The sequence below is a fragment of the Melanotaenia boesemani genome, chromosome 9 (genome assembly GCF_017639745.1).
Source record: "Melanotaenia boesemani isolate fMelBoe1 chromosome 9, fMelBoe1.pri, whole genome shotgun sequence".
Lineage (NCBI taxonomy): Eukaryota > Metazoa > Chordata > Actinopteri > Atheriniformes > Melanotaeniidae > Melanotaenia > Melanotaenia boesemani.
Genome location: NC_055690.1, coordinates 36,747,040 through 36,864,415, shown reverse-complemented (window position 1 = coordinate 36,864,415; position 117,376 = coordinate 36,747,040). Strand labels below are relative to the sequence as shown.

Genomic DNA, 117,376 nt, shown 5'->3' with positions numbered 1-117,376 from the left:
CAGCACGGCTTAGTCTTGTCCTAGATCAGTGCATCGTTTTGGTGTAAAATGACATATTTCTTGTGGGCCCGTGTGTTGTCTCTAGCTGGTGTTTGGCCCGCAGCATCAGCTACATCCCTTTTAACAACTATCTAGATGAGTTCTCCCTCTTTGGGAACAGGAGGAGAACTACTCTCCGCCTCTGGGACTCCTTAAAGAATGGACCTCTTGTTGGACTGGGACTCCGCCAGTTGGGGGAAAAGGCTTGCTGCTCTGCAGGTGACCAGTCACCCCATTTCCCTGCAGGAACTTTCCCCACTCCTCTTTCATGCCAGCCATGGACAGGTGAACGACCTCTGTGCTCAACCTGTGGATGACGTGACTGGCAGCCTGCCTCCCTGCTGGTGCACTGACAATGAACTTCCCGCTGCAGGGATGATGGTCTCCCACCACACGTCTCATTTCCATTCTCATTTCTCTCATGTCCTCAGTGAGCTTTTCCACAACTTTGTACAATCGTAAAAAGCCCACCATTGCTGTTGCACCACCCCCTGCTGGAGGCTGGTGGAATGGAGGGATTACACAATTTAGTTTGAGTGTCTCTCTGGTTGTCTCACAAAGGCCTGCAATTACCAGGGCTTACAAATCACTAGCAACCAGTTGATGACATTTGGCTCCCAGGACTTGGTCAAACCCTGCAAGAAGTCTTCTAAATCTTTCCTCTTTCTGAGCTACATTCCCAAAGCCTTGAAAGCATCTTGAACCAGCTTGCTTGATCTCTGCTGCATTGACTTCCAAATGCTCACCTGGTTTGCTCCAAAACAGTCCAGAAAATGTTGCTGTCCAAATGTTTCCTGTAATTTCTCCTTTATGGCATCAGTCTGTCTGGACAGCTGCTGGTGGACCATCCCACAGGAGAAAAGCAGCTTTTGTCAGTTGTCTGGGAAAAATCCTTGCCAGCTCATGTTCATAGTCACTTCTGGTGCTCCCAGCCAGTGTCCTCACAGCTACTTCATACTGTCCATCTAGATGAGATACGAGGAAGACTCCCGCAAGCTGCTGGCGTCTCCAACTCATGCTAAATGAACACTGTAAAAAGTTAAACTACGCAGGAGCTGCCACCAATGTGACCGAGGGGTTTTGTTTATGTGCCTATACTGATATGATATATAAAATAATGACACAAAGGGTACTGCTGAACTGGCATGACACGTTGCCTTTATTTTTCTTTCCGGCATTGTCAAAGCCGAACCAACAACCACCAGACTTCCGTTCTTATTTGTCAAAATAAAACACCACCACAGAACACAACATTAAATTCTTTACATAAGCATAAGCTGCCACATTTTAAGTACACAGAATTAACTAATTTGCAAAAAAGCATATTAAAATGGAATTTCCACAAAGAATAAAGTAAAATAGTTTACTGATACTGCTAGGAGTGCACACCAACGCACTTAAAAATTATTTTGGAAAATATATATGATAAACAGCCTAAGCCCACACATGACAATTAAATTAACTCAAAGTTAACAGAACCACAAATCCTTAAACACTACAAATAGACATAATGATAAATACAAACAGAGATCTGTGTTTGCAAACAAACCCATACCTATACTCTCTCTGGGAGCATCTCATCACCCTGCTGACAAACCCTGCCACACAGCAGGTTCAACAGTGCACGTTTTACACCCGAGTGGGGAAAAACAGCTTGAGTCAAGAACCGAAAGCAACCGTTCAGCTCTCAAGTCAATATGTTTCATGACTGAGATGTGAGCGGTGCTATGTGAAAATGACAGGACTAACATCTCAAACAGGAAAACAAATACACCCCTCTAAAAGAATTATGTCATACAGAATAAAATAACAAAATAAATTCAACTCCTGTTTTGTTTACTACACACACGTGCATGGTGGAGGCTGCACGGGTCGCTGAAGGGCAGGTGGATGTCTCAGCCGGGGAACGCTGCTGTACTCTCCAGAGAAAGTCTGCAACATAGTTCTGTCCTGTGCAGTCCTGCATACCATGCTAACTGAGGCTTCTGGTGAGGAGGATGTCCAGAGAACCGAGCCCAGCTCAGCCTCCACTGGGGCTCTACGGAGGAGACAGGAGCCGACCTGCCTTTTCTAACAAGAAGTCTAGACCTTAACGTTGTACAACTACTGTATTTAATCAGGCCAACGTTTCCCATGCTGTGCACTAAAACGTGCAGTTCTTTACTAGACAGGTGGAAATGCTAGAAGCTGCAGTTTTCTCTTCTGGAGGCTGTAAAAAGTGGCTTCATATAACAGAACCTTGACCACAACAATCCTAAGCTAATGCAGGTAAACACACACGTATAGCAGTTTGAAAAGGTTTTATTCACAGTTTTAAGGTTTAATTGATCTCTTAGCATGTTTATATTTTCAAGTGCGCAATATAAAGAATTGTGACTTTCAGTTACCAGGTATGGACTGTTATCCTAATTAAAAACTAATAAAACGTTAATCATGGGCATATATATATATATATATATATATATATATATATGCTCTGCCGGAGTCGGATCAACAACAGCGAGGCTATTAACAGCCTCCGTGATCCTCTTGTAGTGTTTTCTTCCTTAGACTCCGGTTTTTAGGCTGCCAAAAAACACCTCTTTATTCTTTTCCACCTCACAAGTGAGGCTTTCCATCTCCACCTTTGAAAAGTTTGTTTTGGCAGAACGTCTTCATGGTTTGACCTCACTGGACGTGGCTTCTAAGCCAGGAATAATTGAGGGTGTAACATGTAAATGATGATGGATTTATCAAGGCCCCATCATTCCTACGCCGGCTGATAAATGAAGGCGACTGCACCTGCAGCTTCTCTTCTTTCACCTCCGCTTGCCATTTCAGAGCAGTGCTGCACTGATGTTACTGACAAGCGTTACTAAAAATTTATCGTTGTACAGTCCTCTTCATCTTACTGTTCACATTCATCATCAAACCAAGACGACAGCACACATGACAAGTTAGGGACACATTTCAGTTCATTAAATAATGAAATCTGTCATGTTGTTCATCTGGGGTTTGATTTTACTTCATTTTAAGACCTGGTAGTAAATCCCAATGTGTCCTGAGAGATAAAACCTAAATTCTAATGCAGTACATGCACACGACTGTAACTCTCAGCTTTGATTACGATCCTAAAAGTGATGATATTACATCTGGATTATCCAGCTCCATAACCAGCTTCTGCCTTCATAGTTCTTCTTCTTCTTTGGTCCGACAGCTCCACCAGCAGGATAATACTGAGAATAGCACTGAAATTATTTGGATTATCAACCAAATGAACAAACTGACCTGTTCATTTGAGAAGTTTACCATGTAAACGCAACCTCAGCATTAAACATTCAGACTTCAGAGTACAACAGTAAATAAACTCAATTACTTTCCATGGCTGCAAATTTTAGTATTAAATATGACATGTCAAACAATAAGTGTATAAATCACACATCAACTTCCAGCAGATGATACATGATTACCTTGCAAAGCATCATCCCGACAGTAGATACAAAACAATCATAAAAACATCAGGCACTGATGGTTAATGACATTACAATCACATACAATGGTTCACAAAGATACAATAACCACTAAATCAATCTGCTTGTGATGGAAAGTCGTTTATAAATCAAACAAATTTCACAAAAGTAATTATCTTAGATTTCAAAACATAACATATTGTACATCCTCCATATATTATTTGGTGCAAAAGAAAAATTCTCATGTAACAAAGACGTGAAAAAAAAAAAAAAAATCTGTATATGAACAAAATGTCAAGTACAAAGTGCAAAATAACCCAAAATGAGGTGGTTAAAAACAAAAAGTTCTGTGTTGAAGAAAGAACACGGATGTGGAGACGACCAATACCAGGAGGCCGTTTCAGAAAACCCAGGGAATGGATCACCCTGGCTGAACCGCATTTGGTTTCACAAAAAGTTGCCATGGAAATCCATCCTGTGCAGCTGACCTGGCTGACAGGTTTAGTTAATCCCGGAGTTGTCTGAGGTCTGACTGTTGGTGGTTTCACAGACCCATTATAAGGGTTTTTAAACCTGTGGCCCCCAGACTGTGAAACACTGCCTTAGATTCTAACCAAACTTTTTAAAAGCAGCTAAATATAGGGTTGCTTTTAATTAGATAAGGGCTTGGTCTTTTTGTTTTATGCTATATTTTGTTTGCGTTTTTTCTTTGCTCTTAATTTTGACAACTGTAAAGGACTTTGTGGCTTTTAACCTCTGAAAAGTGCTGCATACATAAACTTTACTTAAGTTATATAAACCCAGCTAATTGTGACGCCCCGAAACAACAACTAATTCAGCATCCATTTTGCATCCTGTCTCTTCTCAGTTTTCTCTCTGGACAGTAAAAGTCAGACTTCATTGTGATTTCGTACTCCATCCATTTCTCTTTTTCTAATTCTCTCTTCCTCTGATAATGTCTGCTTGTGTTTATTTGCTGAATCAGCCACCATCCAAAACAGCCAGCGTGTTGATACCCAGTTGCTGGCGTGTGCCGTGAAGCTAAATGCTGCTGTAAAGTTATACAGCTTCCCGTAAAAGAAAAACAAAAATTTGTCAAGTACAGTTTCTTAGCCTTGGGATGGTGCTGGGCAACGGTGATCACAAGAATATAATATTATTTTATATTTATTAATAATTGTTAGAGTGGCAACACAATGAGTCAGAAACACGTATTGTTAATGTCATTGTGCTACACAGTGCTACTTTAAAGTGATTTGTTGAGTCACAGTGAGAGCTAATGTAGTTAAAAGTTAGAGACAGCTAAAGGCCAAAACTGGGTCTGTGTGGACCGCTGCCTTCGAAATTAACCGCGGCTGTTGTAGGCCATTGTGGTTTGGCTCACAGCGGGCGCGGCGCATGTCAGAAGCATCTCCATACATACGCGTTGAGTTCAGATAAGGCCGGACTGGAAAAAGACATGAAAACGGGTTGGGGCTGAAAGAGGTGAGAAGAATACTCTAGGGGGGAAAATTGGGGCATGCACCCCAGAAGAAAATTTAGGACATTTTATATTTAAAAGCATCAATCTGGTGCACTTTGAAAAGAAAAAAAAAAAGAGCTACAGGCCAGTACGAATGTATAATGAAGTTTCTAACACATCTGGCAGATGAAATGACAGCTCTTGTTCTTTTTGTGACTTTCTAATTTCAGCCAAGATCAGTTCCAGCTGCACTAAATACCTGCATCCAGTTGTTTGACCACCACAGCATCTTCCTCTATTAGCACACTCATTCTGGAAACACAACGTAATATTTGTTTTAACTTATAACAGTGGTTGTTCACACATAGTTCAGACATTATGTTTTACGGATACCTGTTGACTTGAAAAAGCTGATTTTAAAAAACACATGTAAAAAAGGAGTGTTTCACAAGTTCACAAGAGTAAACCTACCCTAACCCAGAGTAACCTACACTAACCCAGAGTAACCTACACTAACCTAAAGAGTAAACCTACCCTAACCCAGAGAGTAAACCTATCCTAACCCAGATAGTAAACCTACCCTAACCCAGAGTAACCTACACTAACCCAGAGTAACCTACACTAACCCAAAGAGTAAACCTACACTAACCCAAAGAGTAAACCTATCCTAACCCAGAGAGTAAACCTACCCTAACCCAGATAGTAAACCTACCCTAACCCAGAGAGTAAACCTATCCTAACCCAGAGTAACCTACACTAACCCAGAGTAACCTACACTAACCCAAAGAGTAAACCTACAGTACCCTAACCCAGAGTAACCTACACTAACCCAGAGTAACCTACACTAACCCAAAGAGTAAACCTACCCTAACCCAGAGAGTAAACCTATCCTAACCCAGATAGTAAACCTACCCTAACCCAGAGTAACCTACACTAACCCAAAGAGTAAACCTACCCTAACCCAGAGTAACCTACACTAGCCCAGAGTAACCTACACTAACCCAAAGAGTAAACCTACCCTAACCCAGAGAGTAAACCTATCCTAACCCAGATAGTATACCTACACTAACCCAGAGAGTAAACCTACCCTAACCCAGATAGTAAACCTATCCTAACCCAGACAGTAAACCTGCCCTAACCCAGAGTAACCTACACTAACCCAGAGTAACCTACACTAACCCAGAGAGTAAACCTACCCTAACCCAAAGTAACCTTCACTAACCCGGACAGTAAACCTACCCTAACCCAGACAGTAAACCTATCCTAACCCAGAGAGTAAACCTACCCTAATCTAGAGAGTAAACCTATCCTAACCCAGAGTAACCTACACTAACCCAGAGAGTAAACCTACCCTAACCCAAAGTAACCTACACTAACCCGGACAGTAAACCTACCCTAACCCAGACAGTAAACCTATCCTAACCCAGAGAGTAAACCTACCCTAATCTAGAGAGTAAACCTATCCTAACCCAGAGTAACCTACACTAACCCAGAGAGTAAACCTACCCTAACCCAAAGTAACCTACACTAACCCGGACAGTAAACCTACCCTAACCCAGACAGTAAACCTATCCTAACCCAGACAGTAAACCTACCCTAATCCAGTTTATCCTGTAAATGGAGAATCACAAGATTTTATATGACACCACAGATCCTTTTTACAAGGACAACAGCAGGGAGAAGGTTTGGACCAAGATATCAACAGATGTGGGAGTGGATGGTGAGTTTCACGTACGTATTACCATATTAATACGTTCTTTTTAATGCATACTACCAATTCAGTTAGGTTCAAGGACTTTTATGAAAAGAAAGTCTGCATCCCAGCACAGCCATCTAAAGTAAATCATCTAATCATCAATGTTCTTATATTTACAACAGCAACAAGGACAGGCACCAAACTACTGGCATTAACATAGTCTGCTGACACACGAGGTCAGTACACAACACTAAGCCACAATTAAAGCAATATATGCTTCATAATTTTACTAAATCACATGCAAGTGACAGGAATTAAGTATCAAGGGTTAAGAGGTACAAAATAAACAGATAAGGTTATATTTACTTTCTTACACTGACATTAGAAAAAATGGCAGTAGTCAGTGGTGTAACAGTTACACAGGTTTTAACTCCCCAGATTCCTTCTCTTCTCTTCTTGACCCTCATATTACTTTATGTTTGTGCAAAGTTTTGCATTAATCTCTGTCTCAACGTAAAGCTAGCAGCACTTGCAGCATTATCAGTGCAGTATCCTCAGTTTACTTTCCAGCTGTAGACATTCCTGTAAGATTTGTGTCTGGTCCATGGAACTGTGAAGGCCGCACTCTTCAATGGTGGCGTGAACACTGCTCCAGGCCAGAGAGCGTTGCTAAGGCAACGGACAGGGAGCAGAGGCCCTTATCTCCACAGATAACACCTGCTGGAAACCCCCGATTTCTGCTCTCAGTGAGTGAAGGAGGGAGAGAAGTTTTATTAAAGTTTGAATCCATGACTGTTATGGCACACATGATGTGAGATGATGTTTTTAATCAAAAAACTGAGTTTATGGACTGCCTGATCAATACTCAGTTATGATTTTCTATATGTTATGTATTACCTATTCACATTTCATATATTCCTGTTTGCTTGCTTATTTACATTATTATCCTTAGATTTAGTGATGTTCATTAGGTTTTGGTTTTGATTAATAAGAGCTAAAACTTAGTTGTTATTATTTTGTAGTGTACAGAGAGTGCATTCACAAATAAGGTACAAATAAGAAACAGAGTTTTTTACACTACTGAAGAAGTGAAGAGAGGCCCAGAAGGTCTGGGAGACTAAGAAGGGAGTAACCTGTTATCTGCTCGCTCCGAAGCAGAGCGGAATTTCCCAGCAAACTCAGAAGATATTAACAAGCAGCCTTTGTGTAGAAACTGTAAGGATAGATAGATAACGGGGCAGGGGAAAGTGTCTTCTTTCCTTCAGCCCTGATGCAACCCAGAAGGAGGGACCAACTTGTAGGATGCTCACGTATGCTTTTCTGCTGATGGAAAAATACTAAGAGGGTTGGTTCTAAGTTGTTTTCTGTTGATGGAAAAATACTAAGTGGGTTGGTTCTGAGTTGTTTTCTGTTGATGGAAAAATACTAAGAGGGTTGGTTCTAAGTTGTTTTCTGTTGATGGAAAAATACTAAGTGGGTTGGTTCTGAGTTGTTTTCTGTTGATGGAAAAATACTGAGTGGGTTGGTTTTGGGTGTTTTTCTGTTAGTGGGAAGGTACCAGATGGGATGGTTTTTAAGTTATGTATATATACTGGTGATTTTGTGAAAAGACAGATTGTCCGGAGATTTTGAGGAGCTGCGGCGGAGGACCTGCAGAGATTTTTGGACCTTCATCCCTTCACTGGGATAGATTTTTCCCCTTCTTACCAAGGGAGATTGAATCATTATTAGAGAAGATGTAGACCGCGAAAGCGGAATCACCCATTGAGGGAAACTTTTACTTTATACTTATTTCTTATATTCTGCTTTTCAACCCTCACTGAAAGGGAAGCCCGAAAAGGGAATTTTATTATTTTTTCTTTCTTTCTTTTTATTTTATTCTTTCTGTATTTTACCAATAAAAGAAAACTTGAATAAAAGGGTTATAGTTAACTTCGGTTAACTTCCCAACCAAACTTATTTCTCTTATATTTGTCCACATCCACTGAGGAGAGGAGAGGACAACACAACGAGCAGGTAAGCCCCAGATTCCCCAATACCCGAAGAGACATAAGAATTCGCTAGATTATTATTTCGATACCAAGTAGTTATCCTGTTAGGACGATAGTACGGTAGCTTCATACTCCTAGACCCAAAGGTTGGCTTATCTACCAGAATAACTCCTCAGGTCTATCTCCGCATGAGCGGACGATAATAATCAGGAATTCTAAAGGGGTAAAATTGCTTATTCTCGCGCCACAAGAATCGAGGTGGAAAGGTTCGCCCATCACTTCGCGACTGGAGTCTCACCGGTCGTTAAAGATCCAAGAGAGGAAACAACAGGACGTGAGCCTGAAAGGTCGGTCAAAGAACTGACAATAGGGTAAATATTCGTCACCGGTTTCAACATGGCACCCCAGATGGGACCTAACTGAAAAATAAGTCATAAAGGAAGAGTGACGCAGATTAGGTTTCCAAAAGAGTACCAACTAATACACAAAAGTACTTTTATACGGGTTATTTCCGGAGCGGTCTGATCAGCCCACGAGAAACAGGTACCGTGAAAAGTAAGTGTATTAAAACTATGGCAAGCCGTGCATGGGAATCTGATTGGGACACCGTTCCTCCTTCACGGAGGACGAGGATAGTGATGAAACAGCCCCTCCATGGGAGAGATTAGGCATCGCCTATGAGACTTTCTCGAGCGAATGTGTGTAACCGAACGCCGGGTAAAGCGCGCAGAGTGCTCCGGACCGGTTCACCTTTTGCTGGGAAGTCTTGAGGATCTCAGAGCCCCCATTTCGGGAACAGTCATTGTCAATTCCTGTAACACAAGTTTAAATCATAGAGCAGGCACAGCAGCAGCCCTGCTTAGAAGGTTCCCCAGAGAAGTGTGAAATCACAGACAAAGGTATTAGGCACAGCTCCCCCTACCAAGAAATACAGTCCACTATGTGCCCCTACATTCATTAGGGGAATTTAGAGGAATAGCAATGCCCGCATGGGAACCCCCGGATGACCGGGAAAGTGAGGAACGATATTTAAGAGAAGCCTACCGGGTCGTAGTGGCCGTGGTAAACCCAACCGCCCCACTCCTGTTCCCTTTACTGGGAGCAGGAGGGTGAAGGATGAATGAAGAACTGAGCCTCCGGATCCTCATGGAGGTGATGGAAGGGAGAAGAGGGTATATAATAACTAATTCAGATCAGCAGTTTCAGCGACTCCAGACCCTATTCCTGCTGCTAAGCAGGGAATTGGGAGTGAGAAAAACCCCTAGACCACCTCCAAAAAAAAAAAAAAAAAAACCCCGATCACCCGGGGAGAAACAGGTTATACCCGGATCTTCCACAGGAAGAGAGAGGGAATCCCACACAGGGGCTAGAACACCCGGGGAGTAGCCTAAACCCCCCGGATTTTCCTCCTCCACCTGATTTTCCACCTCCACCACCAGAGTTATTTCCCTTACCGGGAGTCCCACAACCCGAACCCCCAGTCATCCCCCAGCCCTTCCGAGCTATCAATAATGATGTGCCGGAAGGAGCAGGAGGAGGGGGGCTCAGGGAACCGGGAGCAGTAACTGTAGCAGTAGCCCCCATCGATGGGGAAGGTATCGCAGCCCACCGGCTCCTCCTATTCAGGAGCGAGACGGAGCCATGGGATGATGAGCCAAAAGGATGGGCTGAGGTGAGAAGGAACCTCAGAAACTTCAAGCCCCGAGAGGGGAATATATATTGATGATGTATACTTCTCTCATGGTAATGAGGAAGAACACCTGGACACGCTCGAAAGAGTGCTGGGAAAGCTGAAAAATGCTGGGTTTAAAATAGGTTTAAAGAAGTGTGAAATAGCAACCAGCTCCTGCACCTACTTGGGATTTTCATTTACCAAGCAAGGTAGAGGGGTCTTGGACCAAACCCTGGAGGGAATAGGTACCCCGAAAACAGTCAAAGAACTGGAGGGGATTCTAGGGAAAATAGAGTACATATCTCGTCACCTACCAGGGTATTTCCAATATAGTGGACCCCTTCATGAGATGAAAAGGGGATTTAGGAAAAGAGAAAAGAATGGAAAAATCACAACCCATGGGGAATTAACCCAAGAGGAAAAGCTCCTCTTTGGACAAATGATGGAGTGGGTTAAAGGTGCCCGAGTGATTCTAACTAACAGAGACCCTAATAAAGGGATTGAAGTAGCCACCTACGTGGGAGAACTAGGAGGGACAGTCCAAGCCTTCAATGAAGGAAACAGAGCCCCCTTCTATAGCAAAAACTATAGCTTCTCACAAACTGAGAGGAAATATCCGGATACAGAAAAGCTTGTTGTTCAAAAGGTATCCGGAAATTAGAAACCTGGCTCAAGGAAAACCAGTATTGGTAAAAACAGAAAATCTCCTCTTGAAGGAAGCAGAAAAAAAAAAATGGTTGAAGGAAGCAGAGCACTTGGTAGCAGATGGGGAAAATGGCAAATGATGCTAGAAGACCCGGACTTTTCATTCAGGGGAGAAAGACCTCTCAGGAGGAAAGAAAAAAAAAAAAAAAACAACAGAACCAGAACTGCAGTGTACGTATTACACTGACAGATCCAAAAGACACAATGAGTACGAGCCAAATGGGCCGTAGTAGCTCAGCCTAGCCTAGAAGTGTTTCCCCTCAGGACGTTCACGGGCAACACTATCAGTACAGCAATGGCTAGATTTTTCTCTAGCAGAATAACAGGAAAATCAATCAGGATGGACAATGGCACACATTTAAAAAAAAAAAAAAAAAAAAGGACTGGGATGGCCCGATCGGACTAATAAAACTAAACCGCTATTTATCGATGCCGTACATAAAGACTACAAAGTGTAAAGACGTCCTCTCTGTCACCACAGGGCTAAAACCATTTAAACCGGGAGACAAGGTTTGGTTGAAAAGAGGCCCAAAGAACAGAGGAGGATACGTCAAAACTAACCTACAAGGCATGTGCGTCGTCGAAGCGGTAAAAGGGAACTTAGTCCGACTAAAGAACGGGATAATAGCTCACCCATATCAGATCCACCATGCCACGGCTCAGGGAACGTAAAAGCAACCCCGTTAAGTCTGACGACAGCCAAGCAAGTAAAACCCGAGGTCGGCTCACAACCGAGGAGGGTTGGGTCCCTGGTCGGCTCACAACCGACAGCGGCCCTGCTAAAAGTAAGCTAGCTCGAGGTCAGCTATGTCTCTCGGGTGGGGATAGGGACACCTGCCTGAGGGGTCTCGTATCCCGGATGGGATACCCAGGGATTCCTGGAGTGGGAGGCCTATATCCCAGGGCATTGTGCACTTTGTGATACCAAGGTGTTCTCTAAGCGCTGGGAAAGCCTTAGGAAGTATCGACCCCCAGGGTTAAGTTCTAATTCACCCCCTCAAAAGGGAGAGCAGAAGAGACAGGTGTAGACGATGGTTGAGGACGGGAATAATCCTCGTACTGGCCATCACAATAGCAGCATACACCACTGTGGTGCTGAATAGCAGCATACTTATTCTCGAATATGAGAAGCAGGTCACAGTAAACGAAGGTCACCCCATGTACTGGGAGTTCACAGAGTTAGAGATCCCAAGGACAGACGGCCTGAGCAATAGCTCTGGTATTAACAGAACCATCTGGGCAAACTGGTTTGACCTTGTCATGCCGGAAATTAGGTGTAAGAATAGCACAGAAATTAACTGTGTTAACACAGATGACTGGCAGCTTAAACCTGAATCCAGTGCATCCTGGACTTGGGAGCAGTTGATGGTACACATCTCCCCTCTCAAGGGACCAGGGGGAAACACCACAACCCCCCCCTGAATGGGACGGTGGTGAAAGCTGTAGACACTGTTCCAGATCAACCCTTCAGGGTAAAAGCCATAATACAGCTGATTAATGAGACGCAGGAAACCATAACCTGTCAAACCATGACAGGAAGATATCACCATAAGAGCCCCTTCTGGGGAGCGTTTGGTCTGGGATATTTCCTTATTTTTTTTTTTTTTTAACCTGTCTTGTCCAGCATCGTTGCAAACAGAATGATTGTCTGGCTGCTGTCTGGTGCTGGGCAATTTTACTCTATCAAGCAGGGATTTATACTACATGTATAAAGTCCCTCTTGATGACATGAAAAACTTTATTAAATCAGACTCTTAATGCTGGACTCGACCGGAGGGGACAGAGAGAGAGAGAGAGAAAAGAAAGTAGAGAGAAGAGGGAGGGGAGAGAGAGGGACAGAAAGGGTGTGGGGAGTGCGGGTGGGGACTTGAAACATCATACAGAAGACCATGTAATCCATACTACTTACAACATATATAAATATATGTTGGGAGAATACAGAACCCAGACCAAACCCAGTAAAGTTCAGCCCTCTCATTCAGTCTAGTTTGCTAGTGTGTCAAGGAGCAGGTGGGGAAAATACCTTCTAGCTTGTTCGGTAAACTGCATTTCCCCATGTAAACAAAGCTGAAAAACAGAGCTGATATTAAAACACACAGGGTGTGTCCCAGTCCGCGCACTTCTATACTTCCAACACTACATTTAAGTGTTTAGTGCGCTGACACAGAAACCTCAGTAAAAACACTGAAAGTACCCGGATGCTGCCCTAAACTCGGCCAAAAATCTAGTGCGAAACGATGGACACTACCCGCACTAAACCGACGCCATCTTGCTGACGTAGCGGAAGGGGAGGGACTTTCAACCAGTTTTTCAAAGCTGGCAGCCACCGACTCAGCGGTACCGATGCAGGCGGAGGCTGTTTTCTACTGTTGTAAGTATGAAGTTATTTGATCATAATTCTAATATAAACTGCAGCATGCTTCTTATCTCTTCTATCCCTGATGACAGTTATGGATCTGATCATTTGTTGGAGGCTGCAGTAGAGTTAGCAACGTAAATGTTAGCAGTTTTATAGCCGATTTTGTGGATGTAGATGGGCTATAAGTGTTAAAAATGATTAATGCTATAGGTTCCGTATGTTTATTCATGATTGTTGGACCTCCAGATTAAGCACTGCGGGGTCTCTGGCGTAAACGAAATGGTCCTTGATCTGAAAACTGATGAGGAAACACCGCTGGTTAGAGAACCGGCCCGTTTCCATGGTAACGCTGACTAAGCCGTAGCTGGTTGTACATCATTTTAAATAAGAGTCTGCAAAGTACCCATAAAGTACATAATAATGTTTGTTTTTATATAACCTGCCATTGTGTGTTCACCGTAGGTCACTGTGGCATCGAACCACCGAGCCAGCAGTGGCACTGAGGCATTTACCACCTGCGGACTAGGACGCTGCTGTGGAGGCGAGGAGGCAGCAAGAGAGAAATGTTTTAATAAAAAGTTTAAATAAAATGTTTTCTGCATCCCTGTTTTAGCGTCTTCATGACTGCATTTCATATTTTAAATGATGATTTCTAGTAGAATCGTTTCCTGTTGCAGACGTGAACGTATCAGTGGAAACACCAATAAAACACATGTATTATGTAACATACTTTAATTCAGTTAAGATATCTTATTTAAAAGCTGTTTTATTAGTGTTTTAAATTGTACTTTATACTAACAGGTATGGGGGAGACATGCAAAGACACATGAACGTGTGCTGATGGTTTCTATTGTTATCTACTGAGATAGATTAATACAGTGGAGGCCACGGTTCTTTGTTTCACTAATGAGGCCTTTTAAAACGCATTTAATTGCATTAAAGTATGATGACATGCAAACACGTATGTTAACGTGATTTTGGAAGAACTTGGACGGATTGTCCTAAAAAAAAAAAGTACATTAACGGAGCGGCGCTGCTATTAGGCAGCATGTAGGAGGATCATATACCTTAAAATAAATAAGCATACGTTCTAATTCATGTTCAGCTCGAGGAGGATCCTGCGCTGGACATGACAAAGTTTACAGGTGGGGTTAAATAAGGAGTAAACAAAGTAAAATCATGAGTTGGAAATTCATTCTGTAAATTAAGAATCACCGTCAAGAGCTGGTACATCATTACCGGTAAGTTCAGAACGTTAGAGCTCAGTTTGGATCAGCACCACACACTACCTACACACTACCTACACACTACCTACACACTACCTACACACTACCTACACACTACCTTCCAGTGCACTCGTGTAAGTGCGCGGTTTGAGACACAGATTGAATAGCTGATAAAAGATGTTTTTGTGAAATTGATATTAATACTAACTGCATTTGATCCCTTTCTTCTCAAGTATCAATAATAGATGACCATCTATAAACTCTGAGATATCATAAATCAATCAATCAATCAATCAAAACTTTATTTATAAAGCGCCTTTCGTACACGATTGTGGCTCAAAGCGCCTTACATTTAAAAACATTCCCGTCCAATCACCCTCACCCCCCACCCCCCATACACGCACACACACTCCTTCAAATTCAAAGTACATGATGCCAGGTGCAGATGGACAAATGAGGAAACCTCATCAGTAGGGGATCCATCTGCACCAAGGGTGGGACAGTATTCTGCCAAGTTTCTGCAGCTGCAGGGACACAGGAGCACGGCGGCCCGGGGAGACCTGGCTGAGACACCAGCCCCCACCGCCAAGACGTACGTCCCACCGCATCGATCAGCCACAGCCGGACACCACCCCCAGTACAGACGGACCCCCGTAGAGGAAACACTGGAAGGATCCAGAAACAATAAAAGGCAGTAAAAGAGCATTCAGTGTATAAAACGTCAGAAGTAATAAAACCAAATATTACGAAACTAATTAAGACTTAAATAACTGAATATCAACTAAAAGCTAAGCTGAATAGATGGGTCTTCAACCGAGTCTTAAAAACATGAATGTTCTCTGCAACCCTGAGGTCCTCCGGCAGACTGTTCCACAGGTGAGGGCCGCGCCACTGGAACGACGCCTCCCCGTGGGTGTGTGTCCTGACCCTAGGAATGACTAAAAGTCTACTGCCGGAGGACCGCAGGGATCGCGAGGGTTCATAGGGTAAAAGCAGATCTGAGAGATAAGAAGGTCCAAGACCATTAAGACATTTAAAAACTAATAAAATGACCTTAAAATCGATCCTGAAGCACACAGGGAGCCAATGCAGTGATCGTAAAATGGGTGTAATATGGGCCCGCCTTCTGGTCTTTGTCAGGACACGTGCTGCTGAATTCTGAAGAAGTTGTAAACCTGAGATGGTTTTTTGGGGAAGACCAGAAAGCAGGGCATTACAATAGTCAATACGACTTGTGATAAAAGCATGCATAAGCGTCTCTGTGTTGGCCCGGGAGAGAATTGGGCGCACTCTGGCAATGTTTTTTAAATGATAAAAACCTATTTTGGTAATATTCTTAATATGGGGAATAAAAGTCAGCTCAGAGTCAAAAATCACGCCCAAGTTTTTTACTTGTGAAGATGGATTAAAAGACAATGATTGTAGTTTAGGTAAAAGTTTCTCTCTCTGGGCCTCAGGACCGATGACTAAAAACTCAGTTTTGGCCTGGTTAAGCTGGAGAAAGTTTTCTGCCATCCAGGATTTGATGTCCAAAATACAGTTAAAAAGAGCATCCATGGACTTCCGCTTCCGGCCGAATGGAGTGAGCAGCACCTGAAGCCAGCTCCTTTAAACCACGATTCAAAATAGCCCTGGGACACATAAACAACAACATATATATATAAAAAACAGCACTCCGCTATAAAAATCCTGTGAGACATCGCGTTGGGCTATGAAGAGCAGTCGAAAATATACGCAGAAAACTTTACAGGCGACACCACCCTCAACAAGTGCAGAAGAAAAGTTAGCAATGGCAGAGGAGGATTTGCCTATCTCTGTGAAGACTCTCCGGAGCGAGCTACGAGTTTATCGTGAAGGTATGATGAACGAGATAAAGACACATATAGAGAACATGCATCAGGAAATACGGAAAGATATATCCTCACTCCGAGAAGAAGCCAAAGCAGACATTAAGACGCTTCGTGATGAACTTTCACAGAAAATAGAAGCACTACACAAGACACACACTGAAACAGCAGACACACAGAAAGAAATGGAAAAATCACTCTGCGACGCGTCAGACAGGATAACTGCTATAGAGACAGCACACGAGGCTCTAAAGAAAGAACATAACAAACTACAGGAGAAGTGCATGGATCTTGAAAATAGAAGCCGCAGGCAAAACCTACGTGTGGTGGGAATCAGTGAGGACACGGAGTCAGGGAACCCGAGCCGCTTTGTGGCGGAGTTTTTCACAGAAGTGCTCGGAGAAACACACTTTGAATCGCCCATCATTATAGACCGGGCCCACAGGACCCTCGCACCGAAGCCTCGGGATGGAGAGCGCCCCAGAGCCATCATTGTCCGCCTTCACTACTACTCCGATAGAGAGAAGATCCTCCAGCTATCTAGAGCTAAAGGCCGCCTGCTCTACAAGGGGTCCCCTGTACACATCTTTCCAGACATGAGTCCGGAGGTCGGCAAACTACGCGCGTCCTTCAACCCGGTAAAAGTGAAACTGCGCAACGCTGGAATCCCTTACAGCCTGTACTACCCGGCGAAGCTGATGATCACGGTGAATGGCACCAAACACTCATTTACAGACCCGCAGGAGGCAGAAAAATTCATCATGACCCAGGCCTAGACTGGCTCTGAAAGGAAGACTGGATGAGCGAATAGCCTCAGAGAATAATAAGAATATTATGGACAAAGTTATCAGCTGCACGCCTCTGACTCAATGAAGGTAACATTTAATATGCCAAAGGGCAATTAGAATTGTTTTGTTTTCTCTCCAGCCTCCTCCTCTTTTTGTTTAACTTAATTGATATATCCTATCATTTATTATTTATTTATATATTTTGGAAAATATTATGAGAGGAGGTAAGGAGCTGAATTTTATTTATAATTTTTGTTCCTCAATTAACAGAAGGGTCAGCTGATCTTTTGTGTGTCCCAGGTACAAATAATTAAAAATGTATGGAGCTTAGTGGTAAGTCAGATGTCCGTATACCTTCTAATGTCAAGGTTGGACAAAGGTCTCTTTAAAGACTACTTTTCTTTTTGCTCTCATACTTATATTTTGGTTTTGGGGAAGGTTAAGGGGGGGTTCAAGTTTAGCCTGCAGAAGGCAAAACTATGTTCTATTTGTTTCTATTTTGTACTTAGAAGGATGCCACATAAGAAGCCCAAAACAGTGATTAATGAACAAGCAACAGTTGGTCATGTTAAAAGATAGTACTCTTTCAGCTACAATAATGCCACAGAATCTGGTCAAATTTGTATCATGGAACTGCAAAGGCGGCAGAGGTGGGCGGCTGCTGTGGCAGGTAGGTGACGCTGGTGGCAGGTAAGTGACGCTAATGCTGTAGGTGACGTAGTTCCGGGGGAGACGGCAGATTCAAACTAGGCGCCCAAACATTTCTACTTTCATTCGATTGTATTTTGTGCCAACTTAATCAAAATATTATTTAAAGTAGGACTATAGTGTCTTTAAAAGGTACACTCTGGAGCACAGCGGGGAGGATTTGGCCAGCCTGACAGATTTTATAGATCGTTGTTACGACAGAATCGTCATGGGGAAACCAAACAACACGTCAACCCCCTCCACCGCATCTAAGTCCAAGAGACAGCGAAATGAGGATTCACCTGGAGCTATTTCACCACCGGGGAACGACTCAACAGATGTTCTGATCTCCATAGATAAGAAACTCAGTAGTTTTGATGCGCGTTTGAGTCTGGTAGAAATTCTCCACAAGGAGTTCCAGGCGCTACGTGAATCATTAGAATTCAGCCAGAAGCAGGTGGAAAGTCTGGCTGCAGAAAATGCCGGTCTCAGAGAGACGGTAAAATCCCTCACCGAGGGCTTGACCCGTCTCTCAGATGAAAATAAGAAGATTAAGTAAACGGTGATCGATCTGCAGGCGCGGAGCATGAGAGAGAACCTGGTATTTGCAGGGATTCCAGAGCAGACGGAGGAGGACCCCGAGACCACGGTGAAAAACTTCATCAAAACCCACCTGAAGCTCCCAGAGGAAACGGTGAAAAACATCTCCTTTCACAGAGTCCATCGGCTCGGCGGGAGGAAACCCGGGTCCAGCAGACCAAGACCCATAGTAGCGAAGTTCGTCAGCTTCAAACAGAAGGAGCAGGTGAAGAACCAGGGCCGCGAACTGAAGGGGACCAACTTCGGAGTAAACGACCAATATCCGAGAGAGATTCTGGACCGACGGAGAGTCCTGTTTCCCATCAGGAGGAAAAAGATCGCCGATGGCGCTCGCGCTGTCATCGCGGTGGATAAACTGTTTATTAATGGACAACTGTACCGCGACCCGGACATCACTCCGTGGCTCTTCTGATCCCAGGTGCTGTAAGTCAATCTCTCCAAATGATCACTCTTAACTCGCCATTATAGATCACTGACAGTAGAACACACTGCTCGTCTCACCACAGCCTCTACACCTAGATCGATGTATTTTTTTCTGTTTTGTTTTTATATTTCACACAAATACTTTTCTCACTTTTCACTATCTTTCACGCTTTCACTGTTAATTGTAATCCAGCTCGTAATATCAGCAGCGCACGCGGCCGGTCGAAAAACCGTCAGGACGCACAGCCGCACCATACATGATAAATATAAACACTCGCGTTTTATGTATGAGAGAACACGCATTAAGGTACATATACGGACATTTAACATACGGACAAACGCGCGCAATCAGGCTGCATGCAAACACGCGCGAACACGCAAGAGGGGCGCACAAAGACACACGCGTCAGTAACACGCATGAAGCATTAAACCGTTCACAATAACCATGTTAAAAATCGTCTGTTGGAATGTACATGGAGCCGGTTCCAGGGAGAAGAGGTTGAAGATCTTTAATAAATTACAGGAGCTGCAGGCTGACATTGTCTTACTACAAGAGACTCATCTAACAAACTCAACCATAGATCTTCTTAAAACAGCTCAGTTTCCTCATGTTTACTCAGCCTGTTATAATTCTAGGCAAAGAGGAGTAGCTACTCTTATTAATAAGAGACTAAATTTTAACATAGATAGCACAGTAGTGGATCCGGAAGGCAGATTTCTGATAACTTTATTATCTATTTGTAATATCAAACTATGTATTACCAATGTGTACGGCCCCAATGCAGATGATCCCTCCTTTTTCCACTCCCTGTTTGCTACACTCCAGAATTATTCAGATAACAGAATAGTGCTAGCTGGTGATTTTAATGTAGTCTTGACTGAACAAGATCGCTGCAGCACATCAGGTAGTCATCGAGTCTGGCAGTCGTCAGAAACTATCAAACAGTACATGAAGGATTTTGGTCTTTGCGATGCTTGGCGCTCTCACCATCCTAAACTAAGAGAATACACCTTCTTCTCTTCAGTTCACCACTCCTTCTCTAGAATAGATTATATTTTAAATAGTAATTCACTAATGGGCGACATTTCAGAGACTCAGATACATCCAATCAGCATCAGCGATCACGCACCAGTTTCATTCAGTCTGAGAATCAAAAATAATAAACCGATTGGTAAAAGCTGGAGATTTAACACCTCTTTATTGAAAGATCCTGAGTTTATTGATTATTTTAAAAAAGAATGGTCAATTTATATAGAAAAAAATGACATGCCTGAAACTTCAGCGTGTCTCCTTTGGGAAGCAGGAAAAGCAGTAATGCGAGGGAAAATAATTTCCTTCTCCTCACATAAGAAGAAGAAGGAAACAGCAAGAGTTTTAGAATTAGAACTCAGGATTAAATCATTGGAGGAGGCTTACCGCATTTCCCCCGAAGAGCACACAATGAATAATATAAGGAAAACTAAATTGCAGCTTAAAGAAATTATAGATAAAAAAACACAGTTTTTAGTGCAAAGACTTCGCTTGGAGAACTTTGAACATAGTAACAAATCTGGAAAGTTTTTAGCAAATCAACTAAAAACAAACAAGGAGAAAACAACAATCTCCTCTGTTAAAGATCAAGACGGAAACATCAGCCATGACCCAGACAAGATAAATGACACGTTTAGAAGCTTCTATAAAACATTATATGAATCACAGATTAATCCAACAGATGAACATATTGAACAATTTTTAAACAACATTAATCTACCAAAACTAAAAAATGAAAATAAAATAAATTTAGATGCACCTATTACTGTAGATGAACTCCACGAAGCTCTCCAACATATGCCCAACAATAAAGCCCCGGGTCCAGATGGTTACTCAGCAGAATTTTACAAGGAATTCTGGACAACGCTAGCTCCTACATTTTATAATATGTTGTTAGAAATACAGGAAAAACAAAAAATACCGCAAAATATGAACTTAGCTAATATAACACTATTGCTAAAACCAGGCAAAGACCCCACACTTCCATCCAGTTACCGTCCCATATCTTTAATAAATGTAGACCTGAAAATAATTAGTAAAGCTCTTGCCAGAAGGATAGAAAAAATAACCCCTCTTATAATACATCCGGACCAGACAGGTTTTATAAAAGGTCGACATTCATCTACTAACACGCGTAGACTAATTAACCTCATAGATTACTCTACTTTACATAATCTAGAATCCACAATCATTTCTCTAGATGCAGAAAAAGCCTTCGACAGGGTAAACTGGAAGTTTCTATTTGCAACACTAGACAAATTTGGGTTTGGACCTGCTTTCATAGAGTGGATTAAAATATTATATAATAACCCAAATGCATGTGTGAAAACCAACGATCAAACTTCTCCAAGCTTCCGCTTACAGAGAGGCACCAGACAGGGCTGTCCACTCTCCCCCTCACTTTTTGCCATTTTCATAGAGCCGTTAGCAGCTGCTATTAGACAAAATACAGAAATTAAAGGAATCCAGGGCAAAAATATAGAACATAAAATAAGTCTTTATGCAGATGATGTATTACTCTTCCTTCAGAACTCACAAACATCACTCTCTCAGACAATCACAGTTATTAATAAGTTCTCATCAATATCTGATTATTCTATTAACTGGTCTAAGACTACAGCCATGTCCATCAACTGTGACCTACAAAACATCCCTAATATCAAAATACAGACAGGAAACATTAGATATTTAGGTATAAATATTTCCCCCAGATTATCAGATTTAACAAAATTAAACTATGTTCAGCTACTAAAAACAATAGAAGATGATCTCTTACGGTGGAGGCGCTTACCCATCTCACTAATGGGGAGAGTTGCCACCATTAAGATGATGATCCTACCTAAAGTTAATTATTTATTTTCAATGATACCCACTAAACCCTCCACCAGTTGGTTTAAATCTCTGGACTCTTTCATATCCAAGTTTCTTTGGAAAAACAAGCCGTCACGTATCAGTCTTAAAACCTTACAGCAGACTAAAGATAGAGGAGGACTGGATCTACCAAACTTTAATCACTACTTTATAGCTAACAGGCTGCAGTACATCTCAAAGTGGCTCAAACCCAGTTATCTGGATGAGCCGTGGCTAGATGGGGAGCAGGCTTTGTGTGAGGACTTAGTCATCTCTGACCTGCCGTTCATCAGCTCAACCATTAAACCATATAAGTGCTTTAAAAGCCTTAACATCCGTTTTTCCTTAATGGCTTGGTGGGAATTCTGTAAGATAACCAGATCTTCCCTCTTTCCATGTAGACTTACACCCATCTGGAACAACCCTGACATCCTGCAGAACAAAAAGATGATAAACTTCACTCAATGGAAGACTAAAGGAATACAACAGTTAGGACAGATAATAGAAAATGGAAACTTTGTATCTTTCAACACAATTGTCTCACAGTATGGAATCAACAGCAATAAATTCTTAGAGTACCACCAACTAAAATCAATTATATGTAAGAAGTATACCCCTGTACAGTTAGACTCGCAGCTTCCTGTCAGAATAGCAGAATTCCTGAATCATAATACTCCAAAATTATTATCAAAAATATATAGATTACTTGCAAAGCTAGAAGACAGGATATCTCTCCCAACTTCAAAATGGGAAGATGATTTATCCAATAACTTTGATCAGAAAAGATGGTCACAAATATGTTTAAACACGTTTAAAATGACTCAGAATTCAAATATACAACTAATACAATTCAAAATTCTCCATAGAACTCATTATACAGGACACAGGATGTTCAGGATGGGCCTTTCACCATCAGATATCTGCCCACACTGCTCTGAGAACACCTCTGATAGCTACATCCATGCGCTGTGGTCCTGCACACCTGTCCAAAGGTTCTGGATTAAGGTGTGTGAAGATCTCTCAAAATGGTTTAAAACTAGTTTTCCTGCAAACCCCACACTTTGCCTACTGGGCGACCTGGGTGACACTAACATAGGAATACACTCCATAAACTTGGTCCTCGCAGTCTTATGCATCGCAAAGAAAACTATTCTTGTGAACTGGAAAGATAAGAATAATTTGTCTATCCAGCAGTTTAGAAATCTCCTGTTAGATCACATCAGCATTGAGACAATGTCTGCCTCCTCCAGGAACCAGTCAGATGACTTTCATTCCCTCTGGTCCCCTGTGACTGGCTACATCACTTAATGTAGGTGGAGGATTGCGGCTTCGCTGGGATGGGGGCGGATGTGGGTGGGGGTCCCTGGTGGCTTCAGGTCTCCGGTTGTCTCCTGGGTGGGGATCTAGGCTGCTCCGCTGCTGGGTCGGCTGGGGGTTCCGGTCTGGGCGGGCGGCATTGGGTGGGCCCCGGGGTGGGGCTGCCTCGTGGCGGTGGGGGGTGGCTGCCGGGGTGCCTGGGTCGGTGTCCGTCGGCCCCTGGCCGGGTGGCCGGTCGGGCCCGGGGTGGGCCGGGTGGGGGCCCCGGGCTCTGGGGCGTCGGGTCTCCCCCCGCTCCTGGGGGTGGGGGGTCTGCCGCTGCTGGGGGGGGCTGGGCCCGTCCGGATGTGCCGTGCCGGGGGTTGGTCCGTGCCCTGGTGCTTGGTCGCAGCCCCGGAACCTGGGTGGGGGTGTGTGTGTGTGTGTGTGTCTGTGGGTATGCTGGTGTGTGGGTGGGTGTAGAGGGACGTGTGTGCTGTATGTGTGTGTGGGTGTGTATGAAGTTCTGGGTGTGTGCGTGTATGTGTGTGTGTGAGTAGTGTGCGGGTGTGTGTGTGGAGGTCTATGTGGGATGTGGGTGTGTGTGAAGGTATGTATATATGAGTGTGTGCACGTGGAGGTCGAGGTGTGTGTGGAGGAGTGAAGGAGTGGGTGGAGGCGTGAGTATGTATGGAGGTGCTTGTGTGTATATGCAGGTATGTATGTGAGTGTGTGTGTAGTGGTGTATGTGTATGGAGGGGTATGAGAGTGTGTGTGTATGTGGGCACTGGTGTGTGTGTTTATAGGTATGTGCGTGACGTGTATGTGTGGAGGTATGTGCACGTATTGAGGTGTTGGTATATAGAGGTGTGTGAGAGTGTGTGTGAGTGGCTGGGGGGAAAAAAAAAAAAAAAAAAAAAAAAAGGAGTGTGTGCGTTTGCAGGGGGTTAGGACGTGTCCTCTGGGGGGCGCCCTGGCTGGGTGTTGGGGGCGGGGGCCTGGGGTTCCCTTCCTTCGCCTCGCCCCCCTCCCACTCAGAAAGAGGAAAGTGGCCCCTTGGGCTGGGGGCTGGCCCCTGGGGGGGTTCGTGGCGTGCCTGGGTTGGGGTGCCTGCTCTGGGCCTGTGACGCCCTTCGGGGCCGGCGGGGGACGGGGGCGCCCTAAGCCACTGGCGGGTCGTCTTCCAGGGGGGAGGCTTACCCCCCTCTGGACCTACATCTCCTGACCCCTCCCCTCCCCACTCTTCACTACATACACAGGTAGGGCCGTGGGGGGTGTGCTTGTTGCGCTGGGCGGGGCAGGGGGGTCATCATAGTGGCCCCGTTGCTTCGCCGAGCGGCAGCATGCCTCCCAGCTTTTAATTCCACTTAGTCACTGAGCACAAATAACATTTGCAACATACAAACACGTTTTGGGGGGTGGAACATGCGAGGTCAGGTGGGTGGGACTGCTCAGGTGGCCCCACCCCCTCCTCAATGCAGTTACTGCCCCCCAATTTTAACCCTCTTTTTTTAATTGCAAACAGCACATAATATATTCCCTCACTAGTGGGGGAGGGAGGGGGGATGGGGTCTTCAAGCGCCCCTGTCTCCATGGATGGCCCGGGGGCGGGGCGGGCCGGGTGGCCTGTCGCGTTGGCCCGGGGCGTGGGCGGGCTGCCCCGGGGGGTTTGGCTGCTGGCCCTGGGGGGAAGGTGCTGTTTTGGGGGTGGGGAGTGGGGGACTGGGGCGGGGTGGGGGGGGGTGGGGGCCTGGCTCGTGTCTCCTCGCCTCCTGGCTGGGGCTGTCCCCCCGCGGCGTGGGGTGGCGGGAGGATGGTGGTGGGGGGATGGTGTTTGTGTGTGTGTGTATGTGGGGGGGGGGGGTGTGTGTGTGGGGGGATGGGTGGTGGCGGGATGGTGTGTGTGTGTGGGAGGGTGGGGTGTGTGGAGGTGGATGTGTGGTGTGTGGGAGGGGGGGGGGGTGGGGGTGTGGGAGGATGAATGGTGGAGGGATGGTGTATGTGGGGGAGGATGGGGTATGTGTGGGAGAATGTATGGTGCAGGGATGGGGAGTGTGTGGGAGGATGGATGGTGGAAGAATGGTGTGTGTGCAGGAGGATGGATGGTGTATGGGAGGGAGGATGGTGTGTGTGTGGGGGAGTGGTGTATGTTTGGGAGAGTGGGTGATGGAGGGGTGGTGTGTGTGTGTGTGGGAGGATGGGGTACGTGAAGGTGGATGTTTGGTGTAGGAGAGGGAGGACGTTGTATGTGTAGGAGAATGATGTATGTGTGGGAGGATGGGTAGTGGAAGGATGGTGTGTGTGTGTGGGAGGTGTGAAGGTGGAGGATGGTGTATGTGTGGGAGGATGAGTGGTGGAGGGATGATGTGTGTGTGGGAGGATGGGGTAGGTGTGGGAGAGTGTATGGTGGAAGGATGGTGAGTGTGTGGGAGGATGGATGGTGGAAGGATGGTGTGTGTGTGGAAGGATGGATGGTGGAAGGATGGTGTGTGTGTGTGGGAGGACAGAGTATGTGAGGGTTGGATGGTGTATGTGTGGGAGGATGAATGGAGGAGTGGAAGGAGAGTGTGTGTGTTTGTGTGTGTTGGTCTGGGGGGGGGGGGCAGGACTGGTTCTCGGGGTGTGCGGCTGGGCACTGGGGTGTGGGGCTGGCCTCTGGCGGTGGCCGTCTGGGCGGGCCGGGTCCCCCCGGGTGGCGTGCTGGCCCTTGGCCTGTGGGGGTGGGGGGTGTCCCTGCGCTCCTGGGCCCGGGCCCTCTGCCCCGTCTGTCCCGGGCGGCCGGTGCCCGGGGGGGTCGGGGACTGCTGGCCTCGGCCTGCCGGGGCCGGTGCCCTGTGTCCGCGGGGCGGCTCCTGCTGGGGTCTCCTGCTGCTGCCTTCCTGGGCAGGCGAGTGGTCGTCTCTGTGGACCGGTCGGGATCTGTAGCCTACGGGGGGGCTGGTGGCCTGGGTCTCGGGACCGCTGGCCTGACTCTGGCCTCTGTTCAAGTGAGGTGGCATCTGCATGATCACTCTGCATGGTCACTCCTTCCTGAACGTCTCCACACAGTCTTTGAGTCGCCGTGTGGCCGAGTTCTCCAGCACATCCACACAGGTTTCTCTGCGCGTGTTCTTGAATACAGCAGTTTCACTTATATCTATTATCATATTTTTTTTCTTTTTTTTTTATTACTTCTGTTCTTATTATTATTATTATTACTCTTACTCTTATTATTATTACTACTACTATTATTATTATTACTATTATTGTGATTATTATTATTGTTACTATTATCAACTAGTTGTGTAATGACCTACTGGCCAGGATGATCTTAGCTATATATGTTGTAAGTAGTATGGATTACATGGTTTTCTGTATAATGTTTTAAGTCCCCACCCGCACTCCCCACACCCTTTCTGTCCCTCTCTCTCCCCTCCCTCTTCTCTCTACTTTCTTTTCTATCTCTCTCTCTCTCTGTCCCCTCCGGTCGAGTCCAGCATTAAGAGTCTGATTTAATAAAGTTTTTCATGTCATCAAGAGGGACTTTATACATGTAGTATAAATCCCTGCTTGATAGAGTAAAATTGCCCAGCACCAGACAGCAGCCAGACAATCATTCTGTTTGCAACGATGCTGGACAAGACAGGTTAAAAAAAAAAAAAAAAAAAGGAACTGCAAAGGCCTGAATGGGACAGTGAAGCGGGGTAATACTTTAGCTCATCTGAAAAAACTGGGAATGGAGATTGGTTTTTTACAGGAAACTCACCTGAGAAACCGAGATCATAACAAACTACTTACTAGATGGATAGGACAAGTATTCCACTCGAGTTTCAGTGGGAAGAGCAGGGGAGCAGCTATATTAATAAGTAAAGAAATACCATTTATTGCCTCAAAAACAATACCAGACCCCCAAGGGAGGTATATAATCGTAACTGGCAAATTATATGATAATTTAATTACACTCGTGAACATCTATGCTCCTAATGTTGATGATGAACAGTTCATTTTATCGGTACTATCAAAATTACCAAATATGGACTCTCATCAGTTAATAATCGCAGGGGATTTCAACCTAGTGCTGAATGCAAACCTGGATAGATCATCACATAGACAGGCCACACTATCTAAGTCTGCAAAAGTCATTCAAAACTTTATGGAAACTTATAAAATAATAGATCCGTGGAGGACTCTTAATCCTAATAGACGCGAATACTCTTATTATTCCCCAGTGCATCAGACATATAGCAGGATAGATTTCTTCTTGATAGATAACAAGTTTCTTTCATTAATAACACACTGCAAGTATGAAACAATAATGTTGTCAGATCACGGCCCAGTCACTTTACATTTAGCCTTTGGATACAAGCATACATCCAAGAGATGGAGTTTTGATAATGGCTTACTATCAAATAAGGAGGGGAGAGAAGAAATTAAAAACCAAATATTGCTTTATTTGACGTTCAACGATACCTCAGATATTGCTAAGGCTACTCTGTGGGAGGCAATGAAAGCATACCTTAGAGGGCAGATCATTTCATGGAAGAGTTTGATAAATAAGCGACAAAGAGAGAAGGAAAACCAAATAATGGAGGAATTGGCAGAACTAGATAAACAACACTCAACCAACCCATCAACAACCTTACATAATAAGAAATTGTCCCTGCAGACAGAACTTGGCTTTATCTATACTTCCAGAACTGTCAAACTTTTAACCAAAGCAAAACATAAACATTATGAGCAGGGAGAAAAACCAGGTAAAGTATTAGCACAACAGATAAAAGAACAAGCCGCTTCACGGTTGATCACAGAAATATGTACTAATACAGGTCAAACTACTAGAGATCTTAAAGAAATAAACGATACTTTCAAAAGTTTTTATACAAAGTTATACACCTCAGAATCTAGAGAAAATCCCACACTCCTAGACACATTTTTTGACAAACTGGATATCCCACTAATCAGACCAGAAGACAAAGAACACTTAGAAGAACCCATAACAAAGGAAGAAATAGACCAAGCCATAAACCAAATGCAAAACTCGAAGGCCCCTGGTCCAGATGGCTATACAACAGAGTTTTACAAAGCTTTCAAAACCCAAATCTCACCTTTACTATTAGAAGTATTTAATGAAGCATTAATCAAAGGATCCCTACCTCCAACATTCTATCGAGCAAATATATGTGTAATTCATAAGAAGGACAAGGATCCCCTAGACCCGGGTTCATATAGACCAGTAAGCCTACTAAATGTGGATAATAAAATATTTGCGAAAGTGTTAGCAACACGTTTGGAAACAGTTCTACCAACAATTATTTCTCAAGACCAAACTGGATTCATAAAAGGTCGACAACTGTTCTTCAATATTAGAAGATTATTAAATATCATTCATACAAAAAGCAATGAGAACTTACACTCCGAAATCCTTCTCTCGTTGGACGCAGAAAAAGCCTTTGACAGGGTCGAATGGGATTACCTTTTCCTGACCCTGTCAAAGTTTGGATTTGGCCCTAGAATTATAGATATGGTCAAGATTTTATACGCTCATCCCCAAGCCTCTGTACAAACAAACAATGTACATTCTAGTTACTTCCCTCTCAGCCGCTCTACCAGACAGGGATGCCCCCTTTCACCACTATTGTTTGCGCTAGCCATCGAACCCCTTGCTATCCGGTTACGTTCATTAAAGGAGTATGCCGGAATTACAAGAGGAAAAACTGAACACAAAGTATCTTTATATGCGGACGATCTTTTACTTTATATAATGAAACCCTTGGAATCAATCCCAGCTATAATGACAACACTAAATGAATTTGGAATAATATCAGGCTACAAACTGAATTTATCAAAGAGTTTGTTATTTCCAATAAATTCCAAAGCTCAAGAAAATATAAATACTTTCAACGTCTTCCCATTCACAATTACCACCAAATTTAAATATCTCGGAATACATATTACACAAGAATACAGTGGCCTACTGAAACAAAATTTTTTACAACAGTATGACCTAACGGAAAATAACATGGACAAGTGGAATAACCTTCCAATTTCATTGGCAGGACAAGTAAACATTGTTAGAATGAATATACTGCCCAAATTTCTATTTCTATTTCAGTGCATTCCTATTTTGATAAACAACACATTTTTTACTAAGCTGGATTCCTTAATATCTAACTTTATATGGAATAAAAAGACTCCAAGAATAAAAAAGTATTTCTTGCAAAGACCAAAATATCAGGGAGGCATGGGGTTACCTTGTTTTCGACGTTACTACTGGTCCTGCAATATCCGGTCTTTGTCATTCTGGTTGTCACCTCGGGGGGCTGACTGGGTTAGGATGGAGAGTGATAGTAATACATTTCCTTCACTAGAAGCTTTGATTTACTTAACTCTCCCCGAGCATAAGTTGAAGCTTAAAAATCCAGTAGTCTCCCACTCAGTTAAAATATGGTCTCAGATAAGAAAACATTATGGATGGAAGAATGCCTCTGTGCAAATCCCATTGATAAATAACTATACATTTACCCCATCATTCTCAGACAAGTCACTTCACCAGTGGACTCTTAAAGGAATACATTCTATAAAAGACCTATTTATTGATAATCTATTCCCCACATTTCAGCAATTGCAGGAAAAGTTTCACATAGAAAACAGAGATTTTTTCAAATATTTGCAGATCAGAAGCTTTGTGAAAAGCATGTTTCCTTCCTTTCCCAGTCAGCCCCCGGACTCTATGATGGACACAGTGCTCTTGTCTGATCCCCTTAAAAAAGGTGCAATAACCAAGATTCATAACATGTTGTCGGAGTTGGACTGCACTACCACATTAGACCATCTAAAGAGAGCCTGGCAGGAAGACCTGAGGGTGAACATCACGGAAAATCAATGGACAAAGGCTCAAGAATGTGTTCACTCCTCATCTGTGTGTGTCAGGCATGGACTTTTGCAATTTAAAATATTACACAGATTACATTTATCAAAACTGAAACTGTCAAAGATGTTCTCTTCTGTAGATCCGTCCTGTGACAGATGTAAACAGGGACCGGCTTCACTTGCACATATGTTCTGGAACTGCCCTCACATAATAACATATTGGGACAGGGTATTCATAACCAAAATTTTGAAAAAAACACTAAAACCAGACCCTATACTGGCGCTGTTCGGAGTGAATCCGGTCACTGTGGAGCTCTCAAATAACCAAAAAAACATGACACGCTTTGTATTGTTACTGGCACGCAGGTTAATTTTACTGAACTGGAAGAGCACGGTGGCCCCTTCCCTCTCGGTTCTAATGAAGGAAGTAATGAAACACTTACAATTGGAGATAATTAAATTCTTACTGAGAGGGAAATTAGATACATTTGACTTAACGTGGCAACCTTTTATAAACCATTTCAATGCTACAAATGGGTGATTGTCCAACTCTGAAAGGGCATTACATGCATGGCATCCTCTGTTCAATGTTTTTGGTTCAGGTTTTCTTTTTTTTTTTTTTTTTTTTTTTTTCCTTGCGTATGTTTTGACTTATTTGATTTAGTCTCTGCTCTCTACCAAATGAGAGTATAATAATTTCTCACTATACAAAGGAATACCATTTTGTCTCTGTATTCATAAAAACTTCAATAAAGAGAGTACAAAAAAAAAAAAAAAAAAAAAAAAGAGCATCCATTGGCCTTGAGTCATCAGGAGACACGGAGATGTACAGCTGGGTGTCATCAGCATAGCTATGAAAGTTGACCCCATGTCTCCTGATGACCCCGCCAAGAGGGAGCATGTACAGATTAAAAAGCACTGGGCCCAAAACCGAACCCTGTGGCACACCACATGTGATCTCCCGGACCCTAGAGGAGTAGGTGTCCATGCTTACCATAAATGTCCTGTCTGTGAGGTATGAGGTGAACCACTTGTGAACTGTACCAGAGAGGCCGAGCTGCTTTAAACCAGATAAAAGAATAGTATGGTCAACGGTGTCAAAAGCAGCACTTAGATCCAGGAGAACCAACACTGTTGTCTTCTCTAAGTCATAATTTAATCTAAGATCATTTAAAATCTTAGAAAGGGCCGTCTCAGTGCTGTGGTTCACCCTAAACCCAGACTGAAATTTCTCAAGGACATTCTGTGTGTTTAAAAAATCAGCGAGCTGAATACAAACTAGTTTCTCTAAAATTTTACTTAAAAATGGTAAGTTGGACACCGGTCTAAAGTTATTAAGGTCATTAAAATCCAAACCGCCCTTCTTCAGCAGGGGCCTCACCACAGCTCCTTTAAAGGCAGCAGGGAAGACCCCCGTCTGAAGAGAGCAGTTCATAATGTTTAAAAGCTCGTCTCTAAAAGATGCATAAAATGACTTAAAAAACGAAGTTGGGATTGGGTCCAAAAGACATGTGGTAGGCCTCACTGAGGAGAAAACCTTATCAAGTGTCACAGCGTTAACCAGGGCAAAACTGTCCAGTGTTTCCTCCGGTAAAGGCAGACACTCAGATGTATTTAAAATAATGTTATTTTGAAAGGATAAAATATCACGTCTTATAGTGTCTACCTTACCCACGAAGTGGTCTGCAAACTCCTCGCATAGAGCATGTGTTGGGTTAAAATTCGATATAATGGAATCTGAATTTAAGATGTTATCTATTGTTGAAAAGAGGATTTTGGGGTTGTTTTTATGGTTACTGATTATTTATAAACGTACCCTGCTGCAGGAAAAACTAAAAACGCTTCGCAAAGCTTCAATTCTGATCTCATAGATTTATTCTTTTTTGCATGTCTTGGTAACATGGTATTTTTTTCCACAGATATTTCAGGACTAGAGCTTCTTATCCGTGTTGAGTGGTTATGTGGATCAGTAAGTCCCTGTTGTGACAGAAACGTTTCCCACATGTTTCACAAAGGTATGGCCTCTCACCTGTGTGGGTTCTCATGTGAGCAGTCAAACTACCATTTTGAGTGAAACGTTTCCCGCACGTTTTGCAAGAATACGGCCTCTCACCAGTGTGGGTCGATATGTGACGCAGCAAATCGCCATTATTACTGAAACGTTTTCCACATGTTTCACAGGGATATGGCCTCTCGCCTGTGTGGGTTCTCATGTGGATCAGTAATTTTTCATTCACTCTGAAAGCTTTCCCACAGGTTTTACAGAAGTACGGCCTCTCACCTGTGTGCGTGTTTATGTGATTATACAAAGCAGAGGAGCTGGAAAATCTTTTCCCACATGTTTTGCAAGAATATGGCTTTTCACCTGTGTGGACTCTATAATGTGCCTTTAGTTTAGACTTAGACTTATAAACTTTCCACAAAAGCCACACTTGAGAGACTTTTCACTCGTATCAGTAATGCATCGACTCTCTGACATGGGGGAAATGTCTGCACCACTACTGGGACTTCTGCTGTGTTCTTCCTGGTCTTGACACTCAGGTTCACTGTGGTCACTTCCTTCATATGTCACCACAACAATATTGTATTCCTGCTTCAGTACAGGCTGATGAAGATCATGACTAATGCAGGAATCATCCTGTTCTTCTTTAATGCATGGAGGCTGTGGTTTCTTCTGGTCCAAACCGTGGTTCTTTTCCTTTTTACAGAGATGATGGTCTGAAAGAACCTCCTCCTTTTTGCAGACATACTGCTTTGGGAGATCTGGAAAGACAAAAAAAAAAACATTACATGAAGAAAAATATTATTTCTGTAATATTAGAAAACACATCCTACTAAATATAATCTACAGATATGCAAATACGTGCATGATGAAAAAGAAAGTGAATTTCTCTGTGTACTTTTGCCCAAGATGATATTTTGTGATGAAATCGTGATCTTGTATTTAAACATGGGACTTACAAAAAATAAACAAATAAAATGTACTGCCTCTAGCACTACATGACAGCACCTGGGTCCAACTGGACTCAGACCAGTCGGATATTTATTTATGACGTCCCATCTTGTTTAAATCCTTGCTTGTGTTCTTCCTCTCAGATGTAAGTTGCTTTGGATAAAAGCGTCTGCTAAATGACTGTAGTAGTACTGTCTACTTTAAAGAAGTTAAAACAATGAATATTTGGTTCTGGGGTTAATCCACCTTTTAGTTGGGTTAAGCCAGTGGTTCTCAAACTTCTTCTACAGTGCCCCCCCTATGGAGGAATAAACATTCCTAGCACAGAAATGATGTCATAAGAAACACGTTTACTGTTAATCCTAGAGCAAGATATCTGCCCTTTCATCCCAGTTACCTGTTTCTCCACATTTCTTATCTTTCTTTTTTCCCTGTGATCGGTTCAGTAAATCCTGATCTCTGTGCTTTTTTGGCAGTTGGGAAAAATGAATTGGTGGCATTACTGCCACCAAGTGGTCCGGAGTGTGGACCAGAATGTTTCCAAGAGCCCAAGTTGTCAAAACATTAGTTTATCTGCTACATTTTCCCAATCCCATGTGCCCATCCCATCGACCAGTAAATCAAGAGCTCAGCTCCTTCTTCACCACAACAGACCAACGCAGAGTCCGCCACAGTGTTCCACCTGTCAATCTCCCATTCCATCCTTCCTCACTCGTGAACAAGACCCCCAGAAACTTCTCTACTTGGGGCAGGACCTCATTCCTGACCCGGAGATGACACTCCACCCTTTTTCCGGCTGAGGACCATGGTCTCGGATTTTGAGGTATTGATTCTCATCCCAACCGCTTCACACTAGACTGCGAATCGCCGAGTGGAGATCACAGCCTGATAAAGTCAACAGAACCACATCATCTGCAAACAGTAGAGACCCAATCCTGAGGCAAACACACTGGATCCCCTCACCACCTTGGCCATGTCTCGGTAAGCTAATTGGCTAGTTAGCTGCTAACACTGATGTCTACAATGAGCTAGGGTACAGGCTTATTAGATAGCACGTAACACTTAGAGAAAACACTTCAAGCTGGAAACTACTTTTGGTTATATAAGAGCAGCTGAATACCGGTGCGTTAACATACAATTTACATATGATCCAATTAGTTGACTAATCACCAAAATATTCAGTGACTACTCGGTTATCAAAATAATCGGTTGTGGCAGCCCTAGTTAAAAATTGACCCCTCTTCACCCGAGTTTCTGAGACATGCTGCTGCAAGTCCAATGATGTGACTACAAAGTCGATCATCAAACTGCGGTCTAGAGTGTCCTGGTGCCAAGTGCACACGTGGACATCTTAAGCCTGAACAAGGTGTTCGTTATGGACAATCCATGACGAGCACAGACGTCCAGAAAGGAAAGGCCACTTGGATTCAGATCAGGGGGGCCGTTCCTCTCAATCACATCCCTCCAGGTCTCACTGTCATATCCAGGTGGGCACTGAAGTCCCCCAGCAGAACGAGGAGTCCTCGGAAGGCGTGCTCTCCAACACTTGGTCCAAGGGCATGTATATTTTGTGGGACTAAAGTTTTGTACTTGGAAAATTTGAGGAATTCTTCCATATTAGTATATTTAATTTGTACTTGTTACACTTTAAAATGCTGGAGTTACTAAACTTATGTTCCTATCCATTTAATGTGTGAGTTTCCATGTTACCAGGCTGAAACTTTTCACACCCTTTGTCTGCGTGAGTTGTACATTGCAGCAAAACATGGCTGTTACTGAAACCTTTCCCACGCTTCACAAATATATGGTTTCACTCCTCCGAGTATAATTCAGCAATTATTTTCCTACAAGCTTTTCAAGCAAATGGCCTCTCACCTGTGTGAGCTCTCATGTGGACTGACTGTTTCATCTGTGTGGACTCTAATGTGACTTCAGTTTAGAATTTGACTTATAACCATTTTTTTTCCACAGGTCAGATTATCAGACTTTTTACCTGTGTCAGAATAACACACGGAGGAGGCATCTGCTTCGTTACTGTGAATTCTGTCCGATTCCTCCAGGTCTTGGCTCTCAGGTTCTGGTTCGCTGTGATCACTGTTCTCATGTGTTACCATGATGATGTTGAACTCCTGCTTCAGTACATGTGGCTCTAGGTCCTGACTGATGCATAGATCCTCCAGTTCTTCTTTAATATGTGGCTTCGATTCTGTTTGGTCCCGACTGGAATTCCTCTCCTGCTGATCCGAGAAAATTTCCTTGGTGTAAACATGTTGCTGAGGAAGGTCTGGGGAGATAAACAAGAAGACACAAGAGTACAGTTTGTATTATAAGGTTCAGGAGAAAAAGGTTACTGATGCATAGAGGAAGGTGCAATCTGAATATAAGACAGAAGAAAATCTAAAAGTAGAGGACTTGTTATGGATGAAGTGTTAATACAGTTTTTCTTCAGAGCAAGTTCCAGATGAGACACTTTTGCCTTCATTTTGTTCTTGTCGTGGAAATAATTCACAAAGATTCTAGCTGAGAAGGATCCACTCATAAGTTTGAAACCTGCTTCCATAAAATGGAAGTTGTCTTTGCACAGTCATCTGTAAACATGCTGAGCTTCTTACCATACAAACTGTTTTGGACGTAAACATCTTAACTGATACTGTTATGAATAAAATTTCCATCACGCTCTTCTGCCTCAAGGCTCCATTTCTTATCTCAAACTCCTGACCTGGATGGAGTTAATCTGGTTAAACAGACCTGGCATTTCTACTTCAGACATAATGATGACATCAGACTGGTTGTTTAATACGGTGTTTCTCAAATCTAGCCCGACTGATTTATCGGCTGGCTGATTAAAGGCTGGCGTTAGAAGGACAGAGTTTAACATCTGTGGACTCTGACCGCTGCTGGTTTAACGTATGTGGACTCTGACCGCTGCTGGTTTAACGTCTGTGGACTCTGACCGCTGCTGGTTTAACGTCTGTGGACTCTGACCGCTGCTGGTTTAACATCTGTGGACTCTGACCGCTGCTGGTTTAACGGTTGTGGACTCTGACCGCTGCTGGTTTAACGTCTGTGGACTCTGACCGCTGCTGGTTTAACGTTTGTGGACTCTGACCGCTGCTGGTTTAACGTTTGTGGACCCTGACCGCTGCTGGTTTAACGTATGTGGACTCTGACCGCTGCTGGTTTAACGTATGTGGACTCTGACCGCTGCTGGTTTAACGTTTGTGGACCCTGACCGCTGCTGGTTTAACGGTTGTGGACTCTGACCGCTACTGGTTTAACGTATGTGGACCCTGACCGCTGCTGGTTTAACGGTTGTGGACTCTGACCGCTGCTGGTTTAACATTTGTGGACTCTGACCGCTGCTGGTTTAACGTTTGTGGATCCTGACCGCTGCTGGTTTAACGTATGTGGACTCTGACCGCTGCTGGTTTAACGGTTGTGGACTCTGACCGCTGCTGGTTTAACGTTTGTGGACTCTGACCGCTGCTGGTTTAACGTATGTGGATCCTGACCGCTGCTGGTTTAACGTCTGTGGACTCTGACCGCTGCCGGTTTAACGTCTGTGGATCCTGACCGCTGCTGGTTTAACATCTGTGGACTCTGACCGCTGCTGGTTTAACGTTTGTGGACTCTGACCGCTGCTGGTTTAACGGTTGTGGACTCTGACCGCTGCCGGTTTAACGTATGTGGATCCTGACCTCTGCTGGTTTAACGTTTGTGGACTCTGACCGCTGCTGGTTTAACGTTTGTGGACTCTGACCGCTGCTGGTTTAACGTCTGTGGACTCTGACCGCTGCCGGTTTAACGTCTGTGGATCCTGACCCCTGCTGGCTTAACATCTGTGGACGCTGACCGCTGCTGGTTTAACGTGTGTGGACTCTGACCGCTGCTGGTTTAACGTTTGTGGACTCTGACCGCTGCTGGTTTAACGTCTGTGGACTCTGACCGCTGCCGGTTTAACGTCTGTGGATCCTGACCGCTGCTGGTTTAACATCTGTGGACTCTGACCGCTGCTGGTTTAACGTATGTGGACTCTGACCGCTGCTGGTTTAACGGTTGTGGACTCTGACCGCTGCTGATTTAACGTCTGTGGATCCTGACCGCTGCTGGTTTAACGTCTGTGGACTCTGACCGCTGCCGGTTTAACGTCTGTGGATCCTGACCCCTGCTGGTTTAACATCTGTGGACTCTGACCGCTGCTGGTTTAACGTTTGTGGACCCTGACCTCTGCTGGTTTAACGTTTGTGGACTCTGACCGCTGCTGGTTTAACGTTTGTGGACTCTGACCGCTGCTGATTTAACGTCTGTGGATCCTGACCGCTGCTGGTTTAACGTCTGTGGACTCTGACCGCTGCCGGTTTAACGTCTGTGGATCCTGACCCCTGCTGGTTTAACATCTGTGGACTCTGACCGCTGCTGGTTTAACGTTTGTGGACTCTGACCGCTGCTGGTTTAACGTTTGTGGACTCTGACCGCTGCTGGTTTAACGTTTGTGGACCCTGACCTCTGCTGGCTTAACGTTTGTGGACTCTGACCGCTGCTGGTTTAACGTTTGTGGACTCTGACCGCTGCTGGTTTAAAGTTTGTGGACCCTGACCGCTGCTGGTTTAACGTATGTGGACTCTGACCGCTGCTGGTTTAACGTTTGTGGACTCTGACCGCTGCTGGTTTAACGTCTGTGGACTCTGACCGCTGCTGGTTTAACGTCTGTGGACTCTGACCGCTGCTGGTTTAACGTATGTGGACTCTGACCGCTGCTGGTTTACCGTTTGTGGACCCTGACCGCTGCTGGTTTAACGTCTGTGGACTCTGACCGCTGCCGGTTTAACGTCTGTGGATCCTGACCGCTGCTGGTTTAACATCTGTGGACTCTGACCGCTGCTGGTTTAACGGTTGTGGACTCTGACCGCTGCCGGTTTAGAGTTTGTGGATCCTGACCGCTGCTGGTTTAACGTTTGTGGACTCTGACCGCTGCCGGTTTAACGTCTGTGGATCCTGACCGCTGCTGGTTTAACATCTGTGGACTCTGACCGCTGCCGGTTTAACGTCTGTGGATCCTGACCGCTGCCGGTTTAACGTTTGTAGATCCTGACCGCTGCTGGTTTAACGGTTGTGGACTCTGACCGCTGCTGGTTTAACGCCTGTGGACTCTGACCGCTGCCGGTTTAACGTTTGTGGACTCTGACCGCTGCTGGTTTAACGTTTGTGGACTCTGACCGCTGCCGGTTTAACGTTTGTGGATCCTGACCGCTGCTGGTTTAACGTTTGTGGACTCTGACCGCTGCCGGTTTAACGTCTGTGGATCCTGACCGCTGCTGGTTTAACGTCTGTGGACTCTGACCGCTGCTGGTTTAACATCTGTGGACTCTGACCGCTGCTGGTTTAACGTATGTGGACTCTGACCGCTGCTGGTTTAACGTTTGTGGACTCTGACCGCTGCTGGTTTAACGTCTGTGGACTCTGACCGCTGCTGGTTTAACGTATGTGGACTCTGACCGCTGCTGGTTTAACGTTTGTGGACCCTGACCGCTGCTGGTTTAACGTCTGTGGACCCTGACCGCTGCCGGTTTAACATCTGTGGATCCTGACCGCTGCTGGTTTAACGTTTGTGGATCCTGACCGCTGCTGGTTTAACGTTTGTGGACTCTGACCGCTGCTGGTTTAACGTCTGTGGACTCTGACCGCTGCTGGTTTAACGTCTGTGGACTCTGACCGCTGCTGGTTTAACAGTTGTGGACTCTGACCGCTGCTGGTTTAATGTTTGTGGATCCTGACCGCTGCTGGTTTAACGTTTGTAGATCCTGACCGCTGCTGGTTTAACGGTTGTGGACTCTGACCGCTGCTGGTTTAACGTCTGTGGACTCTGACCGCTGCTGGTTTAACGTATGTGGACTCTGACCGCTGCTGGTTTAACGTTTGTGGACCCTGATCGCTGCTGGTTTAACGTCTGTGGACTCTGACCGCTGCCGGTTTAACATCTGTGGATCCTGACCGCTGCCGGTTTAACGTTTGTGGATCCTGACCGCTGCTGGTTTAACGTTTGTGGACTCTGACCGCTGCTGGTTTAACGTCTGTGGACTCTGACCGCTGCTGGTTTAACGTCTGTGGACTCTGACCGCTGCTGGTTTAACGGTTGTGGACTCTGACCGCTGCTGGTTTAATGTTTGTGGATCCTGACCGCTGCTGGTTTAACGTTTGTAGATCCTGACCGCTGCTGGTTTAACGGTTGTGGACTCTGACCGCTGCTGGTTTAACTTCTGTGGACTCTGACCGCTGCTGGTTTAACGTTTGTGGACTCTGACCGCTGCTGGTTTAACGTTTGTGGACTCTGACCGCTGCTGGTTTAACGTTTGTGGACTCTGACCGCTGCTGGTTTAACATTTGTGGACCCTGACCGCTGCTGGTTTAACGTTTGTGGACCCTGACCGCTGCTGGTTTAACGTTTGTGGACCCTGACCGCTGCTGGTTTAACGTTTGTGGACTCTGACCGCTGCTGGTTTAACGTTTGTGGACCCTGACCGCTGCTGGTTTAACGTTTGTGGACCCTGACCGCTGCTGGTCTAACGCATGTGGACTCTGACCGCTGCTGGTTTAACGTTTGTGGACCCTGACCGCTGCTGGTTTAACGTTTGTGGACTCTGACCGCTGCCGGTTTAACGTTTGTGGACTCTGACCGCTGCTGGTTTAACGGTTGTGGACTCTGACCGCTGCTGGTTTAACGTTTGTGGATCCTGACCGCTGCTGGTTTAACGTTTGTAGATCCTGACCGCTGCTGGTTTAACGGTTGTGGACTCTGACCGCTGCTGGTTTAACGTCTGTGGACTCTGACCGCTGCTGGTTTAACGTCTGTGGACTCTGACCGCTGCTGGTTTAACGTTTGTGGACTCTGACCGCTGCTGGCTTAACGTTTGTGGACTCTGACCGCTGCTGGTTTAACGTTTGTGGACTCTGACCGCTGCTGGTTTAACGTTTGTGGACTCTGACCGCTGCTGGTTTAACATTTGTGGACCCTGACCGCTGCTGGTTTAACGTTTGTGGACCCTGACCGCTGCTGGTTTAACATTTGTGGACCCTGACCGCTGCTGGTTTAACGTTTGTGGACTCTGACCGCTGCTGGTTTAACGTTTGTGGACCCTGACCGCTGCTGGTTTAACGTTTGTGGACCCTGACCGCTGCTGGTTTAACGTTTGTGGACTCTGACCGCTGCTGGTTTAACGTTTGTGGACCCTGACCGCTGCTGGTCTAACGCATGTGGACTCTGACCGCTGCTGGTTTAACGTTTGTGGACCCTGACCGCTGCTGGTTTAACGTTTGTGGACTCTGACCGCTGCCGGTTTAACGTTTGTGGACTCTGACCGCTGCTGGTTTAACGTTTGTGGACCCTGACCGCTGCTGGTTTAACGTTTGTGGACCCTGACCGCTGCCGGTTTAACGTCTGTGGACTCTGACCGCTGCTGGTTTAACGTTTGTGGACCCTGACCGCTGCTGGTTTAACGTCTGTGGACTCTGACCGCTGCTGGTTTAACGTTTGTGGACTCTGACCGCTGCTGGTTTAACGGTTGTGGACTCTGACTGCTGCTGGTTTAACGTTTGTGGACCCTGACCGCTGCCGGTTTAACGTCTGTGGATCCTGACCGCTGCTGGTTTAACGTTTGTGGACTCTGACTGCTGCTGGTTTAACATTTGTGGACTCTGACCGCTGCTGGTTTAACGTATGTGGACGTTGCGGGACGACAAAATGTTGTTGACAAAATTCTCGTCTCTCCTGGACTGACGGAGCCTGTACCTGCTTTTACAACAATGTGCCGTCACAGACATGATCTGCAGTTCGACGTCTGAGTTTCTGTTGCCACGGTTACCAACTACCATTTAGTCAGCGCAATGATTTACAACAATAAGGCTATTTGGCCGGAACTTCTTATATAGGTGTCTATTATAACTTTTTAATGGACACCCCCCAGCCAATCAGAACTGACCACGGTATAAATGTCAGTAACTACAGCCAGGCAGCACTGCAAAGGTGGATGGAGTGGAGCTTGACGACAGGTACATTTTAGGGCTGCAACGATTAGTTGACGTTGTCGAGAATAAGAATAGTCGGCTATTTTTGGCAAAAAAAAAAAAAAAAAAAAAAAAAAAAAAAAAACCTACAGAGTGAGACATCATCTTCTTGAGCTGCGTATATGCAATAAAGTCCGCCATGGGAAAAATATGGCAGCGGACAGGGAACAAAACAGCAGCAGCGGACATCAAAAGTCTGGGACCACTTCAATTAAACTTACAAAATAAATTAGGTACATGTGAGATTTATAAAAGTGGACCTTGCTTACCACGGACGTACATCTGCAGTGCTCGAACATTTAAAGAGGAGGCACGCTGGACTTAAGGATGAGTCAAACATGACATACCGTCATGTAGATAGTTGTATAATGTAACAGAAGCCGCAGAGCACTAAATGTTCTGCACTAAACGCACTTTTTTTTTTTAAAACAAAAACTCAGTTTTTCTCTCTGCTGCCAATTTGCCTCTTCCTATTCTTTCAGTTATTTTTTTTTAATGGATATTTGGTTTGTATTTACTTTTTCTGTTATCAGTTTCAGGTTAATATTGTCAGCAAAGTTTAATAACAGATGTATTTTTGAATGAAGTGTCCATCTCATCTTTTTAATTAGCACATCATTCAAACAACCTCACGCTTTAAAAGATTTAAAAGCTGAAGGTGAAATAAGAGCCATTTAATAATTATGAGATCCATAATCCGATTAGTCGACTAATCATTTAAATAATTGATGACTAATTGTCTATCAGAATAGTATTTAGTTGCAGCTCTAGTACATTTATAACAACATTGTGAAATTAAGAATGACGAACATGTCTCCAGTTTTAGTTTAACTCTGTCATGTGTCATGACAGCGACCCGTACTTCGTTGTAACTGTCATGCTTTACTATATACTATTACAATGTGCTGAAACTGCATTAAAACTCAATAGTTTTGTAGAAGTGATGCCTTTAATACATTGATAAAAATAATTGTAAAAAAGAAATAATATCCTCAGACACAAAAATGTGCATGTCATGTCACTGACCCATTTCAACTGCTAAAAAACTTCCTGCCACTAAATAACTGTTCTGATGTCAACCAGTCACATTTTCAGCACTGATATGCTCTAGTTAGGGTCCTTAATGACATTCGCCTGAGCACAGATAGTGGAAATACTTCAGTCCTGGTACTGCTGGATCTCAGTGCTGCATTTGACACGGTCCACCAGAACATCTCACCAGACCAGCTGAATAACTTGGTAGGACCTTTTGCCACTGCAATTAATTGGTTTGAGTCCTACTTAAATGACAGGGACTACTTTGTGTCTATAGGTAACTATAAATCTGAGCGAACCAAAATAACCTGTGGAGTTCCCCAAGGCTCCATCCTGGGGCCACTGCTGTTCAACATCTACATGCTGCCACTCGCTCACATTATGGAAACAACTAAACATGTTACCACAGTTATGCTGATGACACACACATCTACATAACCATCTCACCAGAACATTTTGCTGTCATTTGATCTACTTATGGAAAAATATCAACTTCCTAAGCAGGATTTCTTTCGCTTCTTGCAAGTAAGGCATTATATCACTCATAGTACAACCCTTCTGCAACACCCTGCGGTGTCTGATATTGAGAGGATGCCGTTTCGACATCAGTCTAGGGTCTCTCTCAGTTCATTGTATGGTGTGGTTAACGGATTGACTAATATTGGTGCGCAGAGGGTCAGAGGTGTGTGGGAGAAGGAGCTGTCTGTGACTATAGATGAAGAAACTTGGACAGATGTTTGGTCCCAAGCAAAAAAGTTGTCAATCTGTACTCAAACAAAAGCATTACAGCTTAAAATTCTACATAGATTACACATATCAACGAGTCGCAGGCATTCCTTTAACCGCTCCCTCTCTCCTCTGTGTCTCAAGTGTAAAACTCAGGTGGGCACTTTAACTCATTGTATTTGGTCATGTCATAAACTTAAGCAATATTGGACTGAGATTGTATGTGAACTTGAAAGTATTTTCCACATGGACTTGGGAATAGATCCTTTGTCACTGATCCTGGGTCTTCCAAGCAGACATATAACTGCTACAACCAACAAAAGGCTTTTTAATATTCTTACGTTTGCAGCAAGGAAAAATATCCTTTTACAGTGGATTAGTGACAAAACTCCTTCTGTCAGAGGATGGCGTAAACTTGTTTTCGAGTTGATTCCTTTGGAGTATCTCACTAACATTATACATGCCAGTGTGGACCAGTTTTATAAAACCTGGAGTCCATTTTTGGACTATGTCGGACCTGATATCTCCTCAATACTACTGAAGGGCACATGAATTTCTACTTATGGACTCTGGCTTATCAATGACTAAGATATGTCTGTCACAAACTTTGTGTGTCTGAGCTGTACTCTTTTTGTTTGTTTTGTTTGTGTTCTGTGCCAGTTCCAGTGGCTTGTGTTTGTTTTGTAAAACGGAAAATTTAAATAAAAACAATGATAATAAAAAAAAAAAAAAAAAAAAAAAAAAAAAAACCATCTCACCAGGAGACTACAGTCCGATCCAGAGTCTATGATGCTGGACAGGACAGGTTAAAAAAACAACAACAACAAAAAAAGTATAAACACACACACAGCACACGAACTTCCCAATCGCACTCCCCAGCACCTCCCCCTCCCTCCCACCATGCTCTGTGGGAGACATCCCTGGCAGACCAGAGGGCAGTGAGCCCCAAATCCGGTCTCCACCTCCACCCCCAGCCACCCCCATCACCTCCCACCCAGACGCAGAGGCGCATCCCCCAGGACAAAGAGTGTTTAAGATGGGTCTAACATCATCAAACATCTGCTTACATTAATAACACACTCAATCAGGGGTGGCCAACGTCGGTCCTCGAGAGCCACAGTCCTGCAGGTTTTCCATGCACCCTGCACTGACACACCTGACTCAAACTAATGAGTCATTGTGTAAATTCTCATAGACTGTTGGATCCATTTAATTTGAGTCAGGTGTGCTGGTGCAGGGATGCATGGAAAACCTGCTGGATTGTGGCTCTTGAGGACCGACGTTGGCCACCCCTGCACTCAATGATTATTTACATGCTTTATGTTTTTGCACACCTTTTCAGAAGTTTTTCCAATCAAAATGTTTTTCATTGATTTTTACATAATAATAGAAACATCTCGACAGCAAATTGTAGGCTCCCACAGAGTCTATGATTTGGGTGTAGAACAAGTATGTAAACAGTACATTGACAGGGATATGGACTAGGGCCACCAAAAGCCCACAGTTCAAGTTATCAACATAGTACAAATATATCACTGTACTACAGAATAGAGTTACCAGAGAGCCAATGAATTGACAGCAATGATAAGGCAAAACTTAAAATGCAACGAAATATATGAAAATGAAATACCCAGCAAAAACAAAATTATAAAGCCCTGAAAAATAAAAAACCCACCCACCCCTTGCCACTGCCAGAGTGCTGTGTTTGCTCCACCACATCTAGGACCCGGGTTGTATTATGTATCATGCAGCCAAGTTGCTACAATTGTACCTCATTTTAGAGCCGGATATGTACGCAGAAAAGGACGCCATACTTTTTCGAAAGTGCCAAGGGATTGTTTAAGTCAAAATCTTATCTTTTCAAGTTTTAGACAGGACATAACATCTTGCAGCCATTGTGAGTGAGATGGAGGGGAGGCGCCTTTCCATCTAAGTAAGATGGCACGACGTGCCAGAAGTAGGACAAAGGCTATAGAACGTTTTTTGACAGTACTCAGATGGGTTTGACCCTCCAGAATCCCAAAAAGGGCAACAACAGGGTTTGGTTTCAGTCTAGTGGCAAAGACCTTAGATAGTGTACTGAAGACGTCTCCCCAATAGTTACTTAACTGTGGACAAGACCAGAACATGTGGCTGAGAGTAGCTTCTACAACATTACATCTGGAGCATAGTGGACTAATTTCAGGGTACATGAAGGACAGCTTGGCCTTGGAGATATGAGCCCGGTGGACAACCTTGAACTGGATTAACCGGTGGCGAGCGCAAAGAGAAGAGGAGTCAACCAATCTAAGAGCAGAGTCCCAGACATCATCAGTTATGGTGAGGCCCAGGTCGTCCTCCCAGGCCCTCCTGAATCTGTCCCCTAAAGGACTGGTAAGATCTAACATAATGTTGTATAGTTTAGAAATAAGGCCATTACTGGATGGGTTTAAGGACAGGATTTTTTCCACTGTGGTGGTCTCTGTAGTACCTGAAATTTTTGGCAATTGAGAATTGAGAAAATGTCGAAACTGAAGATACCGAAAGAAGTCTGAATCAGAAAGGTTGAACTTCTCTTTTAGCTGAGCAAACGAGCCTATGGTACCATCGATCAGCAGATGTTGGAAGCGTGTGGCACCTTTTCAGATGTTTTTGCTTCAGGTATGTGAAGACCTTGCAACATGGTTAAAGTGTAATATTACTGCACTCTCCACACTGGGCAAACTCTGTGACCTGGGGCTGCCCCAGCATGGGCTGGGTGGTGAAGCCTGGGCCCTGGTGTTGGGGAACTGTCCACCATTGCTGCAGTGGTCTGTCTCAGTTCTGCTCTGTGGTGGCTGCTGGTTGACCGAGGCTTGGACCCTCTCGGTCTGCCTCTGATCCTTGGAGGTAGTGCGGTTGCATTTACATAAGCACTCCTCACAACTCACCCCTAATGCTTAGTACACACACCTACGTACAGACACATGCTGACACCCACACATATACTTGTGTTCGTTGCAATTCCTGGTTTTTGCAGTTTTTCTTCTCACAGGTGCCCCTATAGATTGTCTGTTGTGTTCTCGTAAGGCTGATTTCTACCAATGGGTGTAGGTCAGGTTGGACTGGTTAGGGTGCGGATATGTTTGGAAACTGACCTCGCTGCATTTCCAAAGCCAACCATAACCTTTACTAAGAGGTGAAATATCAGTTGGATAGTTGTAGATGCCTTAAGCTACGTAGAGCCATCGCAGCACCTTAATTGGAGTAGAATCAAAACACCACACAGAAACAAAGGAGGAGATTGTGATCATCCAACAGTTTGTGTTTTTTCTTCTTAGCAGTGCTTTGTAATTCAATTTTAAATGGAGATTTAATCAACAAAGAAAATATGTTGCTCTAAACAAGAAGCCATTCCTGCTTTGTTGTTTTTGTCAGGTTTTTCTCAACTGATCAACAGATTGCAGTGTGTAAAACTCCACCCTTTCGTGTCAGGTCGGTTGGATTGGTACCCCAACGGAAGGGCAAGAAAAAGTAAAACGGGTCGGGTGGGACATTAGGGTACCCATCCCAGTTTCTGTGGAAATGTGTCCGGACCAGATGATGGAAACAGGGCTTTAGAAGCCTTCAGGATGTTTACTGTTTCATTCCAGGCTGTTCAGTTTATCTGTTTAGCTTTGATTGCAGTTTGTTTTCTACCTTTAGTTTTGTTCTTCCTTTCTCCATCCTTTCTCTTTCTAATTCTCCTCTATCCACCTATTTTCATATGTTTCTCCATTCCTGTTATAAGGAAAAACATATTTTAAAATAATAATAAAAGAACATTTAAGATTCAAGGGGAGCCCCATATCCAAAAGGCCCCTCGTTTGACCAAAATGTCTTGATTACCCTCATATAAGGACGAGTCAGGGACCATTACCAGTCAGTCAGATCTCAGAAAACTCTGACATCTTTTATTGAGATATATGACGTGGGACATACACGTACACATGAATACAGTTAACACATGAATACACTCTACTATTACAGGGAGAATAATCTAAACACTATAGTCAAATTCAGAAGTCTGCTTCTTGCAGCAGGTTACAGTAATCTCATAATATACAATTACACTGATAAAATCATACAATGTGGAAAGTATTTAGATAAGGCATTTTGTTAGCAAATTATCTGAAAGATCCTTGTGAAAAAACCTTGTCTTTACAAGAAATAATCTATATTCATGAAAGCTAAAAAAAAACATGTCCCCCTTAAATAATACATTTTTATGTATCAGAATATAGTGAAGAAATATCTAGTCTTCAAATAGGTCTCTAAAGCCTGGTACACACAATGATTTTTTTAATCATAGGAAATCTTTTTTTATCTGGTCAAGACCTCACAAGTGAAGATAAAAAAAGTCAGTTTTGATCGTACTGCGTTGTGTGGTCCGAAAATGTAATCACAGAACACACACATGACGATGCAGTCCAGCAACTCATCTACAATCTAGTCCTCCGAGCTGGTCAAACATTGAAACATAGAAGATGAGCCATATCAACAACCGGCAAAAAAACGTAGAAGAACCACACCAACAACCGGCAAAAAACGTAGAAGAAGAATCATAGCAACAACCGGCAAAAAACAAAGAAGAAGAACCATAGCAAAAACCGGCAAAAACCGTAGAAGAACCATATCAACAACCGGCAAAAAATGTAGAAGAAGAACCATATCAACAACCGGTAGAAAACGTAGAAGAACCACATCAACAACCGGCGAAAAATGTAGAAGAAGAACCATAGCAAGAACTGGCAAAAAACGTAGAAGAAGAACCATAGCAAACAACCGGCAAAAAACATAGAAGAAGAACCATAGCAAAAACCGGCAAAAAATGTAGAAGAAGAACCATATCAACAACCGGCAAAAAACATAGAAGAAGAACCACATCAATAACCGGCAAAAAATGCAGAAGAACCACATCAACAACCAGCAAAAAACGTAGAAAAAGAAGCATGGCAACAACTGGCACAAAGCAAAGAAGAAGAAACATGGTAACAATCGGAAAGAAAGGGGAAAGAAGGGGATATATAGGACGGGGGAATGATGGAGGTCTTGGGACCATTGTTAACAGAAAAAGGCAGAAGTAAAAAAAATATCAGACTGGAGACGGCGTGAACACGGGCTTTGTTTACTTCCTTGCTCCCCAGCCAGCTCGCTCTGATTGGCCACATTCCGTGCCACGTCACCCCCCACACAGTCACAATACACGAGTCGGCGGTGTTCTTCAGAAATCTGCACTGAAATATTAAACATGTTCAGTGTTCCCAACTGTGGCTATGACCCATATCGGAGCAGATTATCGGGACAAATCGGCTCATAACACACCACAGACCATATTATGATTGGACAGGGAAATCACACGATGATCGGGCGTTTGCCGTCCAAGGTTGGGAAGAGGCAAAATCAGGACAAAAACAGCCCAAATAGTGTTATGTGTGTACCAGGCTTATAAGTAAATACAACCCTCAGGTGAACAACAACACATTATATCGCCCATACTGCCATCCATGTTCTTTACCTGTTTGTGGGGCTAGAGCCTAACCAAGTTAGTCAGGCGAGAGGCGATGTTGTTGCAGCCGAATATTTCTAGACTCGGTCCTCTTCCTTCCCTTTGTAAAATGGCTGTAGGAGCATTTAATCATCAGTAGTTTTTAAATTATTGACAGAACGTCCAAACACCAGATAAACACAGATGTCTGAGACTGAACAGGTGGAAACACCTAAACCTGAACGTCATTCATCATTCAGCTTGTAAGGATCTAAGTTATTAATTTGTGTTTTTGCATCATAACAACTCTTCACCTGTCTTGCGAGCTCATCGAGATTAGGATCTTAGCTGCTAGCAAAACATGGACAAATTTGTGAAGGTACCAATGGGCAATGAATGAATGAACAACAGATTTCAACTACTAAAAAAAGACAACAAAATCTGATGAGGCACATTTTGCCCTAGACATGCCCAGGTAATGTTCAAGGAAAGGTCAATGGTACTGAAGAGACACCACAGTCTATCACCACCGTAGAATACCCCCTTGAAGTTCCTCTAACCAGCTCATATTTACACTGTAAACAACATTGTTTACAGATTAGTAGCAAAATTTTGCACTTTTGTCGTTTCTATTTTGTGTGGACACGCATGTGTCCTTTTAAAGAGACACGCCATCTAAATAATTCACCACAAACCTCACAAGGAAACGGTCTCTGTCCTGTGTGGATTCTCATGTGTTGGTCTAAGCTTGACTTGCGACTAAATCTTTGTCCACATTCCGCACAAAAGAATCGTTTGTCTCCTGTGTGGATTGTCATGTGTTGGTTTAAGCTTGTCTTTTGACTAAATCTTTGTCCACATTCATCACAGCTAAATGGTTTGTCTCCTGTGTGGATTCTCATGTGTCGGTCTAAGTGTGCCTTGCGACAAAATCTTCGTCCACACTCATCACAGCTGAATGGTTTGTCTCCTGTGTGAATTCTCATGTGTTTGTTTAACCCTTGCGCTCTCCTGGCTCGCACCTGGGTCAAAACGCCCCTCGTTTCTCTTCTCCGCCTGGGTCAAAACGTCCCACCACCGGGTCAAGACATCCCCACCACCACCACCACCACCTCCTTCACCATCATCCTCTTTCCCCCACCCCAGGGTCAAACACGTCCCCACTACTACCGGGTCAAAACATCCCCACCAACAACCACCGGGTCAAAACGTCCCCACCCACCGGGGCAAAACGTCCCACCACCACCACCAACAACCACTGGGTCAAAACGTCCCACCACCACCACCACCACCAACCACCGGGTCAAAACGTCCCACCACCACCACCACCACCACCAACCACCGGGTCAAAACGTCCCACCACCACCAAGCACTACCGGGTCAAAACGTCCCCACCACCACCAAGCACCGGGTCAAAACGTCCCCACCACCAACAACCACCGGGTCAAAACGTCCCCATGGGTCAAAACGTCCCCACCACCACCAAGCACTACCGGGTCAAAACGTCCCCACCACCAACCAAGCACTACCGGGTCAAAACGTCCCCACCACCACCAAGCACTACCGGGTCAAAACGTCCCCACCACCAACCAACCACTGGGTCAAAACGTCCCCACCACCAACCACCAACCAACCACCGGGTCAAAACGTCCCCACCAACCACCGGGTCAAAACGTCCCCACCACCACCTATTTCATTTCAAAGTGTAATGTTATAGAATGAGGACAAGTGAAAAATGCTACTTTTACAGTTTTCAAGGTAGATTTTATTAATCTTTCCAGCACATACCTTCAATTTGGGAGTACAGAGATCATTGTGCAGGACAGTTAGCTGAATAAGAAAAATGCATTGTACTATAAATTTAAATGCACATTTATACATACATACATACATACATACATACATACATACAAACACACACACACACACACATATATATATATATATATATATATATATATATATATATATATATATATTCTTTTTACATTCACTTCAACCTATCACCCGCCCACCTGCGGTGGGTCGCGTGATTTTCATGCAAGAGGCAACGGGCCTGTTGGTAAAAGCACATAATCATGTTTTCCACGGTACTCTGCGCACCCTCCCTTAGAACGTCATACTGCAACATGGGATACGGAACGTAACGCTTAAACCTCTTCCCGTATTCGTAACCAACCATGAGCATACAGTTCTCGCCCGTCATATATTCGGTAGCGTGCTCCAGCATCTTATGTCCCAAAGAATCCACGTTGCCGTTGCTGCGTCTACACAGCCTCCTTATGTCGTTGTCCTGGACGAGAACAAATGTCAGCACGCCTTCGGGGGAGATCCACTCCTTGGGCGGCCTGTAAAACATAATGTCCATGTCCACGTACATCAGCGAGTTGCCGGTCAGAACCGAAGCACGCTCGGCGGTACACATTCCTCTCACGACCTCTTTGAATCGGGCAGCCTCGTACATAGCCATTTGCCTCAGGTAGTCCATGAAGTATACCGCGTCGTATTTGGCAGGTATCCAGTCGTACGTCTCCGGAGGATAAAGTTCAGGTAGGTCTTCCAGGCATACGGCGACCAGATTTTCTCCTCGGACCTGCCGGAGCATTTCACGCTCGTTGGTCATGCGCCATCGGGAGTAGAACAACACATGTACGTAGTCGAGCATCGTCTTCGATTGGTGCGTTATTTTAGAAACATAGTTATGTCTCTCTCCCGCTCTGCCCGCTGGTAGAGGACGTCCAAACACACTGGCCCACGTGTACATAATTATATCGGGTGTTAGAGTTACGTAGTCATCGGGAATCGTATACTGAAAGTTTTCCAGCATATACCTTTTTACGCTCTCCTGGCCTCCAACAATGCATGATGAGGAAGAAGAAGAAGAAGAAGACGAAGAAGAAGAAGAACAAGAAGCCATTATGTGTACTACTGGGAAAAACTCAACTGTGGGGCCTTATGTAAGCTGTGTCCTTTAAGTATCTACATGTAAGCCCTCCCCCTTCTGTTATGTGGGCAGGTTTTTTGTGGTAAGATGACAGCAGGTTGATGTTCATGGTGCTGAAGGAAACAACGGATCTGAAAGACAGAAAAAAAAAAAAAAACTTGAAATGTTGTTGTTGTGAAAGATTGTTTTTGGGGTATTTCAAATAAAGTTAACGTCCCCACCACCACCACCACCACCAACAACACCACCAAGTCTTTGTTGTTTTCGTGCTCGTACTAATTGCACCTGGATTCCCAAACTACTAGTACTACTACTACTACTACTACTACTACTACTACTACTACTATACGAGAGCTATGAGCAGAACTACAGGACCAAAGACGGTCCTGGACCCTAACAAAGAGGATAAGGTTGAGCATCAAAGCAAGGAAGAAGAAGAAGAAGATGAGGATGAGGAGGATGAGGATGAAGAGGATGAGGATGAGGATGAGGAGGATGAGGATGAAGAGGATGAGGAGGAGGAGGAGGAGGAGGAGGAACAACAAACGGTCGTCTCGAGAAATGGACAAATAACATGGTACACGTCTCCGTTGCAGGCCGACCGGTACAGTGGCTGCGAGGAGAGTGACGGTGGTCTCCGTGACGATAGTGATGATGCTGCTGCTGCTGCTGATGGTGATGACCACCAAAGACAAAGGAAAAAACAGCACCACCAACAACAACAACAAGGACCCACAGAGTACGCAAGAGCTCGCATTCGGGACATGGTTTTGGCCTTTCGCCTCTTTCTAACGTATGACATGGAACAGCTTATACTAGACAGCACAAACGCCGCGGGTCTGCGACAATACGGCATACAAAGACAAAACGGGAGGACCGTGAAGAGACCGAGACTTGCGGGCGCAGCGGCAGTAGACCAGGACAAAGAACAAGACAAACGACACGAACAACATCAAGAAGAAGAAGAAGAAGAAGAAGAAGAAGAAGAAGAAGATGATGAAGAAGAAGTTGAACAAGACAAACAAGAACAAGAACAAGATGATGATGATGATGATGATGATGAGGATGATAATGATGAGGAGGAGGATGATCACGAGGAGGATGATGACGTTGATGATGATGATGGAAACCAAGAAGAACATGAAAAAGAAAAGCGACGTCCGCGTGGTGGTGGTGGTGGCGGTGGCAGTAGCAGCAGCAGAAGCAGCAGCAGCAGCGGTTGCGGTGGTGGTGGTAGCAGCTGGAGAGAGATGGACGCGGTGGATCTGCGAGCGTACGTGGGCCTGCTAATTCTCGCGGGTGTGTATCGCTCTCGAGGAGAGGCCGCGGCCAGCCTGTGGCACGCAAAGAGCGGACGCCCTGTCTTTCGCGCAACCATGCCGCTCAAAGTGTTCTACTCGTACTCGGCGGCGCTGCGTTTTGACGATCAAAGTACCAGAGCGGAGAGACGCGCCACGGACAAGCTCGCGCCCGTCAGGGAACTGTGGGACATGTGGACGGAGCGACTCTCTCTCCTCTACGAGCCCGGCTCCGAAGTAACGGTGGACGAGCAGCTGGTTCCGTTCCGAGGTGAGTGGAGTGAGTGAATGAATGAATGAATGAGTGTTATGATGATGATGATGATGATGATAATAACTATTTTTTTTTATCGTCTGTGTCCTTTTCTTTTTTCTTTTATCTTGTTTCTTTCCTATTTTTTTTTTGTTTCTTCTTGGACATCGTTTTTTCCCCCTTTTTCTCTTCAATGACCACCACCACCACCACCACCATCATCACCATCACCACCATCACCACCATCATCACCATCACCATCACCACCAACGCCACCTCTCACACCAGGTCGTTGTCCATTCCGCCAGTACATGCCCAACAAACCAGCCAAATATGGAATCAAATCGTGGGTAGCGTGCGACGCCAGGTCCAGCTACGCGTGGAAGATGCAAATCTACACAGGGAAAAGACAAAAACAAAAACAAAAACAAACAACGGAGGCAACAACAACTGTGGCTGCTGCTCCTGTGACTGTTGCCGATGCCGCTGCTGAGAAAAACCTGGGCACCAGAGTCGTGCTCGAAGTGACCGAGGGACTCAGGGACCGCAACATCACGTGTGATAATTTCTTCACGTCCTACGATCTCGCTATGAAACTCCTCTCTCCGGCGGACCGCAACAACACCTTGGTCGGTACGCTTCGAAAGAACAGACCGGAGATCCCGGCCGCCTTGCTCGCGGTCAAGGGCAGGCAAATCTTTTCTTCCCTGCACGCGTTCACGAGCCGAGCCGCGCTCGTTTCTCACGTAGCTAAAAAGAACAGAGCGGTGGTGCTGCTCAGCACGCGCCCCGAACACCGCAGCTGTAGCCGCTGGAGCGCAGGTGGTGGGCATGATTCTTCGGAGGAGGATGCAGCAGCAGCAGCAGCAGAAAGAGGCAAAGAGGGAAGCGCAAGAAAAAGAAGAGGAGGAAAGCAAAAACAACAACAACAACAACGAGTCCAAAAGCCCGAGATCATCCTTAGCTACAATCGCAACAAGGGAGGCGTAGACAACCTTGACAAATGTGTAGCCACGTACAGCTGCCGGAGGATGACCTCTCGCTGGCCCGTGGCCGTTTTCCACAACATCATTGACGTGTCTTGCTACAACGCCTTCGTGCTGTGGCGAGAAATCAATCCGGAGTGGTTACCGGGGAAGCGCAACAAGAGAAGGCTGTTTCTGGATCCATCATCGTCGTTGCCTCTGCCTCCAACAACAACAACAACAACTCTGCCTCCGACTCAACCAAGAAAACCAGAACGCTTGTCGAGCCTAGGAGGGCATCAGCAGCGTCAGCAGCCGGAGCAGCCGGAGCAGCAGCATCAGCATCATCAGCAGCATCACAACAAGAACAAGAACAAGAACAAGAAAGAGGACGAGGACGAGGACGAATACGAGGACGAGGACGAGGAGGAATACGAGGACGAGGACGAGGACGAGCGTGTGTGGGGGAGACTACGAGAGACCCGGAAGAGTATCCGAACAACATCGCACCTACTACAACATCCTCATCCTTGTGCTCAGATGCCAACGTTGTTCACGTGGAGGAGGAGGAGGAGGAGGAGGAGGAGGACGCCGCTGTCTCCGCCGATGATGCAAACACGTCCCCCGCCACAGCGTTGCCAGCGGCAAAACAAAAAAGCAAAAGGAAACGATGTCAGATATGTCCCTGGAAAAAAGATTGTAAAACGGTAAATGTGTGCTACGCATGTAAGAGATATGTGTGCAGAACCCGAGCGGTCATGTACTGTCCGTCTTGCTGTAACGCAGATACGGAAACTTCAGCGGGAGCGGTCGTACCGGGAGACCGGAGAAAAAAATAAATGTAAAAAAATAAAAAGAAAAGAAACACAATAAATCATTGCAACAAAATCATGGTCCTTGTGTTCTTTTGGGTTTCCTGACTGACAGCAAAAAAAAAAATAAATAAATAAAAGTACAGAAAAAAAAAAAACAGGGATGAACTCCAAAAAAAAAAAAAAGAGGTCAGAGAGCTAACACGATCCCAAAGGCAAGAAAAAGAAAAAGAAAAAAGAAAGAAAATCAAACCAAATAAAGTATGAGATAAACCAAAAGCCTGTGGTATACATTGAAATGAGCGAAGAGAGCACAAGGGTTAATAACTAACGTGGCTGCAGGTCAACCAGCTTAAGAAATGATGGAGGCTCAGATCTACAGACCATGGAGTCCACCAGGATGCAGACCCTGGAGATCTACAGACCATGGAGTCCACCAGGATGCAGACCCTGGAGATCTACAGACCATGGAGTCCACCAGGATGCAGACCCTGGAGATCTACAGACCATGGAGTCCACCAGGATGCTGACCCTGGAGATCTACAGACCATGGAGTCCACCAGGATGCAGACCCTGGATATCTACAGACCATGAAGTCCACCAGGATGCAGACCCTGGAGATCTACAGACCATGAAGTCCACCAGGATGCAGACCCTGGAGATCTACAGACCATGAAGTCCACCAGGATGCAGACCCTGGAGATCTACAGACCATGAAGTCCACCAGGATGCAGACCCTGGAGATCTACAGACCATGAAGTCCACCAGGATGCAGACCCTGGAGATCTACAAACCATGGAGTCCACCAGGATGCAGACCCTGGAGATATACAGACCATGAAGTCCACCAGGATGCAGACCCTGGAGATCTACAGACCATGAAGTCCACCAGGATGCAGACCCTGGAGATCTACAGACCATGGAGTCCACCAGGATGCAGACCCTGGAGATATACAGACCATGAAGTCCACCAGGATGCAGACCCTGGAGATCTACAGACCATGAAGTCCACCAGGATGCAGACCCTGGAGATCTACAGACCATGGAGTCCACCAGGATGCAGACCCTGGAGATATACAGACCATGAAGTCCACCAGGATGCAGACCCTGGAGATCTACAGACCATGGAGTCCACCAGGATGCAGACCCTGGAGATATACAGACCATGAAGTCCACCAGGAAGCAGACCCTGGAGATCTACAGACCATGAAGTCCACCAGGATGCAGACCATGGAGATCTACAGACCATGAAGAGGACTCCTGATGCTTGAGAGGAAAGCTTCAGATTCAGACCAGAGAGGCTGGAGAAGATGGAGATCAGCTGATCAGAGGATGAGACTCTTCGTTGCCTCGTAAACACATAAATAACCAGCGTCAGTTTGATAATGAAAATAACATAAAATTTAATAAATTAAAAATCTTGTGGAGAAAAACACTGAATAGAAACATGATTGTTAACCAGATGAGAAGCTGGACAGTTTTACTTTTTCATAGAAGTTTTTATTGAAATTCTCAATCAGAATAAACAGCAGCAGCACGACGTTAAACAGATAAATTTTAATGAAAGAAAATACAGAAAATGAACACGTGATATAATAAAACAAAATATCTCCAAGTCATGTAGAGAGAGAATTTCACCCTGAAATTTTAACCCTGAAATAATAGAACCAGCAATTGTGCTAAAAACTGCTAAATATGTAAATTAGTCACCAAGAGGACCAACGAGAGCAGATCCAGAAGTCTTCTTTATCTGCTGCAGGCCGTAGACCTCCATGAAGCAGATCCAGAAGTCTTCTTTATCTGCTGCAGGCCGCAGACCTCCACGAAGCAGATCCAGAAGTCTTCTTTATCTGCTGCAGGCCGTAGACCTCCATGAAGCAGATCCAGAAGTCTTCTTTATCTGCTGCAGGCCGTAGACCTCCACGAAGCAGATCCAGAAGTCTTCTTTATCTGCTGCAGGCCGCAGACCTCCATGAAGCAGATCCAGAAGTCTTCTTTATCTGCTGCAGGCCGTAGACCTCCATGAAGCAGATCCAGAAGTTTCCAGGTTGATACCAGACTGACGTGTTAGCTTCAGTAATGATGTTGTATGAACATGTGGAGGATTATTAGAGCATTTAAATCTTTTTCTGAGTTATGTAATATAAATATGAATCATCAATGAGGGGAAAAGAAGATAATTACTGTCTGGGTGGTAAACGTGTATTTAGTTCCCTAAACACAAATAGGAATGTTTGAAGATGCTGAGCCGGTTCTGGCCGGGACTCGAACCTGCGACTGGTCATCGTGGACCACACAGAAGATCACGTGACATGGCGTCCATCATGTGACGCTGAAACTATCGTAAATGTGATATTTGCTCGTATGACGGGATACACACACGTCTGTAATTGTAAATAAAGACTATTAACAACATTTCAGCACCTTCATTCATGTATGTGTCTAATAATTCTGCTTTTAGCTCGAATATATTACAAAAGTAAATTTATTTATTTCTCTTCTCTCCAGGAACCAGAAGAGATGCAGGACCAGCGAGTCATGGCAGCCGACCTCCTATTTCAGAATTTATTAACCTGTTAAAGAACCTTTTCATTGGAGTGGAAAACATCGTAAATATATTCTATTTTAAAATGGCTTGTTTTTAATAGACGCTGTTAAAGAATAATTAAACTGTTAACAATTATTCATTAATACTGTTGTGCTGTGAGAAAACGAGAAATGTTGCTTTTACACAGAAAATGAATAATAATAATTTTATTAATATAATGTTTACAATAAACAGCTGTTTACAGATCGTTGTCTTGTGGCCTTCAGCTTCCTGGTCCTGGTGTCACAGCATCGACGCCGGCTGCTGTTTCATGACAAAATAGATACACGACTTGTACTATACTACACTTCTGTTAGGCCTACCATCTGAAGAACACACACACGCCTCCTCACGCGACCACACACTTCTTCTGCTGCTGGATATTTCTAAAAAGAACAGGTGAAAATTTAACTCGTGTTTGTGTGGCTACAGAAATCTTATTTGAATTTCTTCTTAATCACGCCTTTGTTATGTCAAAACACAGTTTAAGCTGTAAAAGTAAAACCTGGTAACCACACACACACCATCTGATCCAGCTCGTCCCACTGCTGGCTGGCTGGCTGGGGTTGGCCTCCCCTGCAGGCCGGGACCCTGTGGTGGTGAAGCTCCTCAGGTGGGCCATCCAGACGCTGTCCAGCATCATCTTGTGGGACTTTGATGCCTTTGGTTAAAGATAAATTAAAAATAAATGGTAACAACATAAGAGCTTATCAAGATTTTTAATTAGGCTCTCTGCTCAATGAAAAGACCTTATTTCCATAAAAATAATCCATAATATTATGTACAGCCACTTAACCGGACCACCTCTAGGCTGGTTCATCTCGTCTGGGATCTTTAATCAGTGAAAATGTTTTATGATCATAACTCTGTCAAACAGGCCAGCTGTCAATCATCATCCCTATAATAACCTCAGTGATACGGACTTTTACCTGGTCTGTACTTCGTTTTGATGAGTTATTACACACCACGGCTTAAATTTAATAGCTAACAAGCTAGTTAATCCCAGTGAAGTGATACGCTTTTAATAAGACTCGATGGAGCGTTCCCACACAGCGTTCCCACACAACTTTCTACACAACGTTCCCACACAACGTTCCACACAACTTTCTACACAGCTTTCCCACACAGCGTTCCCACAGTCACCAGCGGACCCCAGCTTCCTCATCTTTCAACATTTCTCAAACGTGAGCTTCAACATTTTCCCCAGACGATTCTTCAGCAGCTCATCCTGGTTCTACCTGGCTCTGCTCTTTGTGGCCTTCGGTGGGATATGGAAGTTTAAAGTGTATAACCTCTGAAGGAATGTCTGACTTTCTACATGAGACTGTTCAGGACGGACGGACGGATGGACAGAGATGGATAGATAGATGGATGGATAGAGTGGACAGATTTTTTTATACGCCAAGTACCGAGGACCAAAAACAAAATAACTGAAACAGAACTGTTCTCCAAACCCCTCAAAAGCTCAAACAAACCCATCAGCCGTGAACACTGAACAAAAACACGGTGAACCGTTTCTGTCTACAGTCGTTTAGCAGACCCTTTTATCCAAAGCGACTTACCACTGGAAACAAAAGGGACACCCAGGCCCTGTGTTCGGATCAAGGTGTGCCAGGTACCTGTTGGTGGCTATGGCCCCGTGCCCAACCCTCCACAGAAGGTCACCAGACTGTTTATCAATGGCTCTTGCACTCTTGGAAACGTTCTGGTCTGCACTCAGACCACTGGGTGGCAGTAGAGCATCGGCTCGGCTCTACCAACCACCGTAAAAGAAGAAGAAGAAGGAGGAGGAATAATCATAATAATCAGCATCGAAGGGAGAAAAGAAAGAGAGAGATGGAGAAACAGGTAACTGGGATGAAAGAAGGCAGATATCTGGCTCTTACAGAGGAACAGACCAGAGACACCGCGCGCGTGGTGTTAACAGGCTGCGCGCGCGCGCGGTGTCTCTGAGCAGCAGGTGTAAACATGCCGGAGCCTCCGGGTTCCTCTAGGCAGGAAAAGAAAAAGTACAACGCAACCATCCAGCGTGTAAGCTGTATTTTAAATACGTACACTGACGTCAAACTGCCAATCATTCCAGTATCATTGGACGTCACTCACTACGTCACAGTGCTGCGGTTTTTACTGATCTCACAAACAGCCGCCACAGAGGGTAATTTCGCCTTATTTTCATTCTTATATCTGACATTTATTTTTAAATATATAAGGAAAAAAATAATTTTAATTACCCTCAAATGAGGCTGGACATTCAGCTGTGGGGGCGGAGTCATTAGTCATTAATTAATTATAATTCTTCCCAGTAAATCCAGCGACGTGTTTCTTTCCGGAGTCGCATCTCGTGGATTAACGAGACTGAAAATCAGCGGTCGTTCCTCCCAACGCAGCGGCCCGTTCCCAGCATGCATCACTGCCTCCTCCCTACATCTGCAGGTTAAACCAGCTGGTGCCAGTTCTGTTCAGCTGAATGTGACCTCGGTTCCGGCGGTCCAAACAAACCTGTTTGTTTTCTTTCGGACCGGCAGCACCAGCACTGGTCCTCTGATAATGGTTCTCCTCCTGTTCTGGTTCTGGATGTGGTTCTGCTGGTCACCATGCAGGTCTCTCAGGTCAGTACCGGTCTGTTCCTCAGCAGTCTGGACGCGGCTCTGAACCGTGGCATGCTGGAGGCCCGGAACGTGACGCTGGTTGTCAACGCCAGCGGCCTCATGGACGTCTCGTACCCACCGGTCTGCGGGCTGCAGGTTCTACAGGTTCCCATCCAGGACCGACCCGACGCCCCCCTCAGGGACTTCTTTGGCTCTGTATCTGAACGGATCCAACAGAACCAGACGGGGACCACACTGGTCCACTGCACTGCCGGCAGGAGCCGCTCCCCGACTCTGATAATGGCCCACCTGATGAGGTTCTGATTCAGTTTAGTCCCAGCTGATGGTACCAGTTCTATCCCGGTTCTTGTGTCTGATGGTTCTGGTCTGTGAATCTGCAGGTCTGAAGGTCTCAGCCTCCGAAGGGCCCATGAGCTGGTACTAGAGCAGCGGCCGTTCATCCGGCCCAACGCCGGGTTCTGGAGGCAGCTGATGGACTACGAGGCGGTTCTGTTGGGTCGAAACACGGTGAGGATGACAAGGACCAGTGCTGGGGTTCTGCCTGAGGCCCTGCCCGACCCAGAGAACCCAAACAGCGTCACAGCGTACTGCATCAATGTATGACCCCGATACGGGTCGGTCCAGACCAGACAGAACCAACCAGAATAAATGGATCAAACCAGAGCAGACAGAACTGACCGGTCCAGCCCAGAACCTCTGATTTATCCAGAATAACCAGAGACCAGAAACGTTACATCTGAATAAATAAATAAAAAGATTTTGTTGTGACATTAGGAAGAAAGTCAGGGTCCAGTTCTGGAAGCTCCTCTTGGTCTGGATGTCGTCCAGGATCTGCTGCAGCTCCTCGTCCTCCAAGCGCCCCTCCAAACGAAAACACGACCACAACAAAGCGTTACCATGGATACCGACCTGCAGACCGAGAGCCGGACAGGACGTGTCTCCGCTCGGCGCCGCCTGATCAGATCCGATCAATAACTGGATGGATCTGGTTTCTCTGCTGATAACCGGTCCAGACCTGGAACTTTAATTACTGATTTACTTTTAATCACTTCTGATAAAAAACATTTCATTAACTGATCAGTTAATGAAATGTTGAAAATATATATTTATTTATGTGTGTGTGTGTAAAAATATGTTATATATAAAAATTAAAATTTACCCAGAACAACCAATCAGTGACCGGAGAATAAACGAAGGTAAAAAACAAACAGATTTTATTGTGGCATCAGAAACGATCAGAAACACTCGAGATGGGTCCAGTTCTGGTCCTGGTTCAGTACTGGAAGCTCCTCTTGGTCTGGATGTCGTCCAGGATCTGCTGCAGCTCCTCGTCCTCGAAGCGTCCCTCCAAACTGAAACACAACCAAAACTAAGCGTTACCATGGATACCAGCCTGCAGACTGATCCATCTCAGAAAACCGGACCGGGCCAACCCACCTGGGGATCAGGGCTTTGGCCTCCTCGGCAGCTTCCGGACACAGATTTGCCAAACTGGCCAACTCGAACTTATGAAGCTTCTTCTGCAGGAGGAGACTGGAAACAGAGGGACTGGGTCAGAACTAGAACCAGAGACCGGGTCCGCTGAGACCTTACAGCCCTTTTTACTGGCCGAAGGGTCACTGACTTCAAACTTCATCCTAATCTGACTGGCTGGACGTTCTCACCAGCAGGTCCCAGCATGTGAAGGGAAAGGGTTGGTTTTCTAAGGTGCTCCCTCCTCTACGGGGTCTCCACCGGGTCGTGGTCTCTGTCCTCCTCTTTACATCTTGTACACTGACGAGATCGCGGTCATGGTACTAAATAAATATTCTGACGGCGTCTGGCGAGACACGGGCAGGTTGTGGAGGATTTCTAAGCTGGTGTGAAATCTCTCTCCTCCAGATAAATGTGTCTAAAACCAAAGATATGGTCACGGACTTTAGAAGGTCTCCACAACCCGGTCCACTTCTATTAAAGCAGCTGCCATGGAGATCTGGGTCTGGTTCTAGTCATGTTTTCAGCCTCATGCTGACGTCGCCTCTGAAAAGGTTCAGATCAGGTTTTTCTTTTTAAGAAAGATGAGATCTTTTAATGTCTGTTTTTATAAAAGAAGCAGTTTTATCTTGTATTACTGCTGGTTCGGGAGCTTAAATCCAGCCAATCAGAGCTGCTGGGTAGTTTGGTTAAGCTGCTGGTAAAGGTTCTGGCTCCCAGTCCTGTGAGGAGGGCTGATTCCACATCGACCAGCGTGAAGCAGCCTCTCCAGAAGGAGCTTGTCTTTCTACCTCCAGCTGTCGCTTCAGGTGTCCTCGTTCCTGCTGCTGTCCCCCTCCTACATGGTCAGAAGCACTACGGTGACTAATCGGTCTCTTTTTGTTCATTACTGAGATTTTATTGGTCCTGTTTTCTTTTATTGCTGCTGGACTGTGTGAATCTCTTTTTTTGACATTATTTCGGATTATGTATGTCCGGGGATGAGGCGCCGAACTGAATTGAACCGAGTGGCAGAGGCCTACCTGCGCACGGCGGTGATGGTCTCGCGGTTCTTGAAGCGGCTGAACCGGGCCGTGTAGTTGAGGGTCTTCATGAAGACCTCCGACAGCTCCTGCTCGTCCTCGGCCGACTCGTTCTGCTGCTTCCGGTGTTCCAGCAGCATGTGGACCTCCGAGTTCAGAAGGGTCTCCGCGTTCTCGAACTCTGGACCAAAAGCAGAACCAAGTCAGATCACACAGAGACGGATCAGAACCAACAGACATATAATATACGTGTGTGTATGTATATAGCGACGGTCAAATGAACAAGAAAAGAAGCTGCGTTGGCCGGGAATCGAACCCGGGTCAACTGCTTGGAAGGCAGCTATGCTAACCACTATACCACCAACGCTGGAAGACAAGACGCTGTCTACACTTCCACATCCCGGGACAGTCTAGAACAGGAACCATAGAGAGGTATGCAGGTCAACCAGTACAAGGACGTGTCCGAACAGCACATCCAGAACCACCAGTGCCCCCAGCGATACATTTCCTCATCAGTTTGCAGGCAAAACAAAGAGTAAAATCATGAGCGCGGGTCAGATCACCACCATAAACTAAACACCGCGTCCACTTCCACGTGTTCTAGACCCGCAGGGTGTACTTCACTTTCTAGTTCAGACTCCGGACCGGGTCTTAGTTGAGCGGCTTTTTACCTTTAGGAAAGAGCAGCTGGGAAGCGTCTTCTTCCACATCTCCGACATGCGGAGGAACCGCTCCGCCTCCGGCCGCCATGTTGGCTACCGAACCGCGGCTACGGGACGACACCAGTCGGAGAACAGCGGCGGAACGGACGCGGACTCCCGGTGAGTCCCGACGGCGTTGGGGAGCTCTGTGACCGCGGGCAGGTAGCGCTTTAAAAACCACGGACAAAGAACCCGCTTAGAGCTCAGTAACGCAACAAAGAAGCACTTCCGCTTCTGACCCAATCACATCCGGTCGGCTTCTTCTTCTGCAGTTTATATGCGGTTGGCAAACGGTGTACAACTGTACTTTACCGCCACCAACTGGTAAGGAGTGTGGACGGGACAGAAACGACCTGTCCTCCATATTCTGTCTTGTTTTAGGTAGAAAATGAATTATGATCTGGTGCTAGCATCTGCTGAGCTACCCTGTTCCTACCTGAGATTTCAAACTTACTTTCATTATCCCGAGTTCATCTAACATAGCCCTCCTATCGGCCCATTCCTTCCCTCGTACCCCAACATGAGCTGGCGCCCAAAGAAACGGCGCTGCCATTAAGCTACTGCTTTTTATATAAGGGATAACCTTATAGAGACAATAAAATATTGTGTTTGGTCCAAGTTTGTTTCTGGGTGCCTGAATCCATCACCTGGAAAACTCCTTTGTCCTTGCAGTTCATGTCTGTACATTTTATTTTTAAATGATTTTTAGGATTTTGAGCAAAGTTTAAACCATAAATTGAAGCAAAATGTCTCAGAAACTGTATGTGACAAATATGTCTCGTTGGGCTCTTTTGGGTTAAGGTCCAGCCTGTGAAAAAATGGTAAAAAAAGTCAATTTTTTAACATGTTGTTTTTATTTGGTCCTTTAACAAAGTGTAATAAAAGTTTAATGGATTTCTTTGGGGTATATTTACTGTTTATAACATGTGAGATATTGTTTTTCTGCTTCCTGGTATCTGTCCCTTCCCCTGGCCGCCATCTGTCCCAGTCACAAAGCAGTTTTATGCCCAACCGCCTAAAACAATAAAAACATAAACGTCTTCCTCAAGTCTCGTCCTCCGTCCACTTCCATGGACAGCGTGCTCCAACAAGTCCACCGTCTGAGCTTTCTTCAAATGTTCTGCCGCCATGAGTTAGATTTTCCACATAGGACCAATTTTCATGACACTTTGTGTACAAGATTCTGTTAAAACATGGAACACGTTAGTAAATTGAGTAAATGAAAATGAAAATAAAAAACTACTTTAATTTAAATGCATTGAGGACATTAATTATTAATGTAATAGATTAAGTCCTGTCTTTCTGTCTGGAGAACATCCAGGGTGAACAGCGCCCTCCAGTGGACACCAGGCTGAAACACACCTGAATGTTTTCCACAGATGAAATCAGCGGAGGTCCAGCGATGGACTGGCGACCTGTCCAAGTGTACCTGCCCCCCGCCTGATGATTGCTGGGATAGGCTGCAGCTAAGAGACCCTGAATCGGACTAAGCGGTATAGAAAACGGACGCATGAAGAATAATCATGTAGCGACGGTCAAATGAACAAGAAAAGACGCTGCGTTGGCCGGGAATCGAACCCGGGTCAACTGCTTGGAAGGCAGCTATGCTAACCACTATACCACCAACGCTGTGAGTCTTCTTCGCACTTCATGTTTTATTTGAAGCGCTCTGAATCGTGACGGTCAGATTTTTTCATTGATGATTTTGTTAAAATCTAAATGTGTGCACAAACCCTGGCCAGAGAGAATTTAGGCCATGATTTTCTTTTTATCAATATAACTGTGCCAAGAAAAACACCTTTTCAGTGTAGAAGCAAAATCCATTAGCAGATGTGTATAGTAACGAAGTAGATGTACTTAAGTACAGTACTTAAGTAGTTTTTTTGAGGATTTGTACTTTACTTGAGTTTTTTTTTTAATCAAGACTTTTACTTTTACTTCACTACATTTAAAAGTTAAAAAATATACTTTTACTTAGTTACTTTGACATTTGCCACCTCGTTACTCGTTACAAATTAAAATAATCAAAAAGATATCTGGAATGCGCGGGTCCGAGAGGACGAGTAGAACCACGTACGGTACTCTCGCAAAGATTAAGGTGAAGGGCGGGATCTATGGGCGGGCGGGATGTGCGTTGCGGCAGAGATCTTCTTCAGCATATGTAAACATGGCAGCTGCAGAGAATGTCGACACGCAGGGGGAGATAGAAGATGGTTCAGCTTCGGCAGAAGACGACGGTCACCCGTGGTCATACCTGGCAATAATGTTCAGCTACCTCGGGATGGGGGAAAATACCAAAACCTACCGAATGAAATGTATGTTGTGCCTTCCAAAGTGCCACGAGATAAAGGCGTTTAACAACTCTCCATCCAACCTTAAGAAACACATTGAGGTAAGTGAATTAGCGTTAAGTAAGTTAATCGCTGCCAATGTCACGCCTTGTGGCAGGAGGAGTATAAATATCAGTGCTGGGCATGGATCTATTCTTTATTAACGAGTGTCATTACGTGCTAGTAAGAAGCAAGTTGCTAACGCTATGTGCTAATAACATAAGCAACTTGCCCGTAGATAATATACTGCGGAAAATTGTTCTGCAGTAGTGTCAATAAGACAAGGTTAGCATTTTAACGTAATCAAACGAGGCAGTTTTCCTCCTGCACGATACATTTTTAATATCAAGTGCTTTACCTTTTAATGAAAAATACACAAACAAATCATACAAGATCAGTAACTTGAAGCTAATCATTAGGTTACTGTTTGCCCATAGGAGCTGTTATAATAGCATGCTGTTCAATAAAATAGTTCTATTTTTTGTTTTTTAAATTGTATTTGTTGTACAGCAATTAGATGTCCAAGCTCAGTGTGCTGTATAATGTTTTAGCTTTAAACAATTTTGTATTTCTGAAAGATAAAATATAGCCAGTTGACAGTTGACCAACATTTTTTTTTAATCAATATTGGACATGCCCACAAATGGGACACCAATGGGTGAAAGTGGTTAGAACAATCCAGACCTGTCATTGTGGAAACTGTTGCATGATGTCTTGAGTATCATTTAAAATAATATTGTTATTTCTTTTACTTTTGTGTTTTTCTAGAGAGCACATCCACACCATCTAAAAAAGTATGAGCAGCTGACTTCACAGAAAAGAAAGAGGGCTTCGGAAGCTGGGACCTCCACCACCAAACAGACCACCTTGCTGGATTCCCGATCCATCTCTCAGAGTGCAGTTGACAGGGCCATCGTTCAGTATGTTGTCAACGGGCTCCAGCCATTGTCAACTGTTGAAAATGAAGCCTTCAGAGAGCTTCTGACAGATCTCCTTCCTACTGCTAAAATCATCACACGGGTCACCCTGAGATCAAGGATTGAAGATTTAGCAAAGGCAATGAGAAAAGTGTTAACTGAGGAGATGAGTAAAGTGGATCACATTGCCACCACTACAGACTGCTGGTCAGTTAGGAGAAGGAGCTTCCTTGGTGTGACTGCCCATTGGGTGAACCCTACAGACCTAACTAGACGATCAGCAGCCCTAGCTTGCAGACAGCTAAGAGGTTCCCACACCTTTGATGTTTTGGCCACCGCACTTAATGAGATCCATTCTGAATATGGCATCACAAACAAAGTTGTGAGGACAACAACCGATAATGGCTCCAACTTCCTGAAGGCTTTTCAAGTTTTTAGTGTGGACAAAAACAATAATGAAGCAGAAGAGGAAGAGAAAGAGGATGAGGAAGGGAATGAGATGGAGGAGGGAGTGGAATTTGTTGACGTGTCTTCGGTCCTAGATGAGAATGATGGCTTTCAGTTTGAGCTTCCAAAACATCAAAGATGTGCTTGTCATCTACTCAACTTAGTGTCTACAGTTGATGCTGAAAAAGCAACAGCCAACGATGGATACAAAAAACTGCAACGCTCAACATTCAGCAAGTGTTATGGGCTGTGGAATAAGTGTGGAAGATCCTGCCAAGCAGCTGAAGCTGTGGAAGATGCCTGCTCCCTCCAGCTGCTAAGACCAAACGCTACAAGGTGGAACTCCATGTTTATGGCTGTGGAAAGGCTCCTCAAGATTCTGAGAGAGAAGGGAGAGCCAGCTTTGAGAGAGATCTGTGCAGAATTGAAGGTTCCAATGTAGGTTTGAATTATGTATTTATTTTTTCATTTTTGGGTACAATATTCATGCACAATTGTAAAACAGTGGTTTGTTTTCTTCCCAACAGGTTCCATCCAGTTGAGCTCACTTTCCTCAAAGAGTACTACACCACCATGAGCCCTGTCGCCCAGTCCATCAACATCCTCCAAGGAGAAATGGAAGTCCAGATGGGATGGCTTCTTCCGACTATTTCCCTGTTGAGCAGCAAATTGGAAAAAATAAAGATCGCGCTGAAGCACTGCAAGCCGTTGGTTGAAGCCATTCAAGCTGGCATCCAGAACCGTTTTGGTGAAATGTTAAGAGACCCTGAATTGGTTGCTGCCGCGATTCTCATCCCAAAATTCAAAACGGCCTGGATCAAAGATGATGATACACTGAAAATCGGTAAGACAACATGGAGAAAATATTCAGTAAATTACAAATTTAATGTACGCTTACTACATTTATGTTATTTCATACATCAGTCTAATTTTGAATAGAAGTTGAGTCAATATCTAAGATGTCTAATTGTCAGAGTCAAGACTTTATATGTGTGTTTCTCTCCTTGTCTACTCCCTAAATTTGTGAAAGTAGGCAATCTGCAAGCTCACTCTGCCTTGGTTGTAGATCTGTTATTTTTACAATTTACAAATACTTTTTTTCTATTTTATTTCTTTTTTTGTGTGCTAATTTTGGCCCTTTGTTTCTGATAGTGTTGTTAGTCAATGTAATATTATTTATTACTTCAGAATTACGGAAAATGTCATAAATGTAAATAAATGTGTCCAATAAAAATGTGACTGTACTAATGCTAGTGTCCCTGTGTTTCAGGGTTGGACTACATCAGGGAGCAGTTGGAGGATCCTTCAGCAGATGCTGGGTCTGGCTCATCTGATGAGGGAGACTTCTTCCACATCCTGAAAAGTTCCCACAAAACACCACGCGCCACCAAACAGCTTGATTCGTACCTGGCCTACACAACAGATGACATCAAGATTCTCAAGACATTTCCTGTGGTTCTCAAGTTATCTGTCAAACTCAACACACCTCTGCCTGCTTCTGCAGCTTGCGAAAGGCTGTTCAGCATAGCAGGTCTCATCTTCAGCCCAAAAAGAGCACGGTTAGCTGCAAACACTTTTGAAAATCAGCTTCTGCTGAGGATGAACCGCAAGTTCAACTTCTCCACTTGAACCAGAAAGTTTGTGTGTGTGGTAGTGTGCCTCAGTTCATGAGGATTCCCCAAACATAGTTAAAAAGTTATCCTTGTGTTAAATTTGGCAAGATATTGTTTATTTTTTTGAGTTACATTCTGTACCACATTTCATTCAACTGAAAAAGTGAAATAAAAAAACAAGGGGAGAATAATTACTGGTTGTTTGTGCTTTTCATGCGTTCTATAAAATACTTGTACTTTTACTTTTGATACTTAAGTATATTTTTTCACAAGATACTTTTGATACTTAAGTACATTTACTGTGAGCTACTTTAAGACTTTTACTCAAGTAATTTTATTATAGGTGACTTTGACTTTTACCAAAGTCCTTTTCAGTCATGGTATTTATACTTTTACTTAGTTATTTTTTTCAAGTACTTTATACACCTCTGTCCATTAGTTCAGACTTAGAGTGCCTCTAGAGAGAGAGTGGCGCCATCTCCGTTCACTGCAATGGTTCAGTTTTTTCACAACAATGGCGGCGTATGGAGCCCCTCAAAAGTTCCCGGAAGTTAGCAAAAGCTAAGCGACGGTCAATGTATTTCAATGGAACAGATTGTCGGAGCTACACTTCTTCAAGGTAAGATGTTTTAATAGTCATATTTCCATATCAGTTGTGCATCTAAATCAACTTGACAGGAGTAATTAAATATGTTGATGGATTGTCACCGTCTAGATTAATATATTTAGAGATTATAAAGCGATAAAAGTTTATGCTAGCACACTGATAGCAGCAGATGCCACAGGCTGATGAATGTAAATTCTGTTCGTCAATATAAATTGATCCAACGCCGTTGATAGCGAGGTTAATGTGTAGGGAGAGCGATTGTAGTTACATTTTTATTTAATTTTAATGTATTTATAAGGCTGTGGAATAATGGACAAAGATATGAAAATGAATACACAGTATTAGATAGCACAATACTCTTAGTATATATGTTTACATCTCTGCAACTATAAAACCTGTTAAATGTAACAAACATGTTAACCTTAAGAACTTAACAAAATATACATACACAAAATAAGTGGCTGATTGTACTTGAGTGCATTTGCTGCACTAGACAGCACTCAGCACTCAGTGTGCAGGATGAGAGCAGAGAAGCAGAGAGATGCTTAAGGGAAGTATATCACTCTTCCCTCGTGCAGCATTGTCCTGAAGAACTTTCAGCAGTTCTGGGGTTGCCTGACGTTAACTGGGATACTCTTCTTCTTCACCTTCCTGGTTTGGCCACTTTTAAGTGTTTCCTGTCTTTTTTTCTACATTCTGCAACCTCAACCATATAAATCTCCCTGTGATGTGTTCTCTGTGTTTAATTTAAAAATATTAAACTTCCCAATGATATGGTCTTTGAAAATGTGTAATGCATTGTTTTAATATGATTACCTCACATATTTTTTGTTTTTACAGTCCCTGATGGTGGTCAGATGTATCCTGCTGACTTTGGCCATCCATATTTTCCTTCTGTCCCTGTCTTTGGGGAAGCCATACATACGCACGCCTTTCTCTGAGCGATTGGAGCATCCCCATGCAGCACAGCATACCATGGTGAAGACTGTATTCAAGGATAGCAGAGAAAAGAAATGGCTAGACATGCTGATCTAGTCGAGTTTTATGCTATTGTAAAGGAATTCTTTTAGGTATTAAAAGCATTTGGAAAACAAAGGGTGTTTGTCTGATTTATTATGTATATGTAGGGAGTAAGTCTTGGGATAGTTAACAAATAGTGATAGAAAGCCATGTATTTTCCATGAATTGAAATCAAAATTTTGTTCAGTAAGGTGCTTTATAAACAAAGTTGTCTTGGCAAACTGTTAAATTGACTTGAATTAAATAAATGTTTATTAAGTGTTTACAGCTGAAACACTCAGTTTATTTAGATCCAGGTTAAAGACCCACCTGTTTTCTGCTGCATGGACTAGTTTTTATTAGGAGTCCAGATCTGGATCTGGTTCTTTCAGCTGGAATCCTGTTTTAATCCTGTCTTTTCCCACACTGGAATTTTATTTCTTGTATCTATTTTGTTTAATCTTTTTCTTTCTGTTTTTATTTAATTAATTTTTAGATGATCAAATCTGTTGAAGAATAGATCAAGGGCGTTAACCCATCATCGGGTTCTTTGAGGCCAGAGATGGTTTTAAGGCCCCTCCAGACTCCGCTGACATTGTTCTGCTGCAGCAGCTTCTCCATCTTTGTTCTGAAGGTGTTATTTCCCTCCCTGATCTTCCTCCTTAGTTCCCTCAGCACAATCCTCAGCACCTCTTTATTTCCCGACCTAAAGGCCCTCTTTTTCTTCTTCAGGAGAGCCTTTATGTCGAGAATAATCCTGGGTTTATTTTTGGAAAAGCAGCATATGGTCCTGGTAGGACATGCGGTGTGTAAGACTGTCAGTGTCGTCCCCCTGAGCATCACAGAAAAGTTCCCACACAGTTGAACCAAAACAGTCCTTCAGGGCCTCCTCAGCCTCGTCGGACCATCCTCTCATTGTGCAAATGTCTTAGTACCAGAGGTTTGTACATGGGCATCAGGTAGTGATCAGATCTTGCCAGGGTGGGGGTGATGAGCTATATGCCTCCTTGGTGTTAGCATAAAATAAATGCAATATTTTGTCATCTCTGGTGTGACATATTAATAATAATGGATTGGATTTATATAGCACTTTTCAAGGCACCCAAAGCGCTTTACCTTGTGTATCCATTATTCATCCACTCCTCCCTCATACCTGATGATGCTAAGCTACGTGTAGCCACAGCTGCCCTGGGGCAGGCTGACGGAAACGTGGCTGCCAGTCCGCGCCTACGGCCTCTCCGACCATCACCGAACATTCATCCACATTCATTCACCAGTGATGCCAACACTGAAAGCAAGGAGGGTTAAGTGTCTTGCCCAAGGACACAACGACATATGACTGCGGGAGTGGGAATCGAACCGCAACCTTACTGTCATTAGACGACCTGCTCTACCGCCTGAGCCACTGCCGTCCTATGAAACGTTGTGAGTGAATGTGGGCAGAGTGTACGATGGAGAGGTATGAATAAAGTCACCAGAGAGAAGAAGGAGGACAGTCGGGTGTTGTGTCTGCAGCCTGGTTGTGTCTGAGTGGAGGGCATCGCGGGCCACATCAGCGTTAGCTGAGGGGGGAACACACGTTGCTGTTACGATGACATGCGAGAATTCCCTCGGCAGGCAAACAGGCCTCATGCTAAAGGCTAACAGCTCAATGTCCTTACTGCAGAGTTGTTCTTTAATAGTGATGTGTCCAGAGTTACACCATCTATCACTAACAAATACTGCCAGACCTTCACCCTTCCTCTTACCTCTCTCCTTTGTCCTGTCCGCCTGTATGAGGAAAAGCTCAATGGTGAGCAGCTGTAACAGGCTGCCACTTGTGCAATGCCTGGAAGTCAGAGTCTGGATCGGACTGTAGTCTCCTGGTGAGATGGTTATGTAGATGTGTGTATCATCAGCATAACTGTGGTAACATGTTTAGTTGTTTCCATAATGTGAGCGAGTGGCAGCATGTAGATGTTGAACAGCAGTGGCTCCAGGATGGAGCCTTGGGGAACTCCACAGGTTATTTAGGTTTGCTCAGATTTATAGTTACCTATAAACACAAAGTAGTCCCTGTCTTTTAAACAGGACTCAAACCAGTTAACTGCAGCACCAGAAAGTCTGACCCAGTTTTCCAACCGGTCTAGTGAGATATTCTGGTCGACCATGTCAAATGCAGCACTGATCCAGCAGTACCAGGACTGAAATGTTCCTGTTATCTGTGCTCAGACGGATGTCATTAAAGACCTGAACTAGAGCATCTCAGTGCTGTGGTTTAACCGGAAACCTGACTGGTCGACATCAGAACAGTTATTTAGTGTCAGGAAGTTGTGTAGCTGCTGGAAGACAGCTTTTTCTAGAACCTGACTAAGAAACGGGAGGTTTGATATCGGCCTGTAGCTGCTCATGAGGGACGAGTCCAGCTTTTTCTTTTTCAGTAGTAGCTTGATGACGGCTGTTTTTAGGGTCTGAGGGAAGACGTCTGAAAGTAGAGACGTGTTTACAACCTGGAAGAAATCTAAGGCCATGCATCCTGAAACATTCCTAAAAACCCGGTTGGCAGGCCGTCAAGACAGCAAGTGGTGGTTATTAGATGGACAAGGATCTCATCCAGGTTTTTAGGACTGACTGGAGGAAAGTGTGTCCTGGTGTTCCTGTCTCAGGTGAGAGTCAGATTGGGGGTCAGAGTGATGAAAGCTGAATTAATATTGGTGTTTCAGGTGAAGCTTTGATCAGAGATAAGGTACTGCAGTATGATGTCACAGGTCACTGATGACATCATGTTTACTGTCGACCAACAGTAATGAGTCCCAGAGGACATCTTGGCTCTAACAGACCCAGCTGACACAGTCTGTGGACGCTTGGACACCAGTGGCTTAATTAGCTCTCTGCAGCTCAAGGGACAAAGGAAAGATGCTCTGCTGTCGCCATGGTTACTGCTAATCGCCAAGTTGTTTGTTTTTTCCAAACTGAGGTCTCTCTGCTGACAACAAGGAGAGACAAACAGATGTCTGTCCACATCCTTCCCCTGAGACAGTGAGACATGCTGAGCATCGGCTGCTTTTCTATCCAACATCAAGTTCCAGAAGAATCAGAGAAACTTTTACCTGTTTTCTGCGTGTCTGTAAACAGATTCTGCTTTCTTGTTTGTAAGTAATGACTGACGAGTCCTCATGGACACAAAATAGAAGTCTGACGTCCCCGACATGAAGCAGGAGCCGCCGGACCCTCCTCACCATCATTACTGGTGCATTTGATGCTGCTGCACAGTTTATGCTCAAATTTAAATATGTTAAAGCAACATCCCGGACGGACGGACGGACAGACGGACAAACAAACAGATCAGTGATAGACCTAGAGGTCTCTGGTTTCTCTTTACTGTGTGCTGTTATGTCTTTACTGGTTTCAGTATTAATTATATTGTGTAATAGCTTATTTATTTATTCATTCATGTTATCCCACTTTGATTTGATGTACTATTTTCTCCTTAAAGAGATAAAATCTTACAAGCATGTAGCTTCTGTGTATGAAAATTAATAGTGGAATTGATAGAAGGGGCATCATCTGCATTCTACAGGGGCCGGTACTGTTTAGGAAGGACTCCAGGTGCTCCTGCAGACGCTGCGGATCTTGGACATGTTGAGTCCATACATCAGCGGTTTAAAGACAGAGGGACTTGTGAGCCAGTACAGGGACAGAAAGACCCGGGTCATGCCGGGAACGCTGCTCAGATCAAACCTGCTCTGCACAATTTCAGAAAAGGCCCCGAAGGAGAAGTTGATGAGAGAGGCCAGGTGAGGCGTGCAGGGGCTGATGGCTTTCTGTCGGGTCGGTTTGGACCCAGAAAAACCCACTCTGAGGATCTGAACGTAGGTGTAAACGATGAGGATGATGAGGCCCAAGATGACGGTGAACAGGTACACAAGGCCTGCAATGCTGTTGGCGGTGGTGTCAGAGCAGCTCAGCTTCATGATGTAATGGTTGTCACAGTAAACTTTGTTAATGACATCATCACACAGCTGATTGGGGATGGCCAGACAGAGCATGGCCATGATGAAGGGAGGAAACAGCCAGATGACGGCGAGGAGAGCGGCAACCCTGCCAGGAGTCATCTAAGAGCTGTACTGCAGAGGAAACCAGATGGCCAGGTACCTGTCGTAAGACATGACGGCCAACGTCAAAACTCCAGGATACCATACATATAAACACAGAAGACCTGCAGGAAGCAGAGAGGAACAGAAACCGTGTGGAGGTCAGAGAGGATCTGGACCAGCAGGAACGGAAACGAGCCTGTACTACCATACAGCTCATTTACAAACAGGCTGCACAGGAACATGTACATAGGTTCATGTAAGCTCCTGTTCACACAGATCAGCAGCACGTTGGCACCGATTATAAAACCATACACACACATGGTGACGGTGAAATACACATATCTGAACAGGCCGGCATCCAGGTAGGCGCTCAGAGTGAAATATGACACCTGCGTGGAGTTTGGTTTCATTCTGTCAGCATGTCAATCAGTCAGTCATCACACACCCTAACACCCGGATTACTGGAGTAAACACCTGGTTTACAGCCTGCTGTTTACAGAAATCAGTAAACAGAATAAAAACTTTTACAAAAAAGCTTAAAGAGCAACAACTCGGAGTGAATCTTCCAAGCTGAGCTGAACTGTGATTCTTCTTCTCTTAAAGAGTCGACACGGAGACGCCCACAGCAACAGACCCATCTTACAACATGACACAGACATGCTCCATCACATCATCCCACTGAGGACCAGTGTCTTTTAGAAACTCTCTGAAGTTAATTTCTTTGTCTAACATGTCCTGTCCAACATCACACAGCAGGATGATGGCCTGGTGGCTGTGTTGCTTCACCAAGAGAAGCTTTAAGGAGACAAGGATCCTCTTCATTAATAAGTTTGATTCTTTATTTGAAATGAGTCTATTGCTAAATTTAACCTGACAAGAGGGTTGGGGCCAAAGAAAGAATAAACAGAGGAGGAAGGCCCCAGTCAGAGGAGGACTCCAGCCAGAGGAAGACTCCAGTCAGAGGAGGACTCCAGCCAGAGTAAGACTCCAGTCAGAGAAAGACTCCAGCCAGAGGAAGACTGCAGGGAGAGGAAGGTTCCAAACAGAGGAAGGCCCCTACCAGAAGAAGACCCAAACCAGAGGAAGACTCCAGCCAGAGGAAGACTGCAGGAAGAGGAAGGTTTCAACCAGAGGAAGTCACCAGCCAGATGAAGACTCCAGCTAGAGGACGACTACAGCAAGAGAAAGGTCCCAACCAGAGGAAGGCCCAGCCAAAGGAAGGCCCCAACCAGATGAAGACTCCAGCCAGAGGACGACTGCAGCAAGAGGAAGGTTTCAACCAGAGGAAGGCCCCAGCCAAAGGAAGGCCCCAACCAGAGGAAGGCTCCAGCCAGAAGAGGACTCCAGTCAGAGAAAGACTCCAGCCAGAAGAAGGCCCTAACCAGATGAAGACTCCAGCCAGAGGAAGACTGCAGGAAGAGGAAGGTTTCAACCAGAGGAAGGCCGCAACCAGAGGAAGGCCCCAGCCAGAGGAAGACCCCAACCAGAGGAAGGCTCCAGCCAGAGGAAGGCCCCAACCAGAGGAAGACTCCAGTCAGAGGAAGACTACAGCAAGATGAAGGTTCCAGCCAGAGGAAGACCCCAATCAGAGGAAGGCCCCAATCAGAGGAAGGCCCCAGCCAGAGGAAGGTCCCAGCCAGAGGAAGACCCCAACTAAAGGAAGGCCCGAGCATGAGGAAGGTCCCAACCAGAGGAAGGCCCCAGCCAAAGGAAGGCCCCAACCAGATGAAGACTCCAGCCATAGGACAACGGCAGCAAGAGGAAGGTTCCAACCAGAAGAAGGCCCCTACCAGAAGAAGACCCAAACCAGAGGAAGTCACCAGCCAGAGGAAGGTTCTAACTGGAGGAAGGCCCCAACCAGATGAAGCTTCAACCATGTCCCGGGTGAGGCGGGGGACATTGAGTCCGAGTGGGCTGTGTTCCGTGCTTCTATTGCTCAGTGCTGTGGCTGTAAGGTGGTCAGTGCCTGTAGTGGTGGTCATCCCTGAACTTGTTGGTGGACACCAGCAGTGAGGGATGCCATCAAGCTGCAGAAGGAATTCCTTTCAAGGCCTTTTTGGTCTGTGGGGCTCCTGGTGCAGCTGGTAGGTATCGGCTGGCTAAACAGGAGCAGCTTAGTGGTCATTTAGGCAAAAATCTGGGTATGAGAGGAGTTCAGAGAGGCCATGGAGAACGACTTCCAGGTCGAATCAAGTTTATTTGTAAAGCACATTTAAAAACAACCTCAGCTGGCCAAAACGTGTACAAGACGAAACATTAAATCACCCAGTCAACAATAAAATGAACAATTAAATCAAACAAAATAGGAATAAAACAGCACTACAATAAAACAGATAAAATACATTAAATTATTTAAATACAATCTGAACCAGAACCAGGAAGGAAAAACTCCATCAGGACCAGAACTAGGAAGAACAGCCGTCCTCCTGGACCAGTTGTGGGTGTAGAGGACAGGAAAGAGGGGTGAACAAGAAGCAGAACTCTGATCCAGAGATTCCTGCTGAGAAAGAAGAAGAGAAACACACATGAATGAACGTCCGATGTTTCTACATGTAGAGCAAAGAAAGCAGAGAGGAGCCAGGTGCATCGTGGGACGTCTAAAGGGAACTATCCTCCCACTTCCTGAGCGGTGATCTGGACAGTGTGAAAACATGTCTTCATCCCTCAGAAAGAAACTGTCCTGGATAAACGTGTGTTCAACGGTTTGTGGGAAAAGCAGCTGAAAGATGACATCATCAAACAGAGACGTCCTGCTGGAACCTTTGATTAGATCAGATTTAACTTTATTGTCATTACACATGGACCAAAAGCAGTTTGGTATCTAACCAGAAGTGTAATAAGTAGTTTAAATTTACAGGATGAACAGAAAATAGAGATCTAGGTTTAAACAGAGGGTCAGATTCTAAAATGCAGATATTTGTATAGATGAAGATAAACGGAATGAATTGCTATAAATATACCGGCTGTGTTTGTTCTGATTCATCCTGATGTTCACCTTCTGATTCTTGTTCATTACTGACGTAAATGTGTCCCGTACGGGCAGCAGCAGACGATGACGTCATGAGTCAGCTGATCTTCAGGGATAAAAGAAGCTGATGATGATCTTTGTGGAGCAGATGCGTGGCTCGCTCTGCTCTTCTTTATGACTCCTGAAGATCATGATGAACTCCACGCAGGTGTCATATTTCACTCTGAGTGCCTACCTGGACGCCGACCTGTTCAGATATGTGTATTTCACCGTCATCATGTGTGTGTATGGTTTTATAATCGGTGCCAACGTGCTGCTGATGGTGCTGATCTGTGTGAACAGGAGCTTACATGAACCTATGTACATGTTCCTGTGCAGCCTGTTTGTAAATGAGCTGTATGGTAGTACAGGCTTGTTTCCGTTCCTGCTGGTCCAGATCCTCTCTGACCTCCACACGGTTTCTGTTCCTCTCTGCTTCCTGCAGGTCTTCTGTGTTTATACGTATGGGAGTGTTGAGGTGTTAAACCTGGCTGTCATGTCTTACGACAGGTACCTGGCCATCTGCTTTCCTCTGCAGTACAGCTCCCTGATGACGGCTGGAAAGGTTTTCCTGCTCATCGCTCTGAGCTGGCTCATCCCTTTTCTTGCGATTGTGGTTCTGGTTTCTCTGAGTGCTCGACTGCAGCTGTGTGGGAACATCATCCCCAGAGTTTACTGTGGAAACTTCTCCATCGTTAAACTGAGCTGCTCCGACACCAGCGTTAATAACATTTACGGACTCATTTACACCGTCCTCTCCCTCATGATTCCTCTCATTTTAATCCTTTACACCTACATTCAGATCCTTCACGTCTGTTTCTCCGGGTCCAAGCAGACGCGACAGAAAGCCATCAGCACCTGCACGCCTCACCTGGCCTCCATCTTGAACTTTTGCTTCGGCAGCTGTTTTCAGATTCTCCAGAGCAGGTTTGATCTGAGCCGCATGCCGTTAGTGCTGGGAATATTTCTGTCTCTGTACTTCCTGACGTTCCAGCCGCTCCTCAACCCTCTGCTGTACGGGCTGAAAATGAACAAGATACGAGACGCCTGCAAACGTCTGACACGTGCAGAAAAAGTCGGGTTTCAGACGTCCTGAGTTCATCTTGATGCTGCTGTAGGGGGACGGTCAGCTGTTCCTCTGTGCAGGGAAAGTGGTTTCTATCCCCGGAACAGCAGATTCTGCACATCTGATCAGATAATTACAGGTTTTCACCCGACTCCTCCAGGACAGGCCTCCCTCCTCCCCCCGACTCCTCCAGGACAGGCCTCCCTCCTCCACCCGACTCCTCCAGGACAGGCCTCCCTCCTCCACCCGACTCCTCCAGGACAGGCCTCCCTCCTCCACCCGACTCCTCCAGGACAGGCCTCCCTCCTCCCCCCGACTCCTCCAGGACAGGCCTCCCTCCTCCACACAGTCCAACTGATTTTATCTACAACAAACGTCTCAAAGCTCTGAGTTCAGATCAGTGCGATAAGAAACATTAGAATCATCCAGACTTGGAGAAAATGATCCGTTTCTTTACCCTTAAATCTTGTTTGGTATAATTTGACGGGTTTAACATCAGTAAAACTTCCCTGAACGTTCTCTAACCTGAAGTTTCATGTCTTTTACTAAAAAAAAAAGTTCTTTAAATTTTCCTCTTTAGTTCAGGTGCTCCAGCTGTTTGCAGGCTGGAACTGGGGTGAAATGTGACTGGATGGATGTTCGATTCATCACTGCCAGCCAGATGAAAGGAAAAGCTTTTATCTTCTTGAATCTGTGAAACTAGGAGTCATGTTGGTTTCTGTCTTGTATGGGGCAGAGCTGACGGGGAGACCCTGTCTCTGAATTCCCACCATGTTGGTCCAGGTTCTGACAGAGACCTGCTGTCTGTGAAGGTTTGCTGGGGAACAATGAAATAGTAAAACCACCCGGGAGTCGTCATGTATGATGTCCATGAGGAGCAGAAGTCCTCCAGAGGTCAGAGGCGTGGAACAGAGATTTACCTGGACTGGATCGGGGTGGGGGGCTCAGCTGGCATGTTAGTAAATGACATGAAGGCAGCAGGTTTTATGCACAGCAAGTCCTGGATCTGGTCTTCCATGATGTCAAGGCTGATACTGACCTGGAGGAGACGGCTTCAGGAGGATGCTCCTTCCAGGAATGACTGGAATCAGACTTTAACTTCCAACTCTGAAAGTCTTCCTGCAGTTTTCTAATAAAATGAAACATTTTCAGATCATCGTGGGTTTTGTGTTTTCTGTCTTCTAACAACCAGGACATGATGCTGGGTAAAAAACGTATTTCTGACTTTATAAAGCATTTATTTAGGATAAATAACACATTTATATTCAGAGATAAACTACTTAGATATTGTAAATAAATCTAAATGTCACCATTTTGTCCGAGCAGTCCCTGGTGGGACATTTCCGGGTCAAACTGACCCCAACCGTCAAGGTATAAAATTCTAACAGTATTATTTGTTTTATAAAAAATAAAATCAGGAAAGATGGTGTGGATGGACGCAGCAGCTCCTTCGGGAGACTGTTCTGCTGATCCCAGCCGTTCATCTTCCTGTTGCTCCACCCTCTCGACTACACACTCGTAGCAGCTGCAGCTTTTCTACAGGATAAAAACACGAGGAAAACTGGCTGGAGTGTCTTTTTTTTTTTTTTAACTTGTCTTTATTAGAACTGAACAACATGGGTGGTACAGTCCGATGTTCAGTGATTCCACACGAGCATTTCTTACACATCATCATGCATGATTCCAGTGCACTGAAAAGAAATCCCTCCCAGTGATCCACCTCGTAGAGTAAACAAATAGAGTTGACATTTTTTCATTGTTTAGTCACATCCAGATGAATTTGGGTAGATAAGGGGCGTAATCCCCAAAAAGGTACGAGTTCTGGACATAAATATACTTCCACACACACATATATATGTATAGGTACACATGCACACATGGGATCTGCATATCGTTAGTTTACCGGTGACCAGTAATTTAAGAAGGCTTCAGGTAAATTCAGTTTAGCTGTAATGAATTCCACGCTGTAAAAGAAAATTTCCACATGAAGACTAGTTCAGGCGTAGCTAAAGGTTTTTATTTGTTTGGATGTTTCATCCACATGGAGTTTTGTGAGCCCAAAATCACTAATTTGTAAAACCAGGTTTCAAAGTCAATAAATGGTAAATGGTCCATATTTATAAAGCGCTTTACATCATACATCACATTCACACACATTCACACACTGATGGCGGAAGCTGCCATGCAAGGCGCTCAACCCCGACCCATCAGGAGCAATTAGGGGTTCAGTGTCTTGCTCAGGGACACCTCGACATGAACTCGACTTGGCCGAGGATCGAACCGGCAACCATTAAGTTACAAGACGACCGCTCTGCCTTGCTGAGCCACGCCGCCCAGCGCGTGTTTAAATCTGAACATGCTGCCATGTTTCCATGTTTCCAACCCAAATGTATTTTCCAGAGCCGATCGGTTCCCAAATGCACAAATCCTCAAACACCAGTTTCAGAGCATACGCCACTCAATCGTTGTGGGAGGGACAGCCCCACCCACCATGCACTACATGGCATGCCCCCCAGAAGTTGCTTGTGTAATTAAAACTGAAAGGCGAGCTGCCACAGGGTCCAGCCGAGGAGGCTACTTAGATGCCCCCTCCGCTCCGCCCAGCACGACGTGCACGCCTCCCAACACCCTACATGTGTGTGAGAAAGAGCGGGGAAGGAGAGGGGTCCAGGGATGTAAGACCAGAGAGAAGGGAATTTCCCTCCTTTCCTGGGAGACCCCCCAGGAAAGGACAGGATAGGGACAGCAGTCCCCCACAACCAGGCCACGCAGCGACCACAGCCAATGAGCCGCCACCAACCCCAGAAGGCCCCACTCACCACATGCCTAGGCGAAGAAGTGGAGGGGGAGGAGGACAGCAGGAGAGCCCAGAACCATGCCCCCCCCCCCCCCCCCCCCCCCGGCCTCCCCCACAAGTGCATGTGATTCCTCCCTGTACGCTGTGTACAAAAGATGGGCGGAGCCTCCGTGACATCACCCGTAGATTTCTAAAGAGCAAAAGTGAATCTCATTGGGCGGTTCCCAACGTTGCCATCTTGGTAGCGTCATGCCTGCCGTCGCTCCTGGAAAATCCAAAAATGGGCAAAGAGGTGGAGCTGAGAGGGAGAGTGTGAGCGTGGGGGGGGGATGATTGACAGCCATCAAACTCCGAGCTGCCTGTAGAGAACTAACCGAGCTAACCCCGAGCAACGGTAGCTAACCAGCTAACGGAGGTAGGGGGGCTAAAGCTAAGGCGCGCTGTTAGCTGGCTAAAAACCGCAGTTGTGCTGCACTCTCCCTTCTTTCTGTGGATATTGGATACCTGTCAATCAACAGGACACGCCCCTAATTATGCAGAATTTCAAGATTAAATAACATCCAAACGGATGAGTTAGAAAAAAAATCACCCCCCTCACAGTTGTCATGAAGGTAAACTTGACCTTTTAATCCTAAAATGTATTTTTGTACCAGGATTTAAACATGTTTATTTCTGCTGTGAAGTCTTTTTAACATGGGAGTCTATGGGGATTTGCTCTGTTTCGGAGCCCCTAGTGGACGAGGGGGGAACTGCAATTTTTTCACTTCCGCATAGGCTTCACATTTTACAGGTGGAGGTTGCCGCTTGCTTCCCACATACACACCTATACACACCCCCTCCCACTCATCCTGGCACACACACACACACACACACACAACCCTACACCCCTCCAATGCCATATCCGGGGTCCCAGGCCATGCACCGAAATACGCCATGGCAGCACACCCGGGCAGAACCAGACTCCCCGGCAACAACTAACCCCTCCACCCCCAAGAGAGGGGCCCACCCCGGGCACCAGAGCCCAGAATCCCCAGCCAGTCTGCCCCAGAACATCCTGGCCCCACACAGTCCTCCACCTACACTAAGTGATGGAGCTAAGCACAGGGGACCAGAGGGAATAAAATCCAGCTAACTGGTTCTTTGAGGAGGCAGACATTGTCTCACTACTGATGTGGTCAAATAAGAGATTCCTAAACTGCTGAATACACAGATTATATTTGGTTTTCCAGTCCACAAGGATAGTTTCTTTGCGATGCATAATGCTGTGTGTAAGTAAGTAAGTAAGTAACTGTTTATTTATATAGCACCTTTCAAGATAAAATCATAAAGTGTGTTGAGGCAAAAAAGTTACTCTGTCAAGGAATGAAGAGTCTGGTTCTGAAGTGAAAAGTGATTACAAGTTTATTCGAACACAGAATTAAAATACAAAGAATAGGAAGAATAGAAAGAATAGAATTGCAATTCGAGAGACTGCTCAGAGGTCTGAACAGAATCTGATAAGAAACACACATGCAGCATCTTTTAAGCAGAATGATCACGTCACAGCACATCATGAAATACAAACAAAGAGATTGTCTGTTCCTCACACAGGATTAGACACTTCAGCAAACCTAATGAGCTTTTTCAGTTTATTGAGCACATAAACAACCCCAGTGACATTAAGACAGGATGCCCGGCTGGGTCAGATAAGTCACACAGGTCAGAGCGAACTGTTCTAAAGAATGCATGATAGCAACAGGCTACTCAGTATTAAACTTAATTACCAAGAACTTAAACAAGCTGTTTACCCTGAGAGTGATCAGTAGACACATAAAGGGAATAATATGAAATTTCCACAACAAGTGCTTAACAATAAGACAAAACACTAAATAACAGTAATACAGAGAGAATAAAAACAAATAAAACTAAGTAAAAGCAAGTTTAAAAAGATGTGTTTTTAGCTGCTTTTTAAAAGAGATCATGGAGTCCACAGATCTCAGGCTTAGAGGAAGGAGTTCCAGAGTACAGGAGCCACTGCTGCAAAGACTCTGTCACCCTTAGTTCTCAGCTGTGTTGGTTTAACAACCAGCAGATCTTGATGACTCGATCTCAGGGACCTGCTGGACACGTAGAGCTGTAGCAGATCCCTGATGTATTCAGGTGCCTGGTCATGTAGGGCTTGATAGGTAAACACCAGAATTTTAAAATGCACCCTGTAATAAATGAGCAGCCAGTGCAGCTGGATCAGTAGAGGAGTGAGATGGGCGAATTTAGGGGATTTAGTTGTCGGCCTTGCAGCAGCGTTCTGAACCAACTGGAGACGGTCAAGCGATTTTTTTGCTTAAACATGTAAAGAGGGAATTACAGTAATCCAGTCTGGATGAGATGAAGGCATGAACGATCATCTTCATCTCAGATGGTGAAACAACTGGGCGCAGCTTAGCAATGTTTTTGAGGTGATAGAAACAAGAGCGAGCAAGTAATTTTACATGTGCATCCAAGGACATTGCAGGGTCAAGGGTCACCCCAAGGTTCCTGATCGAGGGCTTAATGCATGAGGCAAGTGGGCCGAGACTCTCAGCTATCTCAGGTAAAAATCTGTCAGGGGCACAAACAAGGACCTCGGTTTTTACATCATTACGTTGAAGAAAGTTGTCATTCATCCAGCTCCTGACAGCATCCAAACACCCAAGCAATGTCTGAATCTTAAAAACATCCTGAGGTTTAAAAGAAATAAAAAGCTGAATATCATCAGCATAACAATGATAATAAATATCTTTAAAAGAGCCGATAATGTGCTGCAGTGGCAGCAAATATAAAATAAACAATAAAGGACCCAGAACAGACCCCTGTGGAACACCAAAATCAAGACCTGAAGACGAGGATTTAAACTTAGCAGCAGCCACGGAGACTAATCTCCCAGAGAGATAAGAGGAGAACCATTTAAAAGCAGATCCTGAAACCCCCACCCAGTGTTTCAGCCTGTCCAGCAGGATGCGATGATCTACAGTGTCAAAAGCTGAGGTCAGGTCCAGTAACAATAACACAGAACAATGACCTGCATCGCTCTGCATCAGGATGTCATTGGAGACTCTGAGCAGGGCTGTTTCAGTGGAGTGAGCCCTGCGAAAGCCAGACTGGAAATGATCCAGGATATGATGTGTCTCTAAAGCAGCTGTAAGCTGCTTAGCAACAATTTTTTCTAAAGTTTTAGAGATAAATGGCAAATGTGAAATAGGTCTATAGCTGCTAAAGAGGGAGGGATCGAGCTTGGGTTTTTTTAAGAGTGGATGAATGACAGCATTGAAATAGTCAGGAACTTGACCAAGCAGCAGAGAGGAGTTAATTATTGTGAGGACACAGGGACCAATAGCCAGGAAGACGTCTTTAAAAAGGGATGTAGGTAGAACATCAAGAGAGCAGGAAGATGCCTTCATTGAGCCAACTAATGCCACCAGCTCGGATAAAGAAACAGGTGAAAATTTATCTATAATCACAGGCCGAGCTGGACTGGAAACAGACAGAATCACCGCTGATGGAGACATAGAGCTTCTCACCGTTTTTACTTTATCAGAAAAAAAGGCCAAGAATTTTTCACAATCCTCATTTGAAGCAATAGGGACAGCAGGAGCAGTAGGAGTAATTAATTTAGTGATGGTGTTAAATAACACTTTAGGGTTACCACGACTTTTCCTCTCCCCCGCGGTCTGCGTGGTCCCGAGACGCCAGATGAGAAACCAGCCTCCAGGAGTAGAGAATGGAGAACACCAGCGCAAGGAGATGAGGTATCCTTTCCGATCATATACGATCCGATATATAAAAGTGTCGTAAACTATAGCAGCAAAAACATTAGTGGAACTAAGCAAAAACAGTAGAGCAAAAAACAGCAGGAACGCCGCTTTGCTGGAGAGACAGCTGCCGGTAGGGGCAAAGCCAAACACATGCGCCATCATACCGGAAGTCTCCAAAATCATGTGTGCAGAGTTAATTACCATATTAATGTCACCCAAGTCACCTAGTAGACATAGTGCGGGGATTGTAGGAATATTACATTTAAACCATGTTGACATGTCCACACATACCTGAAGCCAGAACCTGCGGACAGGTGTGCAGGACCACAAGGCATGGAGATAGTTGTCTGGTGTGTTTTCATTGCAGTGTGTGCAGATGTTTGATTGTGACAGACCCATCCTGAACATCCTTTGTCCTGTATAATGAGTTCTAAGCAGAATTTTGAATTGTATTAGTTGCATATTTGAATTCTTAGTCATTTTAAAGGTGTTCAAACATATTTGTGATCATTTATCTTTATTAAAGTTACTGGATAAGTGCTGTTGAGGCAAAAAAGTTACTCTGTCAAGGAATGAGGAGTCTGGTTCTGAAGTGAAGAATGATTACAAGTTTATTCAAACACAGAATTAAAATACAAAGAATAGAAAGAATAGGAAAAATAGAAACAATAGAATCGCAATTCCAGAGAGACAGCACAGAGGTCTGAACAGAATCTGATAAGAAACACACAGGCAGCATCTTTTAAGCAGAATGATCACGTCACAGCACATCATATATCTTGTAAGATAAAAACAAAGAGACTGTCTGTTCCTCACACAGGATTAGACACTTATTGAGCACATAAACAACCCCAGTGACATTAAGACAGGATGCCCGGCTGGGTCATCCTGAGGCGTCTGGCTGGTATCAGATAAGTCACACAGGTCAGAGCGAACTGTTCTAAAGAATGCATGATAGCAACAAGCTACTCAGTATTAAACTTAATTACCAAGAACTTAAACAAGCTGTTTACCCTGAGAGGGATCAGTAGACACAATATAGTAAAGAGAATAATATGAAATTTCCACAACAATTCCCCTCTTTTGATCATAATGAAACCCATTTCATATTGATCACCAGAAAAGAAAATTTCATAAGATTAAAGCATAAAAGAAAAAACACAAAAATGCATCAAACAAGGATAACCACTGAGGCAGAGATGCACAGTGGATAAAAATGAGAACACCACAATCAGCTAGTGAACCCAAAACTCTTACGGTGACATTAACCCGCTAATGAACACATAAAAACAAAGAAAAAAAAAAAACAATGAAAAGAGAAATGAAACAAAAAAACAGAAAACCCATAAAAGATAAAAGTAATAAAAGTAATGTATTTGTAGTAAAAAAAACCTTAATGATTATATTCAACAATCAAATCAAATCACCATTTTCCCAATATACATTCAGACAAAACATCAGAAGATGAAAGTCACGAGGATTCGAGAAACTCCATCATAACTCTGAATGGGGAAATAAAATAAACCTCAATTCAACACATGTGATTTCCAGCAAAAAACAAAAAACACATCAGAATACATATGAAGGAGAAGAAGAGCAAACTAAGATGACTAAACAGAGAACTATCCACACAATCTAAACTTCATCACTAGAAAAATCAAGCGGAAGACCAGTATCATCATAACAGATCCGGGGAGGCTTAGCGGGAGGACAAACCAGGAAATCTAACGGGGTGTTAGAAAAATCACCCTGAGCAGTAACAAACATCTGGAGGGAATGACCAGGAATGCAGATGTTATCATAACCTTGAGGCACCGGGGGAGGAAAGTCACCACAAGCCAGCAGGTAATCAGAACAGCAAAAATAGGGCCTAAAACTGCGAGCAAGATATGCCACCAGCCACCTGACTGAAACCAAGACCATAACTCAGAAGAAGAACCAGAGCTATCCAGAGCCTCCATCCCAGATAACAGATCTCTAAGGTGACATGAACAGAAGACAGATTAGTAGATATATCAGGAATGAATGTACAACACTCGTCCCCTATAACCTTGCAGGTCCCCCCTTTCAGCTAAGAGAAAGTCCAGAGCCATCCTATTCTGCAGGGTCATGACCCGGAGGGCCTTTAACTCAGGTCCTTCAGCAGCAGACTGTTACACCCACGGTGTAAGAAAGAGGCTCCGCAGATCCTTCATCCCAACTGCTGTCAGACTCTACAACAATCTGTAACCCCTGAACCAGGCTGTCATGTTGTAGTCTGTTTACACTGTTTACACAGTCACTTATACCGTCACCTTATTCTGTTATTGATTTTTTTTATGTTTATTGTGTTATATTTAACTCTTAAGTTTATCTATTTATTCTTTCTTTTTTTATTCCACTTTTTTTGCTTTGCTGCTGTAATAAGTGAATTTCCCGTCCGTGGGATCAATAAAGTTTATCTAATCTAATGTAATCTAACACGTGGAACCCCTTAGTTTTAGAAAAGTGAGACTTTCTAACTCTACAGCTAATGCATCCATTTGAAAAGCATTGTTAACTGTACCATAGTGTGGAAAAAACACCCCCAAGCACTGAGTTAGTGATGGAGATACGAGCCCTTGTAGTCATATGAGGAGGAGCGAGAACCCCTGAAAGATCTGAAAACACACGGAGGTGAGGGATGAGATAAGATAGCGTCTACCACACCAATTTCTAGGCAGATACAAAAAGGACTTTGAACTGGAAACCCAACCCACATTAGTTGGACAACTATAACCCTCAGGAGATGGAGATAGAAGAGATAGAAGATGGAGATAGAAGAGATAGAAGATGGAGATAGAAGAGATAGAAGATGGAGATAGAAGAGATAGAAGATGGAGATAGAAGAGTTAAATAGGGACAAACCAGGACAACTTAACATTACTCTCTCCTGCACACAATGTAAAATTAGGATCCTTACAGGGAGGTCTATCCAGCAGTAAAAAAAAACCCACATGAAGCAAGGATGGTGTGATTACAGGTACTGCTTACACCTAAAAGCATATACACATCAAACCAAGGCATCTCAAAACACAGCGGGGCGGCCACTGCATGTACAGAACGAGAAGGCGTCACAGAAATCAGGTGATCAGTCTTGCTGGAGAAGTCTCTGTGAAACCTAATAGACTGAAATGAAAAATCATGCATCCATGGACAAAACTTCAGAAGCAAAGAAGCATTGAAGAAATGTGTACTGTTAGATTTACCCACTGATCTGGCAGCCAGGAAGGATAGCACCAGCTGCTCTCCAGTCTCCAGTCGGTGTGGCATGAGGGATCAGAGAACACACATAACATGTGCTATTAATCACTTTGGTTGTGGTCTGCTTAGCAAGTGCATACCACAAGTTGTCATGTTCGCCATGATGATTGATGACATGGCGTGGCAGTCTGTGTAACTCAGGAACTGAAAATGTACCAGGTGAAGGAGGAACAGGTGAAACTCCTGCTGTCAGAGCAGACAGCACGTATAGCAGCGAAAACAGTGCTGCTAAAACAAACGGAGGCAGACACCACCCTCTGCACTGAAACACCACCAGATGTGCAGGTGGGAGACGGTGTTGACGCATCCAGGGTTCCATTCCTTTTTCCCACAGGGGAAATGAACTGCACACCTTTAGGCAGGAAAAAGGTGTGCAAGCAGCAAACAGGCAGATCAGTGGTGGGCTCAGGTCAGAAGGAGCCAGGAAAATCCAGTTGTGTTGCTAGGCTCACCCGCTCTGTCCGGGGCCACGACGTCCAGTTGCTAGGCTCCTTCTCAGGCTAAGGGCCAGGCGATACAGCTGCACCCTCGGGGGGGGGCACCGGACGTGTCCCTGGACTCCAGGGGAATGGGCACCAGCCTGGACGGGGTCCACAGAACCGCTGGGACCACAAGTGCATCCTTTTGAGGTTCTTAGTCAGGACCCAGTCTCCGGGACGGATCGAATGGCACACGGTCTCAGCAGGACGTGGAAACACGTCACGAACAAACTACAATCCAGCCATTCTGCATCAGTGTGTGAAGCCCATTTCAGCTGGTTGTGGGAGAGCTGCTGATCCTGTGAAGCCTCAGAAAGCACAAGGAAATGGTTTCACAATAAATCAACACTAAATCCTCACCAATGACGATTCCAGGTTGGGCCGGCTCAGTTCCAAGACCAGGAGGCCTGCTAGAGAGAACCTGAAATGGACTGAGGTTCAACCTTGTCCGGTTACACATCCTCCTGCAGGTCAGGAGGAGGTAGAGAGCCGTCCGCATGCAAAGCAGAGGATGTGAAGGGAGGGGAACAGAGAGCAGAGGAGAGAGGGAGCGAGGAGGAGAAGAAGGGAGACATCAAGCGAGAGACGGCGGAGTGAGACAGACAGGAGTAACGGTGCCCGAGACACGTCCAAAACCAGCTTACCGTCCGGCTTTTAGACACGTCCAAAACCAGCTTACCGTCCGGTTTTTAGACACGTCCAAAACCAGCTTACCGTCCGGTTTTTAGAACGGTAACTGCGTCGCCATAGCAACCAGCATTAGGAGAGAAAGATGTGGACAAAACAAACTTTCTAAAACACATCAACATTCCCTCAAACCACAGGACAGTGTCATACATGCACATAACCAACATAAACACATCAGATAATTTTTATTACAACATCTGCTTGTTCCTGTAATCTAGAAAAAACAAGTTATTATGAAATGACCAGACTATACGACTGGATCCTGAAGGCCACTGCTCCGGTATCACCCCTGTGAAAGCAGCATCATCAGCAGTATGATAAGATGAACTAAAACAGCACATGCACCCGTATCCATGGTGATAATATCCTTCCTGTAAAAATTTATCCCAGAATGTCATAAGTGTCAAAATCATGTTTGATTTTTCTAAATGTACACACACATATTCAAAAGAGATTTAGTATAGACGTCTTTTCCTGTAAACAGATCCACATCATCAGTCCTGCTTATCAGGAAAATAAAGGTGTTTCTGGTTAATAACATCAGAGTAGCAGCATTATGAAACACAGCATCCATCCCTGTGTGGAAGCAGAGCAGCGTCCTGGAGAAAATCCTGCTGGAAGGAAAAGGTCGAGTAAAGTCCGTCAGTTCGTTCAGGTCAGTCAGAACTTTGTCAGTTACGTCACTCGTTCTGCAGAAAAGCCAAATCAGAGCAGGTAGATTTTCCCTGCATGTAGGAGGATCCATAAAGGCCAATATCACATAGTTTTGGAAAGACATGAAGTCTGCTGGAGTTTTCTTAATCAATTTATTAAACTCCGAGATGATAAGGACATTAAATCAAGTTAAATTGCTTTTAATTATGTGTCCATCATCAGCCAAGTTTTTGCTCGAGCAGCTTTTCGCTTTTGTTTTTTTACAATTCTGTATTTTATTTTCCAAGAGAATCATTTTAAAACATCCATGGATATCAGATTATTATGAAATAGTTTGTATTTTCTCCAGGTACATCTCTGTGTTAATTCTTACAGTGCACCTTCCCATGTTATTTCAAATAGCAACAACAACCCAAAAAAAACTATTTTATCTATATTATCGTAGGTTTGTGGAGCTAGTTTTAAACTTTCCCTTCTTTTACTTTAACTAATTTCCATCTGGTTATTTGGTGACCGTTAAAAGAGGAGCTCCTCAACTTTACTTTAAAAAATTTTTTTTTTTTTTTTATTCCCATTTATTAATCAACATTTTCTCAAAGTGCCCGGGATTCATTTATTTGTTTTTAGACAGATTTCAGATCTTTAGTTTGCTTGGTTGAAATATTGATCAGGCCTTCAGTGTTCATTCTTTAAAGTAAAAATAGCACGTATTTTCCCTTTTTTTATAGATGTTTGAGACCTTGATCTCAAAGAGCCATGTTATCCATTTTAACTTAGCAATGAGCCATGACAGATCAATACCAAAGAAAATGATTCCAGTATATGTGGATGTGGCTGCTAATAACCCCTAAATGCAGCATGTTATGTTCACACATGAGACCACGGCTCAAAGTTATTATGCAGCCTTTTTAAGAGCAAGATGGAAGCTGTTTCTGGTTTATTATAAATTATAGGTACCAAGATATTCAAAACCTTAACTTAACCCAACTGTGAGCAAAAATAAAATAATCGGGACCCAGAGACACACGAGCAGTTTTGGTGCGAATTACGCACACACTTAAAGTTGACAGGAAATCAGGGAAGTTGCAGTTCGCATCCCCACACAGAACCAAGCAGGAAACTGCTGTTCGGTATTTGGGGGCCTTTACCCCTCTGGCAGAAAAAGGTTTTACTCACTCTCACTGCTTCAGCTGTAGGACTGAGAGAGAAACCATCTTATCAGATCCTGGGTCAGCGGTTAGACGGAGTAAAGGGGGGTGTCCTTCAAGCTGGATTCGCAGCAGAAGAAAAACATCACTGCAGGTTCAAGAGGGATAGAACTCCAGTCTTCGGCCTTCTCACACACACTCAACAACACGCTGACGTCATCAGTCACACACATCCATCACCCTGCAGACACACAGACTCAGAGTCACACACACATTTACACCAGCCGGCTCACATACATGCATTCCCCTGTTTCACTCACATAGCTGTAGGGAGGAGCATGTGGGATGCGAAAGCAGGAAGCATCCCTTCTGTTCTTCTGTCAGACTGAACACAGCTGCAGCCACGTGCTCATTCCACTTTACAGATGACACCTTTAAAGTTTCTGGAGTGTGATTAAACCATTGTGTTTCAAATCTCTCATCGGGTTCCCGTGAGATGTTAGCAATGCACCCACAGTTCTGAGCAGGGCTGGAGACAGAGGGGGAAAGATTTTTACCTCAGTCAGCTGCTGCAGAAAAATTTCACTCGGGAACTCCCAACAATAGCACACAGGATCTCCCAGGGGGTGTGTCCATGCTGTGATGACGGAGTCAGGGTTGGCCATAACTTTCACTCCATCAGGAGAAGATGTGAGACAAATGTTTAACCGACACATCAAATCTCAAACCAAAAAGGTTGACCGGACCCACTTCAGACAGCAGAAATGAATGTTTAAATTTACACCCCAAGAGTAAATTACACCCAAGGGGTGCGGTCAACCATTCTTTCACGGTGGTCCCAGACGCAGAGATTGAATGCACAAAATTACCAGACATCTTAAGCGGTACAGGAAACTCAGAAGCCCTCAACTGATCTAGTTGCACCAGAGTCTACCATGAATTCAACGGTCTTACCCGACACCTCGACTTGTAGGTTTGGGAAAATCTTGTAGGCCTCAGCCGTTAAATGCGTATTTTCGCTGCTATACGTCCCAGTCTTCGTCGGTATGCATCTGCTTTCGAGCACAGAGATAAGCATGGTTAATTTTTCAAAGTCAGAGGAAACAGCAAGCGTCTCTTCATTGCAACAGAGCGAGGGAAAACTGCACGTGTTCATCAGTGTTGTGACCTTCAGCGGGTGTGTGTGGTGTGTGTGTGTGTGTGAGCTGGGTGTGTGTGTTGTGTTATCTGTAGTTTGTTTTACATTGGGTGTCTGTGTGCTTGCAGCAGAGCAGGAGGAAAAGGAGAGGAGAGCTTTCATTTACTGGGTCAAAACTTTGTGTGTGTAAGTTACGTCACCCAGAGATGTGGAGCGTCCCCCGTGATCCATCCTTGGCTGCCATACCCCCCCCCTTTCAATCTGAAGGGGCAAGCTGCCGGCCCCCGTTTTGCAGGCGACGCGGACACTCAGCCTTCCAGTGTCCCAGCTGTCCGCAGATATGGCATGCGTCGTGATGGCAGCCACGTCCTCGAGAACCACGCCCACGACCACGTGGGAAGTCACGCCGTCTGGCCCCGTTTGGGTTTGGACCAGACAGAGCTGAATACATTGTCATAGCAGCCAGGTGCAGCTCTTTGTCCCCCCTCAGCAGCTCCAGCAGCAGAAAAGAGGAAACTCATAAGCAAACTTTGGCCCAGAGGTCAAAGGGGCAACTGGGTCGCGATCTTCAGCGACCTCGGTCTCCGTCCATGTTCGGAAGACCAGAATGGGTCCCAGTCGGACCAGCCACTTCGACCATGGGGCATGAGTGATTGGTGGTATCAGAGTTCAGGCCATCTTTCCTCAGGGTCACAATGGAGGTTCTGCTGCTTTTGTGAGGGGCTTTGGACTTTTTCTTTTCCTCTGTGGTCTGCGGATCGGGCTGTGGTTCGGCCTTGGGCGGTATCAGTTCAGGGGCAGCAGCTCCCACCAGGGATGGATCGTCGTCGTGGTCAGCGGGAGGAGGTGGCGGGACTGGGGGAGGCAGTCCAAGTCCGGATCCGGAGAGGCTCCCATCGTCAGGTCTGGGCACAGGAATGAGGTGTTCTGGCCGCTCGGGCCCGATGGTGGACATGCAGGTAGAGAGGATACAATGAGTTAGTTTTCAGCTGAGAAAAGTGAGACACAGCAACAGAGGTTGTCATTCGCTTATCATGGCTGTTGTCAGGTCGGTGCAGGTCAGTCTGTGGAGGTTCAGTAAGTTTTGAAAGAACTCTGGCGTTCTGTTTTCCCTGCCGACGCTCACATTCTGCGAGCCAGTTTGTTAAAGCCGCCTGATGTTTTCTAAGCGGTCCCAATCTGAGACCTTCACCCGTTTCTGTGATTTTAATTTGTCCCTCATCTTATCTAAACCTTCTTTGGTTATTTTTAATGCCACCGGGCTCAAAGAGCCTTCGGCTGGAAAAATACCATTCTGGATCTACCCCGCACACATTTCCACACACACCTTCCCATACTTACGTTCCATAAACTCAAAGAGTTCACCGCGGGGCGACGCCGGTGTTTTGGAGCCTACATTACCCATGTTTACACTTAAGCACGGGGAGGAATATTCCCACACCTTAGACTACAGACGTCTCTGTAGAATACGGAATAATGGCTAATCCGTCCGCCCTATCTCACTGCTTTCCAGCGAGAGACCCACTCACACCCTTGTGAAGGGATTTTAACCTGCCCCAGATCTCCTAATGAGACTTCCAGGCCTGCTCCTAGTAAGCGGAGCTCCCAAATCCCCCGGCTGCCCTTCTTCCTACTTTTCTAAAAAAAAAGAGAAAAAGGAGAGATGTGTGTGTGCGTGAGAGCAAATTGAAATCCTAGAGTAATTTCTCACTCACCAGACTTCCTTGACAGGATGGAAGATGTTCGAGGTCCTGGCGGGCCAGTAAGGAGATCCACGAGGAGTCCCCCAGAAACAGAGGCTGAGACGTGCTCAGGTTGATCAGACACCCGTCGTAAAACCCGAAACTGACCACGCAGGAGCACTTCTGACACCAGGTTGTTGAGGCAAAAAAGTTACTCTGTCAAGGATGAGGAGTCTGGTTCTGAAGTGAAAAATGATTACAAGTTTATAGAAAGAATAGAAAGAATTCCTGAGAGACTGTTCAGAGGTCTGAACAGAATCTGATAAGAAACACACAGGCAGCATCTTTTAAGCAGAATGATCACGTCACAGCACATCATATATCTTGTAAGATAAAAACAAAGAGACTGTCTGTTCCTCACACAGGATTAGACACTTATTGAGCACATAAACAACCCCAGTGACATTAAGACAGGATGCCCGGCTGGGTCATCCTGAGGCGTCTGGCTGGTATCAGATAAGTCACACAGGTCAGAGCGAACTGTTCTAAAGAATGCATGATAGCAACAAGCTACTCAGTATTAAACTTAATTACCAAGAACTTAAACAAGCTGTTTACCCTGAGAGGGATCAGTAGACATAATATACTAAAGGGAATAATATGAAATTTCAGTCACTCTCCCATTTTGAAGTTGGAAGACAGATTGAGTCTTCTAGTTTAGATAATAGTCTATATGTTTTTGATAATAGCTTTGGGGCATTGAGATTCATGAATTCTGCCACCCTAATAGGTAGCTGTAAGTTTAATTGATTAATGGTATATTTTTTACATATAATAGGTTTAAGCTGGTGATATTCTAAAAATGTTTTGCTACTGATTCCATATTGTGAAGTGAGGCCTCCAGGACCCAGGAGACTAGCTGCCACCCCAAGGCATGAATTCCAGCGAGAACACCACAAGGACCATGCATCCAGCCAGAAGGCAGCAGAGGAAGACTCCAACTAGAGGAAGACTCCAGCCAGAGGAAGACTCCAACTAGAGGAAGACTCCAGTCAGAGGAAGACTCCAACTAGAGGAAGACTCCAGCCAGACAAAGACTCCCACTAGAGGAAGACTCCAGCCAGAGGAAGACTCCAGCCAGAGAAAGACTCCAACTAGAGGAAGACTCCAACTAGAGGAAGACTCCAACTAGAGGAAGACTCCAGCCAGAGGAAGACTCCAACTAGAGGAAGACTCCAGCCAGAGGAAGACTTCAACTAGAGGAAGACTCGAGCTAGAGGAAGACTCCAACTAGAGGAAGACTCCAGCCAGAGGAAGACTCCAACTAGAGGAAGACTCCAGCCAGAGAAAGACTCCAACTAGAGGAAGACTCCAACTAGAGGAAGACTCCAGCCAGAGGAAGACTCCAGCCAGAGGAAGACTCCAACTATAGGAAGACTCCAGCCAGAGGAAGACTACAAGTAGAGGAATACTCAAGCTAGGGGAAGACTCCAACAAGAGGAAGACTCCAGCCAGAGGAAGACTCCAACTAGAGGAAGACTCAAGCTAGAGGAAGACTCCAACTAGAGGAAGATTCCAACTAGAGGAAGACTCCAACTAGAGGAAGACTTCAGCCAGAGGAGGACTCCATCTAGAGGAAGACTCCAGCCAGAGGAAGACTCCAACTAGAGGAAGACTCAAGCTAGAGGAAGACTCCAGGCAGAGGAAGACTCCAACTAGAGGAAGACTCCAGCCAGAGGAAGACTCCAACAAGAGGAAGACTCCAACTAGAGGAAGACTCCAACCAGAGGAAGACTCCAACTAAAGGAAGACTCCAGCCAGAGGAAGACTCCGACTAGAAGAAGACTCCAACAAGAGGAAGACTCCAACTAGAGAAAGACTCCAACTAGAGGAAGACTCCAACTAGAGAAAGACTCCAAATAGAGGAAGACTCCAGCCAGAGGAAGACTCCAACTAGAGGAAGACTCCAACTAGAGGAAGACTCCAGCCAGAGGAAGACTCCAACTAGAGGAAGACTCCAGCCAGAGGAAGACTTCAACTAAAGGAAGATTCCAACTAGAGGAAGACTCCAACTAAAGGAAGATTCCAACTAGAGGAAGACTCCAACTAGAGGAAGACTCCAACTAGAGGAAGACTCCAGCCAGAGGAAGACTTCAACTAAAGGAAGATTCCAACTAGAGGAAGACTCCAACTAAAGGAAGATTCCAACCAGAGGAAGACTCCAACTAAAGGAAGATTCCAACTAGAGGAAGACTCCAACTAGAGGAAGACTCCAACTAAAGGAAGATTCCAACTAGAGGAAGACTCCAGCCAGAGGAAGACTTCAACTAGAGGAAGACTCAAGCTAGAGGAAGACTCCGACTAAAGGAAGATTCAAACTAGAGGAAGACTCCAACTAGAGGAAGATTCCAACTAGAGGAAGACTCCAGCCAGAGGAAGACTCCAACTAGAGGAAGACTCCAGCCAGAGGAAGACTCCAACTAGAGGAAGACTCCAGCCAGAGGAAGACTCCAGCCAGAGGAAGACTCCAACTAGAGGAAGACTCCAGCCAGAGGAAGACTCCAACTAGAGGAAGACTCAAGCTAGAGGAAGACTCCAACAAGAGGAAGACTCCAGCCAGAGGAAGACTTCAACTAGAGGAAGACTCAAGCTAGAGGAAGACTCCAACTAGAGGAAGATTCCAACTAGAGGAAGACTCCAACTAGAGGAAGACTCCAGCCAGAGGAAGACTCCAGCCAGAGGAAGACTCCAACTAGAGGAAGACTCCAGCCAGAGGAAGACTCCAACTAGAGGAAGACTCAAGCTAGAGGAAGACTCCAACAAGAGGAAGACTCCAGCCAGAGGAAGACTCCAACTAGAGGAAGACTCCAGCCAGAGGAAGACTTCAACTAAAGGAAGATTCCAACTAGAGGAAGACTCCAACTAAAGTAAGATTCCAACTAGAGGAAGACTCCAACTAGAGGAAGACTCCAACTAGAGGAAGACTCCAGCCAGAGGAAGACTTCAACTAAAGGAAGATTCCAACTAGAGGAAGACTCCAACTAGAGGAAGACTCCAACTAGAGGAAGACTCCAGCCAGAGGAAGACTTCAACTAAAGGAAGATTCCAACTAGAGGAAGACTCCAACTAGAGGAAGACTCCAACTAGAGGAAGACTCCAGCCAGAGGAAGACTTCAACTAAAGGAAGATTCCAACTAGAGGAAGACTCCAGCCAGAGGAAGACTTCAACTAAAGGAAGATTCCAACTAGAGGAAGACTCCAACTAAAGGAAGATTCCAACCAGAGGAAGACTCCATCCAAAGGAAGATTCCAACTAGAGGAAGACTCCAACTAGAGGAAGACTCCAACTAAAGGAAGATTCCAACTAGAGGAAGACTCCAACTAGAGGAAGACTCAAGCTAGAGGAAGACTCCGACTAAAGGAAGATTCAAACTAGAGGAAGACTCCAACTAGAGGAAGATTCCTACTAGAGGAAGAGTCCAACTAGAGGAAGACTCCAGCCAGAGGAAGACTCCAACTAGAGGAAGACTCCAGCCAGAGGAAGACTCCAACTAGAGGAAGACTCCAGCCAGAGGAAGACTCCAACTAGAGGAAGACTTCAACTAGAGGAAGACTCCAACTAGAGGAAGACTCCAGCCAGAGGAAGACTCCAACTAGAGGAAGACTCCAACTAGAGGAAGACTCCAACTAGAGGAAGACTCCAGCCAGAGGAAGACTCCAACTAGAGGAAGACTCCAACAAGAGGAAGACTCCAACTAGAGGAAGACTCCAGCCAGAGGAAGACTCCAACTAGAGGAAGACTCCAACAAGAGGAAGACTCCAACTAGAGGAAGACTCCAGCCAGAGGAAGACTCCAACTAGAGGAAGACTCCAGCCAGAGGAAGACTCCAACTAGAGGAAGACTCCAGCCAGAGGAAGACTCCAACTAGAGGAAGACTCCAACTAGAGGAAGACTCCAACCAGAGGAAGACTCCAACCAGAGGAAGACTCCAACTAGAGGAAGACTCCAACCAGAGGAAGACTCCAACCAGAGGAAGACTCCAACTACAGGAAGACTCCAGCCAGAGGAAGATTCCAACTAGAGGAAGAGTCCAGCCAGAGGAAGACTCCAACTAGAGGAAGACTCCAACTAGAGGAAGACTCCAGCCAGAGGAAGACTCCAGCCAGAGGAAGACTCCAGCCAGAGGAAGACTCCAACTAGAGGAAGACTCCAGCCAGAGGAAGACTCCAACTAGAGGAAGACTCCAACTAGAGGAAGACTCCAGCCAGAGGAAGACTCCAACTAGAGGAAGACTCCAACTAGAGGAAGACTCCAGCTAGAGGAAGACTCCAACTAGAGGAAGACTCCAACTAGAGGAAGACTCCAGCCAGAGGAAGACTCCAACTAGAGGAAGACTCCAGCCAGAGGAACTAGAGGAAGACTCCAACTAGAGGAAGATTCCAACTAGAGGAAGATTCCAACTAGAGGAAGAGTCCAACTAGAGGAAGACTCCAGCCAGAGGAAGACTCCAACTAGAGGAAGACTCCAACTAGAGGAAGACTCCAGCCAGAGGAAGACTCAAACTAGAGGAAGACTCCAACCAGAGGAAGACTCCAACCAGAGGAAGACTCCAACTAGAGGAAGACTCCAACCAAAAGAAAGCCTCCAACTAGACGAAGATTCCAGCCAGAGGAAGACTCCAGCCAGAGGAAGACTCCAACTAGAGGAAGATTCCAGCCAGAGGAAGACTCCAACTAGAGGAAGACTCCAACTAGAGGAAGATTCCAGCCAGAGGAAGACTCCAACTAGAGGAAGATTCCAGCCAGAGGAAGACTCCAACTAGAGGAAGATTCCAGCCAGAGGAAGACTCCAACCAGAGGAAGACTCCAACTAGAGGAAGATTCCAGCCAGAGGAAGACTCCAGCCAGAGGAAGACTCCAACTAGAGGAAGATTCCAGCCAGAGGAAGACTCCAACCAGAGGAAGACTCCAACTAGAGGAAGATTCCAGCCAGAGGAAGACTCCAACTAGAGGAAGACTCCAACTAGAGGAAGATTCCAGCCAGAGGAAGACTCCAACTAGAGCAAGAGTCCAACCAGAGGAAGACTCCAACCAGAGGAAGACTCCAATTAAAGGAAGACTCCAACCAGAGGAAGACTCCAACTAGAGGAAGACTCCAACCAGAGGAAGACTCCAACCAGAGGAAGACTCCAACTAGAGGAAGACTCCAACTAGAGGAGGATTATGGGAACTCAATGATCACCCCAGTCATCATGAAGGTTTGGAGCGGATCCTCCTAAAGCACATGAAGGACACCTTCCCTGCCGGCCTGCATGGAGATAGCGTTTGTGAAACTCAGCTCAGCTTTTAACAACGTTCTCCTGGACCTGCTGGCCCTCAAGCTCCAAAACCTGGTCTTTCAGCATCACCTGGATCAGGGACTTCTTCACCATCAGGCCCAGGTGGTGAGGATGAGGAAGTCAGCATCTTCACCGGTGATCCTCACCGCTGGAACGCAGCAGGGTTGTGTGTTCGGCTCAGCCCTCTCCACCCTCTTCATACAGGACTGCTCTGCCATCCACCCACCACCACGGCTGGGAAGTCTGCAGACGATCCCACTGTACAACAAGTTACCCTCACAGGAAAATAAAGATTCCTTTTTTTTTTGATTATGTGTGCCTGTTATATTTCTATTTTCAAATTTATGTCTCCTCAGAATTTTGTTATACTTTGTTATACTCAACAGAATTAAAAGTTTAGTCTCCCAGAAAGACCAAGAGAAACTCCTCCATGCATTCATCTCCAGTAGACTGGATTACTGTAATGGTCTTTTAACAGGACTTCCTAAAAAGAGCATTAAACATCTGCAGCTCATCCAGATGCTGCTGCTAGAGTTTTAACCAGAACTAAGAGATCTGAACACATCACACCAGTTTTGAAATCTTTACACTGGTTTCCAGTTTAAACTGGTTTCCAGTCAGTCACAGAATAGACTTTAAAACCCTTCTGCTTGTTTACATCCCAGAACGGTTTAGGCCCAGAATACATCTGTGATATGTTCAGAGAATATAAACCTAGCAGAGCTCTTAGATCCAAAGACTCTGGTCAACTAGTCCAGACCAGAGTCCAGACCAGAGACCAGACCAGAGTCCAGACCAGAGACCAGACCAGAGTCCAGACCAGAGTCCAGACCAGAGACCAGACCAGACCAGACCAGAGTCCAGACTAAACATGGAGAAGCAGTATTTAGCTGTTATGCTGCAACAAGTGGCACAAACTGCCAGTGGACATTAAACTTTCACCAAATGTAGAAACTTCTAAATCCAGGTTAAAAACATTTCTTTTCTCATGTCTATGCATGAAATCTGCATGTTAATTTTTTTTTAACTTTTCTTGCTTTTAATCATTCATCCATCCATCCATCCATCCATTATCTTGACCGCTTATTCCATTTCGGGTCGCGGGTGAGCTGGAGCCTATCCCAGCATTTTAACAGGTGAGAGGCAGGGTACACCCTGGACAGGTCACCAGTCTGTCGCAGGGCCAACACAGATGGACAAACAACCATGCACACACACACTCACTCCCAGGGAGAATTTAGAGTGTCCAGTTAACCTAACATGCATGTCTTTGGATGGTGGGAGGAAGCCGGAGAGCCCGGAGAGAACCCACGCATACACGGGGAGAACATGCAAACTCCACACAGAAAGGCCACCACCCTCAAGGTTCAAACCTCCCCCCAGCCGAGATTCGAACCAGCGACCTTCTTGCTGTGAGGCTGCGGTGCTAACCACCACACCACCGTGCAGCCCGCTTTTAATCATCTTATAAAAGATGTACAGGAATTGAAGACAAGCTTGGAGTTTACACAAAGCAAGATGGAGGAGATGACAACAGGGCACAAGGAAAGTGAAGCCAAAATAAAATCTTTTGAAAGTAGCATAATGAAGTCAAAACAGGAAATTGATGCACTGCACACAAAGTTGGATAACATTGAAAACCAGCACAGAAGGAAAAATATTATTATTGATGGTATTCCGGACGCAAAGGGAGAAAAATGGAGTGAATTGGAGCTCAAGGTTAAACAGATGTTCTCCAACAATCTTGAGCTGGATGGTGACAATATTGAGATGGAGCGAGTCCAGAGGATTGGTCGACACCAGGAAGGGGGAAGACCAAGAAAAATCATGGTGAATCTGCTGCGTCTAAAAGACAAACAGCACATCCTATCTTCTCTCAAAAAGCTGAAGGGGACCAATATCTATGTAAACGAAGACTTCTCCGAAGCAGTGCAACTGAAAAGAAAAGAACTTTGGCCAAAGTTGAAAGCTGCAAGAGAAAGGGGTGAAAGAGCCTGGCTGAGGTATGACAAGCTGGTCACTGGGCCGAAAGATGAACATACACAAAACTAATAATTTACTTCAGTAGGATGTTTTAAATGTGTGTGCAATTGCTGGTACTTAGGTTATGAACTCTAACAAGAAAATGAAATCATTTTCTAAAAAGGGTCTAGTCCTGGCTCATTTAAACATATGCAGCCTAAGAAATAAGGTTGATGAAATAATTAGAATTTGTCAAATAGAAAATATTCATGTCCTTGCACTATCAGAAACACATTTGGACGATAGTTTTGACAACTCTGTATTAGCAGTCAATGGCTACAACCTGTATAGAAGAGACAGGGATAAACATGGTGGGGGTATAGCATTGTACATCAAAGAAAACATTGCAGCCTTCACAAGATATGATATAATGTGTGCAGATATTGAAATACTATGGCTTCAGATTCAAATGGCCTACTGCAAGCCTTTTCTAGTTGGTTGCTGTTATAGGCCTCCCAGTTCGCATGCTTGTTATTTAGATAAAATTTGTGACACACTAGACAAAGTGTCAGATGAAAGCAAAGACATTTTTCTTCTAGGGGATTTTAATATAGACTGGTCTTCTGAGCTTTGTCCCTTACGCAAAAAACTGTCCTCCATGGCTAGTGTATGTAATCTTACCCAAACTGTTACACAGCCCACAAGGATTTCCTTTGGTAAAGATGGCAAGAAGACTTCTACGTGCATTGACCTAATATTCACCAATATTCCAGGGCATTGTTCACAAACTGTTTCCAAAGCGGTGGGATGTAGTGATCATAATTTGATTTGTCTTTCAAGAAATTCAAAATCGCCCAAATCAGGGGTTAGGATCGTCCTCCGCAGGTCATTTAAAAAGTTTAACCCAGATGTATTTATATCAAACATCAATAATATGCAATGGTCAGACGTTTGTGAAGAACAAAAAGTCAATGTAGCTTTAAAAATATTTATGGACAAGTTAATGACTTTGGTCAATAAGCATGCCCCTCTTAGAAAAAGGACCGTAAGGAGTAACAGTGTACCATGGCTGGACAGTGAATTGAGATCTCTCATGCTTCAAAGGGATATGGCTAAAACAGCTGCTCAGAAATCAGGATTATCTGAAGACAGGAAGACTTACTGCAAATTGAGAAACAAAGTCACTAAACTAAATCATAGTAAAAAGAGGGATTATTTTAAACAAAAAATCAATAATGCTGCTAATGACAGTAAACAATTGTGGAAAACGTTAAATGTATTGATGTGCAAAAAGTCAAAGTCAACCCCAAAATTTGTAGAATGTGAGGGGCAGTTTATCACTAGGCCATATGACATTGCAAATTATTTTAATGACTTTTTTACAAACAAAGTTAACAAACTAAAGGCTGGTATGGATATTCCTAACAGTCCCTCATGTTGTAAATTGATTGATGATACAATGACTGGTAAAACCTGCCAATTTGAATGTAAAACAGTAACTCAGGATGCAGTTGAGAAGATGCTTCAGTGCATTTCTGAGGATACATCTTCAGGTATAGATAATCTTGATGGAAAAATACTTAAAGTAGCGGCAAAACAATTGGCCAAACCTCTTTGTCATATTTTTAACACGTCAATAATAAGTGGTACTTTTCCTGAGCTTTGGAAACAGTCAAAAATTATACCACTACTTAAAGATCCAAAAGCAGGTTTTACTGGATCAAACAGCAGACCAATCAATTTACTACCAATACTAAGCAAGATTTTGGAGAAGATCATTTTTAATCAAATAATGTACTATTTTAGTGCAAACAATTTGCTTACAAAATTTCAACATGCATACAGACAAGGTTTTTCTACAAATACTGCACTGGCACACATGACTGAGGAATGGCTGACATGTTTGGATGAGAGGAAACTAGCGGGAGCTGTGTTTTTGGATTTTACTGCAGCTTTTGATGTAATTGACCACAGTCTCCTTATTGCTAAACTTAAAGCATATGGCTTCTCTCAGTCAGCATTGACCTGGATGTATAGTTATCTATCCAATAGGACACAGCAGGTCTTTTTTAATGGTAGTCTATCTAGCAGTATAATAACATCATGTGGCCTATCACAAGGAAGTTGTTTGGGTCCACTTTTATTTTCAATCTTTATAAATGATTTACCTCATGTGGTCAAAAAGGCTAGTGTTGTAATGTATGCTGATGATGTCACTCTTTTTACTGCAGCATCTACAATACCTGAACTGGATGGGAGCCTACAGCATGAGCTAAACACAGTAGTGGACTGGGTGAAAATGAATAGACTGGTACTCAACATTACTAAAACTAAGTGTATGATATTTAGCAAACGAGATATGTTGCCAAATGTCTCCTCACCAAAGTTATATATAGATGGTGCTTTGGTTGAACAGGTCACCAAATTTAAACTGCTGGGCATCAGATTAGATAACCACTTGATTTGGTCTGATCAGTTAAATCACATTGTCAGAACGATGGGCAGGGGCATCGCTATGGCAAGAAAGTGCTCTGCATATTGCTCAACCGATATATTAAAAAATGTTGTTCAAAGTCTTGTCTTATGTCATTTACAGTACTGCCCAGTAGTCTGGTCCAGTGCAGCCCAAAATTATCTACAAAAACTACAAATTGCACAGAACAGAGCAGCAAGAGTAGTTTTGCATTGTCCTTTTCGCACTAATGTCCAGAAGATGCATAATAAACTGTCCTGGCTAACTGTGAAAGCAAAAGTAAAATGTAGTCTTCTGTTGTTCATGTATAAAGTCTTGGCAAATAACACACAGAATTATTTTAAAGACAAAATATTATTCAGTGGTCATTGTCATGAGTATGTGACACGCCAAGTCAGTAACAGCATGGTCATAGTTCCAAGCCCAAAATCTAATTACATGAAGAAAACCATCTTATATAGGGCCGCTATAGAATGGAATACACTCCCATCCAGTGTTAGGCAAATCCAAAACCTATTAATTTTTAAGAAAATTATAAAGCAGAGATTCTTAGAGATGAACTATTGATATTTATTTATTGTGTAAAGAGTATTTTGTTCTGCATGGTTCTCCATTGTGATAATGTTACTGTATATTGCTGTTTTTTACAGTTATTGAATAATTTTATATTTTATGTATTAATAAACTGTAAAATTGTATGCTGATTTTGGACCCCAGGAAGATTAGCAACCACAGTTGTGGAAGCTAATGGGGATCCAAACAAAATAAACAAATAAATAAATAAATAAATAAATCATTTTAATGTAATTTATTATTTTATTGTGATTATGTGTTGATGCCTTTTACTATTTCTAAATATCTGTAATGTCTTTGTTTTATGTAAAGCACTTTGACTTGTCCTGTACATGAAATGTGTTCTACAAATAAACTGCCTTGCCTGCATAATGACAAAGATTTTGAATCGTTTGAAGGCTTTTTGGTCTGTGGGGCTCCTGGTGCAGCTGGTAGGTATCGGCTGGCTAAACAGGAGCAGCTTAGTGGTCATTTAGGCAAAAATCTGGGTATGAGAGGAGTTCAGAGAGGCCATGGAGAACGACTTCCAGGTCGAATCAAGTTTATTTGTAAAGCACATTTAAAAACAACCTCAGCTGACCAAAATGTGTACAAGACGAAACATTAAATCACCCAGTCAACAATAAAATGAACAAGGCTCTTTCCGACTGTAGGAACCTTTAGCAGTTCCTATAACCTTTTCAGGAACCAGGCCGTTTTTTCGTGCATTCCGACATATAGGAACTAGGGACCAAAGCCCTCAGTTCCTAGAACCATTTTAGTTCCTGCTCCGAGGCAGGGTCTGAGCGGGGTTCTATAGGAACCCTCATGACGTAGGTGTTTGGTGACTGGTAGCTCCGCCCCTTGCCAGATTTCCGCATTTTGTGTCCCCGCCACATTTAAAAAACACGGTTGCACATACGGACAAAAACAACAACAAGCAAGCGATAAATGGACCGACGAGGAGGTCGAAGCTCTTCTGACCGTCTACGCCACAGAGGATTTTCAGAGAGGTTTTGAAGGTTTGCAGCGAAATATAAAAATATTCCTGACGATCAGCTCTCAGTCAGAGAACGCGGGATAACGCGACGCAGCGCACGTAGAAAACTCACACAACACTACAAATAAATTAAGGACCACGACAACCGGAGCGGGACGAACCGAAAAAACAGTAAATTGGACAGTTTGTACCACCGACATGTTTACTCGGGCAACGCCGCAGCAAATGACTCCTGCGTGCGGCAGGAAAAGCCAGTGTGATATGCAGCTTATACACACATGTAAATAGTTATTTTTGCTCTGCTGTATTCACTATAAAAAAATAAATGACTTTGTAAAGAGTCTGAAGTTTTCAGTTTGTGTCTGTTAGATGTGCTCTGGCCACATCTATAAAATATTAGCTAATAAAAATATTGAGTAGTTATTAACTTATCACATCTATAAAATATTAGCTAATAAAAATATTGAGTAGTTATTAACTTATCACATCTATAAAATATTAGCTAATAAAAATATTGAGTTGTTATTAACTTATCACAGCTATGAAGTATTAAATAATCCATCTTTGGCCGCTACATTTTAATTCTTATCCCTGGTTGTAAATTACGTTAGTTTATCAACTTTATAATATGCTCCATATCACAGAACGAAGTTTATCATGTTTAACCAAGATCTGACACAAATTACACACCTGTAAACATTTCACCACCTTTTTATATTTTTACCTTCATCTACGCTAAATCTGTGTGACCATGTCCTCATAATTCTAAACCATAACTCAGTCACAACCAACCCTTCAGTGACGAATTACTCCTCCACCTTTCTACTGATGATTCCATAAAACACACAAAGCTTAAAGCAGATGATGAGATCTTTATTTTACACATAACACAAAAAAAAAAGAAAAAAAGAAAAAAAATGAACATATGATGCATTTTCTATGGAACATTTTCTCTTTAAATGTGAACATCATGTATACATGTATGTTCTGTCTGTGGAACTTCCAGAACATGATGCTTATTATGAAGAGGTGTGTAGTGATTAGCTGGAAGGCAGGAGGTAAAACATCCAGGCTGTTCTCCATCTCCTTCAGTACCTGCAGCAGGTGGTTGTGTCCATCCTCTCCAGTGCAGCTTCAAGCAGCCACAGATGTATTGAAATGTCTCCCTGGACATACAGAAATTCTCTGTCCACTGCTCATCGGTAAAATTGAGAACAACCTTTTCCCACTAGTTATCAGCTTTGCTCCGGACCAGCCGGACGGTGAGGAGTTCAATGAGCTGCAGCAACGTCTGAAACAGAACACGGGTTACAATAAACCCGCCGTCTGAAGTATTTACTTATTGTAACACAGACAGTAGAAAACTGTAAAAACTGTAAAATGTTTACTCATAAGACACGTATACAATCGGCGCATGTTTAATAAGTTAAACTTACACGTCGTCTCCTTTGTCTGCGGCGGATCTCCTGCCGCTGGAGTCTTCATCTTCTGACTTTCAGGAGCCTTCCAGCCTCGACGTGAGACGCCTGGTTGTATCGTCCATCAGTAACATCTCCATCTAGCAGAGCATGAACACTACGATCTCTTCCTTCTCCATGTTAGCTTGCCGTGTTGTTTTGTTTTTAGCGGGTTTTGTTTTGTTGTTATGTGGCGCTAAAGTCACACGTCACTGTCGCAGACGTATGCATCACATCGGTCCCGCTACCGCCCCCAACTCATGTACGAATGCAACATGAAACAGTTCCCCTGGAGAAGGTAGTTCCTAGAACTAGGACAGTTATTAGAACTGCGTTCTTAGAACTTCTCTGTCGGAATGCGCCTAATTAAATCAAACAAAATAGGAATAAAACAGCACTACAATAAAACAGATAAAACACATTAAAATAATATAAATACAAATAAGAACAGACACACGCACGTCGCAGCGTTTCAGCAGAAACATTGCGGTTCCTCAAGGCTCTGGAAGTTGTGGTGGAAAGAGGACCGGAGGGTGTGATCCCGCCACAGAGGGACCACACTCTTCAGCCTCCCTGGTGAGGTCTCTTCAGGGGTCCTGGAGAGGAGGGTCAGTGGTTTGAGTCTTGAGGAACAGTGGACCAGCTCTGTGTCCTCTGCAGGATCTTGGAGGGAGTTCATCCACCCAGTCTACATGCTTTGTGGATTTGGAGAACGTGGTTGACCGCGTCTCTTGGGGAGTCCTGTGGGAGGTGTTTCAGGTCCATCCCTGAGCCTGTGTGGATCCTTCAGCAGCTTCACTCCTGAGTCTCCTTGATGGTTGTATCTCAGGTCCAGCTGTCAGATGGGAGGGTTGGAGGTCAGAGCTGAGGCCAGAGAAGCACAGACATCCTTTTAGCAGAGACAACAGGAAGTGAACCAGCTGTAACTTCTGGTGTCAGATGCATGAAACTGAACCATCAAAGGTCCGACCCATCCCTGTCTGGGACAGTTGCAGGTTCAACCTCCAGGCTGGAGGTACCGCAGTCCGAGGAGGAAACCGAGCTTTTATCTGACTTCCATCAGACCCACGAAGTCCCTTTAACATCTCAGCATGTGGAGTAAAACATGCTGAACACATTCCAGCTACAAGGACCAGTTTTCAGCTAGTTTCACTCGTCCATTCAGAGCGGACTGACCTCATCGTGGCTTCCAGTCTAAAGAATTTTAACCTGGTTTTTATAACAAGACTGTGTTTAATCAGGAATATGTGCATCATAATTTATTCTGCAGCAAGTCTGAATGTCTGAACGACAGTAAGCCTGTTCATTTATCTTTAAAGTGAGCCATGTTGGTGTGTTCGTCCTCCCAGCTGAGGCTCACAGTTTCAGGCCGGGACGGACGTCACTTCCACTGGGTTTAAACGGCGTCTCAGTAGCTGAATAAATGCTGCTTGTGCTTTAATTCTGCTCACAGCTACTGTAACATGTGGAAGTTTGTTCACCACACAGATCACAGCATCCTCCTGATAACCAGATCAGAGCAGAATCCAGCAGTTTGCTGCTGATTGTTAGAAACGGAGTCTGTCTACTTATACATTTACTCCATTTAAACATTAAACCCCAAAACTTTTAACATGACTCGTTGACTTAAAGATAATCTTCCACAGCCGTTTACATTCAGTAGGTTTAGTTTATTTCAGTAATCAGAGTATTTTCTTCCTCATTCGGAACAAACATCATCGCTGGAAAGAAAACAGCTTCCTGCACGTGCTGCGTATTTTAGACATTTTCAGTCCGTACATGAGCGGGTTAAAAAGTGGCTGACATGTTAGAAAATACAAAGATAAAAAGATTCGGAGGATGATGGGAACTCTGCTCATATCAAACCGACTCTGTACGATCTCGAAGAAACCACCACAGCAGAAGTTGAGCAGAGAGGCCAGGTGAGGCGTGCAGGTGCTGACGGCTTTCTGTCGGGTCTGTTTGGACCCACAGTAACACACTCGGAGGATCCTCATGTACGTGTAGAGGATAAAAAACACAGCAAGGAAAACACTGGACGCAGTGACAAAAAGTCCATAAATGTTATTGACGGTTGTGTCGGAGCAGGCCAGTTTCACTACAGAGTAGTTGTCACAGTAAACTTTGTTAATGACGTTTCCACACAGCTGCAAGGAGAAACTCAGTGATGTTGTAGAACAGACATTTGTAGCCGTTGTCATCAGGGAGCTGTACTGCAGAGGAAAGCAGATGGCCAGGTACCTGTCGTAAGACATGACGGCTAAGGTGGTGAACTCTGTTGTCCCATAAGTATGCATACAGAAGACCTGCAGGAAGCAGAGAGGAACAGAAACCGTGTGGAGGTCAGAGAGGATCTGGTCCAGCAGGAACGGAAACAAGCCTGTACTACCATACAGCTCATTTACAAACAGGCTGCACAGGAACATGTACATAGGTTCATGTAAGCTCCTGTTCACACAGATCAGCACCATCAGCAGCACGTTGCAGATAATTATCAGCACATACAACGAAGTCAAGATCACAAACCACAAGTATTTCAGCAGTTTGGTGTCAATGTAGGCACCAAGAACAAAGAAAGAAACCTGAGTGGAGTTCATCATCTCCTACAGTCTCTGCTCAGGACCGGCTCAGATCACGCGCTCCTGTTGCTTTACTTAAAGTAGTAAAAGGCATTAAAATGTATCAGAAGCACCAGCAGTTCACACCAGAACAGCCCCAATCATGACAAACACCTCAACCTTCAAGAGAGGCCCTGACAACTGATCTGAGTCCATCTCTGCTGCTTTTAAACCTCCAACTTTCCTCCCACTGCAACACCCTGAGGTCATTATCAGCAGCGTTTCCAGGTACAACCCTAATCATAAAAAAGCTCCATGAGGACGGATCTAAAACCGAGCTGAAGAACCAAACTTTCATCCATTTCTCTCATTTAAAGAAATATTAAGATATTCATATTGGAGTTTTTATTGACATAAAGGTAATTTAATCAAATATCAAAAATAAAGAATGTTGGACAGTCGCAGTGATATTTGCCCAATGCCTGGGGCAATTTGGCGTCAATGGCGACTAAAGTTATGGTTTAATTGACTTTGGGGTCAAAGTGCATGTTGTCCACTAGCCTCTGCATTGGACACCTGCTAACGTACCGCTGCTACAGCCTTTGGTTGTGGAAGCTGAAAACAGCCACCCCTGGGCAGACAACACAGAGTACAAAGTTTGAAGCAGATTGGAGAAAGTTAACTTTTTTGGGATCTTAGCACACACACACACACACACACACACACACTGCTGGTTTCCTGTTGTGTGAGACGATGTCACATTCACCTGTAAAGTATTTTGCAGCATATTACCGCTCACATTAGCAGCTAATGCTAAAGGCAGATTTATCGTGCGGCAGTTGTGTGCAGTCGGCTATGGCGTAGCTGTCGCTGGTGAGTTTTCTCTCCACTCGAGCGTAGGGAGTGCACGTTGTTTTGGTGTCATGTTGCAGGTTCTCCTCCTAACTTGAAGGTGGCAGCAGAGGTAGTATCGGCCAGTAAACTCACCAGGTTGGAATTATTTTGATGGTTCACTTCAGTTCAGTAGGTATTTCCTGTTTTAAAACAACAAACAGCTAACGTGCGGGCTCTCACACCAGCAGCTAACGCTAAGCACGCAGGCTCTCACATCAGCAGCTAACACTAGGACCGTGGGCTCTCATATTAGCAGCTAACACTAAGACCGCTGGCTCTCATATTAGCAGCTAACGCTAAGACCGCGGGCTCTCACATCAGCAGCCAATCCTAAGACCGCGGGCTCTCACATTAGCAGCTAATGCTAAGCACGCGGGCTCTCACATTAGCAGCTAATGCTAAGACCACTGGCCCTCACATCAGCAGCTAACACTAGGACCGCGGGCTCTCACATTAGCAGCTAACGCTAAGACCGCAGGCTCTCACATCAGCAGCTAACGCTAAGCACGCGGGCTCTCACATTAGCAGCTAATGCTAAGACCGCTGGCCCTCACATCAGCAGCTAACACTAGGACCGTGGGCTCTCATATTAGCAGCTAACACTAAGACCGCTGGCTCTCATATTAGCAGCTAACGCTAAGACCGCGGGCTCTCACATCAGCAGCCAATCCTAAGACCGCGGGCTCTCACATTAGCAGCTAATGCTAAGACCACTGGCCCTCACATCAGCAGCTAACACTAGGACCGCGGGCTCTCACATTAGCAGCTAACGCTAAGACCGCAGGCTCTCACATTAGCAGCTAACGCTAGGACATGGGCTCTCATATTAGCAGCTAACGCTAAGACCGCGGGCTCTCATATTAGCAGCTAACGCTAAGACCGCAGGCTCTCACATCAGCAGCTAATCCTAAGACCGCGGGCTCTCACATCAGCAGCTAATGCTAAGATGGCGGGCTCTCACATCAGCAGCTAATGCTAAGACCGCGGGCTCTCACACTAGCAGCTAACGCTAGGACCGTGGGCTCTCATATTAGCAGCTAACGCTAAGACCGCTGGCTCTCATATTAGCAGCTAACGCTAAGACCGCGGGCTCTCACATCAGCAGCTAATCCTAAGACCGCGGGCTCTCACATCAGCAGCTAATGCTAAGCACGCAGGCTCTCACATTAGCAGCTAATGCTAAGATGGCGGGCTCTCACATCAGCAGCTAAGGCTAAGACCGCGGGCTCTCACATTAGCAGCTAACGCTAGGACCGTGGGCTCTCATATTAGCAGCTAACGCTAAGCACGCGGGCTCTTACATTAGCAGCTAATGCTAAGACCGCAGGCTCTCACATCAGCAGCTAACGCTAAGCACGCAGGCTCTCACATTATCAGCTAATGCTAAGACCGCTGGCCCTCACATCAGCAGCTAACCCTAAGACCGCGGACTCTCACATTAGCAGCTAACACTAGGACCGCGGGCTCTCACATTAGCAGCTAATGCTAAGACCGCGGGCTCTCACATTAGCAGCTAACGCTAAGACCGCGGGCTCTCACATTAGCAGCTAACACTAAGACTGTGGGCTCTCACATTAGCAGCTAACGCTAGGACCACGGGCTCTCACATTAACAGCTAACGCAAAGACTGCGGTTTCCGTTAGAGGACACAGCGCATGAGTCAGAAAACACGTCAACCAGCTGGAAATCAGACAGAAAGATTCTCTCAGCAGGTGGAGATGGAAGCGTCTCGCTCCAGGGAGGAGCAGATGGAAGATTTCTCCGTGTTACGCCGATAGCGTCATGGTTGTCATGTCAACGTCACAGCTGATCAAGCTGAATCTACGTCATTGTAGGAGTTTCTGATCGTGTTACGGCTTTAAATGGATCCAGTGTTCTTTGTAGGTTTTATTAACATCAACGCGTATCTGAGATGTGAACTTTAGGAACATTTAGAGCGACTCTGATGGATGAAGCTTCATCAGGACATTCTTCTCTCAGTTCAAATCATTATTAACCATCATTTAATATCATCTACTTTTACTGGATCATAAGAAATGAACTCATTTCTGTTGATTCATGCTTTGATTGCTTCTATTTTCTTAATTAATAACTTATATTTTTTCACATTTAGGTAACAAGTCTTGCTTTTGAACTACAAACCCAGGACCTTCAGAGTTAGTCTGATCATTCAGCCTGTTCATAGTTGATGTCCCTACAATAAACTGGTTTTAGACATCATGGATCTGTAGGACGGGTTCAGCTCAGCTGTCTTAGAGCCAGTTTGGACTTGGAACTTCAGTCTGGTGGTAAAAATCAGATTTATCTGATTCAGATCTACAGAGAAGTTTTAGAAAGTGTGTGAGTGGAGTTTGATGTTGGTGTCATCATACCTGAACACACGGATAAACATCCAGGACTCCTGAGGTGCGACGTCCTCGGTGGACCAGTCAGACCACAGCTGAGCTCGGGCTGATTGGTCTCTGGTTAACAGCTTTGACTGGAAGAAGCTGCAGAGGGAGTTACTGTGGCCGAAGTCTCAGCGACAAACATGTTGACATGACCGTTGACCTCTGGGACAGTGTTGTTTGTGGCAGAATCTCAGTTTTAGTTTTCAGGATGAAAATGTTTATTAGTTTGATAGTTTTATTCGACCAAAACTCAAAAAGGTTTTAGTCTAATTTTAGTCAAATAAAAAAAGAATTAGTTTTTTAACAAATTTATTTAGGTCAATAAGATGCATTAAAAAGTGGAATCAAGGTTGACAGGTTATAACAAGTAATTCATAAAACAAGTCAGCCTTTTACATAATAACCAGATTTTTACCAGACTGACATCTTTAGCCGAGACTTTCCCATCAACATGGAAGCAAAGCTGCCGTGTTACTAACTGCTGCTTGTCAGAAACTTTTATTTCTGTCTTTTTTCATGAATTGATGCCGAACGTCATCATACAAACATGTCACACAAGAAAGGTTCCGGTTCCGGGCTGAAGAACGTCCTCACACATCTTCCAGCCATGATGGATGCAGCCTGCTTGTCCTGCAGCAGGAATCCTGAGACCAGACTCTGAGGGTTAATCTGTTTGTGAAAACGGATGCAGGTTTATGTGTGTGCGTATCAGCGCTGTGCACCACCACCTGGAAGCTGGTGTGATTCTACGTTTTATGTTTGTTTCTTTCACTCTGATGACAGACTGAAACACGAGTTTAGATAAAATAATCTTGCTTTTAACGTCTTTCAGGGCCAGCGGATGAAACGAGCGTTAAAACCCATGTTTCCATGTGACGTTTATTCCTGACTCCGTCCAGGAGCACCATCTGTTTCCTGTCAGCTGACCTGAACGGAGACGAGCAAACAGACCTTTATGTTTCACACGTTCTGCTGCAGCTGGAAGCAGCTTCTGTCTGACAGCTGATCCGTGTCCATGAGGGCCTCCTGAAGACGTTCAGCCTCATTTGATCTGAACGTTTGAGTCTGGTTTCTCCTCTGACTGCATCCCTGCTGCTTTTCTGTCTCTACAGACTGAATCGGGTTGTGTTTTTCTTTCCTTTGTAATGGTAGGTTGGTCTTTCTTTGTCCCTCGCTCCTGTCCTCTCCTGGTTCTGGTTTTCCTCTCTGGGGTTGTTTAGTAACTTGTTCTGCTAATGACGGGGAATTTAAGTGAAATTAAATCTAAAAATCTAACCTGTGGATTTCCTCACCAAAGAAACCGTCTTTGAATTGTTATTTTAAACCATGTCAGCCTCGTCCTGCTTATTGAGCTTGTAGGAGAGATGAGAATCGGCTGAAAGGAATCAAACTGCAGCGACCTGGAAGCCGTCGGATGTTTGAGCAGATGCAGAACAACTCTCAGATCCTCATCCAGCTCCAGGGCCTGAACGACTCTCTGGCCAGCCGTCCCATCTTCGTCCTCGCTCTGACGTCCTACGTCTTCACCGTCCTGGTGAACCTGACGCTCATTGTCACCGTGTGCCTGGATGAGACGCTCCACCAGCCCATCTACGTCTTCATGTGCAACCTGTGTGTGAACGGGATCTGCGGAGCATCCAGTTTCTACCCGAAGCTGCTGTACGACCTTCTGGCTGACCATCAGGTCATCACGTACGCCGGCTGCATGACTCAGATGTTCTTCACCTACAGCTATGTGTTCTGTGAGTTCACCAGTCTGACCGTCATGGCGTACGACCGCTTCGAGGCCATCTGCCGGCCTCTGCGGTACCGGGCGCTGATGACGGGGCAGAAGGTGGTGCAGCTGCTGGCGTTCACCTGGAGCCTCTCGCTGATGGAGACCGCGGTCGGCATCTTCCTCCTCATCAGGCTGCCGCTCTGCAAACGCCACATTCCCAAAGTCTTCTGCACCAACTGGGAGGTGGTGAAGCTTTCCTGCTCCAGCACGGTGGCCAACGACATGTACGGCCTCCTGCTCGTGGTCCTGCACCTGCTGCAGGCCGGACTCATCCTGGTGTCCTACGTGCACCTGGTCCGGACCGCCGTGCGCTCGCAGTCTGACCGCAGGAAGTTTCTTCAGACATGTCTGCCGCACCTGGCAGCGCTGCTCGTCTTCACCGCGTCGCTGCTGTTCGACACCTTGTTCTCTCGCTACGCCGGCGGCTCCATGGCGGCGCTGCAGAACGCGCTGGCGGCGGAGTTCCTGGTGGTCCCGCCCCTCGTCAACCCCGTCATCTACGGCGTAAACCTGCAGCAGGTCCGGACCCGGATCCGCCTCCGGTTCATCCTCAGAACTGGAACCTGACTGGAAACTGAGGAGTTTCAGGGTGGAACTGGTTAAGTTTGACAATCTGAGTCAGAAATGATGCTGAGAAAAATAAAGTTTTTATCTGATCGCCTCTGAATTCTGTAAACGCGATTAAAACCTTTAAAATGACTTTTATTAAACATTTAATCCTTTGAAATCCATTGTTTAATTAAGATAAAGGCATATTTGAAAGTTGTGTGAATTCTTTGATCCGTTTTTGAAAGGTTTAATTTTATAAAGAAATAATTCAAATTGTGTAAGATTAATTTATTAAGTTAATAAATAAAAATAATCTGAATTATTCATGAACTTAACAATGTGACATCACTTCCTGTTTTTAAACCTCAACATAAAGTTTTCATGAAGAAAAACAAACATTTTAGTTTCAGGTTTTATTTCAGAAAACACAAAATTCCATCATCAGGGCACTAAACTGGGCCAACGGAACCAAACCAGGCCAACATAACTGAACCGGGCCAACAGACCCAGATCATTACCATAACATGCAGCAGCAGTTTGTCATCTCTCTCTTTATCTGGTAGAAAAATAAATAAACATTAAGACAAACGCCTGAACTTCTGCGGAAAGTTCCAGAACCCGACAGAACCGGTCCAGTTCCAGTTCTGTCAGGTTCTGGAACTTTCTGCAGAAGTTCATCAAGAAGATAAAAACCTGGTGAAAAGATTCGAGGGGATTCGACGTCTGGAAAACTCAGAAAATGTTTCGTTTTTCCAGCAACTGAAACGGAGACTCTGACTCCCAGAATGCACTGCTGTCACACTTGTTTAACTACAGCTCATGTTTCCACAAGTCTCTGCCGGTTTGAAACTTTCTTTGGTTTCAGGTTTAAAGCTGATCAAGAATCAATAATCAGTCAATACGTTTAACAGGAAACAACAAACTCCTGAAGTCTAAACGGTGAAGTGAACGATTTTAAAAAGGAAAATAAAACTTTGGGAAATAAAATCAGATTAATTAAATCAGTTTGGTTGTCAATAAACTCCCACAGAGAAATTAATAATCAATAATTCCTGTAACTGCGCCTGACGACCAATCAGGTGTCAGAAGCTGTTGCGTGGTTTCTTACCCATCATGCTTTGCTGCAGTGAATATTTACACAAGACATCACTGAATCTAATAACTAATCAATTGTCTTTGAAAGACTGCAGATCACAGCAACTGTGACAGGATGTGATGTCATCAACAGGAAGCAGGAGGCGGAGCTAAACTAAGCGCCGAATCAGGTTGTTCTTCTCGGGTTCCAGGAAGTCATCCAGCAGAGCAGCCGTCACTTTCTGGAGCTCCTCCCCCAGCCCAGATTGGTCACTGTGGAAAGAAACCTGACGTCACAACAGCCCCGCCCCATGTGATGATGTCATACGTACGAGGAGAAATGTCAGCTGACCTGCTTCCCGGCGCGGCACAGAACTCGGTGTAATATTTGATCTTTGGTTCGGTGCCACTGGTCCGCAGCGTAGCGACGATGCCATTCTGCAGCGAGAAGGTGATCATCTGACTGCTCCGGGACACGGGAAGCACCTGCACAGGTAAACCGGTACACAGGTTCGCAGGTAAACCGGTACACAGGTAAACCGGTACACAGGTTTACAGGTACACAGGTAAACCGGTACACAGGTAAACCGGTACACAAGTTTAGAGGTAAACCGGTACACAGGTAAACCGGTACACAAGTTTAGAGGTAAACCGGTACACAGGTAAACTGGTACACAGGTTTACAGGTACACAGGTAAACCGGTACACAAGTTTAGAGGTAAACTGGTACACAGGTAAACAGGTACACAGGGTTAGAGGTAAACCGGTACACAGCTACACAGGTAAACCGGTACACAGGTAAACTGGTACACAGGTTCGCAGGTACACAGGTAAACCGGTACACAGGTTTACAGGTACACAGGTAAACCGGTACACAGGTAAACAGGTACACAGGTTTGCAGGTAAACCGGTACACAGGTAAACCGGTACACAAGTTTAGAGGTAAACTGGTACACAGGTAAACCGGTACACAGGTAAACTGGTACACAGGTTCGCAGGTAAACTGGTACACAGGTAAACAGGTACACAGGTTTAGAGGTAAACCGGTACACAGCTACACAGGTAAACCGGTACACAGGTAAACCGGTACACAGGTAAACAGGTACACAGGTAAACTGGTACACAGGTTCGCAGGTAAACTGGTTCGCAGGTAAACTGGTACACAGGTTTAATATAGGAATACAGGTAAACAGGTACTGACATATTAATTGATTAAAGCCCCTCCAATCAATCGACATGTATTTTTCTATTGATGTAATTGAATCAGTATTGATCGGCTCTATCCATCAGTGGTGAATGATCGAATCAGCTTACAGATCTGAAGTCAGGCTGGCTGCTGTCGTATCCCGTGGTAACGTCTCTGACATGGAGGATGCGCACGCCGCCGCAGGTCTTCGGGTACGAACCCTGACCATCGAAGTTTCTGATGCGTCCGAAGATCTTCTGGATGGTGGGGGGGTCATTACAGATGACGTAGGAGGTCTTCGACAGGTGGTAACCGTACCTGGAAACAGGAAGTGAACAAAATCGGATTCATTCATCATTTACTGATCACTACTGATCGGCCTGCGGCAGCTTACGTCTCGTAGATGTTGTGCAGCTGCTGGTTCAGACTCAGGCTCCTGTTGTGGAGGTACGCCGCCATTTCTGCCACGACCACGGCGGCGCTGACTCCATCCTTGTCCAGGACCATGCTGCCGCACAGGAACCCTGCAGACAGGTGTTTAAGGTGATCGGTCTCGCTTCTGCTTCTGAATCA

General features: G+C 44.8%; 7 protein-coding genes, 1 long non-coding RNA gene, 2 other non-coding genes and 1 pseudogene across 12 annotated transcripts in view; 4 read left to right on the top strand and 7 right to left on the bottom strand.

The window, feature by feature from the left end:
* Positions 1–8,274: 8,274 nt before the first annotated feature.
* On the bottom strand, positions 8,275–28,650 carry LOC121646443. The gene is made up of 4 exons (XR_006011641.1): positions 28,640–28,650; positions 28,206–28,210; positions 11,572–11,575; positions 8,275–8,448 (listed from the first exon to the last, which is right to left on the bottom strand). It is a non-coding gene; the product is annotated as an uncharacterized LOC121646443 (long non-coding RNA).
* A 30,258-nt stretch (positions 28,651–58,908) lies between these two features.
* LOC121645847 (dual specificity protein phosphatase 14) lies at positions 58,909–60,446 on the top strand. Of its 2 annotated transcripts, none has more exons than XM_041994589.1 (3): positions 58,909–58,936; positions 59,689–59,993; positions 60,078–60,446. In XM_041994589.1, the coding sequence occupies exons 1-3, from the start codon at positions 58,925–58,927 to the stop codon at positions 60,298–60,300; spliced, it is 540 nt and encodes a 179-aa protein (XP_041850523.1). In that variant the 5' UTR covers positions 58,909–58,924; the 3' UTR covers positions 60,301–60,446. The 2 variants fall into 2 exon arrangements, with proteins under 2 accessions (XP_041850523.1, XP_041850524.1); XM_041994590.1 differs by having other exon boundaries at positions 58,910–59,243; positions 59,392–59,993.
* A 448-nt stretch (positions 60,447–60,894) lies between these two features.
* Positions 60,895–63,153, bottom strand: polr2d (RNA polymerase II subunit D). Its single transcript, XM_041994591.1, has 4 exons — positions 62,864–63,153; positions 62,193–62,373; positions 61,135–61,230; positions 60,895–61,049 (listed from the first exon to the last, which is right to left on the bottom strand). Exons 1-4 carry the CDS (start codon positions 62,940–62,942, stop codon positions 60,971–60,973), a joined length of 435 nt encoding a protein of 144 aa, XP_041850525.1. The 5' UTR covers positions 62,943–63,153; the 3' UTR covers positions 60,895–60,970.
* On the bottom strand, positions 62,488–62,559 carry trnag-ucc. Its single transcript has one exon. It is a non-coding gene; the product is annotated as a tRNA-Gly (tRNA).
* Positions 63,154–64,450: 1,297 nt separating the features above from the next.
* trnag-ucc lies at positions 64,451–64,522 on the bottom strand. Its single transcript has one exon. It is a non-coding gene; the product is annotated as a tRNA-Gly (tRNA).
* Positions 64,523–65,121: 599 nt separating this feature from the next.
* LOC121645844 lies at positions 65,122–68,443 on the top strand. Its single transcript, XM_041994584.1, has 4 exons — positions 65,122–65,285; positions 65,992–67,025; positions 67,115–67,431; positions 67,858–68,443. The coding sequence occupies exons 1-4, from the start codon at positions 65,157–65,159 to the stop codon at positions 68,214–68,216; spliced, it is 1,839 nt and encodes a 612-aa protein (XP_041850518.1). The 5' UTR covers positions 65,122–65,156; the 3' UTR covers positions 68,217–68,443.
* Positions 68,444–72,921: 4,478 nt separating this feature from the next.
* On the bottom strand, positions 72,922–74,292 carry LOC121645554 (annotated as a pseudogene).
* Positions 74,293–76,937: 2,645 nt separating this feature from the next.
* LOC121645845 (olfactory receptor 10J4-like) lies at positions 76,938–78,139 on the top strand. The gene has a single exon (XM_041994587.1). It carries the CDS (start codon positions 77,041–77,043, stop codon positions 77,983–77,985), a length of 945 nt encoding a protein of 314 aa, XP_041850521.1. The 5' UTR covers positions 76,938–77,040; the 3' UTR covers positions 77,986–78,139.
* A 29,124-nt stretch (positions 78,140–107,263) lies between these two features.
* LOC121645846 (olfactory receptor 11A1-like) lies at positions 107,264–109,867 on the bottom strand. Its single transcript, XM_041994588.1, has one exon. It carries the CDS (start codon positions 108,973–108,975, stop codon positions 108,091–108,093), a length of 885 nt encoding a protein of 294 aa, XP_041850522.1. The 5' UTR covers positions 108,976–109,867; the 3' UTR covers positions 107,264–108,090.
* A 2,923-nt stretch (positions 109,868–112,790) lies between these two features.
* LOC121646047 (olfactory receptor 8A1-like) lies at positions 112,791–114,662 on the top strand. Its single transcript, XM_041994922.1, has 2 exons — positions 112,791–112,918; positions 113,050–114,662. The coding sequence occupies exon 2, from the start codon at positions 113,632–113,634 to the stop codon at positions 114,559–114,561; it is 930 nt and encodes a 309-aa protein (XP_041850856.1). The 5' UTR covers positions 112,791–112,918; positions 113,050–113,631; the 3' UTR covers positions 114,562–114,662.
* A 238-nt stretch (positions 114,663–114,900) lies between these two features.
* The window catches only part of pgm2l1 (phosphoglucomutase 2-like 1), a 23,828-nt gene continuing 21,352 nt past the window's right edge, over positions 114,901–117,376 (bottom strand). For both annotated transcript variants that reach the window (XM_041994921.1, XM_041994920.1), the window contains exons 11-14: positions 117,198–117,327; positions 116,932–117,121; positions 115,970–116,103; positions 114,901–115,890 (exon numbers count right to left, since the gene is read on the bottom strand). In XM_041994921.1, the coding sequence (XP_041850855.1) occupies positions 115,788–115,890; positions 115,970–116,103; positions 116,932–117,121; positions 117,198–117,327 (557 nt within the window). In that variant the 3' untranslated portion in view covers positions 114,901–115,787. The remainder of the gene's footprint in view (positions 115,891–115,969; positions 116,104–116,931; positions 117,122–117,197; positions 117,328–117,376) is intronic.

Coding starts and splice junctions, on each gene's coding strand:
- LOC121645845 (XM_041994587.1), top strand. CDS start 77,041: ATGATGAACTCCACGCAGGTGTCATATTTCACTCTGAGTGCCTACCTG.
- polr2d (XM_041994591.1), bottom strand. CDS start 62,942: ATGGCGGCCGGAGGCGGAGCGGTTCCTCCGCATGTCGGAGATGTGGAA. Junction 62,374..62,863: donor CCAGCTGCTCTTTCCTAAAG/GTAAAAAGCCGC, acceptor CTTTTGGTCCAG/AGTTCGAGAACGCGGAGACC. Junction 61,050..61,134: donor GCCAAAGCCCTGATCCCCAG/GTGGGTTGGCCC, acceptor GTTGTGTTTCAG/TTTGGAGGGACGCTTCGAGG.
- LOC121646047 (XM_041994922.1), top strand. CDS start 113,632: ATGTTTGAGCAGATGCAGAACAACTCTCAGATCCTCATCCAGCTCCAG.
- LOC121645846 (XM_041994588.1), bottom strand. CDS start 108,975: ATGATGAACTCCACTCAGGTTTCTTTCTTTGTTCTTGGTGCCTACATT.
- LOC121645844 (XM_041994584.1), top strand. CDS start 65,157: ATGTTCAGCTACCTCGGGATGGGGGAAAATACCAAAACCTACCGAATG. Junction 65,286..65,991: donor ACCTTAAGAAACACATTGAG/GTAAGTGAATTA, acceptor GTGTTTTTCTAG/AGAGCACATCCACACCATCT. Junction 67,026..67,114: donor GCAGAATTGAAGGTTCCAAT/GTAGGTTTGAAT, acceptor TCTTCCCAACAG/GTTCCATCCAGTTGAGCTCA.
- LOC121645847 (XM_041994589.1), top strand. Junction 59,994..60,077: donor ATAATGGCCCACCTGATGAG/GTTCTGATTCAG, acceptor GTGAATCTGCAG/GTCTGAAGGTCTCAGCCTCC.